The sequence below is a fragment of the Lithobates pipiens genome, unplaced genomic scaffold (genome assembly GCF_037356315.1).
Source record: "Lithobates pipiens isolate NorthernLeopardFrog02 unplaced genomic scaffold, aLitPip1_a1.2 Scaffold_27, whole genome shotgun sequence".
Taxonomy (NCBI): domain Eukaryota; kingdom Metazoa; phylum Chordata; class Amphibia; order Anura; family Ranidae; genus Lithobates; species Lithobates pipiens.
The window spans coordinates 196194458-196338636 of NW_027507788.1; the positions used below are offsets into that span (position 1 = coordinate 196194458).

The 144179-nt window shown below is 42.9% G+C and overlaps 1 protein-coding gene across 1 annotated transcript; it reads right to left on the minus strand.

The window, feature by feature from the left end:
* Positions 1 to 6357: 6357 nt before the first annotated feature.
* Positions 6358 to 65255, minus strand: LOC143934463 (uncharacterized). The gene is made up of 6 exons (XM_077458114.1): positions 64543 to 65255; positions 38722 to 38856; positions 38126 to 38219; positions 27832 to 27887; positions 11899 to 12024; positions 6358 to 9838 (listed from the first exon to the last, which is right to left on the minus strand). The coding sequence occupies exons 1-6, from the start codon at positions 64688 to 64690 to the stop codon at positions 9711 to 9713; spliced, it is 687 nt and encodes a 228-aa protein (XP_077314240.1). The 5' UTR covers positions 64691 to 65255; the 3' UTR covers positions 6358 to 9710.
* Positions 65256 to 144179: the final 78924 nt, after the last annotated feature.

The window sequence follows — 144179 nt, forward strand, 5'->3', positions numbered from 1 at the left end:
ATACATTTATGTATTTCAGCCTTGTATGCCATAAGAAGTCCAAGCGGACATCAAGGCAACATAAACAAACCTATGAAGGCCCCAACCAGGGCACACCATCCAGATCAGGATACCATGCAAGCGGCGAAGGTTCATCCATGAAAAGACATAGTTCTTCACATTCACCAACTCTCAAATCTAAATGCCGAGCATGCGTGGTCATCCCATTACTAGCCAATTGGTCTGCAAAAGCTATTTTAGTCTATGCAGCAGACCGAGAGTCAGAGGGTTAACAGGTAAGCTGTCCTACTCAAAATATGGGCAGGAGTTACATAGCAGAATGAGCACATGAACATCTAGAAAATTAATGGAAACACCCACAGTACCTTGGACATAATACCACCATGATAACTTCTCGGTAGAATCAATAACCCTGTGAGAATGACAATTAAACAGAATGTCTTTATTTCACACGCCCAACCATTACTATACTGCAGGTAAGTAAGTGGTTAACAATGTGAAATAAATTAGACGTTTGTTTTATCAATAAAAGTGGCAACTATGCAAAAAGAAAAATATTATGAAAGTTTTGAAAAAAATCTAAAAGGCAGTTATTGATTTGGGAGAACGATCATTAATAGTATAACATTCAATGCATCAATATTTGAGAGTACATACATGATAAAATCAACATGACATAATTACCCATTCCAAGATGGCTACTGTTCCTAATGGCTGGTTACCAGAGTTAAGATTGCTGTCGTGGCTTTCAAAATGGATACTCTTGAAGAGGAATTACTTCTTGCAAACTCCGAGTTCCAAGGATCAGGAGTCTTCACGAATGTAAAACTATGTATTCATGCATGGTGCATGAGTGTTAGGCCGCGTACACACGGGCGGACTGTTCGCCCAACTTTGTCAGCTGAACAGTGTTTGGGCGGACAGTCCGCTCGTGTGTGGGCTTTCAGCGGACAGTTTCAGCGGACAGTTGGACGGACAAAGTCTTTCGGAAATTCCGAAAAACTGTCCGCTGAAACCGTGTTTGAGCGAACAGTCCGCCCGTGTGTGGGCCTGTCCGCTGTACTTTCGAAATGAGCGGACTGTTCCCGCTCGGAAAGTCCGCCCATTTCGAGCGCGTGTACAGGTAGGCGGGGCCCGCGAAGGAGACGTCGCGGGCTCCGCCGCCTGGAATGGGCTTAAAGGGGAACCCCAACGCCGAAAAAAATCGGCGTGGGGGTTCCCCCAAAGTCCACACCAGACCCTTGTCCGAGCACGCTACCCGGCCGGCCAGGAAAGGGGGGCGAGCGAGCGCGCCCCCCCCCTCCTGAGCCGTACCAGGCCGCGTGCCCTCAACATGGGGGGGTGCCTTGGGGAAGGGGGGGCCGCGCGGCCCCCCCACCCCAAAGCACCTTGTCCCCATGTTGATGAGGACAAGGGCCTCTTCCCGACAACCCTGGCCGTTGGTTGTCGGGGTCTGCGGGCGGGGGGCTTATCGGAATCCGGGAGCCCCCTTTAAGAAGGGGGCCCCCGGATACCGGCCCCCCACCCTATGTGAATGAGTATGGGGTACAATGTACCCCTACCCATTCACCTGTGAAATAAAGTACAAAAAAAACCACAACACAGGGAAAAAATATTTTATTGCACAGCTCCGGGGGTCTTCCGTCTTCGGGGGTCTTCTCGCCGGACTCCTCCGCTATCTGTGTGTAGCTCTTTTACTAGCGGAGGAGTCCGGCTTTCTTCCTCCCCGCCGCCGGCCTCTTCTCCCGACTTCGGGGGTCTTGTCCCCCTCTTCGGTTCTTCTGCCGGGCCACCGCGCCTTCTTGTAGCTCTTTTGCAGGCGGTGGCCCGGTCTTCTGTCGCCGCTGCCTTCCGTTCTTCTGTCGCCGCCTTCGGTTCTTCTGCCGGGCCACCGCGCCTTCTTGTAGCTCTTTTACAGGCGGTGGCCCGGTCTTCTGTCGCCGCTGTCGTCGCCGCCGCCTTCCGTTCTTGTTCTTCTTCTTGTTCTTCTTCTTCTTCCCCAGGAGATGTTGACTCGACGAGCTCTCCGGCCGGGAATGCCAGAGCCGCGCTGTGCGGTCACTTATATAGTGACAATGGGGCGGTGTCACATGGTATATGTCACATGGGTTGGTCACATGGTGACCCCGCCCCCTTACGATGTCATAGTCCCCATGTGACATCAACCCATGTGACCAACCCATGTGACATATACCATGTGACACCGCCCCATTGTCACTATATAAGTGACCGCACAGCGCGGCTCTGGCATTCCGGCCGGAGAGCTCGTCGAGTCAACATCTCCTGGGGAAGAAGAAGAAGAACAAGAAGAAGAACAAGAACGGAAGGCGGCGGCGGCGGCGACGACAGCGGCGACAGAAGACCGGGCCACCGCCTGCAAAAGAGCTACAAGAAGGCGCGGTGGCCCGGCAGAAGAACCGAAGAGGGGGACAAGACCCCCGAAGTCGGGAGAAGAGGCCGGCGGCGGGGAGGAAGAAAGCCGGACTCCTCCGCTAGTAAAAGAGCTACACACAGATAGCGGAGGAGTCCGGCGAGAAGACCCCCGAAGACGGAAGACCCCCGGAGCTGTGCAATAAAATATTTTTTCCCTGTGTTGTGTTTTTTTTGTACTTTATTTCACAGGTGAATGGGTAGGGGTACATTGTACCCCATACTCATTCACATAGGGTGGGGGGCCGGTATCCGGGGGCCCCCTTCTTAAAGGGGGCTCCCGGATTCCGATAAGCCCCCCGCCCGCAGACCCCGACAACCAACGGCCAGGGTTGTCGGGAAGAGGCCCTTGTCCTCATCAACATGGGGACAAGGTGCTTTGGGGTGGGGGGGCCGCGCGGCCCCCCCTTCCCCAAGGCACCCCCCCATGTTGAGGGCACGCGGCCTGGTACGGCTCAGGAGGGGGGGCGCGCTCGCTCGCCCCCCTTTCCTGGCCGGCCGGGTAGCGTGCTCGGACAAGGGTCTGGTGTGGACTTTGGGGGAACCCCCACGCCGATTTTTTTCGGCGTTGGGGTTCCCCTTTAAGCCCATTCCAGGCGGCGGAGCCCGCGACGTCTCCTTCGCGGGCCCCGCCTACCTGTACACGCGCTCGAAATGGGCGGATTTGCCTCCGCCTTACGTGGGCGAGTCCGTTCATTTCAAAAGTTGAGCGGACTGTTTGGCAAACAGTTCGTTGAAACAGTCCGCTCGTGTGTGGGCAAGTCCGCTCATGCAAATTTTGAGCGGACTGTTTGCCGAAACTGTTTGACGAACAAGGTTGGGCAAACAGTCCGCGCGTGTGTACGCGGCCTTAGTCTGTCTGGGAGTGTGTGTATCTCCCAGTGTCCCCCTCAGGGTAGGTCCCTGACCCTTCCTCCCTGTATGGCATCTTACTTGCTCCTAAATAGCATCTCAGACAATGAGATCATAAAATTATAATAAGTTCTGTCCAAAAGTTATGCATTACTTTTTCATTGGTAGGCAAGACTTAATAATTACCTTTTCTGGGGGCCCAATGATTTTAAGGTAATATCACCTTCAACCACCAGTGTGTGTCTGAGAGCAGAAACGTATTCTGAAGTTTATCTCTTTAAGTTAATATATTCTATTTTTATAATGTGTATTCGTTTTTATATTTGCTCTAACGAATATATATATCTAGTATTTAGGGATGCTAGTAACCGACATAATAAAAAATACGCTTAATACGATTAATCCCTATTACATAAAATGGTTGTGTGTGTGTGTATATATATATATATATATATATATATATATATATATATATATATATATATATATATATATATATATAAATGTATATCTATAAAAACTGGTCTATCTATGAATGACACATGTTGTTATATATATTAATCAATATCATATAAAATGATTATCTATATGGCTAACTGTATAATTCTGGTATATCCAATGGATATGTGTTTATCTAAAGACACAGGTTAAATTCTTATATGGTTATAATCACAATTTGGTGTCTCTCATAATATTGATTGGCATCTTAAACAATTCTACTTATAATTTGTCCAACATCACAACCTTATATTTTTACCCTATAACAGATGTATTTTAAAACATAATACTGACTGCACATATTTCAAATCTTTTCCTTCCTGTTAAACAATTTAGCCACATATTATTCAGAGATTTTAGTTTGTGCATGTCAGTTAGTGTAATATTAACACTGTCTCTCAGCCATTGTTCTGGGGAACAAGCCTGACTCAACATCGTGGTTTGACTAGGAAAGCTATATCATCCTCTGATACAATATGACCTATTTACTCAAATTCCCCTTGAATTAAAGGTTTTGTAGTTTTTATTTACCCTCCACAGATAGTTACCCATCCTCTTTGTTTTGTGAAATTGGACCTTATTGTTCCCACAAGTCTGTTTCAACATGAGTTCTTGTTTCTTGCATCCTAGCTTTACAGGTACCTGATTTTGCACAGGAGAGCTGATTGGCCACCATGTATGTGTATACTGAATATCCGACGGACCAAATTTTCCAACTTGCCGGTAAAATTTCCCGACAAAATGCTCCGATCAGACATACTCCGATCATGTGTAGCCTACTCCGACGGACAAAGTGCCACGCATGCTCAGATCAAATTCCTAGACCAAAGCTATTGGCTACTAGCCTGAACGTAGTCCCATCGTAATGAAATAACGTCATCACGTTATGTACAATTGGATTTTCCAACAACTTTGTCCGACCGTGTGTATGCAACAGTTTCGGACAAAATCCGTCAGAATGTCCGACCGTGTGTACAAGGGCTCAGAGTTTACATGCACTTTAGTACCCCCCAAACTTTATACAGTATCTGAAAGGAGAGCACTTAAAGAACCTAAAGATATAATTTTTAGTTTTGCATGTTCCATGATATGTGCACAGATATTTATCAAACTTTATTTACAATTAAAAAAAACATAAAAATACATTTTTACATACACAACCAAGATACAGATAACTACAGTATGTGAACAAACATTTTCATTAAATATATGAAACTTTGTTAATTTAATAAATAACAGATACTGTCAGATTAAAAATTATACAGGTTAAATAAAAAAAGCAAAGGATAAAGATCCGCAAAATTACAAATAGATGACAAAAATCGTACCACTAAAATTTAAATACATTGATTATTATTATTATATAGCATTTTTCCTAGACTGCCAACAAGTGTTTGTACATATTGCATACCCATTTTACGTATACATTGGATTGTTGTGTGTGCTTCATGTACATTATTAGGCCCCATTCACACCCGAGCGTTTTTAAGCTTGTAAAATGCTCAGCTCTGAAACTCAAACACTCAACAAGCAAAATTCCATTCATTTCAATGGCCCCTGTTCACATCTGAGCGTTCTGTCGCCTGAAGCTCAAAAAAGTACATAAGCTTCTTTTTGGCAGATTACAAGCGTTTTTGGCCCCATAGACTTCAATAGAAACACCTGACTTGAGCAGAAAAACACTTGTAAAACACTCAAATAACAGCTCTCCATCCCTAATTTCCACTCCCTCTCCTCCTCCTAGTGCTTTCTATTGGCTTAACAAAAACACCTGACGCGGTAAAACCCTTATAATACATTTCTAAAAAGCTGCAAAAAAGCTTTAAAAAACAGCCAAAAAAACGCTATGCTCAGGTGTGAATGTAGCCTGAGGCTGTTTTCACACTGAGGAGTTTTTTGAGTTAAGAAAAAAAGCACAAGAAAAGCTCAAGAAAAATGCTTCCCTTTAAATTCTGTGTTTACATTGGGGCATTGCGCTTTCCTTGCAAAATCCTGCTTGCCTCATTTTTGGAGCATGTTTGTTCAGTTAAAAAAACCACACCAAAAATGTACCTCTCAGTGGAAAACGCAGCAAAAATGCCTCAATAAAGCACCCGCTAAGTGTTTTTGGTGCAGTTTTTGAGACACATGTCCTTCAAAAAAATGCACCGCAAACGCTGCAAAAACACTCCATTAACGCATAGGGGTTTTCAAGGCAGTTTTAATGCGAATCAGTGTGAAAGTAGCCTTACTTTTATTATTATTTGAAATTGACCCTTTCGTTTGTCCATTTAGGCCAAATAAATAACTTTCCCTTCTCACCAGTATCATTACTTTATGCGGTGCTAACCTTTCTTCAACCTAGCGCTGCAAAAAACATTTTCACAATCTAAGAGCTAAAAAGTCAGCCAACATCTTGGTAGAAGTTGTCTTAAATAATATCCAACATATATGAAATAAGATCACATTTTGGCAGGTAGTATACAATAATACATATGTTGGTTTTATGAGGCAATTAGGCATTTGTGTTATGTTTGATTAAATTTTTTTTATTATTATTATATTTATTTTATTACTGTTGTTTTATATATATATATATATATATATATATATATATATATATATATATATATATATATATATATATATATATATAATTTTTTTTATTTATTTTTTTATTAAATATTGGGTTTTGTCTGTTTTGTCACTTGAGTTGCTATCAATGCTCTTTTAGCTGGAGAGTTTAGGGATTTTGTCCTCGTAAAAAGTGAAACTGTAGACCCTGCGGAGTATTGTCTGTAACTTCATATGTCTCTGTGCACATTACATGGAGTAGATTGGACAACAATGTACATACAGTATTTACAATGTATATTTCCCTTCTTTTCACATTATAACTAGAATGGCACCTAAGGATCTTTGCTTAGTATGATGTGCTCATTTTAATTTCTTGCAATACACAGCGCATACTTTTCTAATAAATACTGAAAGTTACCTGCAACAGGACAAGCATGCAGATCAAGGAGTCCTTATCTGCATACATGTTTGGGGCTAGGAACAGAAAGCATTAAAGCCAGAGTGTTAACATGACAGCCAGGCAATCAGGATTTGCAAAATAAGAAGCCAGAAATGGCAGTCCTAAAAGCAGAATTCCAGGTATGGCATTTTTTTTACATAGCTACATTGGTTCAATGTGAACCAATGTAACTATGTATAATATATACCACACATGTCGGATCTGCTGATGTAGTGATCTCCACTTGCTTCCAGGTCCCATGTCGTGCGGTTGCCATAATGACTTGTGAACACAGGAGGGCACTCATTCAGCAGGGGTGCCATTCGGAGAACACTTTACACCTTTCTCAATGATGGAAAAACATCCTCTTATTGGATGAGGTAGACAAGTGGTGTGGTGACCTCAGAACGAGAAATTTCCCATGGTTGCAATACAACAGGTCAGCCATTTTGAAAAGGACCCAAAAGCTAGTGCAGATCATTTGTGCCTACTACTGTGATTTCCAGCTTCAAGTGGAATCCCACAGGTATGGTACATGATAGTTAAATAGGATTAAGTTGGACTACTGTTACTATGTAAACATATACCATACCGGGAATTCTTAATTTTCCTTTAAATAGACCCTATCAGCAACTTAAAAACTGCAGATAAAATCACAGAGAAGTTACATATTTGAAATGCCCCTTGCAGTGTTTCATTTCCATAAACAATGTTTTATTTCATTTCAATGTGCCTCTGAACCATCTTAAAAAAAAAAACTACTTGACTACTCCAGGAATAATTTCATAGGACAGTCCCCTTTCCTTGCACATCATCTCCCCTTCTGGGAATGTCTAATTGCTGTCTGTGCTGGCCCATCTCCTACACCCCTCCCTACATACCTTTTTGATGTAGCAGGTGAAAGAGGAGTGAAGAAGAATATGTCACTTGAGTGAGAGCTCTGAGTATGCTGGGGCTACTGCTATCGCATTCAAGATGGTGGCATCCAGCAGCATACCAAGGCTGGGGCATCCTAGGGTACTGTCTAAAGTTACATGTAGGCATCTCTAGATACCGCCTTTACCCCTACTGGCAGTCTACAACCTTAAACGTTCTCTTTTCTTTTAGAACTAAAATATTCATATTTTTAATTTGCATATGCCACCTGCAGGTGGAGCACTCAGCTCTTTTTCACATGTTTTCCAAGGGTTCCAAAGCTACTTATAAAAAAAAAAAAAAAACCGAAGAAACGGTTATTCCTTGAACTCAATATGAAAGTTCAAGTTGCAATCATAAGAAAATTAGAGCAGGGAGTATATGAAAAGAAACAGTGCTATCTCATTAGGAAACCCCTAGTCCCCTTTAAGTATAAATAACAATTTATTATGAAAGCTTGCTTACAAAGTTATAGGTGTGTGTGAGGTTTCTGTTCTGTAGGCACCTTCGGACATTGTGGATTAATCCAGGCAAGGTTTGAAGGCCTACTGTGTCTTTACTGGTGACTGGTTCCCCAACAGTAAGATCTTCATGGCATGGCCATGAATAACAGACCTTATGTTTCAGTTTAAGCCAACACATATTCCTGTAAGGTCCAATAAAGGGTGCAGGACATAGACATGTATTGCCATGAAACAATAACCGACTACTGCTGTGGCTTCTATGACCACTTTTTTTTTGACTAATAATGCCATTTTACCCAGTCCTTGAAATCTTGAAGGATCGGACATGCTTCGTGGTCACAATATTAAATGACCCATTTAGTTTGTATTTATCAGTGGAAATACTGTCCTTGCAAATTGAACATTTTAGTGAAAGCTGAACTCTGGCCATATAAAAAATCCAAAAAAAGAAAAGCATGAATATATCCTTAAAGCCTAAAGCCCCATACACACTATCAGTTTTTCTGCTGAGTTTTTCCTTCAGATTTACCAAAACCATATAATATGAGGTCAAACCTTAGGAGTTTCCAATTGTATGCAATCAGGCAGGCCCTTCTACTACATGGTTTTGGTAAATCTGATGGAAAAACTCAGCAGAAAAACTGATAGTGTGTATGGGGCATAACTCCATGTTTACTGTGCCTTTTAATAGTTTGTTTGCCCAAAGGAACTATTACCTTCACTAACTGGTGCGCTTTCTGGAAGCGCTATATAATCTATATATGGCATCAGCTACATACAGTATACAGCGCTGTTTTGCAGCAGTGGGATGGAGGCTTCCTATCCCGCTCCTGCTATAAAATTGATTCCGTATGAGCTCTGCTTAGCCATTCACAGGAAGCCTTGTATTCTAGGAATGAAGACAAAGCTTCCTCTGACTCAGGTGGCACAATGGGCGGATGACATCACAACCTTTGCCTTAACCAATCAGTGAAAACTCTCTATTCATTCATTGAATGAATAGCCTAAACAAACTATTTAAAGGCACAGTAAACAAAAAGTTAGGCTTTAATGTGTTTATTTAAAGCAAGTAATTGAATAAGAATGCATAGAGTCCAGGACTGACTGAGGGAGAAGCAGCACAAGGAGCCAGTCAGTTGAGCTGTAGTGCAAAGAGAATGCTGGTTGGAGAAGAGAGCAGAGTGACAGATGAACTTATCAGTGTGCTGCTTTTCCTTTCACTGTCCAGTCATCGAGTAGGTAGGAGACCTGGTGTGCTACTTCAGCAGAGGTCTCTTGTCCTGCAAGGCTGTACTATGTACCAGAGCTGTACACATTTTGGGACTGGATGGGCAGAAATACAAATCCTTAAGCAGGAAAAAACAACCCCTTGATGTGTATTTAGCTGTTTGCTAGGGGTTCAGGTTTAAGTAAACGCTCTGATGAAATTCACATTATAAATAACAATAATCGTAATTATGGTTAATATAAATGATATCATGTCAGTGCATCCCAGTGTCAACTGATAGCCAAGGAAATGTCTTCATTTCCTGTGATCTGTCAGCCTGAAGAGTGATTTAAAAAGCTGCCAGCTTATTATTCAGTGCTCCGTCTCCATGTTCCTCCTCTGGATACTGATAGCTCCAAGTGTCTCCATCTTCTTTTATGTTTATTGGAACTATCGTATGGGGTTGGATAAGATCCCCTGCAAAAATCAACATTTATTATTTGTACACTGAAAATAAAGAGAGAGTTATACAGGATTTTCATAACAGACACTAGCTAAAATAGTTTTGGTAAATTAAAATGATTATTGTGTCTAACTACAATTGCTTTCATCAATGTCCTTGTTTAAAGTGATTGTAAAGGCAGAAGGTTTTTTTTTTTGTTTTTATCTTAATGCATTTTATGCATTAAGATAAAAAAACCTTCTGTGTGTGGACGCACCACCTAATTACTTACCTGAGCCCCATCTCTCTCCAGCGATGTCCATGAGTGTCTTAGCCATCTGCGTCTCTCCTCCCGATTGGCTTAGACACAGTCGCGGCACCATTGTCTCCCACGGCTGTCAATCAAATTCAGTTAGCCAATCCGGGAAGAGAGGGGGCAGGGTCGGGTGGGGCTCTGAATGGACACAGAGTTGTGCCTCGGGTTGGGAACCCCTATAGCAAGCTCCTTGCTGTGGGGGCACTCGACAGGAGCCTTGAAGAGGGACCCGAGAAGAGGAGGATTGAGACTGCTCTGTGCAAAGCCAAGTGCAACAGAGCAGGTAAGTATAACATGGTTGTTATTAAAAAAAACAAGACTTTACAATCACTTTAACCACTTCAGCCCCCGAAGGATTTGCCCCCTTAATGACCAGACCATTTTTTGCTATATGGCACTTTGGGCAAACAAACTATTAAAAGTCACAGCATGCTTTTCTGCTTTGAATATTAAAAATTAATTAACTGATTGCCAGCTAGTCATCATCATTATACTGCGGCAGGTTGGCTCTATTGTGCAAATCGCTGTAGCTATACGTTGGTTCATACAATAGATACAGTGGGCGTGCACACAGCGACAAAGCCGATTTGCGTGACCGGCGACTGTGATGTCAGCCAGCCACCTGCGATTGTTCCACAGAGAGCCAGAACGGGGTCCTGTCAATGTAAACAAACAGATCCCCGTTCTGTCAGGGGAGTAGAGAGAGACCATCTGTTCCTAGTGATCAGGAACAGAGATTTCTCTCCTTCTCCAGTCAGTCCACAGCTCCCACAGTTAGAAATACCTCTCAGGGAACACATTTAACCCCTTGATCACCACTAGTACTAATCCCTTCCCTGCCAGTGTCATTTATACAGTAATCAATTTTTATGGCACTGATTGATGTATAAATGTCACTGGACCCAAAAAAGTGTCAAAAGTGTCCGATCTGTCTGCCGCAATGTCGCAAGTCCCGCTAAAAATTGCTGATCACCGCCATTATTAGTAAAATAATAATAAAAAATGCCATAAGTCTATCCCCTATTTTGTAGACGCTATAAATTTTGCGCTAACCAATCAATATACGTTATCGCAATTTTTATTTTATTTTAATTTTTTAACCAAAAATATGTAGAATATATATTGGCCTAAACTGAGGAAGAATTTTTTTTTATATTCTTTTCTGAGATATTTATTATAGGAAAAAGTAAAAAAATATTGCTTTTTTTTTCAAAATTTACGCTCTTTTTTATAGTGCAAAAAAAAAAAACCGCAGCGGTGATCAAATGCCCTTTCCTCCTGCAGTGCTTCCCTCTTATTCTTTCCCAGTGGCTGCGCTGCTGCGGGCACACACAGGGGGATGTTGTAAGTTGAGGGAGGGCAGAGGCCTGTAAATATATAATTTACCTGCCCCTTTCCTTTCCGAATGAACACAGTGCCTGTGTGTTTGAGCTTTGGAATGCACACCCTAATGCAACATGCATATGGTGGCTGCATTCCTCCGTACAGTGGGACCATGGAGAATTAACATAACCAACCCTCTAGCATGAGGTCAGATAGCAGCAGCAAAATAATACTACTACTACTACTACTACTACTACTACTACTAATAATAATAATAATAATAATAATAATAATACTTTTTTGAGTTAGGAATATACTGCATATCTCAATGTTTTATTTTTTTTAAACCAGAGATTAGCATCACTTTAAATTTAGTAATCTAATATTCTCTAACATATTAAGGGCTGGTGCTGCTTCAAGTTATCTGAGGATGCTATCTGCATTTGTGATACTGACCTTCCATTTTTAAAGATCTGCCCATTTTCATTTTGTGTATGAGGAGGTGGATGACTATTGTAATTAACAATAAAAAAACTCCCACAAAAACACAAATGAAAATCCACATATTATTGTTGTCGGGAACTGAAAAAGAAAGAAAAAAAAATTAGTTTTCAAAAAAATAAATAATAAAGAATACAAATAAGGAGAATTCCTACATTTTAGAGATGTCCCCAAATAAGAGTAAATCCTCGGACAACTAGCCAAGAAGAGAATTCCCTACATTTGGGAGATATCCGCTATCTTTAAGTAGTCCTTAATAGTATACAAACAGAAAAAATAAAATAAAAAAACAAGGAGTTTTATCTATTTCTACTCTATTCAAAACAAACAAAAAAAAAGAAAAATGTTTGGCTATAGATACGCTTTAACCACTTTAGCTCTGGAAGGTTTCCCCCCTTCCTGATCAGGCCATTTTTTGCGATACGGCACTGCGTAATTTTATCTTACAAATGCGCGGGTGTGTGACGCTGTACCCAAATAAAATTTCCGGCCCTTTTTTCCCCAAATAGAGCTTTCTTTTGGTGGTATTTGAACACCTCTGCGTTTTTTATTTTTTGCGCTATATACAAAAAAAGACCGACAATTTAGAAAAAAAAAAAAACACTTTCTTTACTTTCTGCTGTAAAACAAATCCAATAAAAAAATGTAAAAAAAATCTAATTTCTTCATCAACTTATGCCAATATGTATTCTGCTACATATTTTTGGTAAAAAAATCCCAATAAGCGTATATTGATTGTAGACGCTATAACTGTTGCGCAAGCCAAACTATGGTATATTTTTATTTATTTTTTACTAGTATTTGCAGCAATCAGCAACTTATAGCAGAACTGTGATATTGTGGCTGACAAATTGGATACTAACTGACAATTTTTTTGGGGATCAGTGACACTTATGCCGCGTATACACGACCGGACTTTCCAGAAGACTAGGTCCGACGGTCTTCCCGACGGACTTTCGGCGGAGTTCCGACAGATTTTCTGAATGAACGGACTTGGCCACACACAAACGGACTAAGTCCGTTCGAAAGTCGGTTCGTTTTGAATGTGATGACGTAAACGGGGCTAAACAAGGAAGTTCAATAGCCAGTAGCCAATAGCTGCCCTTGCGTCAAATTCGGTCTGTCGGACTAGCACACAGACGAATGGTTTTCCCGATTTTTAGTTCATCGGAATTGAATCCGTCGGATAGATTTGAAACATGTTCTATTTCTAGGTCCGTCTGATTTTTTTTCCCGAAAAACGATCGGACTAGCCCACACACAATCAGATTGTCTGACTGATCCCATCGGACCTAGTCTGCCGGAAAGTCCGGTCATGTGTACTCGACATAAAACAGTGATCAATGCTAAAAAATATGCACTGTGACTGTACTAATGACACTGGCTGGGAAGGGGTTACCATCAGGGGTGATCAAAGGGTTAAATGTGTTCCCTAGGAGTGATTATCAACTGTGGGGGAGGTGTTTTGACTGGGGGAATGTAAAGATCCATGTTCCTGCTTGGCAGGGACACAGGATCAGCACATTCCCCTCTCGCAGAACGACGGTCTGGCTTGTTTACATAGGCAGACTGCTGTTTTGCCTTTTTCCCATATGATCAACAGATCCCGGCAGACACGATGTGTCCAATCACAGCGGGAGTGGGTCGCCAGTGGCGCGTCCCAGACCTGGAAGTGTCAGATCATGCACTAGGTACTTGATCTGGCACAGAGCAGCCACCCTGCCGCAGTATATGCACGTGGAGCAGTCGCTAAGCAGTTAAAGTATAATCAAAGACAAGCTTCACTTCAAGAGGAGGTGTACTTGTGAGTGTCCAGCTATGATTAAAGTATAACCAAAGCAAACTTTTTTTAGCTCTGGATAGAATGGAGAGGGATTCGAACACCTGCCAATTTTTATTGCTGTCTACAAAGATATTAAAATATATTGTTTATTACAAATTCATAAAATTGTAGCCATCAACTCTTTGCTGTCAAGAGAATGAGGCTCTGAGGAAGCTGATATATATGTGAAATGCGTCACCCTCTGGCACCATACAGCAAAGTTTATTGGTTACAGTAATATAATGGCTAACATCGCATAATAGACTGTTGCTTAACCACTTAAGGACCGCCAATATAGGTCGGCAGAATGGCACGGCTGGGCACAATCACGTACCGGTACTTGATTCTTTAAGTGCCCAGCCATGGGTCGGGAGTGCGCCGCTGGTGGCGCGCTCCCGACCTGGTCCTGTGCTCCGTGACCGGGGCCGCGGGACCAGCAAGCCCAATCGCCGCTGGTGTCCCGCGATTGGGTCACAGAGCTGAAGATCGAGGAGAGGTCTGTGTAAACAATCCCCTCCTTGTGCTTCCCTGTGTGGCTGTCACCGATCGTCTCTTCACTTTTATAGGGAAGGACGATCAGTGATGTCGCAAGCCAGGCCATGCCCCCCTACAATAAAAAAAAACCATCACGTCATACATTAAACCTACACTGCCCCCTAGTGGTTAACTCCTTCACTGCCAGTGTAATTTACACAGGAATCAGTGCATTTAAATAGCACTGATTGCTGTATAAATGACAATGGTCCCAAAAATGTCCGATGTGTCCGCCATTATGTCGCAGTCACAATAAAAATTGCTGATCGCCACCATTACTAGTAAAAAAGAAAATTAATAAAAATGCTATAAAACTATCCCCTATTTTGTAAACTCTATAACTTTTGCGCAAACCAATCAAAAATCGCTAATATGTAGAAGAATACGTATTGGCCTAAACTGAGTAAAAAAAATGTTTTTTTATATATTTTTGGGGGATATTTATTATAGCAAAAAGTAAAAAATATTGCATTTTTTTCAAAAATGTTGCTCTATTTTTGTTTATAGCGCAAAAAATAAAAACCGCAGAGGTGATCAAATACCACCGAAAGAAAGCTCTATTTGTGGGAAAAAAGGACGCCAATTTTGTTTGGGAGTCACGTTGCACGACCGCACAATTGTCAGTTAAAGTGACGCAGTGGCGAATCGCAAAAAGGGTCCTATTCCTTTGGCTGCAAATTGGTCCGGGGCTTAAGTGGTTAATGCTTTTATGTACAATTTTAAGAATTTGTAATAAACAATATATTTTATTATATTTTTGGTCATTCCTCTCTGTTTTTTTTTTTTTTTTTTTTCTTGCCGATACGATATTTCTATCCTTTGCATTTTATCTTTAAAGGTGAAAGTAAAAGAAAATTCTAAATTTTGGGTTTTCCCCAGAAAAATAGTAGAGGGGGAATCTTTCAATGGGAACACTAGTTCTGGTTACCTGGGGGGGTCATCAAGAGAGTCCCTTAATTTGCAGGGGTTTCCTCTCACTTTCTGTTTTGGCTATGGGACAGGAAATTAAGGTAAAACTCCCCAATAGGACACAACTGGCGAAAATAAACCTTACTGGGGTTATAACCCTTCCTTACGCTATCCAACAAAAAAAGTTTTACCTATAGTTTTACCTACAGGAAACACTTTTCAGTTATCAAAGTCTAGAAGCCCCGTATTTTTTCAGCTTTTTCATGGAAGCGGAATAATTATCATCCTTATTCTATCTGTCTGGGCTCCAGCTTAGTGATTTGGAGAACATGGAGGAGGACTACATAAGAAAATACAATACAGTGAAAATGCATAACTTAGAAAGCAAGTAAACTGGACGATGTGTTTGTGAGAACAATAGATTGCATTTGCTGATACAGTACTGCTGGCCATAGATGGTTTGAATCACGGCCGGTTCAGCAGAAACTAGACGAGATTTGAACCATGTATGGGCAGGCTGAATGTATCCAAGTTGATTGATCGATCAGCTTGAGTACAGCCAGCCCGCCGGATTTTCCATTCTATTATCCACTGCCAATAATAACTGCCTCCCCCCCAGAATGGGATGGCTTTCCCCACCTTCCTGGAGAATACAATGGCTCAGCGGGAGGGATTTCCCTGTCCACCCGTGGTTGCAAGTAAGAAATCTACTCCATGTATGACCGGCCTATGTCAGGGCTCATTCAAACTTATGCATTTTAACACAAGTCAACACATGTACACAGGCTTGCCATTGTTTTGCTAGGTGATAGTTTACATCTGTGCAATGTGTTGATGTACGTTGTCTGTTTTTTCATAAATCGATACATATTATGGGACTTATTGATGACAACAGGGCCGTTTTTAAGGCAGGGCAAAAGGGGCAGCTGCCCTGGGCCCTGTCATTGTTGTGGGGCCCAAAGCAGCTGCCTCATACTTGCCAACTATCCCAGTTTAAATTCCCTCATCTCTTGAGGTTTTAGTCCTGTGCTTTGTCCCAATATCTCAGTGTGAAGTGCTGCTACTAATGCTGCCCAGCTCTGCCCTATTGTGTACAGATGACACACCTTCCGACCCTGTGTTTACATGTAAATTACCGGCATTCATATGTAAATAGGGGTAGTCAGTGGTGTTGATATGTATATCATGCCCCCCTGAGGTCATATGTACAGTAATCTCTAGCAACCAATCAACAAGCAGAAATCATGTGCTGTAACCTCTAGCAACTAATCAGTGACCATAATGTGTGCTGTAACCTCTAGCAACCAGTCAATGAGCGGTAATGATACTGTAACCTCTGGCAACCAATTGCGATAGCTGCCTGATCTGATTCAGTTAACTGATTTTTGAGACTGGCTTCTATTTATTGTATGTCAGAGCAGGTGGAGAGCAAAACTGCATTGGAGGGGTGGCCCAAGAAAAGTTTTTTTGCCCAGGGTCCAATCAATATTAAAGACTGCCCTGGATGACAATGCTAGTACATGAGAACACATGATTGTTGATCATGCATGAGAAGACACATGACAAATTGCACAGCACTAGATACAGATAAAAATGTGAAAAAAATGTTTTCCAGCCACACGCTACATCAAAACATATGCCAGAGTCTCACACCTGCACATACTCTTAAAACATACCAGGACATGGCCCAGAAAGCAGAGGAAGGAAACATTTTAGACACAGTTTTTTTTGTGAATACAATTTGTATATTTTCCAGTCTTACATGCAGCTAGTAAAGGTTCAGGAAGTAGGGTGCACGCTTCTACTAACCACTGTAGTTAACACCTTTAGGACTGTCCAGATAGACCACAAAATATCATTTTAACTTCAGATTACCACAAAAAAAAGATTGACAAGTCTCTTCCTCTCTCTCTCTCTCTCTTATTCTCGGTATGCAGATAAATTCTTCACATTCTGATGGAATGTAAATTCACCAATGTTCCAAGCCACTTTCAGCTTGTATGGCAGTGGGTGCTCAAAAGGCTCATCCTCACCCACCAAGTACAATAGCACAAGAAAGAAATATTCAAAAGCAAGTTTCACTCTTTTTTTTCTGTACTGGTTAGTGTATTGTGGGTTATCTACTACTAACATTTCAGTTCTTTTATATCAAGCTTCTATAGACATCAATAACTTATTTCAAATAACACATTAGGCCTTTCAAAGAGACCTTATTGTCAGACCACTTATTTCAACAAATATCTTCTTTAAGATTATCTGTGCATTTAACGTATTTTATACATGTTATTTAGCTGCAAAAGCCAACCTGAGGATAGACATCTTAAAGGCCTAGGGGTCAATTCCCAACAGCCACTGTGTTGTCATTTTGTGCAGTAGGGTCCAGCGAGATCACTGTACTGCACTATTCCCTTATTTTTATTTTAAACAAACTTTATTGAAATGCCAAACAGAAATTTCATACAGTTCAATTGGCTGCCTATGATGTGAGGCGGTGCCGTGCGCTATGCTGAAAAAAAAATGTAGTGCATGCAGTACTTTTTTCAGTGCATCCAATGGCTGGTGTCATAACGAATCACATGTGCAGCACCATAGCAGTTGAAGATTAAACAGAGGCAAAGATGGCAGCTTCCTTGGCTGAAAACAATAGGGGAGTTTACTTCCACTTTAAGATTATCTGTGCATTTAATGTATTTTATACATGTTATTTACCTGCAAAAGCCAACCTGAAGACAGACATCTTAAATGCCTAGGGGTCAATTCACACCACTGTGTTACAATTTTGTGCAGCAGGGTCCAGCGAGATCACTTTACTGCACTGTTCCCTTATTTTTATTTTAAACAAACTTTATTCAAATGCCAAACAGAAATTTCATACAATTCAATTGGCTGCCTGTGATGTGAGGCGGTGCCGTGCGCTACGCTGAAAAAAATGTAGTGCATGCAGTACTTTTTTCAGTGCATTGTGCCAGCACGCAACCACAAGGCCATGGTGTGAACTGGGAACATAGTAGACAAAGCATTTTGCCCTGTTATGTGGAGGGACTGCATTGGAAAAGCCTCCCAGCACAGTCCAATAGTTTCTAGTGTAAATGGACCCTAAGGTTGCTGAACTCCACCATCTTGAATGTCAGCAGCCCCAGCAAACTTAAAGCGGAGCTCCACCCAAAAGGGGAAGCTTTGCTTGTCCACACACTCCACTGCCACATTTGACACTTTGGAGGGGGGTGGAGTGGGTATTGGTTTTGAAAGGTACCCGCTCCCACTTTTGGGTAAGATTGCCGCGGCAATCGTCGAGTATATCTGGCCCCTCCTCTTTCCCCCCGCTGCCTTCTGGGACACATACACGGTCCCAGAAGATGGTAGGACCATTCAGAAAGTGCAGCGTGACTTACGCATGCACAGTAGGGAACTAGGGTTTTCCCTAGTGAAGATGCTGTTGCCTGCACCGGAAGCAGACTGAGGAATTGGCTTGGGTTCTGACATCTCTGGATTCCTGGTCAGGTAAGTGTACTTATTTAGCACTGCCCCCTAGGGGACTGCTTGGAATTACCTGCCCATCTGCACTGCTATGACCTGGTGAACATTCCAACCCATCTGACACTCTTGTTTTAGACATCCTGATACTGCTGCAAAGTAATGAATCAGACAACTCTGTGTATTTAGATTCTGATAGTATTTACTTGAATCAACTGAAAAGGGAGGTACACAACAAGGAGAGAATAAATCTGCTGAGCTTTAAGCCGAGAGGGCCAGCTCAGCAAAATAATTCCTCTGAAAGTCAAAGTAAGGTAATAACAGCTATGCAGCATGTTAAAACACTTCCTTTAAAAAGGAAATACTTTCGCCTTGTAGATAAATGTAACCAAATGTAACCAAACGGACTAGACTGGTTCACTAAAAGAGGTTACCTGGCGGAACTATAACAGCTCTAGTAATAAAAGCTCAGCCCTAGAGGTGATAGTACAAGGGCCCTTGTGTAACTCTAACTTTAATGTTCTCATTGCAGATCTGATGTTCTTCACCGGTAAGTTGGAGCTCATTATTTGTAATACAATTAGGTGTAGGGAGAAGTACTAGGTTTCTTGTAGAAAGTGAAGTTAAAGTGTTTAACCACTTGAGATCCGCGCTATAGCCAAATGACGGCTACAGCGCGGATCTCCTTTTCCGGGACTGCGTCTATTGACGTAGTCCCGTGTACGAGCGGCCTGCGTGCCCCCTGAGGGGCGCGCGCTCTGTGATCGGCGAGTCCATGAGACTCGCCTGATCACCGATCCGTGCAAGGGGTCGATCCCGACCCTTATCACGTGATCAGCTGTCAGCCAATGACAGCTGATCAGGTGATATAACGGAGCCGGTAATCGGCTAGTATTCCTGACAGCGCGAGGAGAGAAAAAAAAGCCGATCACCGGCAGCCGTGATCGGGACATCAGTCCCGATCACGGCCAGCAATGCAAGCGCCCACCTGCCCCCTGCCAGTGCCCACCTGCCCCCTGCAGTGCCACCCTAATAAAAAGTAAGTGCCCCCTGTCAGTGCCACCCAGCAGTGCCCATAGTGCCACCCAGCAGTGCCCACAGTGCCACCCAGCAGTGCCACCCACAGTGCCACCCACAGTGCCCACAATCTGCCTCAAAGGTGCTGCACCCCAGTGCCGCCCATCAGTGCCCAGCAGTGCCGCCCATCAGTGCCCAGCAGTGCCACCTATCAGAGCCACCTATCAGTGCCCATCAGTCCCATCTATCAGTGGTACCTATCAGTGCCCATCTGTGCCACCCATCCGTGCCACCCATCCGTGCCATCTTATCTGTGCCCATCTTTGCCCATCAGTGCCGCCTTATCTGTGCCCATCGGTGCCGCCTTATCTGTGCCTATTAGTGCCGCCTTAACTATGCCTATCAGTGCCCACCAGTGCAGCCTATCAGTGCCCACCAATGCAGCCTATCAGTGCCGCCTAATCAGCGCACTTCAATGAAGGAGAAAAATGACCCGTTTGCAAAATTTTATAACAAACTATTAAAACATGATTTTATTTTTTTTTGCATTTTTTTTGTTTGTTTAGCAAAAAATAAAACTCCGAGCTGTAACTAAATACCACCAAAAGAAAGCTCTATTTGTGGGAAAAAAATGATAAAAATTTCATTTGGGTACAGTGTTGTATGCCCGCGCAATTGTCATTCAAAGTGCATCAGCGCTGAAAGCTGAAAATTGGTCTGGGACTGAGGGGGGTTTAAGTGCCCAGTAAGCAAGTGGTTAAACACTGCGTGCAGCTAATTTCAGGAAAGTGTTTGTAAAGTGCATGTATCTGATGCAACACGTCTTAGTGATACCGTGACAAGAGTGCAGATAAAAGATGGGTGATTAGCCCTCTCACCGATAACCAGGTAGATGTAATGTCTTCTAAACAGCTTCTACAACAAATCCGGCACTGTGATCATTCTTTTGCATATTCACACACCGACTGGCTGGTCACTGAACTGAAGTGGTAAGGATATCTGATGGAAACCCATGGAACTAAACCCTTCTGGCGTGGGTGGGCGGATGTTACACCGTGTGGTAGGCCACAACCTCTCTCTCTCCACATGGAGAGGTCCATCTCGTGTCAGGCCGAGGAGGAAGAGAGCGATGGGCGGGTCTCTGGCTTTTTTTTATAGCTCCTCCCAGCAATCTCTCTGATGGTAGCAAAGATCTCTGGGATATGTGGTCCAGATGCATGGACAGGCAGAACAGTTATCAGTCTGGTGAACTACCCATCCGATAGTTCCCTTGGCTGAACTCACAAATATGATGTCAGCATGGTCAATAAGGGACATGCAATGCATAAAGACACCGGGGGATTGCTGTAATTTCCAATTGTAGTCCACATTGCTACACTTAAATAAAAGTCAGCAGCTACAGTATTTATACCTGTTGACTTTAAATTTTTTGGGGGGAGACTGGAACTTCTCTTTAAGCCCCGCTTCACCCTTGTACGTGGTGTGAGATTGCATGTGAATTGCACTGCACTGCAGTGCACATCCCATGCGATGTACGTGCAAAGCAATTTCAGCCATACAGATAGTATGACTGATATCATATCACATTCGAGTCAAACTCGCACAGGACCCCTTTTTTGGTCCGCACAAGAATCGGATCGCATGGGTGCTCACACCCATACAATCCGATTCATGTCCGAACTGTCAGTTCGCAGTGTGATACACGAGCTGAAATGGGGTGTCATTAACAGTTTATTGACACTCCCAGCAGTTCGCATATGGCAGTATAAACTGTCGTGCGAGTCGGGTGCGATGCAGGAACCCGCAGTGGATTCACAGGGTTCCTGCATCGCATAAGTGTGAACTGAGCCTGAGTGACAATCTGTAGTTTTTCCCTTAGCTCCTCCCACTGCAGCTTTAAAAAATATTGTGTAAGGAGGGGAGAGTGGAGAAGCTGAGCCAACACAGACAGTAATTAGAACCTTCCAGAAAAAAAGGTCTCAGACATGCAAGGAGGAAGAGATTCAACAAGGGAATTAGTAGTCAAATTTTGGAGAATGTTCAAAGGCTCATGTGTCATCACCATGGACAGTATAATGTGTGCTGATATTTGGGAAAAGAGTTTAGCAATAAAGCTGAATTCCTAGTATATTTTGTATTAAATAGTTATAATGGTCTAGTCTGAACTAGACTAAACTAGAATAAGTATGCATTTTTTATACCTAAGAGACCAATCTGGTAGTAGAGAAACTTTGTAGTAGCCACCACTGATCTCCATGGTCTTCCTAGGTCCTATACTGAAGCATTCTATGATTGGAAGAAGTGAAAAGGTGGGGTGGTGACATCATGATCTCCTCCCCATCCAACCATAGAATTCTTTGCATTCACTGAAAAAAATCCATGGCGGCTGGGCCTAGCAAGTGACCCCTGTTGATATGCACGGTGATCACTGTAGTAGTACTATAGTGACTCTCAAGTACCACAAATATGGATACTGCATACTTATATTGGTCCAACTTTGCAATAAAAACCATACCTGGATTTCAGTTTTAAAATGTTTGACACGTTGAGGCTTTGTCACTGTGAGAGTATAGGAAAATGACACAGGATTTTCATTTAGGGTAAATATGACAATCCAGACTTGTGTTTCTGGGCAGAGAAAGCTGTGTATTTGGCTTTCTACAGATTATGTAGTCCTGGGTCGGACCATTCAATCCTGTGTCTGAGTTTTGCTAGATTCCCATACCCTGGCTGAGTCCACAGGTATGTGGGGTCTTTAGATACTCAGGTCTGAGCCTAACAAGGCTGGCATCGGTTGAATTTTCGTGGCTAGGTCGTCTCGCGGCATTCAAAATGCTCCATCTCCCCCAAATATTATATTTGTTCAGGACTGTCCCAATCCCCATACCCGCCAAATATTTTCAATCTCTACAATCACTTCTTTTAAAATATGTGTGGCAATATGTGTGGCAAGGCAAAAAACCCAGATGCGCCGGATCCCAACTTACTAAACATCATACGGCGGGAGGACTAGGCTATATCAACTTCCAAGACTATTACTGGGCTTCCATTCTGACCCAAGCTAAAGAATAGTTCTCCAACACCTCATCCCCAACCCTATGGAAAACCATTGAACTCTCATCAGTCCCAGGTAAGGATCTGGTACCCTGGCTACTGGCCCTCTCTCTGGGAGCCAAACATACACGACACCTATCTCCCCCAATCCTTGCTACATGCCAAACTTGGTCCAAACTCACAAAAATCTCCTCTAATGTCCCCAACTACTCCGACGTACCCATCCCCATTGAATCATTACATTATCTGATAGACTCGTCCAATTTCAAACGATGGAAAATACTGGGAATTAACTACCTAGCTGATCTGATAACTGCGAACGCAATTAAACCTTTTCCCATACTCCAAACAATTCCAACTCCCTTGTTCTGATATCTTTCTGTACCTACGTACTAAACATTGTATCAATTCCCTAAAAAAACGAAACATCACGATTCCTCGACCAGCATGGTTGTTCATTTCCTCTTCCTCAAAATATAGTAAAGGCAGATCCCTACTCTATAAAATATTCAACCAAAAAATGACATTTATCAAATCAACCCCACTAATCCGCTGGGAAAAGTAACTAGGTCATTCTTTCACTGAAGAAGAATGGGAAAAAGCAGGTAGATCCGTTTACAAAACCACTAGCTGCTCCACCCTTTGGGAACTGGCATATAAAATAACGTACCGTTGGTACTTGACCCCAGTCAGGATGTCAAAATTTGATTCAGCAATAACTGACATGTGCTGGAGGAACTGTGGAATGAAAGGAAGCTTGCTCCATATACTCTGGCACTGCCCAAAAATCTTGGCATTTTGGAAATCAGTATACCAATTAATAGCAGAGGTGACACTATCCACTGCCCCAAAGAAGCCTTCTCTTGCCATTCTATCTCTGTCCTTGGACAGGTTCCCCAAACCAACCAGACACATCCTCTCTCATATTTTTCTGGCAGCGAGGCTTAACATTACCAGGAAATGGAAAGACCCACTTCCTCCCACCCTAAAAGACGTAGTTCACACAATACAGGTACATTTTACACACAAATCCACCCTGGCACTAACCCACAAAAGTACACCACAAACTCTCCTCATGTGGAAACCATGGATACAATGGACTGAATCCCCACGAATATTACAGATCTTTGAATGAAGTTAATGATGTGTGAATCTCCCAATTTCATTTAATAAAATATGAATATAGGGAAAGGGGAGGAGGGAGGGTCTACCCCACATGGACACAGTAGTGATCCCCAGGCGGGGTGTCCAGGTGGAGTGACCCTCCCAGATCACCTTCCAGAGATCAACTTCCCACATATAGATGGGTATTAGCACTGAGTTTATGCGACGAACTTGCACCAGTCCAAGCAAACACTAGGTTGTATGTATTCTAGGGAATGACAAACATGTAGTAGATCATTGATATTCCTAATAGGTCCCCATCCTTCTGCCCAGGTAGATGGAAAATATCGCATGTATTAATGGTATGATGTTTATTTGTTTATTTGTTTGTTCAGCTGAACTGTATATGTTTCATGAACGGTATGTCACGCATTTACGTTCAAATTCTGTTTAACCACTTGCCGACCGCCGCACGACGATATACGTCGACAGAATGGCACGGGCAGGCATATGGGCGTATATATACGTCCCTGCCTTCCCGCAGGTGGGGGGCCCGATCGGGCCCCCCCCCCGGTGCCTGCGGCGGTCGGTATTCGTTCGGGAGCGATCCGGGATGAGGGGGCGGCCATTCATTCATGGCCACCCCCTCGCGATCGCTCCCGACGAATAGAAATGCTCCGTGACATCACTTCCTCTCCTGTAATGTAAACACAGGAGAGGAAGTGATGTAATCTCTCCTCCGTGTCGGTAGTTTTCGTTCCGGCACCGAGGAGAGAGGATCGGTGAGTTGCACCAACACGACACTACACAGTAGAACATGCCAGGCACACTCACACCCCCCCTTCACCCCCCGATCACCCCCCCAATTACCCCTGCCCCCCCCAGTCACAGTGACACCAATTGCATTTTTTTTTTTTTTGCATTGGTGTCATTTGTGACTGTAATAACTGTTAGGGCAGTTAGGGTTAGCCCCCTTTAGTTCTAATGTACCCCCCTAACCCCCCCAATAAAGGTTTAACCCCGTAATCACCCCCCGTCGCCAGTGTCACTAAGGCTGGGTTCACATTGCAGCGGTTTATGAGAACGAATGTGATTCGCACCGCACTGCAGTGCAAATCACATCCGATCTCTGTGCGATTCGAGTTCAGCCATACAGATAGTATGGCTGAATTCACGCCGCACCCGCCGCACCAGCCGCAAATTCGCACGGGACCCTTTTTTTGGTCCGCAGCAGAATCGGATCGCATGGGTGTTCACACAATGCGATCCGAGTTTGCAGATCGCACTGCGATATGCGAACTGATATGGGGGTGTCATTAACATTTCACTGACACTCCCAGCAGTTCGCATAGGGCAGTGTGAACTGCCGCCGGGAGGCCTGCGATGCGGGAACCCTCCGCGGATTCGTGGCGTTCCCGCATCGCTCCAGTGTGAACCCAGCCTAATAAGCGATCATTTTTCTGATCGCTGTATTAGTGTCACAGGTGACGCTAGTTAGGCAGGTAGGTATTTAGGTTCGCCGCAACTTTTTATAGCGCCAGGGACCCCCATATACTACCGCATAAAGCCCCCTGATTGCCCCCTAGTTAACCCTTTCACCAGTGATCACCATATAACTGTTACAGGTGACGCTGGTTGGTTAGTTATTTTTTTATAGTTTCAGGGCACCCGCCATTTATTACCTAATAAAGGTTTAACCCCCTGATCACCCGGCGGGTGTCATTTGTGACTGTAATAACTGTTAGGGCAGTTAGGGTTAGCCCCCTTTAGTTCTAAGGTACCCCCCTAACCCCCCCAATAAAGGTTTAACCCCGTGATCACCCCCCGTCGCCAGTGTCACTAATGCTGGGTTCACATTGCAGCGGTTTATGAGAACGGATGTGATTCGCACCGCACTGCAGTGCAAATCACATCCGATCTCTGTGCGATTCGAGTTCAGCCATACAGATAGTATGGCTGAATTCGTGTCGCACCCGCCGCAAACTCGCACGGGACCCTTTTTTTGGTCCGCAGCAGAATCGGATCGCATGGGTGTTCACACCATGCGATCCGAGTTTGCAGATCGCACTGCGATATGCGAACTGATCTGGGGGTGTCATTAACATTTCACTGACACTCCCAGCAGTTCGCATAGGGCAGTGTGAACTGCCGCCGGGAGGCATGCGATGCGGGAACCCGCCGCGGATTCGTGGCGTTCCTGCATCGCTCCAGTGTGAACCCAGCCTAATAAGCGATCGTTTTTCTGATCGCTGTATTAGTGTCACAGGTGACGCTAGTTAGGCAGGTAGGTATTTAGGTTCGCCGCAGCTTTTTATAGCGCCAGGGACCCCCATATACTACCGCATAAAGCCCCCTGATTGCCCCCTAGTTAACCCTTTCACCAGTGATCACCATATAACTGTTACAGGTGACGCTGGTTGGTTAGTTATTTTTTTATAGTTTCAGGGCACCCGCCATTTATTACCTAGTCTCACTAGTGTACCCCTAAATTTAGGGGTGTCTACTTTCCAAAATGGGGTCATTTGGGGGGGTTTGTGCCATCTTGGCATTTTATGGCCTTCAAAACTGTAACGCCCTTAGAAAGCCTGAAGGCGGTGCTTGGTTTTCGGGGCCCCGTACGCGGCTAGGCTCCCAAAAAGTCCCACATATGTGGTATCCCCGTACTCAGGAGAAGCAGCAGAATTTATTTTGGGGTGTCATTTCACATATGCCCATAGCATGTGTGAGCAATATATCATTTAGTGACAACTTTGTGTAAAAAAAAAAAAAATTTTTTTTTTTTGTCATTATTCAATCGCTTGAGGCAAAAAAATAAAATATTCAATGGGCTCAACATGCCACTTATCAATTTCCTTAGGGGGTCTACTTTCCAAAATGGGGTCATTTGGGGGGGTTTTGTACTGCCCTGCCATTTTAGCACCTCAAGAAATGAGATAGGCAGTCGTAAACTAAAAGCTGCGTAAATTCCAGAAAACGTACCTTAGTTTGTAGATGTGACAACTTTTGCGCAAACCAATAAATATACAGTTATTGACTTTTTTTTTACCAAAGACATGTGGCTGAATATATTTTGGCCTAAATGTATGACTAAAATTGAGTTTATTGGATTTTTCTAATAACAAAAAGTAGAAAATATCATTTTTTTTCAAAATTTGCGGTCTTTTTACATTTATATCGCAAAAAATAAAAATCGCAGAGGCAATCAAATACCATCAAAAGAAAGCTCTATTTGTGGGAAGAAAAGGACGCAAATTTTGTTTGGGTACAACATTGCATGACCACGCAATTACCAGTTAAAACAGCGCAGTGCCAAATTGTAAAAAGACCTCTGGTCATTGACCAGCAAAATGGTCCGGTCTGAAAGTGGTTAAAATGACGATCTTCAATAAAAATCTATTGAGAAAAAAAAAAAAAAAAAAAGATACTCAGGTCTGAGGATAGCTCAGAGCTCCCAGTTTGGAGACTACCAGTGGGGGAGACGGAAGGTTATGTTGAGGGGCCAGAGGGCCCGGCCGGAAGTCAAGAGACAGAGGGTCTCAGTTCCAGGAGTCAGGTTGTCTCCTATTGGGGTGTCAGGAGAACCCCAATCCATAGGCCATAGGTAGACTATCCAGCAGGGTGCTGTGACTAAAGGCTAGAGAGTCAAGTGTCCAAGAGAGTTGGACAACACAGTCTGAGAGACGGTAAGAGGTACAGCATGGTACAGCATGGTACTGCAGTTGAAGTTGAGTGAGCTGATGACCCAGGTGGCTAGGCATTTTCCAGTGTTTGTATTCTGTAGAAGATCCTCTGTGTGGGAAGTCATTCATTTGTGAACTTTTGCTTTCTTTTAAATAAAAGTCCTAAGCCCTTAATAATAGTTCCTGTCTGTCGTGGACTTACTGTGCATCTATAACGAGAGCTAACTACCTCATGTCACAAATGTTTTTTAGTGGAAAAAAAATCGGAGTCATATAGACAAACAATGTACTTACTATGGCTTCCAGTAGTGCTTCCAGTAGAAGGGTTTTTGGTGGTGGGGGCAGTACGCCTATGAATATAAAGCAAAATGTAAATCATATGAACAAAATTCTTAAGAACGTGGACCTTCATATATCATGTTAAAGCGGACTTCACCCCCCTAAAGAAAAAACTGTGTTGGGTACAAAATTCTAGCATCATAAAATGTTTTTCTATGGTAAATAAAAAGCATTTGCCGCTGCTTACGATTAACTACATTTCACTTCCTGGTCTTTAGATGCATTGGTGATATAACCAGGACCTCACAGATGCATTTTGGGAAGACTACTCTACCCAGTGCCTTACTGGGAAATCTCCTGTATTCACAGTTAGATGTTGCAAGATTTCTAGCGAATACTTTTTTTCTTTTTGGCACAAATAGAGCTCCAAGTAGTATGGGGATATTGAATCCTCTGCCCTTTCAGTTGTGTTCACAAATGGATGATTGTTATGCCTGCAGATATATAGTGTACTGGCAGAGACAACAAATAAGAGCCACCCAAAACTTGGGAGTAATACTGCAAAGGGATTGTTTTGGTGTAGTTATCTTCATTAAAAAGAATTGAGGAGCCTGTACATGGCCTAGTGACTTCAGGTGTGAGCATGTCCAGTTATTAAATGCTGCCCTTGTTGATTTGAAGGTTAGTTGGAAGTTTGAAAGGAAGTTTGAAGACTCTAATGCCACGTACACACGATCAGACTTTCTGGCACACTTGGTCTGGCGGACCGGAATCTGTCGGACAATTCGATCGAGTGTGGGCTCTGTCTGACTTTTTCTTCCCAAAAGTCAGACGGACTTAGAAATAGAACATGTTTTAACTCCGCTGGACCAAGTTCCTATTGGGAATCCCGTTCGCCTGTATGCTGGTCCGACGGACCAAATACGACGCAAGGGCAGCTACAGAACTTGCCTGCGAGAATGTTTCCAGCGCGATCCTATCACGCTGGTTCTCGGCTGCAGGATATACTGTTCATCTCGCGCTCGCTGCAATAGGAAAAACACATTTTCCTATAACAGTGAGCGCGAAAGATAGGCAGCAATGCCACTTGGGTCTGGTATGGATTTTAAGGGGAACCCCCACGTCGAAAAAACGGCGTGGGGGTCCCGACAAAGTCCATACCAGACCCTTATCCAAGCACGCAGCCCAGCCGGTCAGGAAAGGGGGTGGGGACAAGCGAGCACCCCCCCTCCTGAACCATACCAGGCAGCATGCCCTCAACATGGGGGGGTGGATGCTTTGGGGAAGGGGGGCATCCTGCGGCCCCCACACCCCAAAGCACCTTGTCCCCGTGTTGATAAGGACAAGGGCCTCTTCCCGAAAACCCTGGTCATTGGTTGTCGGGATCTGCGGGCAGGGGGTTTATTGGAATCTGGGAGCCGCCTTTAATAAGGGGGCCCCCAGATCCCAGCCCACCACCCTATGTGAATAAGTATGGGGTACATCGTACCCCTATCCATTCACCTGGGGGAAAGTGTCTTCTACTCTCCAGTACTTCTACAGGGCTCCTCCGCTATCTTCTGCTCTTCCGATGTTGACACAATGCTCTCTCCCGCTGTAATGCCGTGGACATGGTGCGCAACGACTTATATAGGCATAAGGGGGAGGGTCACCCGTGATGACACCAGATGACCCCACCCCTTATGACATCACAGTCCCAACATGCCCTGGGACTGTGAGGTCATAAGGGGTGGGGTCATCGGGTGACATCACCCGGTGACCCTGCCCCTTATGCCTATATAATTCGTTGTGCACCATGTCCACGGCATTACAGTGGGAGAGAGCGTTGTGTCAACATCGGAAGAACAGAAGAAGGAAGAAGACGGCGGCGATGGCGATGATGAAGGAGAAAGCCGGGCCAAAGCAAAAGAGCAGCAAAAGAGCAGAAGAGAGCGGGAGAAGAACCGGAAAGCATGGAGAAGTCGGAAGAGATCCCCAAAGTCGGAAGAAGACCCCCGGAGCTGCCTAATAAACTACTTTAAAAGCCTGTGTAGTGTGTTTTTTTATTAACACTTTCCCCCAGGTGAATGGATAGGGGTACGATGTACCCCATACTTATTCACATAGGGTGGTGGGCCGGGATCTGGGGCCCCCCTAATTAAAGAGGGCTCCCAGATTCCAATAAGCCCCCCGCCTGAAGACCCCAACAACCAACGGCCAGGGTTCTCGGGAAGAGGCCCTTGTCCTCATCAACATGGGGACAAGGTGCTTTGGGGTGCAGGGCGCCCCCCTTCCCCAAAGCACCCACCCCCCATGTTGAGGGCATGTGGCCTGGTACTCTTCAGGAGGAATGGGGTCGCTCGCTTGTCCCCACCCCCTTTCCTGACAAGTTGGGCTGCGTGTTTAGATAAGGGTCTGGTATCATTTTTTCGGCATAGGGGGTTTCCCTTAAAATCGGCATAGGGGGTTTCCCTTAAAATCCATACCAGGCGACGGGGCTCGCAAAGGTGTCAATCTCGCTGATGAAAGCTGCGAGATTGACTTAGCTTTCTAGTCCCGACTTTAGTCCGTGTGTGGGCGAGTCTGTTCATTTTGAAATCCCGTCGGGAAGTCCGTCGGACCTCCAGCAAAAGTCTGTCGGGAAGACCGTCGGACCTAGTCCATCGAAAAGTCTGGTCATGTGTACTCGGCATAACAGTAAGCTATGGGAGTTTGAATCCTGTTGTGTGGAAAACATGACACCTACAGAAGTATTTCCCAAAAATCAATGACATTAGTGACAGGCCCTCCAGGTTGAGGGTTGGCATAGGTCTGATGAGCCTATCTTAGATAAAGAGAGTTGTCCACAAAGAACACATAGTAAGGCTGGGCATAAAAGAACAATCCTGATCATATCATGTGGCCTGGAACTTTGAATGTGCCCAGAATATATCTAAAGGCTATTGTTTATTGCTCCCCTGTGTAGCCTACCATGTTCTCTTCACTTCTTTCCACTTATACTCCATGATAGCTGCTTTCCTGAATCTGTAATTATTATTGAGAGCCAGGCCTGTTTACTCTCGCTGGTTGACATTAGCCCTTTAAATATACAGTGGTTGTCTCCTAGGCATGCTCACCTGTGCCACAAACTACATTCCTATGCTGGAGAAACTACATGGAGAGGAAGATCCCCTACAGTGTAAACAGAAAGAAGTGGAGCAGAGGACACTGGGAAATGTAGTTTAGTTTGATACATCACGTGTGCAATTTTAGATATCCACCTGTGGCTCCAGGATGGGTGCACCTATATGGAAGTCAATGAACGAATGTGCATGGACCTAGAAATGTAAAAGCCTATATTTAGTTTATTAAATGGAAATATTGAAAAAATGTATCTGTGGCCCCACTAGAGGGATGTGGCAAAGCAAATCAATGTTTTTATTAGTATCCTTTAGTTCTTATTTAATCTGATAGGACTGGGAGCATTGAAAAAGTGGAAAAAAAACCGAATAAAGAAATAGAAGAAAAACATTTTATCTCTACTGGAAATTAGATATAAAGAAAAGCCCGGAGCAAAATGAATGAAAGAAATAAGTGAAGGGGTGACATGACATTTAACAGGGTATAGAATAGTAGGGGCTCCAGGATTGGCTGGGGCTGAGTGGGATGGGGACAGAAGTTAATATAGGAAGCAGGCCCCTCCCCCCTGGCACCAGAGCATGAGGGAAAGTTCCCACCCACTCTCCCCAAGTTTTTTTTGGGGGGGGGGGGGGGTTATTGTGCAGGTCTGTTGTGTATGTGTGTTTGTTTTCTTTTTCTTTACAGGGCGATTGGATGTCGTGGCAGTGGCGGGTGTTGGTCTTTGCGGGTGAAGGAAGATTTCAGGACCTGTTGGTGGTATGGGTCCTGATAGTGGTATTCTAGTTAACGGAGGTTAGCTGGAAAACTGGTAATGGGTGCACTGTGGTAAGTGGTTGTCTCTGAGCCAGCCTGTCAGCTTGAGGCCTAATAACATACTGGAGGTACTGTAGGGGAGTATTTTGACACAGAAGGTTATGGAGGATCCTGCAAAGACCAACGATATGAGGGACTGATGGTTTTTCATAACGGATGTTTATCTTGATGTTAATTTGAATATATATATATTGTTTAATAAAATAAGGCTGCTATGGCCTATGTTTACTCCAAATTTTGGTATGGTTGTCATTAACCGGTTCCCGACCAGCGTACGCCAATGTACGTCGGCAGAATGACATGGGCAGGCATATTGGCGTACAGGTATGTCCAATCTTTAATGCCGCCCTGCCATCGCGAGTGGGCCACCGGCAGCGCGCTGGAGTGCTGGTCAGGACCCCTGTAAGTCCGGTTGCGGGTCCTGCGGACTCGATCGCCGCGGGCATACCCGCGATCGTCTCACGGGGCGGCTGAATGGAGAGATGCCGTTGTAAACAGCATCTCCCTGTTCTGCCTAGCAACTAGTGACACTGATCTCTGCTCCATGTGATTGGAGTAGAGATCAGTATTCACTAAATGAAAGCCCAGCCCCCAACAGTTAGTAACACACCCCTAGGAACACTTAACCCCTACACTGCTACCCACTGGTTAACCCCTTCACTGCCAGTGTCATTTACACATTAATCACTGCATTTATATAGCAGTGATTGCTGTATAAATGACAATGGTCCCAAAAATGTGTCAAAAATGTCCGATATGTCTGCCATAATGTCGCAGTCACAATAAAAATCACTGATCGCCGCCATTACTAGTAAAAAAAATGTATTAATAAAAATGCCATAAAACTATCCCCTATTTTGTAAACGCTATAACTTTTGCGCAAAGCAATCAATAATCGCTTATTGTGATTTCTTTTTCAAAAATATGTAGAAGAATACGTATCGGCCTAAACTGAGGGAAAAAAGTTTTTTTATATATTTTTGGGGGGATATTTATTATAACAAAAAGTAAAAAATAATGCGTTCTTTTCAAAATTGTCGCTCTATTTTTGTTTATAGCGCAAAAAATAAAAACCGCAGAGGTGATCAAATACCACCAAAAGAAAGCTCTATTTGTGGGAAAAAAAGGACGTCAATTTTGTTTTGGAGCAACGTGGCACGACCGCGCAATTGTCAGTTAAAGCGTCGCAGTGCCGAATCGCAAAAAGTGGTCTGGTCTTTGGCCAGCAAAATGGTCCAGGGCTGAAGTGCTTAATAAGGTCAAAGGGGAAAGTTGGAGTATAAGGGGTCTTTAGCAGTAAGGTACATCTGTTATACAATAGTCAAGCCCTCAAAATAATCACAGTAGGAAATACAAAATACTGTAAAATTAAGCCTGATAAAGAACATGTTTTATAGCACATGTTGATTATAAGGTCATTATTAATTTATTTTAGACAAGTAATGGAATTATTGTACTTAGGGGCCATTCACACTACTGTACAAAGCACATGCTGTTTGCTGCTTATCACTAATATCTAAACCAATATATTCTCAGAACGTTATTTTTAACAAAGCAGGGTAGCAAAATGCAAATTGAGTAGGAAGTGTTTTAATATCTAGATCAGTTTCCATGCACCCACACAAGATGGGAAGATTAAATCAAAGAAAAATGTATGAGAAAATAAAAATGACATACAGTATAACTAAGCTCTAAAAAATGATAATGAATCGCTAGATGGAATGGGGTTGATTTACTAAAACTTTAGAGTGCAACATCTGGTGCAGCTGTACATGGTAGCCAATCAGCTTCTAACTTCAGCTTGTTCAGTTAAAGCGGGAGTCCGCCGTTTTTTTTTTTTTTTAAAAGCCAGCAGCTACAAATACGGCAGCTGCTGACTTTTAAAATAATGACACTTACCCGCCCAGCACGCCCACGATGTCGGCACCCGAAGCCGATCTCTCGATCGTCTCTCGGGTGCTGCCGCCGCCATCTTGGGTATGGGAATCAGGAAGTGGAGCCTTGCAGCTTAATTTCCCAGTTCCCTACTGTGCATGCGCGAGTCGCGCTGCGCAATAAGGATGGTCCCCGCTGTCTCTGGGATCCGTGTGTTTCCCAGCAGGCAGCGGGGGACCTTCGGAAAGGGGCGTAGATTCTGCGGAAAGGGGTGTAGCTTCTGTAGAATCTACGCGGGAAGTGGGTGCAGATACCTGTACTGTACAGGTACCTGCACCCCCCTCCCCCCTGAAAGGTGCCAATTGTGGCGCCGGAGGCGGGGAGGGTTCCAATGAGCGGAAGCTCCACTTTAGGGTGGACCTCCGCTTTAAGCTTTAACAAAAAAAAAAAAGGTAGCTCATTGGTTTCTACGCAGAGCTGCACTAGAAACTCCAGTTTAAGTAAATCAACCCCATTGTTTCAATGGAAAACAGCATTTCTGCCATTCATAAATGTTTCAACCTTAACCACTTGCCGCCCGCCCTATAACAAATAGACGGTGGCAAAGTGGTTTCATAATCCTGACCGGACGTCATATGACGTGATCAGGATTATGAGCTGCTGCGCGCCCCCGGGGGCGCCCATCGCGAAGATCGTTGTTGCGGGGTGTCAGTCTGACACCCGGCAACTATGATCTCGGTAAAGAGTCTCCGACGGAGACTCTTTACCACGTGATCAGCCGTGTCCAATCACGGCTGATCACAGTGTAAATAGGAAAAGCCGGTGATCGGCTTTTCCTCACTCGCGTCTGTCAGACGCGAGTAGAGGAGAGCCGATCGGCTGCTCCTCTTAAAGGGGGGGTCTGTGCTGATCGATTATCAGCACAGCCCCCCGAGGATGCCCACACTGGACCACCAGGGATGCCACCAGACCACCAGGGATGCCCAGGACAAGGTATGCCACCCTAGACCACCAGGGATTCCAGTCAGTGCCACAATGGATGCCAATCAGTGCCCATAATGGATGCCAACCAGTGCCCACAATGGGCATCATTGATTGGCATGCATTATTGATTGGCACTGATTGGCATCCATTAGTACAATATATTAGAATACAATGCCGCCTATCAGTTCCCATCTGTGCCGCCTATCAGTGCCCATCCATGCCACCTATCAGTGCCCATCCATGTACACCTGTGCCGCCTACCCATGCCCACCTGTGCCGCCTACCCATGCCCACCTGTGCCGACTAACCCATGCCCACCTGTGCCACCTATCAATGCCCATCCATGCCAATCCGTGGCAGCTATCAGTGCCAATTTGTGCCACCTATCAGTGCCCATCCATGTCGCCCATCAGTGCCACCCATCAGTGCCGCCTATCAGTGCCACATATCGGTGTCCATCAATGCCACCTCATCAGTGCCACTTCATTGGTGCCACCTCATCGGTGCCCATCAGTGCCGCCTTATCATTGCCCATCAGTGTAACCCCATCAGTGCCCATCAGTGAAGGAGAAAACTTACTTATTTGCAAAGTTTTGAAACTGAAACAAAAAAAAACATTTTTTTTTTCAAAATTTTCGGTATTTTTTTATTTGTTTAGCAAAAAATAAAAACCGCAGAGGTGATCAAATACCACCAAAAGAAAGCTCTATTTGTGGGAAAAAAATTATAAAAATTTCATTTGGGTACAGTGTAGCATGACCGCGCAATTGTCATTCAAAGTGCGACAGCGCTGAAAGCTCAAAATTGGTCTGGGCAGGAAGGTGTTTAAGTGCCTTGTATTGAAGTGGTTAAAGGGTATGCATTACTCAAATTTATCCCCAAGCCCAGAGCATACCCCAGCATTATTTCTTTCTTTACATTGATCCTGATGCGGGAAACAGCTTTAAATACTCCCTGTGACATCATCACCAGGCTTGGAAAATGTATGCAGTGGCAGGTAGCTCAGGTCCAACTAATGTGGGCACATCCCCAAAACTACATCTCGAAAAATTATGTTCCCAACAGACAGGGTGTGGGCAGGATTTTCTTAATCAAGGCAACATCATTGTTTTGCTGGGAAAAAGAATTAACGTATGCATGTGGAGAGGGACAGAAAGAGAAGGGTATAGGCAGAGCTCTGTATTCAACAGACAAGCTATCCCAAACCAGACATTAGGAGCAGGTAGGCAGAGGTTCCCTTAAGGGTGGCTCCTCCTACTGGTGGAGTGCTTTGTGGGTATTACTATTTAAGGTGGGTGGAGCTGGGGATCCTGGCCTGCTCTAGCCAGGATACAGAAAGAAAAGGAAGGACTGCTGTGAGTGTTCATGTTCTGCTCTTTGGGGGAGGGGCTTCTCTGTGGTCAATGCTGAGAACAATCTGGGGAAGAACAGGAGTAATTGACAGCTAGAGTGGAAGAGAATGTTTGGTCTCTCCTTTATTCTCTTCTCCGGGGAGTGTAGAGCTATGCCATAAGTGGCTCTGACTAGTAGAGTAGAGTAGTAGTAGAGTAGTAGAGTAGAAGGAGGACTTATACCACATGACACATGATCGGAATTTTGGTCGGAAAAAGCTTTGATGGTTTTTCCAACGCAATTCAGATGGGATTGCGCTCAAGCTGTCTTGCATACACACGGTCACACCAAATTCCGACCATCAAGAACGTGGTGATGTACAACACGTATGACGGGACTAGAAAAAGGAAGTTCAATAGCCAGTAGCCAATAGCTTCTGTCTCATAATTGAATCTGAACATGCGTGAGTTTCTGCGCATCGGAATTGCATACACACAAACTCATTTTCGGATAGGAACTTTTTCAGACCGAAAAATGGCCGAAATTTGGCCAGCAAAAGTTCGATGAAGCATATACACAATCACATTTTCCGAAAGCTCTAATCAGTCTTTTGCTGGCCAAATTTCCGATCGGGTGTACGTGGCATAAGTGTTTTTGGGATGAGCTCCACAGACACCTCATGTCTTCAGTTTGCTGCAGTGCTTTTTAATTCATGCCACTACTTGAAAATTGTTACTGCCAAGATCTGGACCAGCCTTTCTCAACCTTTTCAATATAGAGGAACCCGTGAAATAATTTTCTGGTCTCAGGGAACCCCTGTAAAAAATGACTATGTCTATAACTCATGACACATTAGTGTGGTGGTCAGTGAGGAGAATTCTCCTCGCACTTGTGGACTTTGAGAAAATTTCCCTCCTATACAGATAGCTAAAAAGATTAATGGTGGCAGAGGCAACTTACCTGAGAGGCAGAAATTGCTTATTGGTCAAAGAACCCTATCAACCGCTGGAGGAAGTCTAGGGTTCCATTCAGGGCCAGTGCTACCACTAGGCAAACTAGGCAGCCGCCTAGGGCGCCCTGTTGCCTAGGGCACCAGCCACTCGCTTCTCTCTGCAGCAAGCAACTAAGTCTCAGATTCAGCAGGCAGCCTGCTGCTCCATTAGCACATAGTGTCACAGGCGCATCGGTGACAGAGAACTGTGTCTGTGTACTGACTCCTGAATGAATGGAAGCAAACATTCATTGATGGCCGCTGGTGAGGCTGCATTTGGTGGCCGCTAATGAGGCTGCATTTGGTGGCCGCTGGTGAGGCTGCATTTGATGGGGACTGGTAGGCTGCATTGATGGGCACTTGTGAGGCTACATTGATGGGCACTAGTGAGGCTGCATTTGATGGGCACTGGTAGGCTGCATTGATGGGCACTGATATGCTGCATTGATAGGCACTGGTTGGGTGCATTGATGGGCGCTTGTGAGGCTGCATTTGATGGGCACTGGTGGGCTGCATTTGATGGGTGTTTAGTTAAAAAGGTTGGGTATGCATGGGCAGGGCAAAAAGGGTGGAGTCATGGGTAGAGCCAAGGGGGGCGGCAAAATTAGGTTTCGCCTAGGGTGTCAAAAATTCTTGCAACAGTCCTGGTTCCATTGAACACTGGTTGAGAAACTCTGATCTGGACTGTTATGTTTCACTGTTGAATTTAAGCAAATAAAAGTTGATCTTATTACTACTACTACTACTACTACTACTACTACTACTACTACTACTCTGGAGCCTCTGTATGAATGTTTAGAGAATTGTCTACAGCCTATGGAAAAGTGAAAGTCTACTGGTGCCAACCTAGCCTTCCAGAGTCCTTGAAATGTACTCTTGGACTAAGTGTATGGCTATTCCTGAGAAGAAGAGGTTAACAGAGCAGAGGTTAGCAGAATGGGAAGCTTTGTCCAAGCTGAGCTGTGCCCCCATGGGTTGGGGCTGAGCCATGCTCTGTGTGTTAATGGACACACAGAGCGTGGCTGGGGAATGAGCCCAAACGAGTGCTCCCATAGCTAACAGCTTGTAATGGTGATCGCTCGGCAGGAGGAAGAGCCAGGAGCACTGATAGAGCAAAAGAGCACAGAGCAGGTAAGTATGACATGTTTGTTATTAAAAACAAATGATGGGTTTACAATCACTTTAAGTATTGCATATACAATAAGGATTACTTACACGTCAGCAGGTATACACTCTCCACTTTTCATATCTAAACCCATTCCAGATGGACATTTTTCACAGTCATATTTGTAAAAGCTGGAGTTGATCTCTAGAACCAAATTTAGAATAAATAATGTTCATGGGTTGATGATGTGAAATGTATTATGCATACAGGTTTGCATTGTATGATACTTTTAAAATCCAAATATGTGCATTTTTTATTGGTTTAATTATGATTACAAAAATATACAAGCCAATGGAGGGGATGGTGGGTAGGATGGGTGACAGGAAAGGGGGTAGGTAAAATAGGAGGGGTAGAAGAAGAGTAGAAGGTGCCAAATTAGCTTCTGTCACATCATTGAAAAGTATAATTCAAGTCAAGTTGATTCAAGGGGAGAAAAAGATTAAATACGGTGACTGAGGAGAAGAACATTCAGCATGTCTGTATTGCATGTTATTTTTTATTTTTCAACAAAGCTCAGCAGAACCGTTATCATGTTTTCATATATTTATTACTGCAATATACCATTAATGTAGAAAAGCAAAATCAAAATGTATCCGCACTGCAGATCATTAGGACGGATATGATAAACCCATTAGGAAAACATTACCTGTTCTTCTAAGTCTCTCCTCACTCTTGCACCCTGGCAATTTACTGCACTCTGTACAACTTATCGTTTGACAACCAAAGCCCTCACGACAGCGGCATTCTATCGTATCGTAGGTACATGGCTCTTGGGGCAAGGCTGCAATTAAGAATGCATCATTTTATTACTTCATCACATTGCAGGCATCATACAGTAACTAATTTTTTTTTTTTCCAAGGGACCTCCCTATTTACCTGGAATGCTTCAAAGCTGGCCATATAGGTTACAAACTGATTATACAATCCCCATACAGTCTGTAGGTGGGCTGCAGCATGGTGTGGTGGCAATAATTCACACAGAAAGATGCAATGGAAAACTTATATTAAATTCGAAAGGCCACATTTTACAACAAAGGTTGCCCAACTGGGTGCACTCACGGTTTCCAGTAATTTGAAGAGAGAACCGTATCAGCCAGACTGACAGCATCTGTAAAAGAGCAAAATTACGCTTGTCCTGCCCATGCTCAAGCGGGATGGTGCCCCAAGGAGTTGTGACCTTACGCTTTCCATTTTTGTCAAGAACTTTTCCCTAATGCTAGTACCGTGGGGTTCCTGTCTCTACTAATCTCTACTAACTCACAAATGTGTGCCAAACCTGGGAGCTATGGCCTTAAAGTGGTTGTAAACCCTTACAAACCACTTTGACCTACAGGTAAGCCTAGATTAAGGCTTACCTGTAGGTCCAAGAAATATCTCCCAAACCTATACGGTTTAGGAGATATTTGCCCGAAGAGGGGCACCGCTGTCTACGGCACATGCGCAGTAGACAGTGGCGCGCAGGCGCACTGAGCGTGGCATCCTCGATGACGAAGATGCCACGCGTCTCGCCTCCCGTGCGCATGCGCGGGAGTGATGTCATTGCGGCATCGCCGAATGACAGCGTCGGAGCTGCGAGACCCCACCGAGAAGATGGATGCGCCGAACTACAGGGGACAGCGGTGACTTCGCTGGCTCCTGTGTCAGGTAAGTGACACATAATGGGCTACTATGCGATGCATAGTAGTCCATTATGCTTTGCCTTTGCAGGGAATGAAAGAGGAAGTAAACCCATCAGGGTTTACTTCCTCTTTAAAAAGGTTCTGCTCGACCTAAGATGGCTGCTGGAGTCACCTTGGGTGGTGGCATCCAATCAGATTGCTTCCCCAGTGATCCAGGAAACCATAAAGGAACCATATCCCTCCTCACTTCCTCTCCAACTGCAGTTCCACTGTAGAATAGTGCCCCCTGCGGTGGAGAAGGTAGACTGCACCTGCCTATAAGTCATGTTTAGTTTTACCACAACTAAGTATCCTGTTCCAGCAGGGGGAAGGGATTCTTGGCATACACTGTGTGACAGCTGATATCTGTACTGTAAATAGACAAACTCTCTGCTTGTCCATTTATAGCCCCCACCCCGACACAAATTTTCAGTTGCTTTTATTTCCAGTGTCGGAGAACTTGTCAGAAGTTATCTTGCTGATAACAGAAGAATGGAGCAGCAGGAAGACACTGTACTTAGGGGTTTGGGGAGGGATAAGAAAACACTGCAGACATATGTGCCTGGGTCAAATTTCATGAATCAGGTTTATCCACTTTAATGTGTAGCCACAGCTAAGCAGACCCTTGCACTATATAGATATTGCCAATTGTAAAGGAATCATGCTATTAAATTGTAATGTGTATAGTGAGCATAAGACTTAATGTGTTACTAAACCTACAACAGTAAAATCAGTTTGCATATGCAGTAAAGCATGCTTGTTATACTCATTGTGGAACCTAAGATGTTAATCTTCTGCATTGTGTAAAAAGGCTGTTTGAGCCCGTCTTCTCTGATCTTCCCCTCCTTCCACTATCCCCAATCCATCTCCTGATAGTACAGAGTCTTGGAGGCACTCTGCATGTGATAAGTTTGGTGTGCATTGCTAGAGAGTTTTTTGTTTTTTTCTGGGAGAGTGCATGTGATCAGCACAAGACTCTGCCCCCCCCCCACCCCTTCCCACCCCAAAGCACCTTGTCCCCATGTCTCTTCCCCACAACCCTGGGCTGTGGTTGTGGGGATCTGCAGGCAGGGGGCTTATCAGAATTTAGAAGCCCCCTTTAAGAAGGGTGCCCCCAGATCCCAGCCCCCCATGTGAATAAATATGGAGTACATAGTACCTCTACCCATTCACCAAAAAAGTGTCATGAGTAATAAAAAGAGAGAGTTTTTGACAATTCCTTTATTAAAAAAACAGCGTCCCCCGATGTAAATTCATCGTCAATCACGCCACCCGCTGCACCTAAAAAAGAAAACATTCTGCACTCATTGAGGGCCAACTGCCGAATGCCTCATATGCTGTTTGACAGTTCTTGTACAAGGGCGGGGCCACCCGGTGATGTCACTTGGTGGCACCTTCCCCCCCTTGTGGGGTTACGGACTGGTGCATGCTGGGTCTGTGATGTCACAAGGGGGCGGCGGCACCAGGTAACATTGCCAGCTTCTTAACAACCAGTTTTTCTGCACTCCGATTGGGCAAAGCTTTGCTCAATCTGGGCACAGAATGCACTGTGTAATGCTCAGTGCATTGCAGGGCATTCAGTGGGGCAACCACCCTGTATATGCGGGTGTTCCCCGAACAGGGCAACCAGCCAATGTTCAGCCAGAGCTCATGCTCTGGCAGAACAGTTTGCCATACTAATCTTTATCACTAGTCAAGGTTAAACACACTTTTGCCCCTCTAGGGCTATACTCCAACTGGCTTCTGGCTCCCAATAGCAACCAAAGGGACCAACACATGGACTGGAGCTTCTATTTGACCTCCTCCTCTCTGTGATTATGCTAAATGCTAAAGGAATAAAGCCAATAGTGCTCTCCATATGTTTTAAAACAATTTTATAAAAATCTAAAATGGGACACTCACAAACAAATGCACTCTCAGTGCTGTGTTCTGCACATAGTATTAAAAGTAAACCACCTTCTCACCTCAGGGTCTCCACACTGCCCATTGGTGGCAGCAAATGTACTGACTTGACTTTGTTCGTTATACACGCATTATACCTCCAAAGGCTTTGTATAGGAACAAAGTCAAGTCAGCACATTTGATGGCACCACTGGGCAGCGTGGAGACCCTGAGGTCGAAGGGGGCTCATTTATATATTCCTTGCTCTGATTAACGCTACCACTGCTAGACACAAATGTGAAACCAACAGTGAACGTTTTAAGGGACAGTGGTAAATACTGAGAGGGTCACAATACTCCATGAGACTGGGGCAGCCTACTGCCATCTTTTCTTTTCTTTCTATGAAGGCAGTTGATTGGTGGTCTATACCTACAATTCTTATTGCATTCTAAAGCCTATCATGGTTTTATTTGCTGCAATAGTAGCAACAGCAAGTGGTTAGCCCACGGCCAGGATGTGACTTTATCTCATGTGACTACTGTGGTTACGCTGCTTGTCGTTTTATGAAAGGAGACAAGTGAAAAGAACAAGAAAAAAAATCATCAGTTACAGAATCTTAATATTACCATATGGGAATTTTAGATTTTTTTTTGATAATGACCAGCACCAATACCAATATTCTAAAGCAGACATTGAGTCATGGCTGGATGGAACTGTATTGTTTGTGATGATGACTATTGTCTGTAATCTGAAAATCAATCTTGGTAAATGTCCTAACATTTTCAGACAATTTACCCAGTAAGTATATGTCGATAAACAGATTTTTTTCTACAACTGAGACTTAAGTAACCACAACGTTTTAATTCTGGTAATCAAATACAAGCCTAATTATTCTGCTTTTAATTCATTCAAAAAAAGTTAACAGTTTTCTGTATGTTTAAAATGGAATTTCAGCTTAAAGCGGGAGTTCCGGTTTTTTTCTTTTTTTTTTTTTTAAGTCAGCAGCTACAAATACTGCAGCTGCTGACTTTTAAAATAAGGACACTTACCCGCCCAGTGTGCCCGCGATGTCGGCACCCGAAGCCAATCTCTCGATCGGCTCTCGGGTGCTGCTGTCGCCATCTTGGGTATGGGAATCAGGAAGTGGAGCCGGCTTCACTTCCCGGTTCCCTACTGCGCTTGCACGAAACGCGCTGAGCAATAAGGATGGTCCCCGCTGTCTCTGGGATCCGTGTGTTTCCCAGCAGACAGCAGGGGACCCGCAGGAAGTGGCGTAAATATCTGCAGATTCTGCGGATATCTATGCCGGAAGTGGGTGCAAATACCTGTACTGTACAGGTATCTGCACCCCCCTCCCCCCTGAAAGGTGCCAATTGTGGCGCCGGAGGGGGGGGGGGGTTCCAATGAGTGGAAGTTCCACTTTAGGGTGGACCTCCGCTTTAATCTTAAAGTGGTTGTAAACTCTCCCCCACAACTTTGTTCCATGTAAATCAGCATAAAAAACCCTAATGATTACTGCTTGTAGATATCTCCTTCCTTGCTTAGTATTGTAATTATTTTTGTTCTTTAGAATGACATCACTGAGCATGCCCAGATCTCCCCTGATTTACGGCACACTCTCTATGTGCTTATCTATCTGTTATTAGGACTTCCTAAGGCATGCCACTGATATCCCAGAAGGCTGGATAATCACTCAGAGCTTCCTCCTACACCCCATGTGACCATGTGACATCACATGCAGTGTAAAGCAGGGAATGGGACAGCATTACTGCAGTCTTATCAGCTGAAGCTGATAGGACTCACACAGACAAACACTAGATAATCAGCAAATAGTAAATACTATGAAATAAAACAAGTCAGTTATGAACAGGGAAGCAGGGTTGCCATAGAAACGGATTGAGAGGGAGGCTTGGTTAACAGTACAGGAAGTGCTCAATGTAAGGGCGGAAATACACTCTACTGTGGACAGAAAACAATACTTAAGATGGCGCTGCCTAGCCCCTGGAATTTTTTTAAAGTTTCTTTAAACAGTAAATAATATGCGATTTGGGCTGGATTACAGTGGCTATAGTTTGATAATTACTTATTATAATGGACTAAATAAAAAGAAGCATCAGAGTGGGAGAGTTTACTTCCACTTTAACTATTCCTAAAGTGTTACCAAACCCAGGACCCTGCATTCTCTATATCTGGTCTCCCACAGTACACAGAACATGGAAATATCATTATTTTAGTAAATATAAACTGCTAAATACCTTTTCTCATCAGCAGTGTATAACAATCTTATGACTTCTATCAGTGTCTCCGGTTAAAGCTTGTAGGAGGAGTTTGCTTTCTGCCCTGACTGTCCTTTGAGGCTTCATGACCCCCGACCCTCTGTCTGGACAGTGTTGATTGGCCCTATGCTGAACACATGCACCCTTCCAAGAAAAAAACTCTAGCAATACACAACAAACTGAGCATGTGCAGAGTGCCCCAAGGCTATGTACATCAGGAGATGGATTGGGGACAGTGAAAGAAGGGGAGGATCAGAGAAGACAGACTCAAACAGCATTTTTACATAATGCAGAAGATTAACCCTTTAGGTTCCACAGTGAGTATAACAAGCATGCTTTACTGCACATACAGACTGATTGTGCTGTTGTGGGTTTAGTAACACTTTAAAACCCTTTCCCCCTCCTAACATCTATGCTTACTATGTGTATGTGAATAAATTACTGCGCCGCATATGAAAATGAGCTGCCAACGCAACAATAAGCCCTTGTACACACGGTCAGAGATTCCGACGGAATGTTTCCTATCAGACCGTTTTGTCTCATAATCCTGTATAAACTGTGTAATCCTGATAAACTGTGTGTGGTCTGCATCGGACTGTTTCCGCCGGAGTATCCGATGGACCAAGTTTTCCAACTTGTCCGTAAAATTTTCTGACAAAATGCTCCGATCGTACATACTCCGATCATGTGTAGCCTACTCCAACGGACAAAGTGCCACGCATGCTCAGATCAAATTCCTAGACCAAATTTATTGGCTACTAGCTTGAACGTAGTCCCGTCGTAACGAAATAACGTCATCACGTTATGTACAATTGGATTTTCTGACAACTTTGTCTGACCATGTGTATGCAACAGTTTCGGACAAAATCCGTCGGACAAAATCCAACGGATTTGGTTGTCAGAATGTCCAACCGTGTGTACAAGGGCTAAGACTAATTGTGAAAAGTGTATGTGAACGAATGTGTAGTGCTAGAAATGAATAAAACTTGGGAATGATTCCAGGAAGGTGAATATACACTCCTAAAGAGTAAATTAATCAAAATGAAAGTGCAAACCTGTGCATGAAAGGAAAACAAATATGGGCAAAAATAATAATCTTAATGACACATTAATGTACAACTGGTGCAGAATAAATGCATACAAGTGAAATACTAAATAAAGTGCACATATATGTGGTAGTGTTTAGAACACGCAGACATAGTAGTCAATCCACGTTGGAAAGAATCACAATATAATAAAGTGATAAGTCCACAGGGATAAGGGATCAAACAAATGACACTATGTGACAAAATAATCAGTCCACAAAGATAAAGGCTCAACAAGTGATAACGATGTGGTGGTAAGTCCATATGCATGGGACATCAAAGTAAAATCACAATAGGATCTTAGATGAAATGTTGATGCATTTGCAAATGCTGGTGATCAGACATTCAAAAAATTCAACACCACCCAGGGTTGTGACTCCACCGTCTAGGGCAGGGTTTCTCAACCAGGGTTCCTCCAGAGGTTGCTAGGGGTTCAAGTCACAAGAATGCTATATAATGCTAATGAGTAAAGGTATTTAGCAGTTTATATTTACTAAAATCATTGCATTTCCATGTTCTGTGGGAGACCAGATATAGTAAATGCCGGCTCCTGAGTTTAGTAATACTGTAAGTCATTTTACTAGCTTTGGTGGTTAAAGTGGAGGGCCACCCTAAAAAAAAAAAAAAAACATTTGAAAACAAAAAAAGTTTTACTTACCAGAAACCCCTGTCTTCCTAATCTGCCTCTTCCTATTCTGCGGCACTTCCTCCTCTTCAGCAAGCTGCCCCGTTGTCTTCTGGGACATGTGTGTGTCCCAGAAAACAACGGGGCCATTCACAAAACGCTGTGTGACTCGCGCATGTGCAGTAGGAAATGGGCAGTGAAGCCGCAAGGCTCCACTGCCTGTTTCCCTTCGTTAAGATGGCGGCACCGGCAACGGATCCGATGGACGGATCGGCCTCGGGCGGCTGACATTGCTGGTTCGCTGAACAGGTGAGTCTCCTTTTTAAAAGTCAGCAGCTACAGTGTTTGTAGCTGTTGACTTTAAAAAAAATAAAAAAAAATCACGGCTGAACCCGCTTTAAATATATCAGGTTTAGAATCTCTAAGCCCTTGTACACACGGTCGGATATTCCGACGGAAAATGTCCGATCGGACCGTGTTGACGGATAATCCTACCGTGTGTGGGCTCCATCGGACTGTTTCCGTCGGAATATTTGACGGACAAAGTTTGAGAGTTGGGCTATAAAATTTTTTGACAACATGATCCGATCGGACTTTGTTCGGTCGTGTGTAGAGAATTCCGATCAGACAAAGTGCCACGCATGCTCAGATCAAATTTCGAGACCAAAGCTATTGGCTACTAGCCTGAATGTAGTCCTGTTGTAACTGAATTACGTCATCATCTTACGAACAACAACATTGTCCGACCGTGTGTATGCAACACCAGTTTCGGACAAAATCTGACGGATTTTGTTGTCGGAATGTCCGACCGTGTGTACAAGGTCTAAGTCATATCACTCACAACTTAAAAATACCTAAATATATCAGTTATAGAATCTAAACTGTATATATATCACCATCTGCAGTTTGAAAACAACTTAAATATATCGGTTATAGAATCTGTTGTGGTTTTCCTGTTGCTGGTGAAATGTACTTGGAGGTATATTGAAGGATTTGTTTGGTTGGATGTACCCAGCCTGCTGCCAGTAAAGCACGTCATAGACACACGTTGGGTTTTGGACAGTTCTATCACTGATAAACACACAAAGTTATTTTGACAATTTAAAGCAGAACTTCAGTCATTTTTTTCATCTTTCCATCTATTAAATCTTATGACCTTGTTGTTTTAACTTTGGATAGTAAAACATTTTTTTTTCTGCCAGTAAATACCTTATACAGCCCACTTCCTGTTTCTTGTCTGGTCATTAGCCTAGGCTTATGACATCATGCACAGCTCTCTCGTGAGAAGGGGGGGTGAGTTATATGAGAGTCAATGAAAGCTGCAGAGCTGGAGGCGTGCCTCTGTGTGTCTGTGTAAATCCAGGGAGTGAACAGGCAGCAGGCATCAGCTGCCCACAGTTAAAATGGCGGCAGCCAGACTTAGTGGAGGGAGATTTCTGCAGCATATTTGGCAAGTACAGAATCCCAGTATATATAAAATAATAAGCAAAGTGGTTGGAGGGAAGCTTCAGCATGGCTAAGATGTTTTTATTACAAATTATGTGAGCAGACTGCAGTTCCTCTTTAAGTGTAATCATACATAAAAATCTATTTCATACAATGTACTTTTTCTCCTAAAGAGGGTGGATCAGGAGGTGTCTGCAAAGATGCTATTTGATCCTTATATAACTATCAAGATTTTGTGACTATTGTCTCACAACCATAGGCGTGTGCAGGGGGTCCGCCAGTTGTGCCTGGGCACACCCTAATCACTCTTTGCGGTGGCGATTCCCCCTACTGCTCAGGTTTTCCCCCATGTTGCACCCCCACATGTTTCAGGATGGAGAGTGGGGAAGGGGCCAATCAATATGTCATTTACCGGCCTCTTCCTTTTTTAAATGAACACGGTGAACGCACTCACTCACTGTGTTCAAGCATAATTGAAGCATAGTAAACTGGTTTCAGTGTGTAAATGACCAGGAAGCCGCTCAGCACATGGCATTTCCCATTCATTCACTGTCCAGTGTAACTGAGGCTGCAGAGAAGATCATATGTGTTTGAGTTTTGGGGTTTACACCCTAATGCAATAGGCTGTGCACCCCTATGCTCACAACTATGGGAAGACTAATGCCACATACACACCACTGGACTTTTCAACAGCAAAGGTCCGATGGAACGAATCCGCCAGACAATTCAATCGTGTGTGGGATTCATCAAACCTTTGCCAGAACCAGTTCCTATCGAGAAATCCATTCCTGTGTATGCTAGTCCGACGGACAAAAAACTACGCTAGGGCAGCTATTGGCTACTGGCTATGAACTTCCTTATTCTAGTCCAATCACGTTCAAAAACCATTGGACCTAGCCGAAAAGTCAGGTCGTGTGTATGTGGCATTAGAGCCCCAGTAAAAAAGGAAGGTGAGAAGAAACATAGTGTAGACATGTCACTGGAGAAGTGGTTGAGGGGGTGTACATCTCACCTAGGTTGCTACACAGTGTGAGATGGTAAGTCCAGGATGGATCAGTTTCTCAGCAGCAATATGCTGCTGAGTTGTTATTTAATCTTGCCGGGCCTGGGTTTATATGGAATGGCAGGTAGGTTTGGTAGAGGGACCTGTCATTCCACACCCCCCATCCCTCGATCCAGTTCTGGGTTTTGGATCAGGTGAGCTTTGATCCTAATTAGCCTGGGAAGGTAAAGGCTCTGCGGGCCTGCAGGTGTTCGCTCTCAGCCAGGGAAATGAACCGTCTGTGTGTTGGAGGAAGCTGCAAGCACAGCCACTGCTGGAGCTAAAACCCACCCTGCGATATCCAGGCGAAAGACGCTGTGTTTATAAGTGTCAGATAGGTGAGAAGAACCTGTTAGTAAGCGCCCAGCCGGGCTAGGTTGTTTTGTTTGTTATTATTTTGTTCCTGTTATACACAAGAAGCACGGTGTTGCTGTATATTTTGTTTGTTGGACTGTTTGTACCACGAATAAACGCCAAGGTCTGCTTTATAAATTCCAAGTCTGCTGTGAACTGTGTCCAAACTCACCCTACCCCGGGAAGATCCCTTACAATTGGTGGAGAATTCGGGCAACACGGTTGCTAGGGGCAACGGTGTGGACAGACTTGGCTACAGCTGCTTATGTCCTGGGTGAAAGCTGCAACTACACTCCAAGAACAGTCCAGCAACATGGAGGAGATGCTGAAGCAGTTTATGCAAGTGAGTTTGCAACAACAGCAGGCTCAGACAGAGGCCAATAGACGACATGAACAGTCCATGGCGGCACAACAGCAGATGCATAAGGAAGAGTTGCAAGCTTTGCGCCAAAGCCAACAACAACTTATCGAGCACCTGATAGTAAATCGAGAGGCGCCGGTGGTTGCTAATCCACCCACAGTGATGGGAGCCGCTCCAGAGATTTTTTTTGGGAGAAGGACTGTGCAGAAAGCGCTGCAAAAGATGACTGCTGAGGACGATGTTGAGGCCTATCTAACAGTATTTGAGCGCGTGGCTGAGCGAGAGAAGTTACCAGCCGTTGAGTGGGCAGAGGTAATTGCGCCCTATTTAACAGGTGAACCTCAAAAGGCCTACTATGACCTCAGTGAGCAAGAGGTTAAGGACTATACTCGGCTAAAAGAGGAGGTACTTGCCCGACTAGGAGTTACTACTGCAGTCCGTGCCCGGAGGGTACGCAACTGGAGCTACAGTCTGGACAAATCAGCGAGGTCCCAGATGTATGACCTAATCCATTTGGCAAGAAAGTGGTTGGAGCCAGACACTTCTACTCCTGCACAAATCCTAGAGAAGGTCGTGATGGATCGCTACCTCCGAGCGCTTCCTACTGACCTGCAACGCTGGGTGGGACAAGGTGATCCTAAGAATGCAAATGAACTTGTCAACCTTGTGGAGAGGTTCCAGGCGACTGAGGACTACCTCCGTGATGTTCCTGCAGCATCTTCACCTCCCCGGAGCGCCAGATCTGTGCCGTCAGCTGGTAAGAGACTTCCATCTATTGGGGGAGTGTGGAGGGGTGCTGATGGAGGGAAAAGGGCTCAAGTGGTGTCTCAGGGACAAAAGACTGGTGATGGTCCCGGGTGGCTAAGGGGCTCTGAAAAGGACTCCTTGCCAAAGAGACCAGGCCCTATCCAGTGTTGGAGATGCCATGAGGCGGGACACGTGTCTGCCCATTGCCCTCTTACCACTGAACCCATGGAGTGTGACGCTAGCCGGCGTCAGTCGCTGTTTGCGGAACCATCTTGTGCTGCAGTTCCTGGACTAGAGACTGAACCGCAAATCTGCAATATTACCATCAATGACCTTCCCGTTGAGGCGTTAATGGACTCGGGAAGCCTCGTAACCTTGGTGCATGCTAGCCTGGTGGCTGGGGACTTAGAGTCTAAAAAGCATATGAGTGTTGTGTGCATACATGGTGATACAAAAGTGTACCCTATAGTGCTGGCTAAAGTCGGGACTGAACAAGGCACCGTACAATATGAAGTGGGTGTGGTGAAAAACCTCATGCATAATGTAATATTGGGGCGCGATTTTCCATTATTCTGGGCTCTCTGGGAAAAAAGGAAAATCCCCAAAAGGAGTGGGGATACCTCTAAGGGGGTTGCTTTGTCCCCTGTGAATGATAGAAGTGTGCAGGATGAAAATGATTGTTCTCCTTTGCAGGTCCTGGCTGGGGAGGAGGAGGCTCCTCCCACTGAGCAAAATATACTAGACTTAGAGGTGTCTAGGGATAATTTTGGCGCTGCACAATTACAGGACCCCACTCTCAAAAATGCGAGAGAGCAGGTTGCTGTTATGAATGGGGTACCTCAGGAACCAGAGGCTGAAAAAAGATTTCCACATTTTTCGGTGACTAATGATCTTTTCTATAGAGTCAATAAGATTAAGGATGAGATTGTGGAACAGCTTCTGGTACCTAAGCCGTACCGGCGTCAGGTGCTTGACATGGCACATAACCATGTTCTTGGGGGACACTTGGGGACTGACAAAACGCGAGAGAGGGTTCTCCAGAGGTTTTTTTGGCCGGCGATATATGATGACATTAAAAAATACTGTGAGTCGTGCCCCACATGTCAGGTTAGTGCCCCAGTGTCACATTTTCGCAGTCCTTTGGTTTCGCTCCCTATTATAGAGGTGCCTTTTGAGCGTATTGCCATGGATTTAGTGGGTCCCGTTGTAAAGTCAGCTAGAGGACACCAGTATATTTTGGTAGTCATAGATTATGCGACCCGCTATCCTGAGGCTGTACCCTTAAGAAACACTGCATCTAAAACAATTGCACGTGAGTTGTTTTATATGTTCTCTAGGACTGGGATCCCCAAAGAAATCCTAACTGACCAAGGTACGCCATTTATGTCAAAACTGATGAAGGAATTATGCAAACTATTTAAAGTCTCACACATCCGTACCTCTGTATACCACCCCCAGACGGACGGATTGGTGGAGAGATTTAATAAAACTTTGAAACATATGTTGAAGAAAGTGGTGGGAAAAGATGGTCGTGACTGGGATCATTTATTACCCTACCTCATGTTTGCTATTAGGGAAGTGCCCCAAGCGTCCACAGGGTTCTCACCATTCGAGTTGGTCTATGGTCGTCACCCTAGGGGTCTACTGGACATTGCAAAAGAGACATGGGAGAGTGAGTCCACCCCATACAAGAGTGTTATTGAGCATGTAGCACAAATGCAGGACCGTATAGCCACTGTAATGCCCCTGGTAAGGGAACACCTCCAGAGAGCTCAAGAGGCCCAAAGTAGAATTTACAACCGGTCCGCAAGAATCAGGACATTCAACCCAGGCGATAGGGTCCTTATACTAGTCCCCACTGTTGAGAGTAAATTCTTAGCGAAGTGGCAAGGTCCTTATGAAATTGTTGAAAAGATCAGTGAGGTGAACTACAAGGTGCACCAACCAGGTAGAAGGAAGCCTTTCCAAGTTTATCACATAAACTTGATCAAGCCCTGGAAAGACAGGGAATCCTTGGTGGCGACAAATACTGTTAATAATTTGTCACCACCAATCCCTCCAGTCAAGGTAGGTGATGCTCTATCAGTGTCACAGAAACAGGAGGCTCTGGAATTTTTACAGAAAAACAAAAACAAGTTCTCTGACCTCCCAGGGTGTACCCACCTCATCCATCATCACATTGAAACTGAGCCTAGAAGCAGAGTAAACCTAAAGCCCTATAGGATACCGGAGGCACGTAGGGAAGCCGTATCTGCCGAGGTAAAACGTATGCTTGATCTGGGGGTAATTGAGGTGTCACAGAGTGAATGGTCCAGCCCGATTGTGCTAATCCCAAAGCCCAATGGAACTTGGAGGTTCTGTAACGATTTCAGAAAGTTGAATGAGATCTCCAAGTTCGATGCTTATCCTATGCCCAGGGTAGATGAGTTGATTGAGAAGTTAGGTAACGCCAGGTACATAACCACCCTCAATCTCACAAAGGGCTACTGGCAGATTCCACTTTCGGGCGAGGCTAAAGAGAAAACTGCATTCTCCACCCCTGATGGGCTATTCCAGTATGTAGTGATGCCATTCGGGTTACATGGAGCGCCTGCAACTTTCCAGAGGTTGATGGACTTGATTCTGCGACCACATCGGGATTACTCAGCCGCCTACCTCGATGATGTGGTCATTTTTAGCCCTGATTGGGAAAGTCACCTCTGTAAGGTACAGGCCGTGTTGGATACCATAAGTGATGCAGGGTTGACCATAAATGCCGAGAAGTGTGCTCTAGCCCTAGAAGAGGCCAAATATCTGGGCTACATTGTTGGGAGAGGATTGATTAAGCCACAGCTAAATAAAATTGAGGCAATACAGAATTGGCCTAGACCCCTGACAAGGAAACAGGTTAGAGCTTTCCTGGGTATTACGGGTTATTACCGTAGATTTGTGCCGAACTTTGCCTCAGTTGCTGCTCCACTAACTGACTTGACAAAGGGCGGAAAGACAGCAATGGTCACGTGGACCCCAGAGGCCGAGAAGGCTTTCCAAAGCCTTAAGTCTGCCTTGTGCCAACCACCTGTGTTAGTTACCCCCAATTTCAGGCGAGAATTTCTGGTCCAGACAGATGCCTCTAACACAGGCTTAGGTGCAGTACTCTCACAAGTAGTGAATGGTGAGGAGCATCCGGTGACGTACTTGAGTAGAAAACTAACCCCGGCCGAGAAAAATTATGCCATTGTGGAGCGAGAATGTTTGGCAGTGAAGTGGGCCCTAGAATCTTTAAAGTATTACTTGCTAGGCAGGAAATTCAAGTTGGTGACAGACCATGCCCCCCTAACATGGATGAAGTTAAACAAGGAGAGAAATGCAAGAGTGACTAGATGGTTTCTGTCCTTACAAAACTTTAATTTCACTGTGGAACACAGGCCAGGGAAATTACAGGCAAATGCTGACGCATTGTCGAGGGTGAGTTGTCTGTGGGGACAAAAGGCTCAGCCCTCCGGTCTGGAAAAGAGGGGGGGGATATGTAGACATGTCACTGGAGAAGTGGTTGAGGGGGTGTACATCTCACCTAGGTTGCTACACAGTGTGAGATGGTAAGTCCAGGATGGATCAGTTTCTCAGCAGCAATATGCTGCTGAGTTGTTATTTAATCTTGCCGGGCCTGGGTTTATATGGAATGGCAGGTAGGTTTGGTAGAGGGACCTGTCATTCCACACCCCCCATCCCTCGATCCAGTTCTGGGTTTTGGATCAGGTGAGCTTTGATCCTAATTAGCCTGGGAAGGTAAAGGCTCTGCGGGCCTGCAGGTGTTCGCTCTCAGCCAGGGAAATGAACAGTCTGTGTGTTGGAGGAGGCTGCAAGCACAGCCACTGCTGGAGCTAAAACCCACCCTGCGATATCCAGGCGAAAGACGCTGTGTTTATAAGTGTCAGATAGGTGAGAAGAACCTGTTAGTAAGCGCCCAGCCGGGCTAGGTTGTTTTGTTTGTTATTATTTTGTTCCTGTTATACACAAGAAGCACGGTGTTGCTGTATATTTTGTTTGTTGGACTGTTTGTACCACGAATAAACGCCAAGGTCTGCTTTATAAATTCCAAGTCTGCTGTGAACTGTGTCCAAACTCACCCTACCCCGGGAAGATCCCTTACAATAGATTGAGATTAAAGTGCTTCTAATGCCGCGTACACACGAGCGGATTGTATGGCGTACTTAGTCCGTCATACAATCCGACGGACAGTCCGTCGTACTTTCCACTGAACGGACTTGACCACACACGGATACACAAACAGTCCGTCGAAAGCTTGCGCGATGACGTGTACAGCACGTACGACGGGACTAGAAATAGGAAGTCCAATACACAGCAAAGCACCCTTCCGCCGTGTAAATCCTTTCTGGGCATGCGCCATTCTTAGTCCGTCGAACTAGCATACTGACGACCGTATTGTCCGCTGAAACCAAAGTACGACGGACAGAATTTCGAAAAAACCGAAATACTTAGTACTCCGGACTGCACGCTGAAAAAGTCCGCTGAAGCCCACACACGAGCGGATTGTCCGCTGAAATGTGTTTCGACGGACTAAGTACGCCATACAGTCCGCCCGTGTGTACGCGGCATAAAGGAAAACTTTTTTTTCAATAATAATAAATGTCATACGTACCTGCTTTGTGCAATAGTTTTGCACAGTGCAGCACCAATCCTCTTCTTCTGGGTTTAACCACCAACCCTTCTTGCTCCCATCCCCCTCTCTGAGTGCCCCATAGCAAGCCTCCACCGCCATCCTCTCCCTTCTCACTGGCTTTGATTTACAACAGCAGAAGCAAATGGCTTCCATTGCTGCCTTGATCTCCAGTGAGGAGGGAGAGAACCAAGAGAGCTGCTACTCTTTAGCACAGCACTAGATCGAGATATGTGCTCAGGTAAGTGTAATGCCCCGTACACATGATCGGACTTTCCGACAACAAAACCGTGGATTTTTGTTCGAAGGATGTTGGCTCCAACTTGTCTTACATACACGCAGCCACGCAAATGTTGGCCAACAATTACGAACATAGTGACGTACAAGGCGTACGTGATATCTCCATTACGAATGCTAGTTTTACAAGACCGAGCGCTTCCGGCTTGTACTTGATTCCGAGCATGTGTGGACCTTTGTGCGATGGACTTGTGTACACACAATCGGAAAGTCCATCAACAAAAATTTGTTGGCATAAAATTTGAGAAAATTTGAGGAAAGTCCGCCAACAAATGTTTGATGGAGCATACACACGGTCGGACTTTCCGCCAACAGGCTCGCATCCAACATTTGTTGTCGGAAAATCCGATCATGTGTATGGAGCATTAGGAATCTACTGCACACAGAAGGTTTTTTACCTTAGTTCAGAGAATACCTTTAGGACCACTTTAAAAAAGATGTCACCTGGAGATCCAATTACATTTTTTATTCAAATGTTTTATTTTCAATTATTGCAGTGATTTGTTGCTGCAGATGCATGCAAGGTACTGTAGAATTAGACCAGTTCTGCCCTAATCTAATATGGCTGCTTACAAACTATCCCAATGCAATGATATCAAATACACAGATACTCACAAAATTCAATTTGGCTGTCTCCTGAATAATTGGGGGTTGCCCCATGAAACATATAGCGATTACAGCCTATATGAATTGAAACATATATGTTCCAGCAATAATGTTATATGTTGTATATACAGTGGGAAAAGTATTCACACCCCTTGAAATTTTCGACATTTTGTCATGTTACAACCAAAGACATAAATGTATTTTATTGGTATTTTATTAGATAGACCAACACAAAGTGGTATATATTTGTGAAGTGGAATGATAAAGTGTTTTACATTTTTTTTACTAATGAATATCTGAAAAGTGTGCATTTGTATTCAGCCCAGAGTCAATATTTTGTAGAATCACCTTTCGTCTTTTTGAAGATGTGTCTACCAGCTTTGAACATCTAGAGAGTGACATTTGTGCCCATTCTTCTTTGCAAAATAGCTCAAGCTCTGTCAGATTGGATGGAGAGTGTCTGTAAGCAGTCGCAGATCCTCAATTGGATTTAGGTCTGGACTTTGACCGGGTCATTCTAAGCCCCTGTACACACGGTAGGAGGTTCCGGCAACCAATTAATTAATTTCCGGAAGAGGTCCGGAAGTGATGTTGCATACACACGGTCGGACTCAGTTGTCGGAAAATCCGATTGTACATAATGTGATGACGTTATTTCGTTACCATGGGACTACGTTCAGGCTAGTAGCCAATAGCTTTGGTCTAGGAATTTGATCTGAGCATGCTTGGCACTTTGTCCGTCGCAGTAGGCTACACATGATCGGAGTATGTCCGATCGGAGCATTTTGTCGGAAAATTTTACCAGCAAGTTGGAAAAGTTGGTCCGTCGGATATTCCAACGGAAACAGTCCGATGCAGACCACACACCGTCGGAATATCCGACAAAATGGTCCGATAGGAAACATTCCGTCGGAATCTCCGACCGTGTGTACAAGGGCTAACACATATATGCTTTGAATTAACCATTCTATTGTAGCTCTGGCTGTATGTTTAGGGTCGTTGTTCTGTTGGAAGGTGAACCTCCTCCTCAGTCTCAAGTCTTTTGCAGACTCTAACAGGTTTTCTTCTAAGATTTCCCTGTATTTGGCTCCATCCATCTTCTTATGAACTCTGACCAGCTTCCCTGTCTCTGATAAAGAAAACCAACCCCACAACATGATGCTGCCACCACCATGCTTCATGGTGGGGATGGTGTGTTCAGGGTGATGTGTAGTGTTAGTTTTCCGCCATTTATAGCGTTTGGCTTTTAGGCCAAAACTTAAAATTTTGGTTTAATCTGACCAGAGCACCTTCTTCCACATGTTTGCTGTGTCCCCCACATGACTTCTGACCAACTGCAAACTGAACTTTTTATGGGTTTCTTTCAACAATGGCTTTCTTCTTGCCACTCTTCCATAAAGGCCAGATTTGTGGAGTGCACAACTAATAGTTGTCCTGTTGACAGATTCTCCTAACTGAGCTGTGGATCTCTGCAGCTCCTCCAGAGTTACCATGGACCTCTTGGCTGCTTCTCTGATGAATGCTCTCCTTGCCCGGCCCGTCAGTTGTGCCTTTCCATTTTCGGATGATGGATTGAACACTGCTCCGAAAGTTGTTCAAAGCTTGGGATATTTTTTAATAAAAATCTCAACACCAGGTATATTTCAAAAATGGCCTATAATACACCACTCAGCGCCAAACAAGGACTAAACCACAGATTCAAAAAAAATTATATATATATATATATATATATATATATATCAATATATGTACTTATATATATACCTGCATATGAGATACCGATAGAACCAAAAACAAACTGAATAAAATCTGCCAGGTATATTATGACCTAGCAGTCCAAACGATAATAGCAGCCGTTTAAAAAGTATAGTAATTATATAAACAAGTAATACAAACAATTCATCAATATAAGTCTGAGAATATCCGTATTAAAACAGTGCTCTATATAAAGTCCATGATCATTTCATAAATAATTGTGTATGGGTTCTAAAAAGAGAGTCCTTAATGTGCAGATAGGGTGATTGTAGTGATTTAATCAACGTTGCAAGGTGATCAAAGTGCTGTTGACGTTTCTTCCACCATAAAATGGGAGTGCTTCACTCATACCCCATAGGGGGTTAAACTCACCAGACACCATTAATAAAACCAGCCTAAGGGAGTAGTCACTCTTTTAGGTGTACCAAAATTCCTACGTCTTCCCTTAGGGGTCCCGTTTCCAGAAATACTCCAAGTTTGTCTTGTACAAAGACTCATAGATGATACGATTGAGACTTTCATCACATACTATGCAGCTAATGGTAAACAAACACTTTTATTCATATCTCTGCTCTATAATCCAAAAGCATGTGTGGGGAGATTAGCTTGTGGGGATCTCCTTCTCTGAATGACAGGCAGCAAACAGGCACTTTCTTAAAAAGCCAGAGAATGCCAGGTTTATCTGTTCCTTCTATTCCTCTCCAATTGTCACTGGTCCCTCTTCAAAATCTTCACTTCCTGTAGTACTTCCTGGTGCTTCTCACTGTGTCTGGAGCCGTTGGTGTGGTGGTAAGGAGTCGTGCTCGCCCCCAGGCTAGTACTACAGCCCTGCGTGGAGACGCTCTGTACGTAACAGAGAGACACAGGGGCTGGTGGTTTGTGGGTGTGTGTCTAAGCGTTGCGGCTTCACTTCCCAGTTCCCTACTGCACATGCACGAGTCACGTAGCGCAATGGGAATGGTCCGCGCTGTCTCTGGGACCTGTGTGTGTCCCAGCAGACAGCGTGGCGGGCCTGGAAGAAGCATAGACTCCCGTGGGAGTTTATGCCCGGAAGTGGGTGCAAATACCTGTCTTAGACAGGTATCTGCACCCCCCTCCCCCCTGAAAGATTCCAATTGTGACACCGGAGGGGAGGAGGGTTCTGATAAGTGGCACATTAGACCAGAAAAGACAATTGTCCAGGGACAGTGGTTAAGAGCCAAAAGAACCTTGCCTATCAATATCCTAGAGACGCCAGCAGTTATTCCGACAGGAATGCTCTCTTCACCCTGACATTTTTTGAGCTGTTTGCTAAAGATGGGGGACTCCGGACGTAGATCTTCTAGCATCCAGATTCAACATGAAGTTAGTCAACCTTGTGGCCAGAACAAGGGATCCACTCGCATGCAGAACGGATGCGGTGGTGACCCCGTGGAATCAGTTCTCACTGATATATGCATTCCTCCCCTAATAAGTTGCTGCCTCGACTTCTTTGCATGATCAAGCTGGAAAGAAAGCTGGTAATTCTGGTGGCATCAGCATGGCCCAGAAGGTCATGGTATGCAGAAATCGTAAAGATGGCAGTGGCGGGCCCATGGTCCCTTCCACTACGGCCAGATCTGCTCTCACAGGGAACGATATTCCATCCTACCTTACAGTCTCTAAATTTAATGGCTTGGCTATTGAAACCCACATTCTGAAGAAACGTCCTTTTCTTGGAGTACATCATGGGACACAGAGGTCCCTCCCCTCTTTTTTGGGATTTAAGTATATTGCTTTGCTACAAAAACTGATGTGCTTCTGGAAGGAGGAGGTGTTATATAGGGAGTGAACTTCCTGGATTGGGTATACCAGTATCCATCACCTAAAGGTGGCCTATAACCCATTAAGTAATTACTTAAGGCTGTATGATGTAGTCCAAGAAAAGGACTTTACAGGTCAGCTGTTATAAAAATCCTATTATTTCTCTTAACAGTCTTTTTTATATTTTTGGGGAAAATAGGGTTAGGGCCAGGACACCCTTAAGTAGTTGCAAGTTCATTTGGAAGACTCAGAGACTTCAATAGGAGGACAGCTATGCAGGAAAAGGCCCCAGCAAGGCACCACGTCTGCACATGAAGGAATGCTGTCTCCTATGGCAACAGTCTTTAACAGTTCCTAACTCAAACGTAACAGTTCCTTCAGCTCCACTGCCACTCCCAGTCTCTCACTAGACCCTCTGATCCACTGACTCTGAATCCCTTGAGCTTTTCCAATGTTTGCAGTGGTATCTCCCTCAAGCCTCACCCACGCTTCCCTGCTGAGCCCCAGCTTGGCACTCCAGATACTTCTCAAGCTTTACCCCTGCTGACCGGCTCGGTCCCTGGCTTCAATCACAAGGCTGCTCTGCAAGTGTCACCTCCACTGGTTGGGTCCCTGTCTTGATCATCGCCTGCAGTTTCCTGATTCTCCACTGTGCCCGTTTGGTGAGAATGCTGCTCCGTTACTTGCTTCAGTTACTCACGGTGGTCCCTGGTAATAAGGTGGTTGGTCCCTTTGTGGCAACAGCTTCCCTTCTACCTCCGACCACTGATAGGTTCTCTGATTAGCAGGACCGTCACTTCTGGTTGAACTGCAAGCCACAGTCCCAGCCCTGTGCTTATCTCTTACTTCTGGATAGGCACTCACACAGCCTAGCAACCAGATGCCCCTGGGATAAGCCCAATCTCCAGGCCTAGCATCCCTGACCAAACTCCAGGGTGCTATATATTTATTTGTAAAACATTTTGAAAACCATTTATCATTTTCCTTCCACTTCACAATTATATGCCACTTTGTCTTGGTCTATCACATAAAATCCCAATAAAATACATTTATGTTTTTGGATGTAACCTGACAAAATGTGGAAAGTTTCAACAGGAATAAATACTTTTTCAAGGCACTGTACGTGGCCGATTTGTTGATATCGATAATACAACCAAAAATTGAATTACCGTATTTATCGGCGTATAACACGCACTTTTTTCCCCTTAAAAGCAGGGGAAAATCGTGGGTGCGTGTTATACGCCAATCCCCCGAAATTCTGAGCCTCTGGGCGGCTTTCAGCCGCCTTCGGCTCTTCAAGGCGACTTTCGGCCACCTTCGGCCATTATCGGCGGCTTTCGGCCATCTTCGGCCGTTCTCGGCAACTTTCGCCCGCCTTCGGCTCTTCTCTGCAGCTTTCAGCCGCCTTCGGCCACTCTCTGCAGTTTACGGCTCTTCCCGGCGGCCGAAAGCTGGCGAGAAGAGCCGAAGGCCCGCCGAGAACTACCGCACGCCGCAGAGATACACATCTGGCTCTGTATCTCGGCGGCGGCATTTTAAAAAAATGAAAAAACAAATAGCAAAAAAATAAATAAATAGACAAGGCTGCAATGGGGGACAAGACTGCAATGGTGGACAAGACTGCATAAGGCTGCAATGGTGTACAAGGCTGCAATGGTGGACAAGGCTGCAGATGACACTGATGGGCATATAAATGTAAGCTTTTTTTTCCCCTTAAACTTCCCTCCTAAAAGTTTTTTTCCTTAAAATTCCCTTCTAAACTTGGGGTGCGCGTTATACGGTATACGGTATATGTGTTTTTCATGTATTTTGTAATGCATTTTGTACATTTTTAATATCTTGTTGAATCATTTTATTCAGCACCACTCTTAAAAGTCCCATGGGCATATACACTTAACTTTGCCTGTATATTGGTGACTGAGTGTTGCTGTGGTTTTTTTTTATGACATCAAAGACAACGTCACTTGGGATTTCCCATACATGCACATCGAGGGTACACAGGGGTTGATTTACCAAAGGCATAGAGACTATTTAGCAAAATAAATGTTCACCGAGTATAGCTAATAAGATGTGGCTGTGTTACCTTAAATGAACTGATTGTCTGCTATCAAAATTTGTTTTTGAAAAGTAAAAAGCATCTCTCTCCTTTGAAACGTTGAAACGTATATGCCCAGACCAAAACTAGCAGTGTCAGTATGCATAAATTATCTTGTAAGTTTGACAGTGGGGTCTGAGAAGTAGGAAATTAATTAAAGTGGAAGTAAACTTCCAACATTAAATTTTACCTATAGGTAAGCCTATAATAAGGCCTACCTATAAGTAGTGTAAATATCTTCTAAATGTGCACCGTTTAGAAGATATTTACTGTACATGCAGCTGGTGACAACACCGGCACATGCGTTCTGAGGGAACGGCCACCCGTGCCATTCCTTCGGAGCCCTGTGGCGTGAATAGCGTCTCCTGCACGCATGCGTGGAAGTGACGTCATTGTGGCTTCGGCCAGTCACAGAGCCAGAGTCTGCATACCCAGAAGCAAGACGGGTGAAGATGAAAGAGGACTCACGTGATGACATTACATCTCTGGAATGCTTCGTTTTCAGATAAGTTTCATATAATGTGCTAGTATGCGATGCATACTAGCACATTATGGCTTTACCTTACCGCTTTAACATTCTCATAAAATAGAATAGTATCACTGCAATATATCTTTTAAGTCATCACACACAAAGTGGTTAACAAAGTTCATCTAGAAGGACAATAACATGCTAAAATGTATGTAAAGGCAAAACTTCCTCTTTTTTGTTTTGGATATAATAGGCAATGGATAAACCACTGTTGTGATATTCTTTGCAATTTATCCCAGCGACACAACAAAAAAGGGGAAATCTTCTTAGAGTGAGAGGGATTCCCCTTTTAGACGGCTGTCACTGGAACAAGTTTTCCTATCACGAGACTTACCCTTACCTCTTGTTCTGATGGCAACTTCAAATTATGGGTTTCTCTTAATGCCCCGTACACACGATCCGAAAATCGTACGGAAAATACCGCTTTCGAAGCGATCGTACGATAATCGGATCGTTAGTACAGAGCTTTCGAGAGCCGATTAGGACAGTTTATCCGATATTATTCTATCGGACATGCACGGAAATTTTTTTCGTACGATGCCAGATCGTACGATTTTCGTTTAATCAGTACAGCTATCGTTTGAAAATGCAATACAAATGCATTACAACACATGACATCACTTCCGAATTTTTTTTCTGTCGTGCGGGAATTTTCGTGACTTTAGTAAACTCATCAGATTCGATCTGAGATTAGCATGCAATAAAAAACGGACGATCATTCGTCCGATAATCTCATCGTGTGTATGGGGCATAACTTTCTCAGTGATAATGGTTACCAGGACAAATAGAGGGGTAAATCCCCAGAAGAGACACAGACATAAATAAAAACTCAGTGGGAGGTCTTAACCTTCCCCACTATCCAAACTAATTGAAAGATTTACTTTTTTAATTTTTCAGGTGGGTCTACGGCCAAGCAGATATAAGTTGATCAGAATTCAAACAGCTGGCGTTAAAAGGCGCTCAAACTTTTCACTGCCAGTGATGTACAGCAGCAGAGCTTCCGTGGCACCCCCCCCCCCCCCCCAAGCCAAATTCATAAGCTTTGCTGTCCCACTTACGGGCCTAGAAACCCCATGGTGGGTGTGGCTGGATAGACGGAATGGAAACCAGTAAACATCAGTTCTCTGATCTCTCCTATCTAGACTGAACACTGAAGAAACATCTGTTATGTCACTTTCATTTCTGGCTGTCACTTTCTTTGAATGAATGAATGAATAAAATACTTGTATAGCGCACAATGCAAACTGAATCGCCTCTAGTCATTCAGTCTTTAGTCATTGCAGCCAAGGAAGGAGTAAGTGGAGTGCAACTGTGCTCAATTAGCTTCAGTGGAAGGCAGGTAAGATATCAGGGGTCAAATAGACTCATTAACCAGTTCCCACCCGGCGCACGATGATGTACGTCGGCAGAATGGCACGGGCAGGCAAACTGGCGTACAGGTAAGTCCAGTTGAAATTGCCGCCCCTGCCATCGCGTTCGCACCGCAGGCGGCACGCGCGCATGCCGGTTGGGACCCCTGTGAGTCCAGTCACGGGTCCCGTGGACTCGATCGCTGCGGGGATACCCGCGATCATCTCACAGGGAGGCTGAACGGGGAGATGCCGATATAAACAGCATCTCCCCGTTCTGCCTAGCAACAAGTGACATTGATTTCTGTTCCCTGTGATTGGAGCAGAGATCAGTGTACACTAACACACAGCCCAGCCCCCCACAGTTAGTAACACGTCCCTAGGACACACTTAACCCCTTCACTGCCAGTGTCATTTACACAGGAATCAGTGCATTTGTATAGCACTGATTGCTGTATAAATGACAATGGTCCCAAAAATGTGTCAAAAATGTCCGATGTGTCCACCATAATGTCACAGTCACAATAAAAATCGGTGATCGCCGCCATTACTAGTAAAAAAAAAATTATTAATAAAAATGCCATAAAACTATCCCCTATATTGTAAACGCTATAAATTTTGCACAAACCAATCAATAATTGCTTATTGCGATTTTTTTTTACCAAAAATATGTAGAAGAATATGTATCGGACTAAACTGAGGAAAAAAAATGTTTTTATATATTTTTGGGGGATATTTATTATAGCAAAAGGTAAAAAAAAATGTGTTTTTTTTTTCAAAATTTTTGGTCTTTTTTTGTTTATATCGGCAAAAATAAAAACCGCAGGGGTGATCAAATACCACCAAAAGGAAACTCTATTTGTGGGGAAAAAAGGACGTCAATTTTCTTTGGGAACCACGTCGCAGGACCGCGCAATTGTCAGTTAAAACGACGCAGTGCCAAATCGCAAAAAGTGGTCTGGTCTTAAGCCAGCAAAATAGTCCGGTCTGAAAGTGATTAAAGAGAACTGTCTATACTATGCTCGAGTTGCTGTTGCATTAATATCATGTAACATAAATATTTGTAACTACCACTATTTTATTCTCCAGTGTTATTGCTTTTATATAAAATGTTTGTGAGTTTAACCAAATCTTGCCTAAAAAATATTTTTTTGAATGCATGGCAGTAAAAGAATGATAAAACTGCCAGAGGTGCTTACAGTGATGACTTTTTATTCAAATGGGTTACAATGCTGCCACTGCTCATAGACCTCTGGCAGTAATAACTTGTCCCAACCACTGTCATTTTTGATGGGCAGCTTGGTCTGTGTTTAAGTATGTGGAAAAATACAAATAAAATTAAAATTAAGAAAAATAAAGCAAATACTAAAAATTACAAGTATTAACAATAATCAGGATATATTTTTTCTAGGGTCCTTTGAAACACTTTTCAGCTTTCTTTGCCTATTTCAGAAACGCATCACGTCTACTGGGTTGATCTGTTCAGACTTATGTTCTCTTAAGCCCCATACACACTATCAGATTTTCTGCTGAGTTTTTCCTTCAGATTTACCAAAACCATATAATATGAGGTCAAACCTTAGGAGTTCCAATGTGTATGCAATCAGGCAGGCCCTTGTACTGCATGGTTTTGGTAAATCTGAAGGAAAAACTCAGCAGAAAATCTGATAGTGTGTATGGGGCTTTAATCTACTACTTAATTCATTAAAAAGATAGAAAAAAGAAAATTAACAAAAAGTGTGACTATTGCAAAAAGAAGCAACCATTTTCATTAATCAGCCCCAATGATCACTGGTTACAAATGAGTGAAAATTAAAAAAAAAAAGTAAATAAAGAAATCTTTTTAAATGAATGCACTCACACAGCATTTTTTGTATTTTAAAAACATACTTTACATGGTGGAATAAAATGATACTCACAATTTTCACATTTTGGGCAGCATATCAGTTTTGTTGTGGTATAGACTGGGTGCTGATCCTTTTCGCATACCTCCATCACCACTGTAGCAATCCCATTGATAAGTGTCATGCACCATGCTCCAAAAAACAACTCACTTAGTCTCATCATTCTTCCTGTTGTCTGAGATGGCTGAGATGGTGTTTTACGAAGCTGAAAGGTTCTTCATAAAATCTTTTTCTTCTTTTGAACTATGAAACAAGTGCATCTGATGTTCGGCACACATCTTTATAGCTATGTGGGAGCTTCCTGATTGTGGTCATGACGTGTGCTGCGCTCTTCAGACATTTGAAATTTTTTAAGTCCTTTGTTCGACTTGTTCCATATGCAACGTCAGGAGTTGTGGTAATATTTAAGTGCTGTGACTGATGGCGAGAAAGATTTCCATTTATAGAAGTCCACCCACTGTCAGGTCAATTCTGAATAGTTGGTCTAGGCTACTGCTCTTCCACATTACACTTTGCCTACAACAATTTTCCAACCTAAACTTTTTTATTATTAATTTTAGGTTTGTATAGACTAGGAAACTGTTAATACAACTGAAAAGAAAGAGTGCGACCGGGGAGAAAAGGGATTATTGCGGTGCCAAATTCAAAAGAAGAATAGAAAGAAAACCATAGATTATATTATCACAAATTTTAACCACTTGAGACCCGCGCTATAGCCGAATGACGGCTACAGCGCGGATCTCCTTTGCCGGGACTACGTCTATTGACGTAGTCCCGTGCACAAGCGGCCTGCGCACCCCCTGAGGGGCGCGCGCGGTGCGCTCTGTGATCGGTGAGTCTATGAGACTCGCCTGATCACCGATCCAAGCAAGGGGTCGATCCCGACCCCTTATCACGTGATCAGCTGTCAGCCAATGACAGCTGATCATGTGATATAATGGAGCCGGTAATCGGCTATTATTCCTCCTCGCGCTGATCGGCGGCCGTGATCGGGACATCAGTCCCGATCATGGCCAGCCCTGCCAGTGCCCACCTGCCCCCTGCCAGTGCCCACCTGCCCCCTCATCACTAAACCTAATTAAAAAATAAGTGCCCCCCGTCAGTGCCACCCAGCAGTGCCCACAGTGCCACCCAGCAGTGCCCACAGTGCCACCCAGCAGTGCCACCCAGCAGTGCCCACAGTGCCACCCAGCAGTGCCCACAATCTGCCTCAACAAAGGTGCTGCACCCCAGTGCCACATATCCGTGCGCATCAGTGTCATCTACCAGTGCCCATCAGTGCCGCCCAGCAGTGCCACCTATCAGAGCCACCTATCAGTGCCACCTATCAGTGCCCATCAGTCCCATCTATCATTGGTACCTATCAGTGCCCCTTAGTGCCACCCATCCGTGCCACCGATCTGTGCCACCCATCCGTGCCATCTTATCTGTGCCCATCTTTGCCCATCAGTGCCGCCTTATCTGTGCCCATCGGTGCCACCTTATCTGTGCCTATTAGTGCCGCCTTAACTATGCCTATCACTGCCCACCAGTGCAGCCTATCAGTGCCCACCACTGCAGCCTATCAGTGCCCACCAATGCAGCCTATCAGTGCCCACCAGTGCAACCTATCAGTGCCGCCTCATCAGCGCACTTTAATGATGGAGAAAAATGACCTGTTTGCAAAATGTTATAACAAACTATTAAACATGATTTTTTTTTTTGCATCTTTTTTTGTTTGTTTAGCAAAAAATAAAACTCCGAGCTGTAATTAAATACCACCAAAAGAAAGCTCTATTTGTGGGAAAAAATGATAAAAATGTCATTTGGGTACAGTGTTGTATGCCCGCGCAATTGTCATTCAAAGTGCATCAGCGCTGAAAGCTGAAAATTGGTCTGGGACTGAGGGGGGTTTAAGTGCCCAGTAAGCAAGTGGTTAATAAATATCACACAGAATAAAAAAGTATAACAATACAATAAACAATATAAATCCAACATAGACAAAGATACAGTGACATACTAAAACATACAATGTATATATTCTATCCAATTATCAGACAACCTAAAATATAGAGCATGTTGGGCACAGATGGTATTGGCCTTTAGATTCTGCCTGATCAATCTTTCCCTACATGTTTCGCCATACCGATGGCTTCCTCAGGGGTGAATAGAAAACAAATCCAAGGAGGATAGTAGAAATTCTATAAAAAACAGAATATAAAAAGAAAAGGGAAAACAAACCGAAAAGAAGAGAAAAAACATATACTGATTAGAATATATGAAACAAGAATATTGCACAATACATGTGGGCCAACGACATAGACCTATAAACATCAATTCATCCATCCCCCATCCCCCCACCCTTCAAATAATCCCTCCCATAGCCAAATACCTACCCCTTAATGGCCTCGCATGAAAGACCGCCGGAACGCAATCATGCAAGCAGCGACCACCCCGTAGCCACCTTAGTGTAGCTGCATGGGGGCTATAAGGGCTGAAGTAAAAACTAAAAAAAGAGAAAGTAGAGTAATATAAATATAAAAGGAGAAGAAATAAATGAAAAAGGAAAAAGAAGTATATAAATATATAACTTCATAATGTCCATGGTAACAAGATTACCCCAAACCTTTGGGGCATCAAGAACTTAAGACATAAATAAATAGTATAAATATAAACGAGCCAACATGGCCTTCATTAATTACCTACCAAATCCACGAAAAAACTGAAGAAAAAGACAACGAAGGAGGTGCTGGAGAAATCGCACTGAACAGCAGGGGTCAATTAACAGCAATAGAGATAATCAAAAGTCAAACCTCAATGTTGTTTGACGGTAAAAAACTGAAACAAAAAATCTGAACAAAAAAGAATGAATTCATGGGCCTAACCCCAATGTCATTTAGCAATAAAGAAGAAAAAAAATAAAAAATAAAAAAAATAAAAAAATAAAAGTTTTTTTATTTTTATATTGTATAATAACTTACTTCCGTAAGGGGAGCAAGTATTAGACCATCAAACTGTCCAAGATTATACAGGAGTTCAATTCAATCCTCAACAATAGAGTGAAGCTCACATGTGAGTGATCTATAAAAGACGAATACAAACAATGCATAGGATTAATATAGCCCAAGTTAATACAACTGTCAAGTATTACCCTAGGTTCACATCTATGTGAGTTTATTGTGTTTTTTTCCCAGCACATTTTGTGTTACATTTTGCATTTTTAAACCCGTGGGGTCCCCCCCAAATTCATATCAGAGCACGCAGCCCAGCAGGTCATGAAAGAAGACATCAAAGGCAATGCCACAGATTCTCAATTGGATTTAGGTCTAGACTTTGACTAGGGCCATTCTAACCCATCAATATGCTTTGATCTAAACCATTCCATTGTAGCTCAGGCTGTATGTTCAGGGTCTGTGTCCTGCTGAAAGACAAACCTCCTCCTCAGTCTCAAGTCTTTTGCAGACTCTAACAGGTTTTCTTCTAAGATTGCCCTGTATTTGGCGCCATTCATCTTCGCACTAATGCCCCGTACACACGATCGAATTGTATGACGTACTTAGTCCGTTGAAACGCATTTCAACGGACAATCCGCTCGTGTGTGGGCTTCAGCTGACTTTTTCAGCGTGAAGTCCAGAGTACTAAGAAGGTCGGTTTGCACACCAATCTTCCCGTCGTACTTGGTCGTACTTTGGTTTCAGCGGACAATACGTTCGTCAGTATGCTAGTCCGAAGAATGCCCAGAAAGGATTTACAGGGCGGAAGCGCTCGGTCTTGTAAAACTAGTGTTCGCATTGAAGCTAGCATATTCGTCATGCTGCTAATTTTGTGATCTTTTAATATAGCACATTCTTTTCTTCTTCATAATGCGAGAAAAGTGAAGTTGCTTTGCTGCTTATATTCACACAGAGTTATCACAAATGTCTTTATTCATCCTCATCTTATGATTAATATTCCAATTCGAGAATAAATAAAAAAATAAAATAACGGACGAATTAAGCTGAAGTCTGAAAAGCGCAAATCGTCTCTAACCAAACTTCCACTAACACAAAGTCAGCAGAAGGAGCCCAAAGGGTGCTTTGCTGTGTCTTGGACTTCCTATTTCTTGTCCCGTCGTACGTGCTGTACGTCATCGCTCAAGCTTTCGTCGGACTGTTTGTGTATCCGTGTGTGGCCAAGTCCGTTCGGTAGAAAGTCCGCCGGATTGTCCGCCGGATTGTATGACGGACTAAGTACGTCATACAATTTGATCGTGTGTACGCGGCATAACTCTGACCAGCTTCCCTGTCCCTGCTGAAGAAAAGCATCCCCACAACATGATTTTTCCACCACGTTTCATGGTGGAGATGGTGTGTTCAGGGTGATGTGCAGTGCTAGTTTTCTGCCACACTTAAGCCCCGTACACACGAGAGGACTTATGTCCGACAGACTTCCGAAGGAGTCCTGCCGGAGTTCTGCCGGAGTTCCGACAGAGTTCTGACGGACTTTTCGACTGAGCGGACTTGGCCACACACAATCACACCAAACTCCGACGGATTCCAACGTGATGACGTACGACTGGACTCGAATAAGGAAGTTCATAGCCAGTAGCCAATAGCTGCCCTAGAGTCGGTTTTAGTCCGTCGGAATAGCATACACACGAGCAAATTTTTTGAAGGGACCGGGTCCGGCGGAGTTCCGTCGGAAAAATTTGAAGCATGTTCCATTTCTAAAGTCCGTCAGACTTTTGCGAATCAAAAGTCCGTTGCAGCCCACACGATCGAATAGTCTGACGGAATCAGTCCGTCGGACTTTGGATGTTGAAAAGTCCGCTCGTGTGTACGGGGCTATAGCGCTTTTTGCTTTTAGGTCAAAAATTTTAATTTCATAGCTCCCAACTGTCCATGATTTTGAGGGACTGTCCCTGATTTGAAGCAATGTCCCTCTTCCCTCCTCATTTGTCCCTCACTTTTTTCTGATCCATATAATTGTATATAGAATGCAATTTTTATCTTTCAAAAGGTGTTTCCCAGTGCTAAACCTTTCATCTTCATCAAATTCTAAATTGATGCATTTGTAAAATTTTAAAGCCAATATAAAGGAATAGTAGGGGTAAAAAAACTCTAGTGGATTAAATTTTTTGGTTTATTTTCCTTTAAGGGGGTGTGGCAGGGGGGCGTGTCCTATACTTACATACGTTTGCTAGTAGGTGTCCCTCATTCCCATCTCAAAATGTTGGGATGTATGACATTTTGGTCTCATCTGACCAGAGCAAGGCTTCTCGCAAACTGCAAATGGGACTTCTTATGGCTTTTTTTAAACAATGGCTTTCTTCTTGCCACTCTTCCATAAAGGTCAGATTTGTGGAGAGAATAACTAATAGTTGTCCTGTGGACAGATTCGCCCACCTGAGCTGTGGATCTCTGCAGCTTCTCTAGAGTTACCATGGGCCTCTTGGCTTCTTCTCTGATTAATGCTCTCCTTGCTCGGCCTGTCAGTTTAGGTGGACGGCCATGTCTTGGTAGGTCTGCAGCTGTACCATACTCTTTCCATTTTCGGATGATGGATTGAACAGAGATCCTGAGATGTTCAATGCTTGAGATATTTTTTCATAACCTAATCCTGCTTTAAACTTCTTCACAACTTTATTCCTGACCTGTCTGGTGTCTTCCTTGGCCTTCATGATGCGGTTTGTTCACTAAGGTTCTCTAACAAACTTCCGAGGGCTTCACAGAACAGCTGCATTTATACTGAGATTAAATTACACACAGGTGGACTCTATTTACTAATTAGGTGACTTCTGAAAGCAATTGGTTCCACTAGATTTTGTTAGGGGTATCAGAGAAAAGGGGGCTGAATACAAATGCACGCCACACTTTTCACATATTTATTTGTAAAAAATTTAGAAAACCATTTATCATTTTTTGTTCCCCCTCACAATTATGTGCCATTTTGTGTTGGTCTATTACATAAAATCCATTTTTGGTTGTAACATGACAAAATTTGAAAGATTTTAAGGGCTATGAATACTGTGTGATGGCATTGCATACAACCAAAGCAGTACCAGGAAGAATGTACATATGTAGGGCGGCACAGTGGTGTAGTGGTTAGCACTTTTGCCTAACAGTAAAAAGGGTCTCTGGTTCAAATCCCAACAACGACACTACCTGCCTGGAGTTTGCATGTTCTCCCTGTGCCTGTGTGGGTTTCCTCCGGGTACTCCGGTTTCCTCCCACACTCCAAAGACATGCAGGTAGGTTAATTGGCTTTTGTCCCAAATTGGCCCTAGTATATGAATGGGGGCCTTGGATTGTGGGCTCCTTGAGGGTAGGGACCAATGTGAGTGTACAATGTACAGGGATAGGGACAATTGTAGACACTCACTCAGGTTGAACTGGATGGACTGGTGTCTTTATTCAACCTTACTAACTATGTGACTATGTCTGAGAAGAACAGTATATGGATATATAACTAAAGGCCTTTAACACCAATACCTCCAATTAGGCCCTGTGGCACAGTTCAATTTCAGGGACCCCTGATGACCTTGCTTGCAAGGCGTAACACAATCCGGCTTGAGAGGACAAATGCTGATGCATCTTTGGAAGGGTGGCATCCTGGGATGCTTGCAGAGATGAACACGCCGATGGCAAAGAAGTCTGAAACATGCCACCTGCAAGGCAAATTAGGCCTATCTCTTGGTCCCTAACCTAACAACAGGCTATCAATGCTACCGGACCTCTACCTATCTCAATGGCCATTGGAAGCCTATCCTGTCGCTACCCTGAGCTGTTTACCGTTCCCTAGGATAATACTAGCCAGGAACCCCCCCCAGATCAAAAAGGGACACTGTTGCTTTAAATAATGAAGTGGCAGATATACACTTCAACACAAACCAGTCACTTGATAGGTTATAGTCAAATGAGCTTTGCTCTCATACACTTGAGACTAGCCAGAGTATATTGCAGCATGCAAATAGAAAGTTGCAGTGAATTGGAGAAGCATTTGACAGCTATCTCTCTAATTCCCACACAGGAGTGACAGTAATATAACAAACCATGAGCTACAGAGTGCAATGACACTTGCCTATTGTCCCTTTTATATAATGGATAGATGGATGGATACAGCACAAAATCAGCCTGCAGCACCTCCTGGTTTGCAGAGCATGTGGCTGGTCACACTCTTTTGCCACTTCCTGTAAGACATCCACATATATAGCCTTGCGGGGTCTCCTGACCCTTAAGCAGGGGCAGAAAACAGCCTCTTAACATGAAGAATCTCGTTGTAATAAGAACTCTATTGTAGGTAACAGGCATACATGTAAACAACCTTACAGACAGTGTACAAAAGAACAGCATTTGTGAGCTCAAGTGTGCAAGAGGCCTTACATTTATTTTTAATGCAATCAGAGCTGTTCTGTTACAAATACTGCTGTATGCATTGACATACCTCCTGAGACCAGTCTCTCTGGACACTATGGTCACCTGCTAATTTGAGACCATCCACAAGCAGTTTAATTCTTCAATAAAGTACAGAAGTTGAATGCAATACAATTTCACTTCAGCTAATTGCGGTACAGAAGATGTTTTTTCCAGTCTTGTGAAGAAGAAGATAAGAAAATATTGACTTAAAGCGGAGGTGCACCCTAAAGTGGACCTTCCACTCATTGGAATCCCCCCCCCCCTCCGGCGCCACAATTGGCCCCTTTCAGGGGGAAGGGGGGTGCAGGTACCTGTACAGTACAGGTATCTGCACCAACTTCCGGCATAGATTCTGCAGAAAGGAACGCCCCTTTCCGCAGAATCTACGCCCCTACCGAAAGTCCCCCGCTGCTTGCTGGGAAACACACGGATCCCAGAGACAGCGGGGACCATCCTTATTGCGCAGTTCGACTCGCGCATGCGCAGTAGGGAACTGGGAAATGAACCGGGAAATGAACCGGGAAATGAAGCCATACCCAAGATGGCGGCGGCAGCACCCGAGAGACGATCGAGAGATCGGCTTCGGGTGCCAACATCGCGGGTGCGCTGGGCGGGTAAGTGTCCTTATTTTAAAAGTCAGCAGCTGCAGTATTTGTAGCTGCTGGCTTTTAAAAAAAAAAAAAAACGGCGGAACTCCCGGCGGACTCCCGCTTTAAGCTCTGTCTCTGGAAAGTACCACCAACTTACTGAGGACACAGAAAAAGAGAAACTAAAATCCCATAGTAAAGAAATTGTAGTTGCCAAAAACTTCCACTAGATGTCAGCATACTACTGACCAACAATAACCCAACACAGTTCAATAAAACAAAGAAATAAATACATGTAAAAAGGACAGAAAAAAGAGTAAGTACCAGAATTTGATGTGGTATCAGCCTCTTGCAGTCCTCTGTTCAGGGTGGAAGAAGCAACACAAGGAGAAAGAGTGACAGAGAGATGAGGTCATTGGGCTGCTGCTTCTTCTTTCACTGTCCAGTCACAGGGTGGAGAAAAGGACAAGATCTGTATGTGTATTTACCAGCCCGCCTCCTGCCTGTCTGATGAGGCTTTGCTGTGCGATAGGGTTGTGTTAGTCAAAGTTCATATCTGTGCAGTTAAAGGGTAACTCCACTTTAGTGGGGGGAAAAAAATAGCAAATAAAGAAAAAACATTATGGCGTATCCAATTGCAACACAAGTCATATTGTAATTGAATTTTATTTAAAAAAAAAAAATTTCCTTTTCAATCTGCAGCTCTGTGATTTTCTGAAAATGCAATGCAATATGGGAACCTGGAGGTGTTCCATACACAGACTGTGTACAGAACGCCCCCAGAAACATCCTTTGCTGCTTATGTGATTGGCTCACAGATTTTTCCAGAAGTCTACCTAAGATACAAGTCAGATTTCAGGCCTCCCCTGGAACAAAAAATGTTATTTTTGGTAAGATACACGATATTGTCAAAAGTATTGGGACACATGCTTTTACCATGAACTTTAATGGCATCCCACTCTTAGTCCGTAGGGTTCAATACTCACCCTTTGCAGCTATAACAGCTTCAACTCTTCTGGGAAGGCTGTCCACAAGGTTTAGGAGTGTGACTATGGGAATGTTTGACCATTCTTCCAGAAGTGAACTTGTGAGGTCAGACACTGATGTTGGGTGAGAAGGTCTGGCTTGCAGTCTTCACGCTAATTCATTCCAAAGGTGTTCTTTTGGGTTGAGGTCAGGACTCTGTGCAAGCCGGTCAATTTTCTCCACCCCAAACTCGCTCATCCATATCTTTATGGACCTTGCTTTGTGCACTGGTGCGCAGTCATGTTAGAACAGAAAGGGGCCATCCCCAAACTGTTCCCACAAAGTTGGAAGCATGAAATTGTCCAAAATGTCTTGGTATGCTCACGCCTTAAGAGTTCCCTTCACTAGAACTAAGGGGCCAAGTCCAACCCCTGAAAAACAACCCCACACCATAATCCCCCCCCCCCCCCCCCCACCAAATGATTTGGACCACTGCACAAAACAAGGTCCATAAAGACATGGATGAGCAAGTTTGGGGTGGAGGAACTTGACTGGCCTGCACAGAGTCCTGACCTCAACCCGATAGAACACCTTTTGGATGAATTAGAGTGTAGACTGTGAGCCAGGCCTTCTCATCCACATCAGTGCCTGACCTCACAAATGAGCTTCTGGAAGAATGGTCACACATTCATGTAGAAACGCTACCTTGTGTGCAGCCTTCCCAGAAGAGTTGAAGCTGTTATAGCTGCAAAAGGGTGGCACAACTCAATATTGAACCCTACGGACTAAGCCATTAAAGTTCCCGTGGGTGTAAAGGCAGGTGCCCTAAAACTTTTGACAATATAGTCAAAAGTATTGGGATGCCTATAGATGTTATCCCAATAGGAAATCACGTCTTAAGGGATGCAGGCCCAGCGGTTTTCTCATTAGTGCTCTGCAGCTGCTGTAGGTGATTGATAATTATGAAACCATTCCCAATAAATTCACTTTCCCACATGGACACAGACAAACACACAGGGATTTCTTCAGAATAGCAAAAGGTAGGAATCTGCAACAAAGTTTGTTAAAATCCTTGGTGATGTACATAGAACACGCAGTGGGGAATGCATGGGCGTCCGCAGAACTTTTTCAGGGAGGGGCATTTTAAGGTCACCCATGCTCTGACCCTTTTCGACAATGTCATTATCACAGTCATAGACTGCAGACATAGTACAGGTGATGGTCAGAGACTGCAGACGTGGCCCAAGAGACTGTCAGAGACTGCGGCTATGGCCCAAGAGACTGTCAAAGACTGTGAACATGGCCCAAGAGACTGTCAAAGACTGCGGACATGGCCCAAGAGACTGTCAGAGACTGCGGACATGGCCCAAGGGACTGTTAGAGACTGCGGACATGGCCCAAGGGACTGTTAGAGACTGCAGACATGGCCCAAGAGACTGTCAGACTGCGAACATGGCCCAAGAAACTGTCAGAGATGGCATACATGGCCCAAGAGACTGTCAGACTGCGAAGATGGCCCAAGAGACTGTCAGAGACTGCAGACATGGCCCAAGAGACTGTCAGACTGCGAAGATGGCCCAAGAGACTGTCAGAGACTGCAGACATGGCCCAAGAGACTGTCAGAGACTGCAGACATGGCCCAAGAGACTGTCAGAGACTGCGGACATGGCCCAAGAGTCTGTCAGAGACTGCGGACATGGCCCAAGAGTCTGTCAGAGACTGCGGACATGGCCCAAGAGTCTGTCAGAGACTGCGGACATGGCCCAAGAGTCTGTCAGAGACTGCGGACATGGCCCAAGAGTCTGTCAGAGACTGCAGACATGGCCCAAGAGTCTGTCAGAGACTGCGGACATGGCCCAAGAGTCTGTCAAAGACTGCGGACATGGCCCAAGAGACTGTCAGAGACTGCGGACATGGCCCAAGGGACTGCGGACATGGCCCAAGGGACTGTCAGAGACTGCGGACATGGCCCAAGGGACTGTCAGAGACTGCGGTCATGGCCCAAGGGACTGTCAGAGACTGCGGTCATGGCCCAAGGGACTGTCAGAGACTGTGGACATGGCCCAAGGGACTGTCAGAGACTGCGGACATGGCCCAAGGGACTGTCAGAGACTGCGGACATGGCCCAAGGGACTGTCAGAGACTGCGGACATGGCCCAAGGGACTGTCAGAGACTGCGGACATGGCCCAAGGGACTGTCAGACTGCGAACATGGCCCAAGAGACTGTCAGAGACTGCGGACACGGCCCAAGGGACTGTCAGAGACTGCGGTCACGACCCAAGGGACTGTCAGAGACTGCGGACACGGCCCAAGGGACTGTCAGAGACTGCGGACGCGGCCCAAGGGACTGTCATAGACTGCGGACGCGGCCCTAGGGACTGTCAGAGACTGCGGACGCGGCCCAAGGGACTGTCAGAGACTGCGGACGCGGCCCAAGGGACTGTCAGAGACTGCGGACGCGGCCCAAGGGACTGTCAGAGACTGCGGACGCGGCCCAAGGGACTTTTAGAGACTGCGGACACGGCCCAAGGGACTGTCAGAGACTGCGGACACGGCCCAAGGGACTGTCAGAGACTGCGGACACGGCCCAAGGGACTGTCAGAGACTGCGAACGCGGCCCAAGGGACTGTCAGAGACTGCGGACGCGGCCCAAGGGACTCTCAGAGACTGCGGACACGGCCCAAGGGACTGTCAGAGACTGCGGACACGGCCCAAGGGACTGTCAGAGACTGCGGTCATGGCCCAAGGGACTGTCAGAGACTGAATACATGTGGGGGGGTGACAGAAAGGGATCGATGGGGGTGACAGAGAGAGATGGGGTGACAGAGGGGGGGGGGGTGAAAAAGACAGAGGGGTGAGAGAGAGAGGGGGTGACAGAAAGGTGTGATGGGGTAATCACTCCTGATCTGATCCCTGATTCCAGGGGGGGGCACTTGCCCCCCCCCCCTTGCCCCTACCTGCGGACGCCCATGGGGGAATGTTTTTTTTCTTAACATAAGTGGAGTCCTACGCATTAAGGTGAAAAAACATCTGTTAGTTACAGGCCCCCCCAGCTTTACCTACCTGAGCCGTCGAATGTCCCACGTCGAGAACGCGCTGGCTTCTCGGCCCGGACTTCTCGGCCCGGTCTTCTTGGCCCGGTCTTCTTGGCTCTTCTTTAGATAGATTGATAGCAGCGCAGCCAATGGCTTTACACTGCTGTCAATCAAACCCAAATGACGTGCCTGCCGGGGGGGGGGTGGAGGGGGGCCCGAGACATACACTCTGTGTCTATGGACACAGAGAGTGAGAAAGCTTCCCAGGGGGGGTTAGCTATTGCGGGGAGGAGCCAAGAGAGCCGACATGGGACCCCAGAACAGGAGGATCGGGGCCACTCTGAGCAAAACGAGCTGCACAGTGGAGGTAAGTACAGTATGGCATGTTTGTTATTTTTATAAAATAAATAATTAACCTTTACAACCACTTTAAGTTGAAAAAATACACAAATCTATATAGTCTACTCTAAACCAATAGAGAGAAGAAAAAAAAATGTTCCATAGATAAAATACTATACCCAAAATGGATTCAGAGGAAAGCAAAAAGAGTAGAAAGCATGATCTAGTTTTGCTCCAGTGAGCTTGTGAAAGTCACGCAATTTTGACCCGACTTGAAGCAATGCCTGTATAATGTTGAGGTCTAGGGACCTCAAGTTGCCTCAAAGTCGGACCGAAGTAGTGCAAGGACTACTTTGAAGTTGCACAGATTTGAATGGTACTCATTGAAAATCATGGAGTACGTCATGTCATGTGACTTTGCAGTCCCAAGTGGCAGGACAAGTTGCACAAGTGTTAAAGGGGCCTAAACCTTATTCATTATCCCAGTTACAATATTGATATTTCTTACAAGAAATCTGATGCTGCGTACACACGAACAGCGGCACACACAAACAACTTAGTCTGGTGACAACCCGCCGGACTTTGCAGCAGAGGTCTGCCGGACTTTTCGAATGAGTGGACCTGCCCACACACATCCACCCACGACCGGACTTTTAAAAATACTTTATTAGACAGCTCTGGGGGTCTTCTTCCGTCTTCGGGGGTCTTCTCGCCTGACTCCTCCGCTATCTTCTGCTCTTTTGCTAGCTCTTTTACTAGCGGAGGAGCCCGGCTTTCTCCTTCGTCATCGCCGTCTGGGGGACTTCTTCCGACTTTGGGGGTCTTGTCCCGCTCTTCAGTTCTTCTTGCCGGGCCTCCGCTTTCTTCTTCCAGCTCTTTAACTAGCACTGGCCCGGTCTTCTGTTGCCACCTTCTGCTTCTTCTTCCTTCTTCTTCTCTTCATCTTCTTCCGATGTTGACATGACGCTCTCTCTGGCCGTAATGGCAGGGACTCATTGTGGGGCGACTTATATAGGGATAAGGGGCGGGGTCACAGGGTGATGTCACATGGTGACCCTGCCCCTTATGATACCACAGTCTCAACATCCTCCAGGACTGTGACATCATAGGGGGTGGGGTCACCATGTGACATCACCCTGTGACCCCACCCATTATCCCTATATAAGTCGCTGCACAACGCGTCCCTGCCATTACAGCCAGAGAGAGCGTCGTGTCAACATCGGAAGAAAAAGAAGAAGCAGGGAGAAGAAGAAGGCGTCAGCGACAGAAGACCGGGCCAACGCTAGTAAAAGAGCTGGAAGAAGAAAGCAGAGGCCCGCCAAGAAGAACCGAAGAGTGGGACAAGTCGGAAAAAGACCCCCGGACAAAGCCGGCGGCGACGAAGGAGAAAGCTGGGCTCCTCCGCTAGTAAAAGAGCTAGCAAAAGAGCAGAAGATAGTGGAGGAGTCCGGCGAGAAGACCCCCCAAGACGGAAGAAGACCCCCGGAGCTGTCTAATAAAGTATTTTAAAAACCTGTGTTGTGTTTTTTTATTAACACTTTTTCCCCCCAGGTGAATGGGTAGGGGTACATCATACCCCATACTCATTCACATAGAGTGGGGGGGCCAGAATCTGGGGGCCCCTTATTAAAGGGGGCTCCTAGATTCTGATAAGCCCCCCACCTGCAGACCCCAACAACCAATGGCCAGGGTTGTCGGGAAGAGGCTCTTGTCCTCATCAACATGTGGACAAGGTGCTTTGGGGTGGGGGGCCACAGGGCCCCCCCTTCCCCAAAGCGCCCCCCATTTTGAGGGCACGTGGCCTGGTATGGCTCAGTAGTGGGGGCGGTCATTCGTCCTCACCCACTTTCCTGACTGGCCACACTGCGTGCTCGGATAAGGGTCTGTTATGGATTTTGGGGGGACCTCGTGCCATTTTTTCGGCATAGGGGTTCCTCTTTAAATCCATACCAGGTGACGGGGCTAGCGAGGTGTCAATCTCACCCGATGGAAGCTGCGACCTTGACTTCCTTCGCTAGTTCCATCTACCTGGAGCCACTTTCAAAATGAACGGACTTTACTCTGTGTGTGGGCAAGTCCGTTCGTTTAAAATATCCAGCGGACTAGCACACAGATGGGCGGATTGTCCGCCGGACTGCCGACGTCATAGTATAACATGGGGGGGGGGGGGGGGAGATTAGACATCATAGTATAATATGGGGGGGAGATTAGATGTCATAGTATAATATGGGGGGGAGATTAAATGTCATAGTATAATATAGGGGGGGGGGGATCAGACGTCATAGTATAATATGGGGGGGATTAGATATCATAGTATGATATGGGGGGGGGATCAGATGTAATAGTATAATATGGGGGGGATTAGATGTCATAGTATAATATGGGGGGGAGATCAGATGTAATAGTATAATATGGGGGCGATTAGATGTCATAGTATAATATGGGGGGAGATCAGACGTCATAGTATAATATGGGGGGGATTAGATGTCATAGTATAATATGGGGGGGAGATCACATGTAATAGTATAATATGGGGGGGATTAGATGTCATAGTATAATATGGGGGGGAGATCAGATGTAATAGTATAATATGGGGTGTTTTACATCTCTAGTGTTGGATCAGAGAAGAGAAGAGCACAAACTTCCGGGGAAGAAGAGGGACAAATGTAAAATATGCTTCCAAAATCCTGTGGGGGGGGGAGATTAGACGTCATAGTGTAATATGGGGGGGGGAGATTAGACGTCATAGTACAATATGGGGGGGGGGATTAGACATCATAGTATAATATGGGGGGGGGGGAATTAGTTGTCATAGTATAATATGGGGGGGATTGGACGTCATAGTATAATATGGGGAGGGAGATTAGACGTCATAGTATAATTGGGGGGGGGGGAGATTAGACATCATAGTATGATATGGGGGTGAGATTAGACCTCATAGTATAATATGGGGGGAGATTCGACGTCATAGTATAATATGGGGGGGAGATTAGACGTCAAAGTATAATACATACCTCATCTGGAATATGCAGTTCAGTTTTGGGCACCAGTTCTCAAAAAGGATATCGGGGAACTGGAGAAAGTGCAGAGAAGTGTAACCAAACTGATAAGAGGCATGGAGGAACTCAGCTATGAGGAAATATTAGAGGAACTGAATTTATTCACTCTTGATAAGAGGAGATTAAGGGGGGATATGATCAACATGTACAAATATATAAGGGGTCCATATAGTGAACTTGGTGTCAAGTTATTCACTTTACAGTCAACAAAGAGGACAAGGGGGCACTCTTTATATCTAGAGGAAAAAAGATTTCATCTCCAAATACAGAAAGGTTTCTTCACAGTAAGAGCTGTGAAAATGTGGAATAGACTGCCTGCAGAGGTGGTTCTGGCCAGCTCAGTGGATTGCTTTAAGAAAGGCCTGGATTATTTGCTAAGTGTACATAATATAACTGGGTACTAACATTTATAGGTAAAGTTGATGGGGGAAAATCCGATTTCCTCTCGGGGGATCAGAAAATAATTCTTTCCAGTGCTGTAGCAAATTGGATCATGCTTTGCTGGGTTTTTTTTTTTTGCCTTCCTCTGGATCAACTGTGGGAGTAGGATTGTGTATATGGGATTGTATTTTACATTTTTTTTTTTTGGTTGGACTTGATGGTCTTTTTCAACCTGACTAACTATATATCTTCAGGGAAGTCTATAATCACTTTCCCACCAGCCAACAGCAGAATGGCACGACTGGGAGAAGCGACGTTATGTTACGTCCCTATGCCCTGAGGCCACTAGGGGCAAGCGCCCTATTACGCCCTATTATTACTGTGTCCCCATCAGTCCTCTTTACATCTGTGTCATCATCAGCGGAGCTCCTCCTTCCATCTGTGTCCCCATCAGTCCTTCTTACATCTGTGTCCCCATCAGCAGAGCCCCTCCTTACATCTGTGTCCCCATCAGTGGAGCCCCTCCTTACATCTGTGCCCGCATCAGTCCTCCTTACATCTGTGTCCCCATCAGTCCTCCTTACATCTGTGTTCTCATCAGCAGAGCCCCTCCTTACATCTGTGTCCCCATCAGTGGAGCCCCTCCTTACATCTGTTTCCGCATCAGTCCTCCTTACATCTGTGTCCCCATCAGTCCTCCTTACATCTGTGTCCCCATCAGCAGAGCCCCTCCATACATCTGTGTCTACATCAGTCCTCCTTACATCGGTGTCCCCATAAGCGGAGCCCCTCCTTACATTCGTGTCCCCATCAGTCCTCCTTAGATCTGTGTCCCCATCAGTCCTCCTTAGATCTGTGTCCCCATCAGCAGAGCTCCATCTTACATCTGTGTCCCCATCAGTCCTCCTTACATCTGGTGTCCCCATCAGCGGAGTCCGTCATTGATAAAAGTGTTTATAACAGTGACCATACAGTCCCCATCAGTCTTCCTTACATCTGTGTCCCCATCAGCGGAGCCCCCCTTACATCTGTGTCCCCATCAGTCCTCCTTACATCCGTGTCCCCATCAGCAGAGCCCCTCCTTATATCTGTGTCCCCATCAGTCCTCCTTACATCGGTGTCCTCATCAGCAGAGCCTCTCCTTATATCTGTGTCCCCATCAGTCCTCCTTACATCTGTGTCCCCATCAGCAGAGCCCCTCCTTACATCTGTGTCCCCATCAGTCCTCCTTCCATCATTGTCCCCATCAGCGGAGCCCCTCCTTACATCTGTGTCCCCATCAGTCCTCCTTAGATCTGTGTGTTCATAACAGTGGCCATACACGCTTTGACAAATTAACAATTTATTTTCTGATCAATCTTTCCTGATAGGAATAATCAATCGATAGTTGACAATGGACAATTGATATGCGACACATGGGGAAGTGGAATTTGATTGACAGCTCGAAGGTACTATTAACGATAAGTTATTGATAATTTCTATTTTTACACTAGGCAACCTCATAATCCTGTCAATCGAAATGCAATCAAATTATTGACCAAATCAGTTCTGCAGACTGATGCAAAATGATAGTTAATTTGATTGTTCATTTTTCATCATGGCTGATTAACTCAGTTTAATTAAATCTGATCTAAACTTTGTCTAAATCAATTGGAGGGATTCAATCGGTTCTTGGTTTGATAGTTTTGAATGACCAAATAATAGATTTGAAGTGTGTAAGAGTTGTCACTGATCTTTAAGTTGTCCCTCTTGGGCACATTGGAATTGCTCCCTACCTCTGATGCTCCTCCTGACATATTTCACATGCATGTTGCTGGGCACCTCTTCTGCTCTCCTGTCATGCCCCTCTAAGCCCTTTTACACACAGTCGGACATTCTGACAGCAAAATCCGTCAGAATTTTTTCCGACGGATTTTGTTCGAAACTGGTGTTGCATACACACGGTAGGACAAAGTTGTCGGAAAATCCGATCGTTCAGAACGTGATGACGTTACAACGGGACTACGTTCAGGCTAGTAGCCAATAGCTTTGGTCTCGTAATTTGATCTGAGCATGTGTGGCACTGTGTCCAATCGGAATTCTCTACAAACAATCGGACAAGGTCCGATCGGATCATGTTGTGGGAAAATGTTATAGCCAAGCTCTCCAACTTTGTCGGTCGGATATTCCGATGGAAACAGTCCGATGGAGCCCACACACTGTCGGATTATCCGACAACATGGTCCGATCGGACATTTTCCATCGGGTTTTCTGACCATGTGTGTACAAGGGCTAAGACTCTCTTGGTTGGACTTTAAGCAGCAGATCAGCCTGTGGCCAGGACTGTCTTCTGAGCTCAGCCATGAAGTGGGTGCAGGTTCTCCATAGCAGCCTCACCTCCCTGGCCAGCATGGTCCTCTATCTGCTGCCAGTTCAATGCATGAAGGTAGCACACAGTACCCCACAATCTTAAATCAGTGTCCCCAGGGCCAGCGGAGGATTGGCTGCAGTGCAGCTACATCTCTTCTCGTTCCTTGTGTTCAGTGGAGAGGGGAGGGGCCGATTCATTGGCTGCACGTACCGGCCCCTCCCCTCTACCTGAACATAAGGAATGAGAGGAATTGTAGCTGAACACAAGGGAAAGAGCTCTCGCAGCAGTGTCGGCAGCCATTTTGTTGAAGCCAGGAGCCAGAACTGCTGCAGAGCCAAACATTCCTGTTTTTCCATGGACAAAAGGCAAAATCCCGAATCGGGACAGCCTCAGATCGGGACGAGGGTCCCAAAATCGGGATTGTCCCGGGACTTTTGGCAACTATGAAACTTCAGGCTAGACCATGACAGTATGGTTCAGTTATTTCCAGGCACAGAGCTCATATGCACATCTTGCAAAAAATGATGATGGCTACCAAAAAGGCTGTCTTGAGAAGTAGATTCCAAACAAAACAACTTTGGGACTGATGAAAAAGTGTTGATGAGGCTTTATAGGAAGAGAATGCAGAACATTGTAAACTTCTGGGGACTATGGATCAAACGATTTTGCAGAAGCTGATTTTAGGAATTTTTACCATATTCTATGGTGGATATGGGTGGAATGTTTTCTTACTTTTAATAATGGTAGAAATTAATGCTTGGGAGCATCCAAAGCTTGAGAGCTTCCACCGATCAATCTCTTTGCCATCAGACTGAGCTTCTCGGTAGACAGGTGGAGGAAGGATGCCTGGCTCAGGAGGTCTTGCCTTAGCAGAAATCTCAATGATGATTCTAGGTTGAGATGAAGCCGTGTGGAAAACCACGGTCTCTGTGGCCAATAAAATATTTTCGCAATCACGACCACAGGAAACCGACCTACCCTTTGAAGGAACTTGGAAATCGGAGGATGTAGAGGAGAATGTAGATGAGAAGCATAGGCTATAGAGAATGTCCATGAATAAGTTAGGGCATTTACTCCCTGAACCTCTGGAAACATTTTATCAGGCTAGAAAGTTTTTGCATTTTGTTTTCTCAGAGGTGAATAGGAGGTCTATCTCCGGAACTCCAGAGAATCTATTTACGTACCTCCATGCTTAAGGCCTATTCATTCTTGTCCACCCAACTGCGACTGAGGAGATAAATTGTTCTGTTCCCCTGGGGCATAAATCGCCTACAAGTCCTATAGATTTTACTGGGCCCAGATCAGGATTGCTCCCCATCTTAAAGAAGGGCATTGGGTCTCAAAAGTGAAATAGTCAACTGGGAACCGAGGCTGCCACTGGAACAATGAAAGATTCAGCGTAAAGAAGAAAGCATGTTTATCTATTGTATTCTTTATCTACAAAAACACAGGAAATGGAACTTGCTTTCTCAATATCTCACTTTAAGTTACATAAGGCTGGGACTTGAAATGGTTGTAAAGGTAAAACGTTTTTTTTTTTTACCTTAATGCATTCTAAAAACTCACCTGATTCCAAACTCAATCCAATGCTGTGCACACCTGCAGCAACTATTCTACCCTCCCACTGTTTCACAGGCTTGGCTAAGAGCAGTGGGAGCCATTGGCTCCTGCTGCTGTGAGTTAAAACGTGCGAGCAGAGAGCAAATATATACAAAAAGCCCAGCTCAGGATCGAGCATGCACGAGTGCACCCACAGGAAATGGCTTCATATAGTTACACTCGGCGGGGGGAGGAGTCAGGATCCCCAGCAGTGGACCCCAGAAGAGGAGGATTGGGCTGCTCTTTGCAAAACCATTACACAGAAAAGGTAAGTATGACATCTTTGTTATTTTAATGAAAAAAAAATGAAGCTTTACAATCACTTTGAGACCAGGAAAGACTAAACCTACAGAGAGATGGCAGGCAAAATTGAATAGTAATAATAATTATAATAATATTTTTTCAGCTTTTTGTGTGTTTTTTTTATTTTTTTATTTTACTTCAATTCTGAGATGTCAGGAAATTCAAGAGTCTAGTAAATCTTGAATCACACAGAATATTAAATAACTAGTCATTGTGGTTTACCATTGCTGCACATTCTGTTAAATGAGCATGAAGCTTCTGTGTAAAATGATTGTGGTAATTGTGTTTTTAAACTTTATTCAACTTGAACTTTACTGTCAGTGTTAGCTGAGTATATGTATTTCTCTCTTTTAAAAACACATATTTTTGTAAGACTTTAGAACAAGAAATTAAGTTTCCATCTGCAACCTTTACCTTACAAAATACACTAGTATAGCTTTTTCAATTTGCAGTACTTATCAAGAAAGATATATATATATATATATATATATATATATATATATATATATATATATATATATATATATATATATATATATAATATATATATATTATATATATATATATATATATAATATATATATATATATATTATATATATATATATATATATATATATATATATATATATATATATATATATATATATATATATATATATATATATATATATATAATATATATATATATATATATATATATATACACCACACACTATGCAGTGCCCTGACATTTTCCATATTTTGTCATGTTACAACCAAAAATGTCAATTTATTTTTTGGGGATTTTATGTGATAGACCAACACAAACTGGCACAAACAGTAATTGTGAAATGGAAGGTAAATGATCAATGCTTTTCAACATTTTTTACAAGTAAATATCTGAAAAGTGTGGTGTGCATTTGTTTTCAGTCAATACTTTGTAGAACCACCTTTCAATGCAATTACAGCTGCAAGTCTTTTTTAGGTATGTCTCTACCAACTTTGCCCAGTCTTGTTTGCAAAATAGCTCAAGTTTTGTCAGAATGGATTGAGAGCATCTGTGAACAGCAATTTTTGAGTCTTGCCACGGATTCTCAATTGGATTTAGGTCTGAACTTCAAACAGCCATTCTAAAACATGAATATGCTTTGATCTAAACCATTCCATAGTATCCCTGGCTGTATGTTTAGGGACAATGTCCTGCTGGAGAATAAACCTCTGCCCCAGTCTCAAGTTTTTTGCAAACTCTAATGCGTACACACGATCGGAATTCCGGCCAGAAAAAAACCGATGAGAGCTTTTCATCGGAAAATGCGACCGTGTGTATGCTCCATCGGAATTTAGCTGTCCGAATCTCCGCCAGCCAAAAATTGATAGCATGTTCTCAATTTTCCCACCGGAAAAATTTTCTATCGGAAATTCCAATCGTATATATGCAATTCCGACACACGCCAAAAATCACGCATGCTCAGATTCAACTACGAGACGGAAGCTATTGGCTACTGGCTATTGAACTTCCTTTTTCTAATCCCGTCGTACGTGTTGTGCGTCACCATATTCTAAACGATCGGAATTTTGTGTGACTGTGTGTAGGCAAGACAGCTTGAGCCGAATTCCATCGGAATTCCGCTGGGAAAACCATCAGAGCTTTTTCCGACGAGAATTCCGATCGTGTGTACGCGGCATAACTGGTTTTCTGCTAAGATTGCAATGTATTTGACCCTATCCTTCTTCTCATCAGCTCTAACAGACTTCCCTGCCCTGCTGAAGAGAAGCATGCCCAGAACATGATGCTGCCACCACCATGTTTCACAGTGGGGACGGTGTGTTCAGGTTCATGTGCAGTGTTAGTTTTCCGCCACACATAGCGTTTTGCTTTTAAACCAAAAAGTTAAATTTTGGTCTCATCTGGCAAGAGCACCTTCTTCCACATGTTTTCTGTGTCCCTCACATGGCTTCTCCAAAACAGCAAACTGGACTTTTTATGGCTTTCTTTCAACGATGGCTTTCTTCTTGGCATTCTTCCTTAAAGGCCAGATTTGTGGAGAGCACAACTAATAGTTATCCTGTGGACAGATTCTCCCATCTGAGCTGTGGATCTCTGCAGCTCCTCCAGAGTTACCATGGGCCTCTTGGCTGCTTCTCTGATTAATGCTCTCCTTGCCCAGGCTGTCAGTTTAGGTGGATGGCCATGTCTTGGTAGGTTTGCAGTTGTGCCATACTCTTTCCATTTTCAAATGATGGACTGAACAGCGCTCCTGAGATGTTCAAGGCTTGGAATATTTTTTTATAACCTAACCCTGCTTTAAATTTCTCCACAACTTTATCCCTGACCCGTCTGGTGTGTTCCTTGGCCTCCATTATGCTGTTTGTTTACTAAGGTTCTCTAACAGACCTCCGAGGGCTTCATAGAACAGCTGTATTTATACTGAGATTAAATTACACACAGGTGGACTCTATTAATTAAGTGACTTCTGAAGGCAATTGGTTCCACTATATTTTAGTTGGGGTATCAGACTAAAGGGGGCTGAATACAAATGCACACCACATTTTTCAGATATTGATTTGTAAAACATTTTAACCACTTTCAGACCGGACCAATTTGCTGGTCAAAGACCAGACCACTTTTTGCGATTCGGCACTGCATCGCTTTAACTGACAATTGCGCGGTCGTGTGACGTGGCTCCCAAACAAAATTGACGCCCTTTTTTTCCCACAAATAGAGCTTTCTTTTGGTGGTATTTGATCACCCCTGCGGTTTTTATTTTTTGCGCTATAAACAAAAATAGAGCGACAATTTAAAAAAAAAACGCATTATTTTTTACTTTTTGTTATAATAAATATCCCCCAAAAATATATAAAAAAAAATTTTTTCCCTCAGTTTAGGCCGATACGTATTCTTCTACATATTTTTGGTAAAAAAAAATCGCAATAAGCGATTATTGATTGGTTTGCGCAAAAGTTATAGCGTTTACAAAATAGGGATAGTTTTATAGCATTTTCATTAATAATTTTTTATTATTTTTTTTTTTACTAGTAATGGCGGCGATCAGCGATTTTTTTTTTTTTTTTTTTTTTTTATTGTGACTGCGACATTGTGGGGGACCCATCGGAGATTTTTGACACATTTTTGGGACCATTGTCATTTATACAGTAATCACTGCTATATAAATGCAGTGATTCCTGTGTGTCAGGAACTTACCAGCAATGGACAGGCACAGCTGCGTTCACACAGGCGTTGGCGCGTGTTTCTTGCACGTTCGTGTACGCGTTCGCGTGCACGTTCGTTTGCGCGTTAGTATGCACGTTCGTGAGTGGCGTTCGTGCGCGCGCTCGTTCGCGTGGTCGTGAGTGGCGTTCGTGCGCTACTTCCCGCCACTGAACGTTTAAAGGTTCCTCAAGTGCGTCAGTGCGGCGCTGTTTCGTCTCAGCTCCTGTGTACCTGAATACCTGATTCTGAACCTGATCACCTGCTACCGTTATCGACCCGGCTTGCTTGACTTCTCTGCCTTCTCCAAACCCGACCCGGCCCGCCTGACCTCGCTACCTCTCCTGCCTGCCATCCCGTTGCCGACCTCTGCCTGTTTTACCGACACCTCTTTGCCTCCTGTTACCACCTGCCTACCTACCTTGACCCGGACCGTCTGACTCTGCTCCAGCCTGCTGCCTGTTCAGCCCTCGGCTTCTGAAGCTACTGTCTGCATTTCTCAGTCTTCCAGCAACCTCCAGTCGCTCAGCCTTCCAGAGGAACCTCCGCTCTGTTACCAGCTCCAACGGTCCTATCCAGCAGGCACTCCTACCCACTGTGCTCTCAAGACCGCTGTCTCCATTCCAGCGGCTCCTGAACCAGCGTTGTAAGAGAGGTCTCCTCCTACAAGTCGGGCTTCCACACCTGGACCCTAACAGTACGAAACATCCATGACTGAGCCCGCAGGAGAGACCTCTCCCATGAAGGAGATCTGCACGCATCTGTCGGCCCTTACCCAAGCTGTAAAATCGCTGCAGGATGGCTACGCCAGACTTGAAGGACAGGTCCAGAACCTTACTGATACTGGTCACGCGGCTCCTGCTCCTTCCTCCCCACCAGTACAGCCTGCCGCCTCACCATCCGTTGTCATGCTTCCACCTGAACCAAGGGTACCCATCCCAGAGAGGTTTTCCGGGGATCGAACCAAATTTCGGGCCTTTCGGAACGCTTGTCAACTGTATTTCGCCCTACAACCACGGACTTTCTCCCTAGAAATCACTAAAGTAGAGTTTGTAATCTCCCTCCTGCAAGGAGAACCCCAGACCTGGGCCCACCGCTTACTTGAAGGAGATTCAGTCTCGACCTTCTCTCTGCATTCCTTTTTTGAGGCCATGGCCCAGCTTTACGAGGACCCCCAAAGGACTGCCACGGCTGAGTCTGCCCTGTTTGCGCTCCAGCAGGGCCGCAGACCGGCCGAGGATTATGTTATGGACTTTCGACGCTGGAGCGCAGACACGGAATGGAATGATGCGGCTTTGAGACATCAATTTCGCATGGGGTTATCCGAGGGGCTTAAGGACGAACTTGCTCGAGTCGGCATACCAGAAACTCTGGAGGCCCTGATCTCCTTGGCAATCCAGATTGACCGTCGTCTCCGGGAGCGAAGATCAGAGCGCTTCGCCCAGCAAGGCCACCCAGTTTGGATGACAGCTAAAGCCCCAATGCCTGCTTCCCGTTATGTACCTCCGACCAGCTCCATTCCACCCTATACGACTCCTGACACCTCTGAGCCCATGCAATTGGGACTAATGCGCCCTGCTTTACTCCCAGAAGAACGCGCACGTCGTCGGCAGCAGAATCTCTGCCTCTACTGTGGTGGTTCGGGCCACTATGTCTTTAACTGCCCTGTCAAGACAAGTAAGTGTCTATCTTCTGCTTCTGCCAGTCTCTCTGCATTGTCTGCCAATTCAACCCACCTTGCTGTTCCTCTTTTACTACAGCTCCAAGGAAGGACGGTGACAGTCAACGCTATCATTGACTCCGGGGCGTGCAGCTGCTTTATTGATTCCACCTTTGCTGGCCAACAGGGCATCCCGTTACGAGGCAAGGCTCATGAACCTTCAGTTTTCCTGGCCGATGGGTCTAGCATCAGTTCTGGGAAGGTAATCCAAGAGACTCTTCCCCTGCCTGTCACCATCTCCTCTCTGCACAAGGAATTCCTGACCCTTGATGTAATCTCCTCTCCAATGTTTCCGATCATTCTGGGCATACCCTGGCTCCAAGCCCATAACCCCTACATCAATTGGGTTACTAGAGAAGTCACGTTTCCTTCTTCCTATTGTTTGAAGCACTGCCTAACAGACCCCACCAAACCGTCTGCCACCCTTTTATGTGTAGACTCTGATCAAGATCTACTTCAGACTGTACCCAAGCACTACCACGACTTTATTGATGTTTTCAGTAAGAAGGGAGCAGACACCCTACCTCCTCACCGCCCCTATGATTGTCCGATTGAACTACTCCCTGGGGCCGAGATCCCTTTCGGACGCATTTTCCCTCTATCAGAAAAGGAGCAGGGGGCACTTAAGACCTACTTGGACGAGAACCTAGAGAAGGGGTTCATTCGTCCTTCAACTTCTCTAGCAGGAGCTGGAATCTTTTTCGTCACTAAAAAAGATCAGACCCTCCGACCATGTGTGGACTATAGAGAGTTAAACAAGATTACGGTTAAGAACCGCTACCCCTTACCCTTGATACCTGAACTCTTCCAGAGACTGAGGTCCGCTATCATATTCACCAAGCTTGACCTAAGAGGAGCGTATAACCTAGTTCGCATTCAGGCCGGGCATGAATGGAAGACAGCCTTCCGGACCCGATTTGGGCATTATGAATACCTAGTAATGCCCTTCGGGCTCTGCAACGCCCCGGCCACGTTCCAACACCTAATTAATGATGTATTCAGGGATTTTCTTGATGTATTCGTGATTGTCTACCTGGACGACATCTTAATATTTTCCAGCTCTCTCGATCAGCATCGGGAACATGTCCGCAAGGTCCTAAACCGTCTTCGCCAACATCGACTCTACGCAAAGGCTGAGAAATGCGAATTCGAGTTACAGAGCATCCAATTCCTGGGACTAGTGATTTCCCCAACGGGCATCAAGATGGATCCCCAGAAAGTGTCTGCTGTGCTAGACTGGCCAGCGCCTCCGGATAAGAAGGGCGTGCAACGCTTCATGGGCTTCGCGAATTTCTATAGAAAATTCATAAGAGGCTTTTCAGCTATAATTGCGCCCATCACGCAACTGACCAAACAAAACTCTCGCTTCTGCTGGACTCAGGAGGCCCAGAGTGCCTTTGAAGAACTTAAAAGACTTTTCACGTCTGCCCCAATTCTCAGTCACCCGGACCCGTCTCTACCCTTCATCCTCGAAGTAGACGCTTCTGAAGTGGCTGTAGGAGCGGTCATCTCCCAACGTCGAGGCAACAAGGACCTAATGCACCCTGTGGGGTTCTTCTCCAGAAAACTCTCTTCCGCAGAGAGAAATTACGACGTGGGCGACCGAGAATTGCTTGCTATTAAAGCTGCCTTGGAGGAATGGAGATATCTATTGGAGGGCGCTGCTCACCCGGTACTAATATATACAGATCATAAGAACTTAGAGTACCTAAGGTCTGCCAAGCGACTAAGACCCCGACAAGCCCGCTGGGCCCTGTTCTTCTCACGTTTCTCCTTCCATATCACGTACCGGCCCGGATCGAAGAACGTGAAACCAGATGCGCTGTCACGAATGTATGACAACCCAAAGGACTCATCTGTTCCTGATACAATCCTGCCTGCCGGAAATTTTTTACTTTTACAGTCAGACCTTCTCTCTCTGATCAAGGAAGCATCCTCTGACTCCTCAAAACCCCCCGGAATTACCTTAGGGTCCAGAGACGGCCTGTTCTGGAGGGGAAGTCAAGTCTTTGTCCCCAAGGATGTTCGAGTCAAAGTATTGTCCCTTCTTCATGACCACCCGCTGGCAGGCCACTTTGGGGTCCGTAAGACCCTTGAGCTCGTACAACGCACGTTTTGGTGGCCCAATCTGAAGGACTTTTGCGAAAAGTACGTCAGCTCCTGTCCCGTTTGTATTCAGAACAAGACGCCAAGGAATCAGGCTTGGGGACTGCTAAAACCCTTACCTGTGCCCGACAGACCCTGGAAAATGATTAGCATGGACTTCATTGTCGAGCTCCCATTTTCTGAGGGGTGCTCGACTATCTTTGTGGTTGTAGACCGGCTATCCAAAATGGCCCATTTCTTACCCCTAAAAGGGACCCCATCTGCTGTGGAGACTGCCCACGTATTCATTAAGGAGATTGTGAGGTTACACGGAATTCCAGCAAATATAGTCTCCGACAGAGGAGTGCAGTTCACCTCACGTTTCTGGAGGGCCCTGTGTGAAATCCTGAAAATTGAGCTGGCCCTGTCCTCGGCCTATCATCCCCAAACTAATGGGCAGACAGAAAGGACCAACCAGACTCTTGAACAGTACATTAGGTGCTTCACATCATTCGTACAGGATGATTGGGTGTCCCTGCTGCCTTTGGCAGAATTTGCCTACAACAATGCTTGTCATTCGGCCCCCGGTCAGTCCCCTTTTTTCGCCAATTATGGCTTTCATTTAACCTTTTTGCCTGACTTTTTTTCAGAAACCTCAGTTCCAGCGGTCCAGGAGACAGTGGACTTCCTCAGCCACAATAACCGGGTGTTGCAGGAGGCAGTGGCTAAGGCCCAGGCAGACAGTAAGAGAGCCTTTGACCGGAGAAGAAGAGGGGAACTGACCCTACAACCTGGCGACCAGGTATGGCTTTCTACCAATAACATTAAAATGGCTTGTCCAGGAAACTTGCACCTAAATTTATGGGACCATTTCCGGTAAAGAGGAAAATTAATGAAGTTTCCTATGAGTTAACCCTGCCCGAGTCGCTTAGGATTCACCCTGTGTTTCACGTGTCACTGCTGAAACCTGCCGTCCCTGATCCTTTTCCTGATAGAGGAACTAGACCTCCAGAGCCCATCCTAGTGGATGGAAATGAGGAATACGAGGTGGAGGCCATCCTCGATTGCAGAAGAAGACAGGGACGTATTCAGTTTTTGATCAAATGGAAGGGGTTTGGGCCGGAGAACAATTCCTGGGAGCCTGACAGCAATATCCATGCCAGGCGGTTAATTCGTGCATACTTGTCTGCCCATCCAGAAAAGAGGGACCTGTTGGGCATCCGGAGGCTGCCCCTTGGGAGGGGGCAATGTCAGGAACTTACCAGCAATGGACAGGCACAGCTGCATTCACACAGGCGTCGGCGCGTGTTTCCTGCGCGTCCGTGTACGCGTTCGCGTGCGCGTTCGTTTGCGCGTTAGTATGCACGTTCGTGAGTGGCGTTCGTGCGCGCGCTCGTTCGTGTGGTCGTGAGTGGCGTTCGTGCGCTACTTCCCGCCACTGAACGTTTAAAGGTTCCTCAAGTGCGTCGGTGCGGCGCTGTTTCGTCTCAGCTCCTGTGTACCTGAATACCTGATTCTGAACCTGATCACCTGCTACCGTTATCGACCCGGCTTGCTTGACTTCTCTGCCTTCTCCAAACCCGACCCGGCCCGCCTGACCTCGCTACCTCTCCTGCCTGCCATCCCGTTGCCGACCTCTGCCTGTTTTACCGACACCTCTTTGCCTCCTGTTACCACCTGCCTACCTACCTTGACCCGGACCGTCTGACTCTGCTCCAGCCTGCTGCCTGTTCAGCCCTCGGCTTCTGAAGCTACTGTCTGCATTTCTCAGTCTTCCAGCAACCTCCAGTCGCTCAGCCTTCCAGAGGAACCTCCACTCTGTTACCAGCTCCAGCGGTCCTATCCAGCAGGCACTCCTACCCACTGTGCTCTCGAGACCGCTGTCTCCATTCCAGCGGCTCCTGAACCAGCGTTGTAAGAGAGGTCTCCTCCTACAAGTCGGGCTTCCACACCTGGACCCTAACACTGTGTAAATGACACTGGCAGTGAAGGGGTTAACCAGTGGGTGGCAGTGTAGGGGTTAAGTGTTCCTAGGGGTGTGTTACTAACTGTGGGGGGGCTGGGCTTTCATTTAGTGAACACTGATCTCTGCTCCAATCACATGGAGCAGAGATCAGCGTCACTAGTTGCTAGGCAGAATGGAGAAATGTTGTTTACAATGGCACTTCTCCATTTGGCCGCTCCGTGAGACGATCGTGGGGATGCCCGCGGCGATCGAGTCCGCGGGTCCTGCGACCGGACTCACGGGGGTCCTGACCAGTGCGGGAGCGCGCCGCCGCCGGCGCGCTCCCGATGGCAGGGCGGCAAATGTAAAGGGACGTACATGTACGCCCATTTGCCTGCCCGTGCCATTCTGTCGACGTACATCGTCGTGCGCTGGTCGGCAAGTGGTTAAAAACTATTTATCTTGTTCCTTCCACTTCACAATTATGTTCCACTTTGTGTTGGTCTATCACATAAAATCCTAATAAAATACATTTATGTTTTTTGGTTGTAACATGACAAAATGTTGAAAATGTCAAGGGGTTTGAATACTTTTTCAAGGCACTTTGTGTATGTGTGTGTGTGTGTGTATATATATATATATATATATATATATATATATATATATATATATATATACACAGTATCTCACAAAAGTGAGTACACCCCTCACATTTTTGACATTTTTGTAAATATTTTATTATACCTTTTCATGTATAACACATGTGACAACACTGAAGAAATGACACTTTGCTACAATGAATGTAAAGTAGTGAGTGTACAGCTTGAATAACAGTGTAAATTTGCTGTCCCCCCAAAATATACTGTTTATTTTATATATATATATATATATATATATATACTGTATAGTCCACTTTGCATAGAAAAATGATTGCTTGCAAACTACACAGGAGTAACCTTGCAACTTTATATCTGTTGTGAATTTGGCATGGATGCATGTTCAATCAATCAAGTTTATCCCTTTCCCACCCCAGAGTCCTTTAAAGTTGGTCTATACACTGATTGAGACCTCAGGGGCGGGTCCAGAGTCTAATCTCGGGAGGGGCACAGCCAAAATGATTGCAGGCAATTTGTAGGGGAAATAGCTGGTGTTAGCGCTTCAATCATCACGGCACCATGGTTAATATGGTGTCAGGACTATTGAAGCTCATTATTTCTCTGATCACATTGTAATCTAAAATGAAATAGTTCAACTCACCATAATGCAGAATCAGTGGGAGCCCTGAGTGTGTCACTTGCTATCTCGCCTGTTATCAGATGCAGATTGTCACTGCAAGTGGCCAGTGACACTGTCCCTGTTGTCCCAGAGTGAGGCCGGCACAGTAATGGCAGTCTTTTAGAGGGGGGGGGGTGCACACAGTGGCGTCTCCAGCTTTCATATTTGGGGGGGCAGAGGGATAAAATTATTGGGGCAACTATAAAATGCAATTATACTCACACACACATATAAATACACAGTGTTTTGAAAAAGTATTGGTGGTAGCAGCCAGGTGGAGGGGAGGACAGAGTGGGAGCAGCCAGGTGTAGGGGAGAACAGGGTAGATGCAGTCAGGTGGAGGGGAGAACAGGGTAGATGCGGCCAGGTGGAGGGTAGGACAGGGTGGGAGCAGCCAGGTGGAGGATAGGACTGGGTGGGAGCAGCCAGGCCGAATAGCGTCGTGAAATTGGCGGTAAAGCGCCACTAAAAATATTGGCGCTTTACCGCCTATGCATCCACCGCCCCAGTGTGAAAGGGGCCTTAGTGCCGGTTCACACAGGGGCGACTCAGATCCGACTTCAAGTCGCTCCAAGTCACCTCAGGTCGCACAACATGTAGAAACCAATGTAAGTGAATGAGAGCCGTCTTAATGCACACTACTGAAGTCACTCCGACTTCAGAAAAGGTTCCTGTACTACTTCAATCCGACTTGTAGGTGACTGGTACCCATTGATTTCAATGGAGGTCGCCTCCAAGTCGGATCTCCGTCAATACAGAGGCGACTCTCAGAGAATTATCAGCTCTCAAAAGGAGTTCCCCCCTGAGAGCTCATTCTCTGATTGGCCACGGCAAGTCGCCTGGCCTGGGGTGACTTAAAGTAGTGTTGTAAGTCGCGTCCAAGTCACGTCAAGTCATGTCAAGTCACGTCCAAGACGCCTCCAAAAGTTGTGTTGCCCCTGTGTGAACCGAGCCTTAAGGTTGACAAAAAAAACTTGATTGGTTTCTATGCACAGCTGCACTTGATTTTGCACTATCCAGTTTTAGTAAATCAACCCACTAACAGGCCAGGTTTGCAAGATAACTGAAATACACCACAGGTGATATAATTTGCTGCTCAGTGATTGCAGTATTCTAGTCTGCATCTCCCCGAGGTAATACATAAAACCTGGCCTGTTAGTGGGCCCTGAGGACAGGGTTGAGGACCACTGCACTGAAGAAGGAGCAGTTTGCCATGGTTGCCACATGAAAACACTGAGTGCAGGATAACTGCCCCTCCTGCACTCCTTAGTTCTGCCCCTGGGCTAAACACAGACTTTTTAGAAAGGGATTCTGTGCCATTTAATCCTTTTTAGAAGGTTGCTGATGAATGTCGCTCATGTATTGGCCTTCAGAAACTAGGTCAATGATATTATCCTTGTCAATGGGCTTATTAATTATATCATAACGAGCCATGAAGGACAAATACCTTCCTGTTCATATTTGTTTGCTCAATGTTCTAACTATAATTAATTCTTAACTCTAGAGAGTGAACTCATCTGACCAGAAAAGTTCTTCTAATTTGATATATTTATCAAGAGATTTTTTATTACATTTCCATGTAACTTAAAGAACATGGGAAAATAGAAGAACACACATCCTGGGGATAGGAGTTTTAAACAGCTGTGCTGCTACATATATATATATATATATATATATATATATATATATATATATATATATATATATATATACTATATTTGCAAAATTATTGGTACGCCTGCTTTTACACGCACATGAACTTTAATGGCATTCCAGACTTAGCCTGTAGGATTGAATATTGAGTTGGCCCACCCTTTGCAGGGTCCATGGATGAGTGAGTTTGGAGTGGAGGAACTTCACTGGCCTGCACAGAGTCCTGACCTCAACTCAATGGAACACCTTTAGGATGAATTAGAGCAGAGACTGCGAGTTAGGTCTTCTTGTCCACATCAGTGCCTGACCTCACAAATGCTCTTCTAGAAGAATGGTCAAACATTTCAGTAGACACACTCCCAAACCTTGTGGGCAGCCTTCCCAGAAGAGTTGAAACTCTGTTATAGCTGCAAAGGATGGACCAACTCAATATTGAACCCTACGGACTAAAGCCTCATACACACGATAGGACTTTGTACAAACTTTACCTTGGATTTTTGTACAAAGGGTGTCGGTCCTGAACTTGTATTGCATACACACAGCAGGACTTTTTCAGCCAACTTTCAGCAAATCACGTGGTTTTTCTGCTCTTTACCGCCACCTTTGGTCAACTTCTGAATTGTTGTCTGATCTTTTGCATTGGCTCTGAGCATGCCTGTTTGTACTTTGTACAAAATTCCTATGGTTTTCTGTACACACGATCAGACTTTGCTCCATCGGACTTTTGTTGCTAGAACATTTGTCCATTCGCACAGCCAACAAAAGTCCGATGAAAACCAAAAAAGTTTGTCCGATGGAGCGTACACACGGTCGGATGTTGCTCCAAAACAGCTAATTTGCATGTTTGTTGTCAAAAAGTCTGATCGTGTGTACGGGCCTTAAGACGGTGATGCCACTGAACTTCATGTGCGTGTAAAGGCAGGAGTCCTAATCCTTCAGGTAATATAGTGTATATTGAGGATTGCTTCTGGGTATCCCATTATCCCTGCATCTGTGGGACATTGCTTTGGGCTACTGATTAGAGAGATTTATTCTGGAGTGAACACTGTAATGCAAGAGAAGTATCCCCTTTGTATCTGCATATAACTGTGATTTGTTCTCATATACAGTATGTTTCATAAATTTCGAGATTTATTCACTTTTCTTCCTCCTTAGAAAGCAAAGCTTGCAAAACACTTTGAGATTGTATCTCACACTCACCACCACAATGCTGCCCCATTAGGAGCATGGGGCCTTAATAAAAAAGAGTACTCAAATGTTAAAGCAAAAGGGGTGTCTATATTGGGTGGAAGGATAATACAATTTTCCAAATCACTCCTTTGAGACAGATGTATAAATATATATATATATATAACTCATGGTTTCTTATTATTGGCACTTTAAAAATCCCATAATTTTCTTTGTAATGCTGTACAGCTTTGGTTTTGGAGACGCTTCCTTTTTCGACATTGAAAACAACCGATCAGCAGAATTGTTAATATGGCAACTGATCAGTCATAATCTGCCTGAAAAAATTAAGGGAATTTCCACCTCATATCTGACAGCAGAAAACCACATTTATTTAATTTAAAAACAAAAATATAGCTTTTACAAACGAATTCAATCAATTATTCCATGGCTCCTAACAATGAACAGATCATGCTGTCAAATATTAATCCAGCCAGTGCAAAAAAACTTATAAAAGTTGGATTTATCTACCAGGAGGGAATGTGTGTTTTTATAAAGAAGGAAAATCCATTCTTTGTAGGTGTAAATACAGGGGTCAAGTCCTGGGGAAAAAAGTGTGGGAACTCCCACCCAAGATCCACTCCCACACCAAAAAATAAATAAAAAATGATACGCTCCTATGCACAAACACTTCAAAAGTGGTATTTTTCATCCAATTTTTGTATTGTGTGTATGAAGCTTAACTGTTAGCACATAAAAATAAACAATCCTCAATAAACATAAATACGGTAATTCTCTGAATAATCAGCATTCATTCAATTGTGCTTCCATGCAAATGTGAACATCATGTTCTGATCTTTATTGGGGAATTTTATTTTATATATAGAGTGTTTATGTGATGAGTTTACACTTTTCATTGAACAGAGTTTGGATAACACAGGGTTAAAGGTCATAAATGAACTGCACATTATCTGGACAGAATGCTTGGGGAGACAGTGATGTGTTCCTGCTTAGGAGATGTATGTTAGTGTGGAGGGCTGCAAACTCTGCAGGGCTCCAACACACACTCGCTGCTATTTCAACCCTTCACATACTTCCACATAAACTTCCCTCCTGGCATTAAACTTTGCCAGGTATTGTGCTCAGCTTACCACCCCAAACTGATGTTCCTCCCTCAGCTCACCTCTCTCCCTGCATGTCCTGTGAGCAGAATAGCTGTGCTCCTCCTCTGGGTTCTCTATGGCACTGAAGATAGAGGAGGGGGGATTTAGCGAGACACACAGAGCAAGTATGCAGGAGACTGGGGGGGGGGTGGATGAGGAGACAGAAAATCAGGAGGGGCCGGCCGGGAGGAGCGCATCACAAGAGGTCTGACTAAATACAATTTCTTAGCAGCAGGGACCTGATCTACCCATCAGCTAGCTGTGATTGACAGGTAGATCGAAGAGGAAGCTGTCACCGGGGCCCCCTACTGGCGATGCCTGAATGGTCAGTCCATCCCTCATGTGCGACACTTACTATTGCGAGTTGTGTCGGCGGCTGCTGGTGTAGCACCTACCACACAGCTCGCATACTTCAAAGTCTTGCAGGACGTGGTTGCTAATGGGAACTGAGTTCCTGTTGTGGAAAAAGTACAGGAACTCCGTTCCCATGTGTTCCGGCAGGACTTGAGCCCTGTGTAAATGTAGTGTTGTAACGCTACACTCATAGAAGCTGCTGGTTCGAATTGGCCCTCTGTTTTCTATCTCAACCTTCTCAAGAACTTTAACCCCTCTGGCGTACTAAGTTAGGTGTATAAGCAAGCAATATCTCAGAAAATGACTCAGTAGCCAGTAATAGCACTACGTCAAAGGAGCAGGTACATAACCCGTTAGTAAAAACAAACTTGGTATTTTGTCATACAGTATGAATAGTAAGAAAATAAATCATAAAGATGGGTTGACATTTGACAATAGGAATAACACAATTTGACATGGCCTTCATTCAACGTACTCTTCCCTAGATGGTACTGGAGTTTTCCTGAAAAAGAACCATACAGTAGATTTTGATATCCATGACTAATGAATGAATGAATAACTTGTAAAGCGCTACAATGCGAACTGAATCACCTCAAGGCTAATGAAGGCAGACCCATTTTTAACAAAGTTCTCCACTAACTTCCCTACATTAATGAAGAAGGGAGCAGGAGGCAGCCCTGAGTTGGATGCCAGGATCTGGCTTGGGTTCCGAGGGTTAACATCTGACATGGGCAGCTGAATTGACTTCTCCTGTCAGGTGGAAACTATCTCTCATGAACTGAGCAGGAATGTCTCTTCTCCATTCCAGTTCCACCTTCACCTAGGATTCACTTTCAAGTCTAACACAAACCCTCTCTGCTCAGTGGTTAGTGCCTTTACTGCTTGGTGGATCTGGTCCTCAGTAGGGATGGGCCGAACACCCCCCAGTTCGGCTCGCAGCAGCACATGCGAACAGGCAAAAAATTTGTTAGAACATGCAAACACTGTTAAAGTCTATGGGACACAAATGTGAAAAGTCAAAAGTGCTAATTTTAAGGGTTAATATGCAAGTTATTGTCATAAAAAGGTTTTGGGGACCTGTTCCTGCTCCAGGGGACATGTATCAATGCAAAAAAAGTTTTAAAAACTGCCTTTTTTTGGGAGCAGTGATTTTAGTAATGCTTAAATTGAAACGATAAAAGTGAAATTGTATATATACAGTTAGCCGCGCTTAGGGATAAAAGGGGAAACACAAAACAACAAACTTTAAGGTTGCTGCTGCCCTTTAATTCCTCAGACTTTATTGAAAGTCTGTGGCTTATGGTATTTGAAGTGTTACTATGGGCTCTTGGCGCTACCTTTATTGAATTGCTTTAACCTCTATTGGATTATTTATTACCTCTATCAAATGCCCCAAAATATTTATCAGGTACTGGGTGACATCAAAAAAATGTGTACAGCCCCATGCCAACCTTATATTACACCAATATTTTCAATAGCATATACTAAGGTGATGGCTCTCAGAAGATAGGGAGCAAAGGGAAAAGAAAAGGCTAAAGCAAATGAGCCAAGGGGTAAAAAGGAACAAATAGGTAAATGGAGGGTGAATGCCAGAATAACCTTATATTTGTGCCCAACGTGCCTCCTTTTACATTAAGGCCCCAAAGGATATTCCCCCATACACAGTGCAAAGGCCCAAAAAAAATTTGTCACCCAGTACCTGATCAATATTTTGGGGCATTTGATAGAGGTAATAAATAATCCAATAGAGGTTAAAGCAATTCAATAAAGGTAGCACCAAGAGCCCATATTAACACTTCAAATAAAAGTGAAATATTCCTTTAAAATTTGTACCTGGGTGGTGTCTATAGTATGCCTGTAAAGTGGCACAGTTTTCCCATGTTTAGAACAGTCCCTGCACAAAATGACATTTCTAAAGGAAAAAAAGTAAAGGACTGTTCTAAACACAGGAAAATGTGCCACTTTACAGCCATACTGTAGACACCCCCCAGGTACAAAATTTAAAGGAATATTTCACTTTTATTGTTTCACTTTCAGCATTATTAAAATCACTGCTCCTGAAAAAACGTCCATTTAAAAAAAAAAATGTCATTGATCTATGTCCCCTGGGGCATGACCCGAGGTCCCCAAACACTTTTTATGACAATAACTTGCATATAAGCCTTTGAAAGGAACACTTGATTTTTCATGGTAATGTCCCATAGACTTTAACGGTGTTCCGACGGCTTTCAAATTTTCCCTCGAACACCGCATATTGTTCGGTGTTCACTAGAACAAGGATGCCCCCATGCTTCAGCAAATACTGTATAAATGGTGCATGTATGCCCATCATTAGAAGTGGGTGGATGAAGGGAGGTGTACTCACCGATCAATCTCTTTTTTTCGTTCAGCCCACAGGCTGCATGAAAAAAAAAATTGCAATATATGGCCAACAAGGACCAGCAACGTACTGGTATGTTGCTGGACTTTGAGTCATTATACCAGAATGATGCCTGTAGGTTTAAGTATCACCTTGGTATCATTCTTTTCAGCTAGCGGTCGGCTTTCATGTAAAAGCAATCCTAGTAGCTAATTAGACTCTAGACTGCTTTTACAAGCAGTGGGAGGGAATTTCCCCCTCTTCCACCATCTTCCATGTTTTTCTCGGGCCCAACAGGGAACCTGAGACTGCAATCGGTAATTCCGCCAGCTGACCATAGAGCTGATCAGAGACCAGAATAGCTCCAATCATCTCTATGACCTAAGAAACCGGAAGCCATTTCATGACTTAGATTTCGCTGGATTTAAACAGCGCCATTGGGGAAAAAGAATTTTATCCCACCGATCTTGGTCTTGATTTGGGTTTTTCAAAAAAGAGTACCTGTCACTACCTATTGCTATCATAGGGGATATTTACATTCACTGAGATAACAATAAAAATTATTTTAAAAAAAATAATTAAAGGAACAGTTTAAAAATAAGATAAAAAAGCAAAAAAAAAAAGAAAGAGAGCAAAAGAAAAAAAAGCACCCCTGACCCCCCCCCCCCCCCCACTCGCATGCAAAGGTGAATGCAAGCGTCGGTCTGGCATCAAATGTAAACACCAATTGCACCATGCATGTGAGGTATTACCGCAAAGGTCACATCAAGGGCAGTCATTTTAGCAGTAGACTTCCTCTGTAAATCTAAAGTGGTAACCTGTAAAGGCTTTTAAAGGCTTTTAAAATTGTATGTAGTTTGGTGCCACTGCACGTTTGGTATTCATGTACTCAGCCTAAGATCATCTTTTTAATTTCATCAAACATTTGGGCACTATAGTGTGTTTAAGTACATTAAAATTTAAACAAGTGTGTTTTTTCCCCAAAAAATGCATTTGAAAAATCGCTGCATGTCTGATGGGCTTTGTCTTCAAGTGGTTAGAAGAGTGGGTGATGTGTGACATAAGCTTCTGTTGTGCATAACATTCCAGGACAGTTCAAAATCCCCCAAATGACCCCATTTTGGAAAGTAGACACCCCAAGCCTTTTGCTGAGAGGCATGTCGAGTCCATGGAATATTTTATATTGTGACACAAGTTGTGGGAAAAAGACACATTTTATTTTTTATTTTTGCAAAGTTGTCACTAAATGATATATTGCTCAAACAAGGCATGGGCATATGTGGAATTACACCCCAAAATACATTCTGTTGCTTCTCCTGAGTACGGGGATACCACATGCATGAGACTTTTTGGGAGCCTAGCCACGTATGGGACCCCGAACACCAAGCACCACCTTCAGGATTTTTGATTTCACTCTTCACTACCTATCACAGTTTCTGAGGCCATTGGGGTATCTACTTTCCAAAATGGGGTCATTTGGGGGGGGGGGGGTGGGTTATGCTATCTTGGTATTTTACGGCCTTAAAAACTGTGATAGATAGTGAGGAGTGAAATCAAAAATGTATGCCCTTAGAAATCCTGAAGGCGGTGATTGGTTTTTGGGGTGCCGTACGCAGGTAGGCTCCCAAAAAGTTCCACACATGTGGTATTCCCGTACTCAGGAGAAGTGGCAAAATGTATTTTTAGGTGCAATTCCACATATAACCATGGGAAGTGTGAGCAATATATCATTTAGTGACAACTTTTTGCAAATTTTTTTTTTTTTGTCATTATTCAATCACTTGGGACAAACAAAATTAACCATTCAATGGGCTCCACATGCCTCTCAGCTATTTCCTTGGGGTGTCTACTTTCCAAAATGGAGTTATTTGGGAGGGGGGTTGTATTGCCCTGCCATTGTAGCACCTCAAGAAATGAGATAGGCAGTCATAAACTAAAAGCTGTGCAAATTCCAGAAAATGTACCCTAGACGCTATAACTTTTGCGTAAACTTTTGCCTCCTCAACTCCCTTGTTGGTGCTCCTGGCCACTTCCTCCTGCCAAGTGCACCCACAGCAAACAGCTTCCTATGGGGGCACTCAAGCCAAGCCTCAGCTCTGTGTGTCCATTTAGACACAGAGCCATGGTTTGGCTCCACCCCCTCTCTCTCCTGATTGGCTACCAGCCTTTGAAAGCAGTGGGAGCCAATGGCGCCACTGCTGTGTCCCTCCCCTGGCCCCTAGTGGTTAACTCCTTCACTGCCAGTGACATTTTTACAGTAATCAATGCAATTTTATAGCATTGATCGCTGTATTAATTCCAATGGTCCCAGAAATGTGTCCGATGCGTTCCACCATAATGTCGCAGTCACAATAAAAATCGCTGATCGCTGCCATTACTAGTAAAAAAAAAAAAATATTAATAAAAATGCCATAAATCTATCCCCTATTTTGTGTGCGCTATAACTTTTGTGCAAACCAATCAATAAACGCTTGTTGTGATTTTTCTTTACCAAACATATGTCGAATATGTATCGGCCTAAACTGAGGAAAATAAAAAAATATATATATATTTTTTGGAGATATTTATTATACTAAAAATGTTGCTTTTTGTGTTTATAGCGCAAAAAAGAAAAACTGCAGAGGTGATCAAATACCACTAAAATAAAGCTCTATTTGTGGGGAAAAAAGGACGTCAATTTTGTTTGGAAGCCACGCTGTACGACAGCGCAATTGTCAGTTAAAGCGACGCAGTGCCAAATCGCAAAATGATTTGTAGTTTCACCACAGCATGAGTGCTGAGCTTGCCTACCCCTGACTTAAGATAACAACGTAATACATGCTTTTTTTTTTAAGGATAAACAATGCTTCCTTTTTGTTAATATTGTCCTGCAACAATATTTTTTATTTTTTTTGCAATCCTTAGGCAATTAAATGTAATAAAACTAAACGGTATGATTATATCAGATTTTTGCGTCTCAAAGCGGTACATTGTTTTGCATAGAAATTTGGCGTTTTATATCGTAGGCCTGTAATTCTTAGTAATAACACACTTAAATCTGTCCAACCAAGAGTCTAGTAGACATACCAGCTATGATAAAGTTTAAAACACAAAATCATAAATCATAATATAATAAATAAATAACTAGAAAAAAAAATAATATAATAATAATAAAATTGATTCCCTCGCAATTCACTATCGCTCACATCTGCAAGTGTTCTAATTTACTGTCATTGTTTTTTAGCTGGTCTAAAAACTTTTTATGTAAAGGGATACTTTTTGGTTGCCATGGACAGTCTCAAGTTTTCAGGCAGAAAGAAAATTATATGTAATATAAAACTGCATGCAGGGCACTGGACAAAGCACTAGGGACAACAGGGAAGTGAAATGATTTGATACAGTAATGTAATCTTACAGATTACAGTGTACTGTATGTTTTATGTTTTGTGTACTTTTTTTATTTGCCGCCAGGCACCCCCCATGCATCGCGATGCTCGCAGTGAACAGAGCCTGCCACACAGAGCATTGGACAGAGGATAGAGCCCGCGGACACAGTGGGGGGACATCGCAGGATCCTGAGGACAAGGTTATTATATTGCACCAGGATTCTGCAATGCAATCCCCTGTGTGGCTCAGGGTTACCACTAATGGTGCTGAAATGTAACCCCCGAGCCACACTCGGAAATCCACCAGGGAGGTTAAACATAAATAGTGTTACTGCACATAAAAAAGTATGCATTTTATTCTGGAATACTAATTTGTTCTGTGTAAAAAACTAAAATGATGATTTTGGTACAAAGTATTGAAAAGTTATTTACAAATGAAGTAAAGTGTTTTTTTTTCAATGTTTTGCTATTTTCAGTGTGATGCGTGTAAATATATGTAAAAAGGTGTAAAAAAAAGTTTAATGAGCAAAGCAAACAAAAACAGAAAAAAAGTTTAGCTATTAGTTAATAAAATATAAAATAAAAAAATCACAAGTAAAAGGAAAATTGATTAGAGAAGGAGAATATAGAGTTAATTAGTGCTGATTAGAGAAAACTAAAAGGTTAATAAGGTGTTTAATCAGAGGAAATTGTTTTTACTAGTCAAGGTTGCTTTAACTCTATTCACCGAAGTTCATCCCTTTGATCTGTAGATGCAAAACACAGCAAGTTACAATTAATGCAATGAGGGTTATTTACTAAAGGCAAACCCACTTTTCACTACAAGTGTACATGGGAGTGCAGTTGCTGTAGATCCAAGGGGGACATGCAAGAAAAAAAAAAAAACAGCATTTTTGCTTGTACATGATTGGATGATAAAATCAGCAGAGCTTCCCCTCATTTCAGATCTTCCCCTGAGATTTAAAGGGAGTGCCCTTCCAAGTGGATTTGCCTTTAGTAAACCAACCCCAATGGTTCAGTGTAACTTTCTGTGATGTGGTTGTTGATGAACATTGCCAGACTGCTTCTTTTTTTTTGATAGCTCCTGCTGAATTGTTGGGTACTGAAACAGGGAAGGGTCCCGGCAGCAGAGCAGAAGGACTGGATGTACTAAACAAGCATTGTGTACACTGATGACGTTTTTGGGTGTTTCTAGTACGCCCAAAGTCTGCAACTGGTTAAGGATTGTAAAAAAAATTGTTAAATGTGAATAACTTTTGGGGTGATTTACCAAATGATCTAACATTTTTAGAATATTTTGGCATGGATAGAGTCTTCTATTGTGTGAAATTTAGGGGAAATTGGTTAAAATGTAAGCTCTTTTTTGTACGTTAAGCCACATCAAGCTCCCCAAAAAACAAGCTTAATGTCCCTAGTTTGCCTTGTGGAACACTGAAATGCGTGAAACTTCTTGGATAAGTTTGGGAAGTTGTGAACTTGGGCAGTGCAAAGTTTCAAGACAATTGATTGAGGTTTAGGTACATTAATTGATTAAGGTTTAGGCACATTATGGTACGTTAAGCTCTTTTTATATTAAGCTGTTCACATTAAATGTTTTAGCATTTTAAAATATAGCTTAATGTGAATAAATTTTGGTTTGATTTATAAAATGATCTGACATTTTCTGAATATGTTAACATTGACAGAGTCCTCTATTGTGTGAAGTTTGGAGGAAATTGGTTAATGTCTAAGCTCTTTTTTGTATATTAAGCCACATTAAGCTCCCCAAAAAACAAGCTTAATATGCCTAGTTTCCCTAGTAATATTCCCAGTTCCAAAGACGTGGAACTTCTTGAAAAGGTTTGTGAAGTTGAGAACTTAAGCTGTGCAAAGTTTCAAGACAATTGATTGAGGTTTAGGCACTTTATTACATGTTAAGCTACATTAAGCCATTTTCACATTAAATGTTTTAGTATGTCCCGCTGGTCAGCGAGGTTAAATCACAGTGCCACCTTTGGAGTGATAAACAAATATGACTAATCATGCCAAAAAACTCTCTAGCTAGCTGCCATAACCCTAGTATCCACTTCTTCAGCGGGCAGTCCGCTTCAAGATAAAAGTGGTCTCATCGGCTGATTTGCCGCAAGATCACTTTTATCGGTGGCGGGAGAGGGGCCTCCTCCTCCCTCCACTCTCTGGTGCCCTCCGCCGCTTACCAGAGCCGCCAGCAAAGGCGATCGGGTCCTGTCCCCTGCTTGGCATGGAGCTGAGTGAGGGGAAGATGGCCCCCACCCAGCTCCATACCACTGTAGGGCAGAAGCGACGTCAAAATGTCACTTCCACCCATACCCCTTAAAGGGATTTTTTTTGTTCACGTAGCGTCTGCATATGAAAATGGTGGTCAAACCACACATGTGAGGTATCACTGTGATCGTTAGAGCGAGATAAATAACTCTAGCCCTAGGCCTCCTCTGTAACTCAAACTCAACCTGTAGAATTTTTTAAATATCGCCTATGGAGATTTTTAAGGGTAAAAGTTTCTTGCCATTCCACGAGCGGGTGCAATTTTGAAGCGTGACATGTTGGCTATCAATTTACTCAGCATAATATCATCTTTCATTCTATATAAAAACTGTTGTCTTAATTTTTAATTTAAAACAGTGTATTTTTTCCCCAAAAAGTGTGCTTGTCAGACCATTGTGAAAATACAGTGTGACAGAAAGTAATGCAATGACTGCCATTTTGTTCTCTAGGGTGTTAGAAAAAAATATATATAACGTTTGGAGGTTCTAAGTAATTTTCAAGCAAAAAAAGGCCTGGTCTTTAAGTGGTTAAAAAAAGGACTGGATTCCTTCCTAAATGTACATAATATAACTGGTAAAGTTGATCCAGGGAATATCCGATTGCCTTTTGAGGGATCAGGAAGGAATTTTTTCCCCTGCTGTAGCAAATTGGATCCTGCTTTTCTGGGGTTTTTTCGCCTTCCTCTGAATCAACTGTGGGAATAGGATTGTGTAAATGGGGTTGTAATTTTTTTTTATTTTTTATTTTTTTATTGGTTGAACTAGATGGACTTGTGTCTTTTTTCAACCTGACTAACTATGTAACTATGTGCTGTTAAAGTGGTTGTAAACCATTACAACACACTTTGACCTACAGGTAAGCCTAGATTAAGGCTTACCTGTAGGTCCAAGAAATATCTCCTAAACCTACACGGTTTGGGAGATATTTGCCGAAAGACAGGCACCGCTGTCTACGCCGCATGCGCCGTAGACAGCGGCGCGCAGGCGCACTGAGCCCGGCACCCATCAACGGCTATATGCCGCGTGTGGCTGCTCCCGTGCGCATGCGCGGGAGTGACGTCATCGTGGCTTCGCCGAATGGCAGAGCAGCGAGACCCACCGAGAAGATGGATGCTCCGGACTACAGGGGACAGCGGTGACATCACTGGCTCCTGTGTCAGGTAAGTGACACATAATGGACTACTATGCGATGCATAGTAGTCCATTATGCTTTACCTTTGCAGGGAATGAAAGAGGAAGTAAACTCATCAGGGTTTACTTCCTCTTTAAGCATGCTTTAAAGGAACAGGGTGTCAGTTTTTTTATTTATTTTTACGGTTACAAACGCTTTAAGGCTAGTGATCATATGAAGCCATTTATACTCACATAGTTGTCTGCTCATTTTTAAATCATAATGATAACATAAATCACCCAAATGGCCCTGATCAAAGGTTTACATACCCTGGAAAGTTTGGCTTTGGTACAGACATACAAGGTGACACACACGGGTTTAAATGGTATTTAAACTTCCCACATCTGTGGCTTTTTAAATTGCAATTATTGCCTATATATAAATTGCCAATGAGTTTGTTAGCTTTCATGTGGCTGCACTGAGCAGACTAAATACTGAGCCATGGGGAGTAGAAAAGAACTGTCAAAAGATCTGCATAACAAGATAATGGAACTTTATAAAGATAGAAAGGATACAAAAAGACACCCATGCCTTGAATATGCCAGTAAGTACTGTTCAATCACTATTTAGAGGAAAATTAGGGGATCTCTTGATACCAAGCCATGGTCAGGTAGACCAATAAAACTTGCAGCCACAACTGCCAGAGGAATTGTTCAGGATATAAAGAAAAACTCACATGTAATCTCAAGAGAGATACAGACTGCACTGGAAAAAGATGATGTGGTTGTCTCAAGGAGCACAATACAACAATACTTGAACAAAAATGATCTGCATAGGCGACAAGCCAGAAAGATGCCTTTTCTGCTCAAATGCCACAAAAAATTCTATGGCTGATGTATCAATCTACAACTCCCATGATTCCCAGCATCCTGCATGGGACTTCATAGGCTTCCTGGTTATAGCTCTCCCCCTTCTGGCTCGAAGGGATAGTGCAGCATGGCATCCAACATCTTAGTAGAGGATGACACAACAAAGGGCAGTGTCTCCTTTTCCATGTCGTTGAAGCTACACAGTTTAAAAAAAAAAATCGCAATAAGTGTATATTGATTGGTTTGCGCACAAGTTATAGCGTCTACAAAATAGGGGATCGTTTTATGACATTCCAGGCTGGAAGACGTCATGTATGAGTTAAACACAGTTTAAACTACAAGTCTAGCTATTCTTATTAGAGTTTGCAACATGTTATAAGATATGTGTCATGATATTGCCATGAAATAACATAATCATTTATTAATCCCAAAGAGAAATTGGGAAATTGTTATGACACAGACACACTTAACAAAGACAACACAAGTGTAAAACAATAAAATGAACAAGATACAAAAACACAACAAAATTACCAATAACAGGCATTAACCCAAAAAAACTAAGAATTAAAACTACACTACAAATAAAACATCCATACCATTACAATAAAACATAGAATAAATAACACAGATTAAAATAACAGTCAAACTACCAAATACAAATAATACACAACTCTAACACCACCCCAATTAACCACTTCAGCGCCGGAAGATTTTACCCCCTTCCTGACCAGAGCACTTTTTGCAATTCGGCACTACGTCGCTTTAACTGACAACTGCGCGGTCTTGCGACGTTGCACCCAAACAAAATTTACATCTTTTTTTCCCCACAAATAGAGCTTTCTTTTGGTGGTATTTGATCACCTCTGCGGTTTTTATTTTTTGCGCTATAAACAAAACAAAGCGACAATTTTGAAAAGAAAAAAGCAATATTTTTTACTTTTTGCTAATAAATATCATCCCAAAATATAACAAGTTTTTCCCTCAGTTTAGGCTGATACATATTCTTCTACATATTTTTGGTAATAAACACGCAATAAGTGTATATTGATTGGTTTGCACAAGTTATAGCGTTTACAAAATAGGGGCTAGTTTTATGGCATTGACGTCATGTATGATGAAACATGTTGGGCGGAGCTACGCAATGACATTATCATGCCCCACAGTGAGAGGGCCCACAGGCTGCCGCCACAGCCCGGTCCGCAGGGGTCCCCTCCCCGTACGTTTATCCTATGCCTTCTAAATTTCCGGGACCGAGATAAACTGCTCCGGGCGGCTAGGGCGGCGGGAGAGCTGACTTACCAGAATAACCGTCTGATGCTGTTCCCTGATTTCTCCCTTGAGACACAGAAGCTCCGCCGCTCCTTCGATGCTGTGAAGGCGGCTCTACAGGCGAAAGGCATCAAGTACAGCGTACTCTTCCCTGCCAAGCTCCGGGTGATTGATGGGGAGACTACCAGATTCTTTATGTCCCCCAAGGAGGCGGCCGCATGGTTGGACACGATCCCCCCTCGGGGATGAGGATTCACCGAATACCTGAACCAAGTTACCTTGTTTCTTTGGCTGATGGACTGTGAGTACTGGATGGACTGACTTAATTTGCGGTGTGGATGTGTACTCCTGGTCTTGTTGAGGGGGAGGGGGGGCTGCTTCTTTGGATGGTCCATTAGTACTTGCTTTGGATGCATGGAATGAGGGAGAGGGGAATTGTGAGACTTGCACTAGCTCCATTGCTGACACTGTTAACCTCTAGCTTATCCCCTGTGCTCCTGAATGGATGAGCAATGTGACTGTGTCGGAGGAGAAACTGGGGGATGTTTCCTCTGCCCCCCCCTACACTTTCAGTCCATTTGTGGCTGTTGCTTCCAGTGCCAGAGATGGTCCTCCGGTACATTCCTGCAAGGCACAAGGTACTTTAAGTTTGCACCCCTGGCATAGTCCAGGTGATTTTCTTGACACGGTTACCTTTTTCAGGCAGCATCTCTTGGACCTAATGCTGCTTTACACAGACATGGGGGCAGTAATGTTTGAGAGACTCTGACTGTTGCTGCAGAATAGGTGATGTACATTGCTGACTCCCGATTATTGGTTGCCTTCGGAACAGTTTCTAGGGGAACATGCAGACTTACCTTGGGTGGGCTCTGCGGGGGGGGTTGGCCGTTGCCGACTGGGGTTTGCTCACTCTGTGGGCGTTAGTTTGTTATGTTCAGATTTATTTTCTTCTGTTTTGTTTTTATGTTCCTTTAAGGCAAGATCAAATATTCAACATGGTTGACTGCGGGACGGGGTGGTTCAGTGTTACTCTATTGGGGGGGCACTGGCACTATTTGGCGCTGCTCCTGTCCAGTCCTGTACGCCTCATTCTATTTCACTAGCACAATGACCAATGTTTGGATGACCCCGGGAGTGTGGGTGTTTGCTTGTTTTTTTATATTGCCGGCAAATTTTAAACCTTTTTACAATATATTGGAATCATTTTTTTGAACAATAATGGAACTATGCTTAAAATTTAATACACTATTGGAGGCCTCCTTTTATTATTTTTTAGATGCTACGCTCCCGGTTGGGAAATTGTGTTTTTGAGCATAGTGGGTGGAGGGCCTCGCTTTTGGAGTGAGGAGGACGCCTGGATCCTGCCACACTCCCGTTTGAGATACTGTGTCTCTGAGCACAGCGGACAGAAGGTCCCTTTCTGGATCGAGGAGAACACTTGGATCTCGGTGGGACCGGCATTCCAGACTCATTATAGAACCCGCAGAGGGCTATATCTACAGGCGCTGCTGACCTCGCTTCTAATAGGAGGTCCTGTGTATCTGGTAAGAGTTTTTAATTCTTCTGGTGGGTACCCCAAGAAAAGGGCTATCTCAAGTTTCCCTCGTTGGTGGTGGATTATCTTGAACATTTCTTAATCTTTTTTCTAATTCTTTTTCACTTTTGGATTGGAAATACAGATTATTTCATGTGGTCTTTGTACACATATACATGCTTGTGTTTATTATGTGATTTGATTCATTTAAATTACTTCAATTTTTTTAGATCTATTCATTTGTGTTCAGAAACATTATTAATATTCACTTAAGGTTTTTTTTAGGTCTTCACCTATATAGTAGCGTGACTATTCCCCCTTTTTTACACAATACAGGCATACCCCACTTATAAGTACGCAATGGGGTTTATTTACTAAAGCTAGAAAGTGCAAAATCAGGCTCACTTCTCATAGAAACCAATGAGCTTCCAGGTTTTATTACCAAAGCTTAATTGAACAAGCTGGGGTTAGAGGCTCATTAGTTTCTATGCAGAAATGAGCCTGATTTTGCACTTTCTAGCTTTAGTAAATAAACCCCATTGTGTACTTATAAGTGGGGTATGCCTGTACATGTTTAGAACCTTAGCCATAACGAGAAAAATCTACAATGACAGTTTTTTTTAATTCCTTCCCCTGACCTGTGTAGCAAATCCAGGCATATGAATTGTTGGAGAGAGCATAATGACACCGATATTCAAGACCAATCACCAAAGACCACGATTCACCAAATGAAGGTAGACATATAGAGAACGAAAACATTTGTTTTGTTTCGATTTGTTATTTACATACATTTGTTTAGTTAAATTCATTTAAATTTATTTTTGGAATTTGTTTCGTTAATTTGTATTCAAATCAATTTGAATTTTCAAATTCAAGTTTCAATTTTTTCGAATAGTTTTCCAATTTCTAAAGAGAATAAAATAGAAAATAAAATAGACTATAATAAGGTAAAAGAACAATATAGGATAGAAAATAAAAGAATACAATGAAATAGAATAGAATAGAATAATAAAATAGATTATAACCATCTTCTGAAATTTGAATAGAATGAATAAACTTAAAAAAAAATAGAATAGAAATAATATAACCAGTTTCCAAAATTCAATAGAGTACAATAGAATAGAAAATAACACAATAGTACAGAAAAAAAACAAAAAAAAAAACAGCAGAATTCAATAGAATGAATATAATCCTCTTCCTATTATAATCTGTTATTTTCTATTCAAATTAATGCTATTTTAATTATGGGAAATGGTTATATTCTATTCTTTGCTATTCTATGCTATTTATTTTTAAAGTATATTATTTTTCTATTTATTTATTCTATTATTTTCTATTCTATTCCTTTCTATTTTTTTCTATTCAAATGTATTATATTCGAATTTCAGAAGACAGGTATATTTTTTTCTATTCTCTTCTATTCTGTTTTTTTTTTTAGTATTCTGTTATTTTCTATTCTAATCTATTCTTTTCTATGCTATTCAAATTTGAATTTATTCTATTTCAATTTTGGGAAATGGTCCTATTCTTTCTATTCTTTTCTATTGTATTATGGTTTATTCTATTTTTTTTTCTATTCTTTTATTTTCTATTCTATTCTTTTCTTCTGTATTCGAACTCAAATTTATTCTATTTGAAATTTGAAATTCAGAAGATGGGTATATTCTTTCAATGTTGTTCTATTTGTTTCTATTATATTCTAGTTTGTTCTGTTCTTTTATTTTCTATTCTTTGTTGTTCTGTTTTACTCTATTATAGTATATTCTTTGGTTTTCTGGTATATTCTTTTCTATTCTATTCTTTCTATTCTATTTTATTCTTTTCAGAAATCAAAAACTTTTCGAATTTGAAAACTATCCGAATTCGTAAACTTTTCAAATTCGAAAACTATTTTCGAATTCGAAAACTATTTGAAAAGTTTATAAAAACGATTCAAATTCTAATTTCATCTGAATTATTTTTTTTGTTGTTTCATATTCGTTTAAATTCGGTACTATTGTAATTTGGAAATTTGGTTACATCTGAATTTCTGGAAAACTAAAATTTGGCTGAATTTAAATTCAGAATGAAATGAACCGTCTAAATGAAGGTGCTACTGCTTGCAGCAGCAAGGCGTACATTAAGATTATATGCTCAAATCCCACATTTTTTTTGATGTTGCAGTGTTCATTTGCTCAAATGAAAAGTGACTTTCTCATCATTTGTACAAAGGGATGACACTTGTTCATACTCTAAACAAGCAGTTTGGTTTCTGAACAGTGATGGATTCATGACCTTGATTATATGGGGGTACCTGAGGATACAGTTCATAACACAGCCGTGATGTAATACTAAGATATAATACTAAGAACCATTCTGAGACCCAGCGGAACATCAGAGTATCACAACAGTCAGAGCAGCAGGAAGGAAGAGATGATAATCACCAAATACCTTGTTCAGAAAAAGTCAATTCATTTCATTTTGTGTCAAAACAGAATATATAAGGGGGAACCAAAACAAGCAACTATCCCATCAACTTTCTATTTTACAGTACATATGAATAAACACTGGTTAAACCCATCACAGTAATATAATATTACTAAATTGATTGATTCGATTTGTATAAATTAAGGAGGGCGCAAAGCACTTACCACAGGAGTAGCAAAAACTAGATCATGGCGTTTCGTCCTCAATAACCGCTGGGGCACACTATAGGTTAAATTTAGTTATAATCTGCATACCGGCGGATTATAGTGACACCTCAACCAAGAATGCTCTGCTCAATGTAAACCCAATCACTAAACCTCAAATAAACTTTATCAAATTAAAGTACTGTATTTATCAGCATATAACACGCACCCCAATTTAAGAGGGAAGTTTCAGGGAATTTAAATTTTTTTTTTAAATAAACCACTTTGAAGCAAAATAATGTTCAGTGAGCATCAATGCAGCCTGATTAGTGCACATCTGCAGCCTCAATACAGCCTAATCTGTGCCCATCTGCAGCTTCAGGGAGTCATATTCTATGCTCATCTGCAGCCTGATCTGCGCCCATCTGCAGCCTGATCTGCACCCATCTGCAGCTTGATCTGCACCCATCTGCAGCCTGATCTGCGACCATCTGCAGTCTGATCTGCGACCATCTGCAGCCTGATCTGCAACCATCTGCAGTCTGATCTGTGATCATCTGCAGTCTGATCTGTGACCATCTTCAGTCTGATTGATCTGTGCCCATCTGCAGCCTAATCTGTGCCCATCTGCAGCCTAATCTGTGCCCATCGGCAGCCTGACCTGTGCCCATCTGCAGCCCGATTTGTGTCCATCTCCCCCATAAATGCAGCTCACCATCTCTCATCCTTCACAGGAAATCACCGAGCTGTCATCTCCTACTCAGCTCTCAGTCAGCAGTCACATATACAGTCCCGCCTCCACCATTGGCATTGGACCAGCTCCTGTGATAGACCAAACACTGGTCCAATGCCAGTTGAATGTAAGTTCAACCTGAACTCAGCCTATTCGCAGTTTGGAGGACTGATAGACAAACTATGATTTGTGTACAGTGTTGCAAGACCAGGCAATTTTCAGTTAAAGTGGCACAGAACAGAATTGCAAAAAATGCCCTGGTCATGAAGTGGGTAAAACCTTCTGGAGGTCAAGTGGTTATTAGAAAAATCTTCCCTACCAGAAGAGGTAAACAATGTCCCCTGATACAAATCCAGCATCAATTACATCTAGGGTTGCCATCTTTTCTTCAAGCCAAACCCAAACACTTTAGCTACCTGGGACAGAGTAATAATGCAGTGCTTATAGTGTGAACAGTGGGCGTGGCCAAATTTATTTTGCTGACATCATCACCCTGATCCCCAATGATGCGGAAGCTGCCCCCAGACAGCCGCCCGCAGCTCCCCGATGGCAACAGATTTGTGTGTGACTATCTTGGTTACTTGGGGAGCCACAGCCTGGTCTGAATAATGTGTCTAGGTTTCAGCCAGCCTTGAGCCTGAAACCCGGACACATGATTTAAAACCTAGACTGTCCGGGCAAATCCTGGACAGGTGGAAACCATAATCATATCGTCCAGTGATACCCAATGATGTTGACCTGCTGCACACTGATGGATCCCCAGGCAAGTACGTAAGTTCGACTCGAACATCGGGTGTTTGCCCGTTCGCCGAACAGCAAACATTATGGGGCTTTTGGGGGAAATTTAAGCGCCACAGAAAGCCCCATAATGCACCGCGAGATTGCTGTGAATTAGCGTCTGATGATTGGCCAAAGGCACCCTGCCTCTGGCCCCATTATGGCTTTCTCTGAGAGCGCGTTGTAATTGGCCAAAGCATGCAGGTCAGGTGCATGCTTTGGCCAATTACAACGCGCTCTCAGAGAAAGCCATAATGGGGCCAGAGGCAGGGTGCCTTTGGCCAATCATGGCTCAAGTGGACTAAGTGGCCACGTGTAGATTTGTTGGCGTGGACAGAGAGATAACTTGAGCTAGATTAGGCAGGCAGGTTAGTTAGTTGCAGTGTATTTGATAAATATATATACAGTCAGTCTAGTATGTGTGTATATATATAAAACATTTCTTTCACTCATGGTTAGTGTTTGGCTAAAGCCATTTATTATCAATCAACTGTGTTTACTATTTTTAAATCATAATCAGAAACTACCCAAATGATCTTGATCAAAAGTTTACATACCCTGGTGATTTTGGCCTGATAATATGCACACAAGTTGACACAAAGGGGTTTGAATGGCTATTAAAGGTAACCATCCTCACCTGTGATCTGTTTGCTTGTAATTAGTGTGTGTATATATTTTTTTTCTTCTTTTTTTTCTTTTTACAGCTCTTTGGCAGCGTGAGCTGGAACTACATTGTGGGACTTTTTTTTTTATCTTTTAAAAAAAAGCACTTGTCCCAAAGTGTCTCCTGTCTTTTTTACTATTTTTGACACTTTGTTAAAGGGGGCTCCCAGATTCTGATAAGCCCCCTGCAAGCAGATTCCCCCACAACCATCGGGCAAGGGTTGTGGGAACAAGCCCCTTGTCCACATCAACATGGGGACAAGATGTTTTGGGGGACCCAAAAGCATCCTCCCCATGTTGAGGGCATGTGGCCTGGCGCTCTCTTGCCCCCCCTCTTTTTCTGCAGCCTGCCAGATTGTGTGCTCAGATAAGGGTCTGGTATGGATTTTAGGGGGGACCCCTACAACATTCTTTTATTTTGGTGCAGTATTCCCCTTAAAACCCACACCAGACCTGCAGGATCTGATATGGATTTTGGGGGGCCCCATATTTTTTTTATTTGGCACAGGGTTCACCTTAATTTCCATAGCAGACCTGAAGGGCCTGGTGTGGATTTCGGGGGGACCCCAACGCAATTATTTTTTTTTGGTTCAGGGGTTTTGCTTAGTATTCATACTAGACCCAAAGGGCCTGGCAATGGCCTGGGGGGGGGGGGGGTGGGGCTATGCCGTTTTTTTCAATGAGTTTTATCTATATTACCAAGACTGACAATTCATTATGGCCGCAATCAGTTTTAGATGAAGTTTTTCCTTTGGAAATGTCATTTTGCTGTAGTACTGTTCTAAACATGGGAAAACTGCACCACTTTACAGGCATACTACAGACATCCACTAGGCCCGATATTTAAAGGAATATTACATTTTTATTGTTTTTAAAACTTTTTTTGTATTGATACATGTCCTCTGTGGCTGGACCCGGGTCCTCAAACACCTTTGATGACAATAACATGCATATAAGCCTTTAAAATTAGCACTTTTGATTTTTCATGTTCATGTCCCATAGACTTTAAAGGTGTTCACGTGATCGTCCAAATTTTTTGCCTGTTCACATATTCTGGTGCGAACCGAACCAGGGGGTGTTTGGTTCATCCTTACTCTCTACCTTGTTGGTGGGAAATAATGGTATATAAAGAAGCCACGTCTGCAGTGGTGATAATATATCCCTCTTTCCAGGTTATTTGATTCAAATATTAATGACCTGCATACTATCTTTCAGGTAGGATGGAATTTTAGAAACAAGAGCCTGCAAGAAATTATCAACATACCTCCATATTTTGGATGTGACAGAATTGATTCCGCTAATTATAGGCCGACCTGGCGGATTCAGAGGATTCTTGTGCACTTTTGGGAGATAATAGATTACCGGAATGCGAGGTGCAACCAGGATCAGATAGAATTTCTCCTTCTTATTCAAAATGCCTCTTTCGAAACTTTTATCCACAATTACCTGAAGCTCTTTTTTATACTGTATTTTTGTCAGACAAGATACGATTCATCTCCTCTACATAAGCATTACTATCCAGAATGACAATGGCCATGGGCAGCACATTTAGTGAAGTCACATCACTACATATGCTGACCGCGGTCATTTTGTTGATTGGAAACAAATGTTAACCAAGGACTTTTTGTGTTCCTGAAATGTTCATTTTAATTCTCCAAATGTGAGTACCCTGTTTGCTTTTTACGTAATAAAATCATCATGAATTAACATACTACACTATGAGGAGTTGCTTCTCTTTTTCCTACATATGAACCTGTGGATTCACTCCATGTTATGAGCCTATGAGATTCAGCTGTCTGGTACCAGAGTGGAGTCGTGCTATAGTGGATATATCATGCTTATCAGACTACCTATAACCTAGCGGTCCATTTTTTGTGGTAAGGGGCCTGGTGTGTTGGTGTGCAGTGGAGGATTTCATAGTTCACCTCGGCTTGTCATATTTACACCGTGGGTGATGCCATTTCTTGGAACATGGACTCTTAATGCTCAATGACAGTGGATTTTTATTTACATAGTTATTGTTTGTATTTCTAGCTCTGCATTTCTTTATAAATTTTTTTAAATCAATATTTTTTTTATTGAATATTTCACAGAACATAAGTGAAAAAACATGTAGAAAAATAGTCACTCAGACATGCACTTCTTCAGCTTATTACACAGTCTTGAGAATTATTCTATAACAAAGTCTGTATACAATAGACATGTAAACCAAGGTAAAAAATGTGATATATAAAATATATCTTGTTAGATCAAGAGTGAGGAACACCACTCCCCTGCCCTGGCAACCCCAACTGGGAATACACTGCGCTCAGGAGGAGAGCGGCACGTCACTAGTCCCCCACTTATTAAATGCCGGAAAAAAATTAATTCCAAAAAATTGGAAGGAGATTGAAGCTCCTACAATGTGGGAATGGGTGGACGCTGTTGAAGAGACTTATAGGATGGAGTGCCTAGGGTGCAATCTTGAGGAGAAGAGTAACAAATATACTATTCAGAAATGGAAGAGCTGGCGTGATTTTAAAATAAAATGGTATAATAGTTTAGAATGGGGTGGTCTACGGGGTGAATGGGGGGAGGGTAAGGGGAGGAAGTGGAATAAAATACATTTATAAGAGCTATTTGACATAACTTTATAGGTATAGCATGAGAGATATATTTAAGGATTGGAATTTACTATGACATTAATATATATAAAAACAAAAAGGGATGATAAACTGCCACAATGATGTGCAGTTGGACAAGAGGGATTCTGAGCGTCAAGCTGATTTGGGTCCTTTGGTAGTAATTGAACTCACTGAGGTGGAAAATAAAAAAGGCGGAGAGCGGCGGCCCCCAGCCCTCTTTTGGGGGTTGTTGTATTGTTTTCATTGTTAGATAACGTCTAGTGTCATGCCCTGTACACACGGTCAGACTTTCCGACGGAAAAAGTCTGATCGGATTATGTTGTCGGAAAATCCGATGGTGTGTGGACTCGGACTTTTTCAGTCAGAAATCCCGGACGGTAAAAGTTTGAGAGCGGATCTAAAATTTTCCAACAACAAAATCCGATCAGACTTTTTCCGATCATTTGTAGAGAATTCCGACGGACAAAGTGCCATGCATGCTCAGATTAAATTACGAGACCAAAGCTATTGGCTACTAGCCTCTACGTAGTTCCATCACATGCAACGTAGGTCACCTCGTTCCAAACGATCAGATTTTCCGAAAACTTTGTCTGACCGAACACAAGTTTCAGACAAAAAAATCTGATGGATTTTGTGGTCGGAATGTCCGACCGTGTGAAAGGGGTATCAGACTAAGTTGTATATGAAAAAGACATTGGTGTTCAAAAAAGAAAAAAAGTAAGAACTATAAAATATAAAAGTATAAAATAATATAAAATAAATTAGGAAAAAAATAAGAAAAACACAGTCAGATAGTTACTTCCCTTTGGTAGTACAGTATGGTTTATAAGTGATACATTTAAGTCTTATGTTTCATTGATCTTTATACATTTTCTAAATATTGTTACCTATATTTTATGCTAGCTGCTGAATAGACATTAGCGCAGTGATTAATTATATATATTATATATTGTATATATGCATGTTTTTTATTTTATTTCAATCATTATTAACTATGGAAATCCCCTTTAAGGGGACAAGTAAAACAAGACTGCTGCAAAATATGCTTTTCACTTGTGAGAGTAAGTCATCAAACTAAAGAGATTTGTTATTCAAAAGGGGTCAGAAAGATTAATCTTTTCATGACTAATAATACAACCAGATGATGGTTTGTAAATGTCATAACATATTAAAAGATTTATTTCAAAGGTAAAGTGACTGTTGAATAGGACTTGATTGAAATGAAAATGTACTCATTTGTGATCTGACATCTTTATAGTGTAGGCATATTTACGAATACTGGTATATGTGGTAACATTTTTGGAATATTATCATGCACTAATGTGTACATAATGTTTGGGGATCATTTGTACAGGTAAATTCATTTTGTTTTAAGTTTTGATTGACCTATCATTTTCTGAGATATGGGCACTTTAGAAAAGCAAAGAGGTACTTTTCCATAAAGTTTCTATTCCCGTAATGGCTGTATACTCTGTATACTATATTCGCTACTGATGAAAATACATCTTACTTCATATGAAAGGACATTGCCATTTTTAGATCCCAGCAAGTACCAAGCCACCAACTACGAAAGATAAGAGGCCCCAGCTGTTAAATCGGGATTGTCCAGCACAAATTTGTTAGAAATGAAAATTATTTTCCTATGCAAAGCAGTTTATTAAGATGTCCGCTACAGCTGTTAACTAAGAGTACCCATAATAATTTCAGGGAAATTTTATTCTGTTTAATGCCTTTGGCGTTAGGGAAAAGGCTAAAGGCTATTATCAGCTACAGACCTAATCAATAGTTTTGGCTGCATACTTTTTTACTTGACCCCTTTGCAGAGCTGGACTGGGACAAAAATTTGGCCCTGGACTTCATCCAGACCAGCCCACTTTAATTTGCAAACAAGTACAAAAACAGTATATAAAACTATACGTAATTGTGCAGAAAAACATAAGTAGCATAACATAAGGAGTCCTCACTAACCTCTTTTATTATTTCACTTATTCGCCTCTGTATTTTTCTCATATTTCTCACATCACTGCATGAAGTTGATGGGCGAGCCACGCAGCCATTACTTTGTCACTGAAACTGGCCCACTGAGCCATCGGCCCACCGGGAAACTCCCTGTAGTCCCAATGGCCAGTACATGCCTGCCCCTTTGCGTCTAAGGGTAAAACAAATCTTAATGACTAAGCACACTTTTGCAAAACCATACATATGATCACAACTACTTTGTGCATCCAGGTGGATTATGCCTTGATATTTTTCAGGACAAAGATTTAAGTATCAAAGGAAAACTGGCCCAAAGACGAAAAAATATATATTTTTTTAAATTTAGCTGTATATTTCTTAATATTGCCATAACATTCAGCTAAAGAAGAACCCCCCAAAAATTCTCAAGCTCCTGACGATTACAGCAATGCCATGTATGTGTATGTTATTTATTGTATGTATCCATAGTACAACCCAGAAACAAATGTCAGTGTGTTTCAGGTAGGATAAAAATAAAGAAAAATGCACACTAACTGAAAGTGATACAAATTAAAAAAAATAAAAAAATAAAAATAAATAAATAAATAAATAAAGAATAAAAATATACTAACCCTGACCTTTGACCATGACTGACCCAAACACTAAGCCCTTGTACACGCGGTCGGAGAATCCGTCAGAATGTGTCCTATCGGACCGTGTTGTCGGATAATCTGACTGTGTGTGGCATGCATCGGACTGATTCTGTTGGAATATCCGTCGGATCCAATTTTTCAACATGTTGGAAATATTTCCCGACCAACTGGTTCGATTGGACATACTCCGATCATGTGTAGAGAATTTTGAGCGGACCAAGTGCCACGCATGCTCAGATCAAATTGCTACATCAAAGCTATTGGCTACTAGCCTGAATGTAGTCCCATCGTAACGAAATTACGTCATCACGTTCTGAATGATTGGATTTTTCGACAACTTAGTCCGACCGTGTGTATGCAACAGTTTCGAACAAAATCCGACGGACAAAATCCGATGGAGAAAATCCGACGGATTTGGTTGTTGAAATCTCTGACCGTGTGTACAGGGGCTAACCCTGGCACTGACCTAAATCAAATCTTGATTTCGTTTTTTTTTGCATTATCATTATTATTATTATTTTTTTAAACACACTTTTTTTTTCCTCTCTCTGCAAGGACAGAGAGAAATACAATGCATCTCTCCTCCATTCACAGAGAGAGAGAAAACATGGGGATGGGCTTCACAGTGACTGATCACTGTGATAGCCAATCAGAAACTATCACAGTGATCATGTGACCCAGAATCGTAAAGTTCTGGGTCCTGATTGTTTGTGTTTGGCCCGGGGCTCTCGGTGGGACACTCTCCCAGCACAGAGGGAGATGCGCAGATATGCACAAAGGGAGATAAGTAAATAGGCGATTACATGCCTTCCCACCGACCCACACTAATGTGAACCTAGTGTTATATAGCGCCAACAGTTTGTGCACCGCTTTACAATATAAAGGGAGGCATTACAATTACAATACAATTTGAAACAGGAATAGGAGGGCAGCTTACCAGTTGTTGTGATATGATGGCTACATTCGTTTTCTTCAGCTTTGTTGATATGATTTATTCAAAAGAACAATTTTCCTGCAGATGTAACAGTTACAGGATTAGTACAAATCATTTACCGCTTACAGGGGTGCTTACAACGATCAGCTTTTATTTATTGATGTAAAATCTTTATCTCAAAAGAAAAACAAAATGTTTGATGTAACTGTAGTGTGGACCGGAGTTTGGCTTCAATTTGTTAGTGCATCTAAATCTGTATATCTAACGCTCCACTCCCCCCAGACTGACAATGCCGCCGTCCAAAGGTGTCCCATGTGCTCTTTCATCCAGAGTGTGGGCACCCCAATACAGGAGGTGTGCTATTGGCCAGATCACCAGGTGTAAAGGAGGGAATAAATAAAAATGCAAATGGTAGGCTGCAATATATGACACTTTTGGTTTTGGGTTTAATATCACTTTAAGGTATACAGAATGAAGAGTTAGAATAATGCTATGGTAATCTCCCCGTTCTTCCTCTCCGTGAGACGATCACGGGTATCCCCGCGGTCAGACTCACAGAGCTCGCAACGGGCACTGCTATGAAAGCCTTGTGAGATCCCATAATATAACATGATTTTGCGCAGCAGAGCCAACTTACCGCAGTAAAACTGCGGCTGCTGGTCTGCAAGCGGTTAAATTGTTAGTTCACTTACAGTGGTAGCAAAGTCTAAATTGGAAAAAAAGCTGACAGAAGGTCTCTTCAGTCATAAATCTCCCCCCTGTCTGACAGCAAGTAATGTGATCTGAGCCACGCATGCACAGTTCAGATTACATTTTCGACCTGCTCTCTGTGCCGTTGTAATGTGAATCCCCTGCGCATTCATGGGAATGGCATCATCGCGACCTGACCAATCAAGCGGCTGAAGATACAAAGCCCAGAAGAAAGACCGTGTGAACATGGAAGCATCAGGGAGCCTGCCAGAGTGCAGCACTGGAGGGCTCCGTTTGTTGGTAAGTCTGTGATAATGTATTAGCATGCGATGCATACTAGCACATTATGGCTTAAACCTGCATGGGGGGTAATTTCTTTAGTTTCTCTCGCTAACTTTACTACCGCTTTAACTTTAGAGGGAACAAATGTTCTCCTTCTGACACTCTGTTAGTGGGCATACTCTACGATTAAGCCCTTGGGTTGAGTGATATGTCCCAATTGTTGTATGTTTCTTTCTATTGCTATGCAATAATACTCACTGAGATGCCTGGTTAGTGGAGCCAGCACTTACAGCTAATTAGAGCAACCAGGGGAGCCTGAATTGGTACAGAAAGATTGGACTGTAAGTGGTCAAACTTGCCTGTCCCTACTCCAGAAAGATCTGCCCATTTCAGTTACCTTATACGCATGACCGAACTTTCCAGCAGATTAGGTCCAACAGGATCAGTCCATGTGGACTAGTCCGATCATTTTTTATTTTAAAAAAAATCAGACGGACCTAGAAATAGAACATGTTTCAAATCTATCTGACAGACTCAAGTCAGACGGAGTAAAAATCGTGAAAAACGTTTGTCTGTGTGCTAGTCCGAAGGACCAAATACGACGCAAGGGCAACTATTGGCTACTGGCTATTGAACTTCCTTGTTTAGTCCCGTTTACATCATAATGTTCAAAATTAATGGACTTTCGATCGGACTTAGTCCGTTCATATGTGGCCAAGTCCGTTTGTTCAGGAAGTCCGTCTGACCTCCACTGAAAGTCCGTTGGGAAGACCGTCGGACCTTGTCTGTGGAAAAGTCTGGTCGTGTGTACACGGCATAAGTCAGCTCCTGCACTTCTCTGCATGTGCATCAAGGACTCTATGCATTTGCCTGGAAAATACCTGTGCACTGGCAGTCCATGTCATAGAGAATACAAACCACTAAAGCTACCTTTGAAATCTTGGGGCTGGATATTGAGAGTTGAAGCATTATTTTAGGGTTTAGGCTGTTAAAGTGTCATGCAGTGGGAGTTTATGTATTAGGGTGTGCTTTAGTGTTGGGGACCATATAGAGTGAGTCAGGGGAGGCAGTCACAGAAATGTCAAGACTTATACTTATCCTCGCCGCAAAAGTTCTATGCAGAAAAAAATAACATTGCATTCGTTTCCTGTTTTCTCTCTTTTTTTTTTCTTTTTTTTTTATCTGTAGATCTGGCCAGTAAATCTGTTATTTTTAAACTACCTTTAACCCTTATATTGCCTCTGACATAAGGCATATGTGAATGGAATTGGGGGATTTACACACAATCCCGGGTCTACAGAGTCTGTACAGCCACCCTATTCACTTTCTCTGACTCTTATGCCTCGTACACACAATTGGACTTTCCGCCAACAAAACCATGAATTTTGTCCGACGGGTGTTGGCTCAAACTTGTCTTGCATACACATGGTCACACAAATGTTGGCCAACAATTACAGATGTAGTGACATACTAGACGTACTACATTATTTTTCACCTCTTTAGCACCACCCAATGTAATATTGACAAGGGACACCAACATAGTTGTATCTTTGATCTTAAAAACTGTGGGATAATGGTGTTGTGGTAACTTGCACAAAAAAATAAATATATATATATATATATATTTAATAATTTTGAAGTCCTGAGCTACTAGCCAGGTCTCAAAGGTTACTCGCCACCAGTTGCCCCACCCAACCCTTACCCTGCCCCGCCCCTAATCATGCCATCATAAATTATCTCATGAAATTACACTTAAATGTTTTATGCAGAATTAAGTTCCAAAAATAAATTTTAACAAATCGGGCCTCTTCCCGACAACCCTGATCGTTGGTTGTCGGTGGGGGGGCTTATCGGAATCTGGGAGCCCACTTTAATAAGGGGACCCACAGATCCTGACCTCCCACCCTATGTGAATGAGTATGGGGTACATCGTACCCCTACCCATTCACCTGGGGGGGAAAACCTGGGTGTCAATAAAAAAACACACAAAACTTGTTTTTAAAGTAGTTTATTAGGCAGCTCCGGGGGTCTCCTTCTGACTTCGGGAGTCTTGTTCCGACTTCATTGTGCTTTCCGGCCTCTTCTCCTGCTCTTCGGTTCTTCTGCCGGGCTCCTCCGCTATCTTCTTCCAGTTCTTTTACTAGCATTGGCCCGGTCTTCTCGTTCGTCGCCACTGCCATCTTCTTCTGCTTCTTCTTCCTTCTTCTCTTCTTCCGATGTTGATCTCTCCCTTATGATGTCACAGTCCCAGCATTCCCCAGGACTGCAACGATTAATGGTGGAGACGACGAACGAGAAGACCGGGCCAACTCTAGTAAAAGAGCTGGAAGAAGATAGCGGAGGAGCCCGGCAGAAGAACCGCAGAGCGGGAGAAGAGGCCGGAAAGCACGGAGAAGTCGGAAGAAGACCCCTGAAGTCAGAAGGAGACCCCCGGAGCTGCCTAATAAACTACTTTAAAAACCTGTGTTGTGTGTTTTTTTATTGACACTTTTCCCCCCCTGGTGAATGGGTAGGGTTACGATGTACCCCATACTCATTCACAATGGGTAGGAGGCCGGGATCTGTGCGTCCCCTTATTAGAGGGTGCTCCCAGATTCCGATAAGCCCCCCGCCCGCAGACGCCGACAACCAACGATCAGGGTTGTTGGGAAGAGGCCCTTGTCCTCATCAATATGGGGACAAGGTGCTTTGGGGTGGGGGGCCCACAGGGCGCCCCCCTTCCCCAAAGCACCCACCACCCATGTTGAGAGCATGCGGCCTGGTACGGCTCAGGAGGGGGGGCACTCATTCGTCCCCACCCCCTTTCCTGACCGGCTAGGCTGTGTGCTCAGATAAGGGTCTGGTATGGACTTTGGCGGGGATCCCCACACCGTTTTTTCGGTGTAGGGGCTTCCGCTTAAAAGCCATATCAGGCGACAGGGCTAAGGTGTAAATCTCGCCGATGGAGGTGGCGAGATTGACTTCCTTCTCTAGTCACGTCACACCTTAAGTCACGTTCAAAATTAACGGACTTTAGTCTATGTGTGGGCAAGTCCGTTCATTTGGAAAGTCCGGCGGACCTCTGCCAAAAGTCCGGTGGATTGTCCGCCAGAAAAGACAGTTCTTGTGTGTTTGTGTGGGGGCAAGTCCGCTCATTCGGAAAGTCCGACAGACCTCCACTGCAAAGTCCGGCGGATTGTCCGCCGGACTAAGTCCGATGGATAGTCTGATCATGTGTACGCGGCATAAGTGTCTCAAGAAATGACATAGGCCTTCGGTATATCAGGTGTGATCAGATGTGATCAATTTTCAGTGATTGGCACTATAGTTTTTAGACTCTACAAATAATTTACACTAATTTGAGTTATTTTCACCAAAGATATGTGGCAGTATAAATTTTGGCCAAAATTTATGAAGAAAAAATACTAATTTGCTAAATTTTATGACAGAAACCAAAAAAGGCATTTTTTTTCACAAAATTTACGGGCTTTTTTATTTATAGCACAAAAAATAAAAAACCCACAAGTAATTAAATACCACCAAAAGAAAGCTCTATTTGTGTGAAAAAATATGTAAATTTTATATGGGTACAGTGTTGCATGACTGGGTAATTGTCATTCAAAGTGTGAGAGCGCTGAAAGCTGAAAATTGGTCTGGGCAAGAAGGGGGTTTAAGTGCCCTGTATTGAGGTGGTTAAAACAATCTACTGAGCTGGCCAGAACCACCTCTGGAGGGAGTCTCTTCCAAATTTTGACAGTTCTTGCTGTGAAGAAGCCATTCCATATCTGGAACCTTTCATTATACAGTGGATCATGTAATTACAGGATGCATTGGTGTTTAGGCGCCACCCCTAAATCACTAGTAAAAAGGCTTGATTTAAATCAACTCAATTTAAATCATTATTTTTAAAGAGCAACTGTCATCTCTGTCCTGCAGCGGCTCCTCCTCTGACCCGCTGTTGACTCACCGACAGTCCCATTCACTTTAACCACTTAAGGACCTCACGCCGATGTATGTCGGCAGAACGGCACGGCTGGGCACAAGCACGTACCTGTACATTGCTTTTAAAGTGCCCAGCTGTGGGTCAGGAGCTCGCCCCTGACCCGGTCCTGTGCTCCGTGACCATGGCCGCGGGACCAGTGGACCAGAACGCCGCTGGTGTCCCGCGATCAGGTCACAGAGCTGAGGAACAAGGAGAGGTCTGTGTAAACAAACCTCTCCCTGTGCTTCCCTGTGTGGCTGTCACCGATCATCTCTTCCCTTTTATAGGGAAAGACGATCAGTGACGTCACATGCCAGGCCACGCCCCCCCCCCTACAATTAAAAAACACATAACGTCATACATAACACCTACACTGCCCCCAAGTGGTTAACTCCTTCACTGCCACTGTCATTTACACAGGAATCAGTGCATTTAAATAGCACTGATTGCTGTATAAATGACAATGGTTCCAAAAGTGTGTCAAAAATGTCCGATGTGTCCACCATAATGTCGCAGTCACAATAAAAATCGCTGCCATCACTAGTAAAAAAAAATATTACGAAAGATGCTATAAAACTATCCCCTATTTTGTAAACGCTATAAATTTTGCGCAAACCAATCAACAATTGCTAATTGCGATTTTTTTTTTACCAAAAATATGTAGAAGAATACGTATCTTTTTATATATTTTTGGGGGATATTTATTATAGCAAAAAGTAAAAAATATTGCATTTTTTTTTCAAAATTGACGCTCAATTTTCGTTTATAGCGCAAAAAATAAAATAAAAACCACAGAGGTGATCAAATACCACCAAAAGAAAGCTCTATTTGTTGGAAAAAAAGGACGCCAATTTTGTTTCGATCGCAGTATACTCTCTCCCCTGACCGCGGGTGACACCATGCATAGTCGGTGCTGGTCCATGTTAGTTTGTGGGCGGTGTGAGGTAGTGGATAGCAGGCGGTTTAAGCCTGCAGTTTTTTCTGTGCCTCGCTGCAAGTCCCTGTAGATCATACAGACCAGGAGAGGAGGCTGTCGTGGAAACATTGATGCTGTTTACACACCAGTAATCTGTGAGTGCAACCCCTGCTTTTTAATCAATTTATTCTTGAATAAACGATAATATACTAAGGCTGGTGTGCACTCTCTCTTGCTTTATACTTTATAGATTTGCAAAACAATGGGATAAAGGAATATTCCTGAACTTTAATCAAAAAGGAAATGATTCAAACCTCCATCAGCACCCCATTAAATGGCACCTCATCCCTTTTAGGAATATCAAAGAAGTTTTTTTTAGGTAAACCAAACCTAGGAGATGGGACATTAATGGTGCAAAGAATCAGAATTATATTCATAAATAAAAGATTTTTCCATACATATTTTATTATACAAAATTCATAAAAACAGAGCAGTAATCTGTGTAATCATACTAAAATTGTATACAGCTTTGTGGTCCAACGAAAGGTAAGGTTGAGGTAGTTGTGATTGATTTATCCCGACATGTTTCGCTTATTGCTTCATCAGAGGATAAGCCAACTACCAACATAACAAAATCAAAAATAGAAGAAAAAACATACATTAATTTCACAAAATACAGTTCTTTTTACACTATTAATACATATAATCAATATATATAGTGTTTGAAAGACATGAGTAAGGCTCAAGAGATGGAAATATGCTCACCCCCACTTTACCGACCCATTCGTCACCCAGAAAAATTCTATATATCTGCCAGATGGATTGAAGAGTGCAGGGCAACAAATCCAGCAGCCAGGCAATATAGCTGAGGAGGGCATAGACGGCGGCTAATCGGGACAAAAAATTATATTATTTCAACATACTATTTATAGACCAAAGCTATTATAGCATTTCAATTTGTACTGCAATATAGATATCGATTGGTCCTATAGCCATTTTAGCTTATTTTATCATGTATACCAATCATTTTAAATCATGCATTTTGCTTTTGATAAAAATATTGTGGAGCAAAATTTAGTTTAAAATCATCAACTTACATAATCGACGATAGAGTAAAAGTTCCTTTGTTTTTATAGTCCAAGGTATAATATTACAACCACCGGAATGTGCAAAAAATCCCCCTTCGAATTAGGACAAACTCAGAAGGATAACGCACCCATGCAGGCTTCACAGCCTGTTTACAGGGTGTCTGAGAAAAGAAAAAATATTTGGCATTTAATTAAATACAAAAAAAGGAGAAAAACCATTCTTAACGATCCATTGTTAAAGTTACTAACCAATCTTTGGACGTGAACTTGCTCCTGGCACGGCTCCCCCACGACTGAGCCGGGTATCATAGTGTCCCAATATATAAGGCCGCCGTCCATCGAGCCGGCGTCTGACGTCACCGGCTCGATGCGGACGAATAAAGCGGCAATGCGCATGCGCGAGAGGACCTGTAAGGGAATCGGGAAACTACATTTCCCATAATGCATCGGTATAGATACCGGCATTCAGGGCAACGCTAAAGGAGACAGCGAGAGCACGGCTAGCGCAGTGCTCCAGCCAACACACTCGCACTGCCCCAAGATGTTAGATTCCCCGGTCTCACACGCAGGCAATATCGCTAACCAATGGGCAGCCTGCTAGGTCGGATAAAATCCAACCCAGCTAAGATGCCCTTGGGCGTCCATATGCTCCTCCCTAATGCCACAATGCTAAAGGTCGCCGATTGGGAGCCATGCATATAAGTAACATGCGATGCTCAAAAAATAGGAGTCGCATGGTAAAATAGATGTGGGAAACAAAGGGGGGGTATAAGCAAAAACAGGGGGGGAGGTAGAGGGGGAAAGGAAAGTATACCCCCATATATGTCAGTCGGTCCGATCGCGATCATGGACCAAACTAATCGCGAAATCCGTATACATAATCAGAGCCCATCTCATGCCTTAAAAACAAAAAGCATATACGAATCAATAGTTCTATATATCAATATAGTAGAATGTCACAGCAAAATACAAGTACATCCAATATACCAATATAGTTAACAATTATGAAAAAGTAGATAATAAAGAGCAAACAAAACAAAATAAAATAATATAAAACAAAACAAAACAAAACCATAATACCCCCCCCCCCCCCCCCGGTCCAAAAGGTCACCATACTTCATCACTCCACACCAGATCAGGGAAGCAGGAGTTATTAGCTATCAAGGCAACAATACCATCAATTTTAAAGAAATGATCGGTAACTCAAATTTTCATTGAACCCAGGGAATATTGTTGCTTTTAAATTGTATATCCATCTTGCTTCTATCTGTAGAAGTTTTTTATCAACACTTCCTCCTCTCGAAGAGAGTGGAACATGATCTAATGCCTGGATCTGGATTAAAGCCATGATGTAAGCCTATATGTCTACCAATTGCAGTAGTCATTTTTTTAGTTAAAATTGGTTTTACATGATCTCGCATACGTGTCGAGAAGGCTCTTTTTGTCTTTCCTATGTAAAACCCTCCACACCGGCACTGTGCTAAATACACTATGCCCAATGTGGAGCAAGTCACATAGGATTTCAATTGATGCCAGTTTCCATTTGGCAATTTAAATCTACTGCAATTAGCCATATATCTGCACATGTCACAATGTCCACATGGGTAGGAACCATATTTCCCTATTTTGGGTTCATTATCACAATCAATAAAATGACTATGTACCAAACGGTCCTTCAAAGAAGGGGCACGTTTATAAGTAATCTCCGGATATTCATTGACATATTTTTTCACCACAGGATCAGCCAATAACAGAGGCCAAAATGTCTGTATTATATCTCTAAATTTCTTGTTTTGATTAGAGTGTCTAGTAACTAATCTTACTGTATTAGTTTTTTTAACGAGCTTTTTCGAGAAAATAAGGGTGTTCCTATCTTTTTGCTGAACTAGATTATATGCTTTTTTCAGGCACTTGTGGCTATATCCACGTACTTTTAATCTATCATAAAGGGCTTTAGCTGCTTGTTTATAGTCTGATTCCTGGCTACAGTTTCGTTTGAGTCTGAGGTATTGACTATATGGTATAGATCGTATCAATGACGGTGGATGTGAGCTATTGGCATGTAGAATAGTATTTCCAGCCGTCGGCTTCCTAAAAATAGAGGAAGTCAATAAACCATCAGAGTTAACATGAATCTTAAGGTCCAAAAATTCAACCTCCCTTCTATCATATTTAAGGGTAAAATAAAGATTATAATTGTTGATCAAGATTAGTTGGAAAAATTGATTTAATTCAGTTTCAGTTCCAGACCAGAAAATAAGGATATCATCCAAATACCTGTACCAGGCAAGGACTTTCTCAATCATAGGTGTCACATCATCCCGCGAAAACAATTCTTTTTCCCACCCCCCCAGGTACAGGTTGGCATACGATGGGGCACATTTAGTCCCCATCGCAACCCCCTGCACCTGGAGGTAATGGGTCTGATCAAACTGGAAAACATTATGTCTAAGCACAAAATTCAACAATTCGATTACAAAAGCCGTATATCTAGCACTCCGAGGACCTCTTTCATTCAGGAATGTCTGTACAACCTCCACCCCCCTATCATGGGGGATGGCGTTGTAGAGACATTCCACATCGATTGTAACAAGCCAACAGTCTGGAGGTAGGGACATTCCCTCGATCGTCTTAAGTAAGTCTATCGTATCCTTAATATAGGAAAATAATGATGTAACGTGTGGACGTAAATAGTTATCAATTAATGAACTGCTATTTTCCGTTAAACATTGGCAACTAGATATTATTGGTCTACCTGGAGGTTCAAATATAGATTTATGAACCTTTGGGAGCGCATAAAAGGTAGGTATCTTTGGATATTTTGTGTTCAAAAATTCCCAGGTATTTTTATCAATAGTTCCTGATCTGTATGCTTTAAATATAATATTACGAAATTGTATCTCGTAATTAGCGATTATCGTAGTTGAAATGGGTCGATACCAATCTTTATTTTTCAATATTTTGTGACACATGTGAATATATTGCTCTTTGTTCATAACAACTAAGTTACCCCCTTTGTCTGCTGGTTTAATTATCAGATTGGGGTTAGATTGCAAAGAATATAATGCCTGCAATTGATGTTCATTAAGATTGGAGTTCTCAGTAGTCCTAAACAAACTTTTTTCTATTTTTTGGCAAACTTGTTGGGTAAATGCCCAAATATTTGGATTAGTGTTTAATTGAGGGAAGTTATTAGATTTAAGTTTAAAGGATTGTGGGGGGGGGAACGACAGACCCTCAATCGACAGACCAACAGGCTCTAATGTTCCCGGGTCGTCCGAGATGGTCTGTCCCTCCTCCCAGAGATCCATCAAGTCTTGGATCGCCTGGTATTCAATTATGTTATCCTCCAATTTATCCTCACATGTACTCTGAGTAGGTACAATCTCACTTTTATCAAACATAGTCTTATAAAGAAGTTTACGAGAAAATAAGTGCACATCCTTTATTAGTTCAAATATATCAACATTGTTATTTGGGCAGAAAGTAAGGCCAAATTTCAAGACCTCTTCCTCATATTCAGTTAATACATGGGAGGACAAATTAATAATAGAAAGTTCTAGGCAGGCAGTTGTCTCTAATCTATCCATGGTACCATTTATTTCATTACACTTGGGGGTGATTCCTTCCCCAAAAAAATCGGTGCTACACGAAGATCAGCCGGAAGAGAGGTGCCCGAGGGAGAAATAATAATATTCTGACTAGGATTACTTACCGTGCAAGAATTAATAGTGGAAGTATTGTTAATTAAAGTAGAAGTAGCGGTGGGAATAGTAGAAATAGATGCTCTACGAAAAGAAGGTGCCTGTAATGGTTGAAACATAGTAAGTGAGCGTGTTGGTGCCTGCTTAGAAGAAATTAGATGTGCTGGAGGTGGTAGAGGGGTACTTAGATGAGAGTGAGAAGGTTCCGCAGATGCTGTATCCATGTTCCCCTTTCTCCTTTTAGGTAAACGGTCTCTGGTTAAGTCTCTATAGATAGTAGACTGGCTAGACGAGGCAGAGGGAGATGAGGAGGAAGGAGATAGGTTAGACATATTATTCTCCGTTCTATCATTTCTAGTTCTATAGGATTGTTGATTTCTATAATTTCTATTCCGTTCATTTATAGGCCATTTGTAAGCGTATCCATTACTATATGCATTATAATCCCTTAAATATTTATTTTCCTTGGATCGAATAATGTCCAACGTATAAGATTCAATATGTTTTTGAATCTCTTGCTCCTTTTTCTTAAATCTAGACATAGAAGTGACTGCCATATAATCCTCACACCACTGATCAATGGCTTTGTCCAGCTGTGTGAGATCATGTTCAAATTGCATGTTAAGCAATGTCATCATTTGAAATGAACAGTTTTGTAGGTTTTCTTCCCATTTATTTTTTATCAAATCATCAATTTTATTTAAGTTTGGGAAAATTTGGACCCTAAGTCCCCAGGGTGCTATTTGATTTTCTATATATTTCAAAAAAAAAATTTTATTCCAAAAAATTCGTACTTTACGTTCTAATAAACGTTGTAAAAGATGGAAGGCATGTTCCAATTCTTTATCAGTTATCTCACTAGTTTTTTGAGATTCATGGATTTTACTCATTAATCCTTCCCATGCTTCTCCACTGAAGCCCGTCATGATTGATGGCCTGCGGAGGGAGGGAGGGGGAGGGGGGAGAGAGAAGAGGGGGGGGGAGAAAAAAAAAAAAAAAAAAACCCTTTTAAAGAACAGACATTAAATCACTTTCAATATATAATCAAATCACTTCAAGATTATCAACTAATTATTGTGCTGACTATATTGCCTGGCTGCTGGATTTGTTGCCCTGCACTCTTCAATCCATCTGGCAGATATATAGAATTTTTCTGGGTGACGAATGGGTCGGTAAAGTGGGGGTGAGCATATTTCCATCTCTTGAGCCTTACTCAAGTCTTTCAAACACTATATATATTGATTATATGTATTAATAGTGTAAAAAGAACTGTATTTTGTGAAATTAATGTATGTTTTTTCTTCTATTTTTGATTTTGTTATGTTGGTAGTTGGCTTATCCTCTGATGAAGCAATAAGCGAAACATGTCGGGATAAATCAATCACAACTACCTCAACCTTACCTTTCATTGGACCACAAAGCTGTATACAATTTTAGTATGATTACACAGATTACTGCTCTGTTTTTATGAATTTTGTATAATAAAATATGTATGGAAAAATCTTTTATTTATGAATATAATTCTGATTCTTTGCACCATTAATGTCCCATCTCCTAGGTTTGGTTTACCTAAAAAAAACCTTCTTTGATATTCCTGAACTTTGTTTTATCTCATGGTTACTGTGAAATTGTGTGAATGCATCAATGCAGTGCATGTTATCTTAGCTGCTTGCAGAGCTTGGATTCATTGAATGAGTTTACCAAAAATTTAAATATTGCAGACTATACTGTTCAGACTCATGCTACATAACTAAGCTCCATTTCATGTTGTATAAACTAAACTATTAATGTATCTTAAATAGAAAACTATGTTTAGATAGATTTTGACTCCAAAAGCATTTTATTAAAATAAATTTGATAAAAAATCAAAAAAAATTCTATTTAAATCATAAAAATCAGATTTAAATCAAACAAATCAGATTTTGTTTTTATTTTATCCACCCTGGTGAGGACTCATCTCTAAAAATAAAGTATAAAAGCACTTTAAATAGAACAAACATTGTATAAATACGTATTATGCAAAAAAAAATATCAGGGGCGTGGCCAGCGCACAAGCCGAATGGAAGCTCTGTGAGAGAGCTCTGTGACACGAACGGGCATATTAGCGACAATTCACAGCGAGTATCGGTAAAAAAGATACGAACAGACGACGGAAGAGTTCCTGAATCCGAAGGTGATGTCGAAAAAGCGAAAAGACGAACGGAAAAATTAAAAAACTAACGACATTCTCCTCTCAGTCAGCGGGAGGGAGAAAAAAAGATGGTGCAGATCCTCTCACAGCTGCTGTACCAGCAACGGCCTCCTCAGGGAGAGCGCAATACACTGACAGGCCTGATGCTGCTCTAGAAGAATCACCTCACAAAACACATCTGGAATCTCCTCATGAGGAAGATTACCTCAGCCCTACATGTCGCAGCCCGGCTAAAACTCGTATCAAACTGGATTTGACAGGCCAGGAGGTAAGCCATAAAATACCTCATATTAGTCAAGATAACACAGTCATAACTCCTATAGCTTCGCCTATAGCCGCATTTCCCACTAATAACCAGCCTATTCTGGACACCCAATTAAAAGAAATGCTATTAACTTTACATACTTCTCTTCATACAGATATTTTACAACTCACAAATCAATTCTCCAAAGTAGTGAACTCCTTAGGTGAAAGAGTACACACTATTGCGAACTCTATGGGAGACATGACCAATACTATTAATGACTTAATAGATGCTCATGAAGAAAATAAAGCTGAAAAAGAGTGGCTTAAATTTAAAATCGCAGATTTAGAAGACCGCTCAAGAAAGAACAATCTCAAAATCAGGGGTATCCCTGAAAATATACAGCAGTCTGATCTTAAAAAATATGCCACTGACTTATTCTCCAACTTGCTGCCAGCTATACCAGCCTTAGAGCTCACAATTGATCGTATCCATCGGATTCCGAAACCGTCATTTCTCCCTCCACAGATACCACGTGATGTACTACTTAGAGTACACTTCTACCATGTTAAAGAACAAATCCTATATAAAGTGTGACATCTAGGACAACTTCCACAACCATATAATACAATCCAGATTTATGCTGACTTGTCTAAACATACTCTAGATATGAGAAGACAACTTTCCACGATTACAAAAGCTCTGCGTAATCATAAAATTGAATACCGTTGGAAACAACCATCTAAACTACTGATACAGAAGAACGACACCTACCATACAATCACTTCTGTGGAACAAGGCATTAAGTTACTTCACGCATGGGGTATTATCCCCGAACCAACTCCACCTATCGGAGCTAAGAAGAATCCGGAGAAACTTACGCCACAATGGCATTAGCTTTCATTGACTAGATCCGGTCAAAATACAATCCTATCTATAGGAAACCGGTCTATCAGCTTGCCCTCTGTGCCGTGCGATACTAAATCTTTGGAACAGCTGACCTTTAAACTAATTCCCCATTCTAATGTTGCAGTATACATTGAAATGTTTACCACTGCAAGTTAAGTTTAATGTTTGGTTATATTTTTGTTTGTGCTTTTACTTTTATTTTTTTCTTCACAGTATCCTATACACAACTCATAGCGTTCAAAGGGACAGGTATGTTGTGAACCTACAAAATTTGAATCAAAACTTTTCAGTCACTAAATTTTTGGACATTCATAGTCATTTCAGACTACAGATTGTTCACATGGAAGTAGAATTTAAAGCTATTATCAGGCTAGTATGTACTTACTTTTTCCATCTTATTAATATCCTTTTATGAGTATAAAGTTAATATCTTTAAATACTAATGGTCTTAACCATCCAGCAAAAAGAGCGTCGATGTGGCAAATGACTAACACCCAGCGATGTCAAATATTGTGTATACAAGAAACCCATTTCAAAACAGGCGCTATTCCCACTTGCACCCATAAGAACTTTCCCAACATATTTACAGCATCAGGCCAACAGAAAAAAAGAGGAGTACTTATTGCCATACATCATTCAGTTAATTTTCAATTACATTAATCTATTGTAGATACCAATGGACGATACCTCATATTAATATGTACCATTGATAATACACTTACTACATTGGTAAATGTGTATGGCAATCCCATTTTCTGAATGGTCTGATGAGAAAAATAGGTAAATGCCGAAAAGGTGCCTTAATAATTTGTGGAGACTTCAACACAATACATGAACAAGAACTAGACACTTCTAATCCCAAAACCAGAACCAACTGTGCACTTAAATTTTTTTTGAATAAAAGCGATCTCTATGATGTATGGAGATGCCATCATCCTGGAGATCGTGAATACACATATCATTCCCTGGTACATAATACCTATACTCGTATCGATTATATTTTTACGGATAAGTGGTTATTGCAGCGGGTGAGGGAGTCTGACATTGCACCCATCACTTGGACTGATCATGCCCCAATTAGTATGACTATTCTACCTAAACACTCTCAAACGACCCATTTTCTATGGAGAACAAATGCATATCAAAATGCCTACCTATGCTACAGCTATACAAAACCAGATAACTGAATTCTTTAAATATAATGTGGGATCGGTGTCAGACTCCGCCACCCTATGGGGTGCTCATAAAGCATTTAGTAGGGGAATCCTAATGCAACTGAATGCTCAATTCAGGAAAAATAAAACGAAACTCATTGAGAAACTTACTGCTGACATTAGATTCCCAAAACCAATCTCACCCATCACAACAACTGAAAACTAAACTACAAATATTACGACAGGAACTCAGAACGACTTTATTGGATACATTTGAAAAGCATACTAGAAAACTTAAAGCTAAATATTACCATACTAGCAACAAAGCAGGAAAAAACATGGCACTTCGGATCAAAGGCAGATATTCCAAATCAAAGATTCCATATCTATACCACCCTATTACTAGAGAAAAATTGCAAGACCGCCAAGATATAGCGAATGCATTTAGCTGTTATTATAGCTCCCTTTACAATCTTAAAGATGATTCTCAAACTCCCACACCTACCCCAAAGATAATAAGTGATTTCTTAGATACTATTAGTCTCCCATCATTAACTACTGATCAAATCTCTGATCTTAACGTCCCATTTTCAGTGGAAGAAATTGCTAGAACTATAGACTCCCTGCCCAACAATAAATCTCCGGGCCCAGACGGAATGATAGGAGAATACTATAAATTACTTTGAGATATACTGGCTCCCCACTTATGCTCACTTTTTAACGAAGCGGCATCCAAATCAGAATTTCCGGCTGAGATGCTTCAGGCCTTGATCATAACACTGCCGAAACCAGGCAAAGATCCCAATGCTCCCCAAAATTTCAGACCGATTTCATTATTGAACATTGACATCAAAATATACGCCAAAGCAATAGCGAATCGACTGATGAACTACATACCAGACCTCATTCACAAAGATCAATCTGGCTTTACTAAAGGTCGACAATCTTCAGATGCAACAAGACGTCTGATTGATATTATACACTTCACTGAGAGACATCAAACGCCTTCTCTGCTCCTTTCTTTGGATGCAGAGAAGGCGTTTGATAGGGTCCATTAGGGCTATTTACAGTCAGTGCTTTTAAAATTCGGCTTTCATGGAAATATTTTATCGGCAATTTTTGCACTGTATAAGGGCCCCTCAGCGAGAGTATACACAAATGATATGATGTCTAGGCCCTTTGGCATCTCGAATGGAACACGACAAGGTTGCCCCTTATCTCCTTTAATATTTAATTTAGCCATCGAACCTCTAGCAGAACGTATACGATCTGACACAAAACTATCTGGTATAAAAATTGGGCAAATAGATAATAAAATAAGTCTGTTCACAGATGACATAGTGCTTATAGTGTCTGATCCTATTTCATCTCTCCCGAATCTCCAAAATATACTAATGACATTTGGAGCAGCATCATATTATAAAATCAATGAAACCAAGTCCCATATTTTAGACCTAGGATTAGATAACACAACCAGGCAGTTATTGTCTAATAAATACCCCTACCACTGGAAAGACGAGGGGATTTCTTACTTAGGAATCACTCTCACTAACAAAACAAAACAGTTATTTAAAACAAACTTTTTACCATTTAAGAAACATTTTGAAACAGATCTGACAACACTTAGTAAATTCGAATTTACATGGGCTGGTCGCCTGGCAGCTTTCAAAATGATGACCTTACCAAAATTATTATATCAACTCAGGTCCCTTCCAATATGTATCCCTAAATACTACTTTAAATCCTTACAAAGCAGTTTGGGAAAATATCTATGGAATGGCAAAAAATCCCATTGCGCATACCATATACTAATTAAACATAGAAATATAGGTGGTGCGACCGTACCTGATCTAAAGGATTATTATGACTCTTTTGACCCAATTGCAAGAATGGTTCTTGCCTACTCCTGAAACTTTATGGGGACAAATTGAGAAAGACATCACACGACAGCCTAATATGCAATTCTGGTTACTTAGTAGGAAAATTAAGTCCACAATTACAGCTCAATACCCACCAACGGTGAAAGCAACGCTACACTCTTGGCAGAGAATCATCACATACAAATGGGATAAAACTCCAATCACGGTGTTAAACCCTCCTCTAACAATCATACCAACATTAATTCCTGGCGTACAAATACATGACTGGAATTTGGGTCGGGATATCAAACTTGGTTCCTTCTTCGAACAGGGCTCATTAAAGTCTTTTTCTCAGTTAAGTAATGAATTACAGCTTCCGAAATCTGAGCATATATTCAAATAGAAAAGTGTCTGCTACACAATCCACAACTCAGAGCTTCAATCCCGGTTAAAATATGGTCTTTCCTCAATAACCATGCCACCTCACAGAAAGGAGAAGCTACAATATACCCAATTCTAGGGGACAAAAACATACCCAGCAAATTACCTTCCTTCCTTAAATGGGAACAAGATTTAGGGCAAGACTTTTTAATTAAACAATGGATGGCTTCCCTACGAAGCATATATAGGGCCACTGCATGTGTTACACTATGGGAATTGTCACAAAAAATAGTTCAAAGACAATACCTGACTCCACATATCCTAGCAAAATTTCAAGGGGAACTCGTCACCTAATTGCTGGAGAAATTGTACCCAATTGGGGACCCTATTTCATATTATGTGGGACTGCCCAAGCTTACATAACTACTGGCAGGCAATCTCCCATTTACTCACTTCCGTAACAGGTATTGTCCTTCAACTTTCACCAGAACTAGCCATTCTGAATATGAATTTACATACGATTCCCAAACAATATCGTAAAGTAGTAACACATATACTTTTAGCTGCGAGACTATCCATAACTAGAAAATGGAAAACTGACTCTCTTCCTACTATGACAGAAGTTATAGAATTAACCCAACTCCACCACTCCTACGAATTGTTATTTCCTAATGACAAATCCCTATATATTAAGGAACAACAACTATGGGAACCTTGGAGTACATGGTACAAAAATTATACTTCCACAATTTAGATAATGCTGATTCTTTAATCATATAGAAGAAAGAACTCCTGTGCGTTTTAATATTTTTTGGATGGCTTTAAAAATAATTTCATAACAAAGTGACAAATATATCACATGTCTGTTTATCTGAATTGAGCTGCGGAGTAAGAATAGATCTTTATTTTCCTTCATAAAAGATAACTACTGTGTTTGAATTTCCTTTAGGATGTTGGCCTAGGTACTCCAGGACACAGATAGATCCCTGTGAGGGGTGTCTTGGGGTCCAGAAGTGGCCATTATCCATATCGCTATTTATAAATCTTACAATAATTATATTACGGACTTTATTATACAAGTTCTAAGAGACTTACTCTTGTTCAAGTCCCTTTATGACTATGAATATTAGATAATTGGGAATACTACTTTATTCTTTATTGTGGACTATTTGTTACTATGCTATATTGTGCTGAGAAAACCCTGTCACTACATTATACTGTGTTATGTTACTTTTATTACTATATATTATTATTTTATTTTTTTTGTAACCCTTGTTGTAACTAACTCTGCTAAAAATCTCAATAAAAACATTTGAAAAGAAAAGAAAATATCAGCAAAAAATAACATATATTTTGTTTGAGGTTACCCCAAACCAGATAAATGACTCAGCCTGAATGGAAATTTGCTCTACCGCATGTGCAAGAGATCTGTTCATCTACTAAGTTTCATTAATTAACGTGATGTTATTTTGTCTTGACAGAAAAACTTCAGCTAATGGGAAATATAGAAAGTATCTTTTTGTTTTTACATTTTGTTTTCTGAAGTTCATGTGATTGTTTGGGGGATTTTTTCTTTTTACAAGCAAATATTTTTGTTATTATTAAGTGATCTGTGTATATATGCGCACAGAATAGTAACTTTAGTTCTGCAAAGAAAACCCTTTATGACATATATGATATATACCATAATTACCTTCCTAAGAAAATGTTAACAGCACTATTACTGGCATACCAGTTTTGCTCAAAAGTTTGCATACCCTGGCAGAAATTGTGAAACGTTGGCATTAATATTGAAAATATGATTGATCATGCCAAAAACTGTATTTTATTTAAGGATAGTGATCAAATCAAGACATTTATTATCACATAGTTGTTTCACTCCCTTCCATATCATAATGATTATAGAAATCATCCAAATGGCCCTATTAAAAAGTTTACATACCCTGGAATGTTTGGCCTTGGTATGTTGACACACATTGGATAAAATGGGTGTTAAAGGTTAATTTCGCACATATGTGGCTTTTAACCACTTCTGGACCGGCTCACGCCAATATATGTCGGCACTTTGAAGAGGGATATTGTTGGTATAGTAGCAGCTACCATAACCTTGGTATCCTCTTCTTCAGTGAGCGGTCCGGGTTTCCTGCGAGGTCACAAGATAATTTTTATCGGCAGGAGAGGGCCCCCCTCCCACCGCTTACCGGAGCCATCGGTAGCGGTGGAGGCAACCGGATCCTCTTCCTTTCTTGGTATGACAGACGAGTGAGGGAAAGATGGCCCCCAACCGTCTCCATACCATTGCTGGACAGAAGCAACATTAATACGTGACTACCGCCTATAGCTCTTAAAGCAACTTTTTTTTTCCCTTAAATGACATACATTTTTTTTATTACATTTCAATGTAAATATGAGATATGAGATCTTTTTGACCCCAGATCTCATATTTAAGAGGTCTTTTCTATTACAAGGGATGCATACATTCCTTACAATAGGAATAAAAGTGACACTATTTTTTTTTTTTTTAATAACAGTGTAAAAATAAAAAATAAAAACGTCAAATAAATAATAATACTTTTTTTTTTTAAATGTGTCTCGTCTTACCGAGCTTGCGTGCAGAAGCGAACGCATATGTGAGCATCGCCCGCATATGAAAACGGTGTTCAAACCACACATGTGAGGTATTGCCGTGATCCGTAGAGCAAGAGCAATATTTCTAGCCCTAAATCTCCTCTGTAACTCAAAACATGCAACCTGTAGAATTTTTTAAATGTTGCCTATGGAGATTTGTAAGGGTAAAAGTTTGTCGCTATTCCACGAGCAGGCGCAATTTTGAAGCGCGACATGCTGGGTATCAATTTACTCAGCATAACCTTATATTTCACAATATAAAATAAAATTGGGCTAACTTTACGGGTGTCTTATTTTTTACTTAAAAAAATATGTATTTTCTCCAAAAAAGAGTGTGCTTGTAAGACCTTTGTGCAAATACGATGTGACAGAAAGTATCGCAACGACCTCCATTTTATTCTCTAGGATGTTATAAATAAATAAATAAATAAATAAATATATATATATATATATATATATATATATATATATATATATATATATATATATATATATATATATATATATATATATATATATATATATTATTTTTGGGGGTGCTAAGTAATTTTCTAGCGAAAAAAAAATGTTTTTAACTTGTAAACAACAAATCTCAGAAAGAGGCTTGCTTCTTAAGTGGTTAATTGCAATTAGTGTCTGTGTATAAATAGACAATGTGTTTGTTAGCTCTCACATGGATGCACTGAGCAGGATGGATACTGGGGAGCAGAAAAAGATATAAAAAACAATTACTTATTAAGAAGTGAAAAATTCAGCAATCTCCTCATACCAAGCCAAGCTCAGGTAGACCATAAAAGATTGCAGCCACAACTGCCAGAAGAATAATTTGTGATACAAAAAAAACCCACAGGTAACCTCAGGAGAAATACAGGCTGCTCTGAAAAAAGACAATGTGGTTGTTTCAAGGTGCACAATACAACGATACTTGAACAAAAATGAGCTGTATGGTTGAGTTGCCAGAAAGAAGCCTTTACTGTGCCAATGCCACAAAAAAGCTTGGTTACAATATAAAAAAAGAAGAATTTGTGCTCAGAGATCTTCTACAGCAGCTAACATGTCAGTTGACATAAATTTATACCACTTGCATATAAAAATAGTGTAAAGAACTATTGGAGAAACCCAAAATAGAGTAATAAAGTCCAAAGTGTGAACTCTGCAGTGACAATCCAAATGTCCTCTTCAATAAAAAAAACACTATATATCAATTCACTCAATTATCCAGTGATCCATCACCACAAAGGAAAGCATGCATGCTTACCAGAATGAATAGACTCTCATACCCTAGGTACAGAGTCAATCACATCTGTGTAAGTATATATCACCACTCACAGGGATGGATACATCTCCAATAAAACCATCCGAT

Excerpts from the sequence above, each read along its gene's own strand:
- LOC143934463 (XM_077458114.1), bottom strand. The coding sequence starts at position 64,690 with ATGATGAGACTAAGTGAGTTGTTTTTTGGAGCATGGTGCATGACACTT. Across the intron at positions 38,857-64,542 it reads CTGCCCAAAATGTGAAAATT|CCTTGCCCCAAGAGCCATGT; the intron begins GTGAGTATCATT and ends TCTTAATTGCAG. Across the intron at positions 12,025-27,831 it reads AAGCACTACTGGAAGCCATA|TTCCCGACAACAATAATATG; the intron begins GTAAGTACATTG and ends TTTCTTTTTCAG.